The sequence below is a fragment of the Gastrolobium bilobum genome, unplaced genomic scaffold, assembly GCF_033153095.1.
Source record: "Gastrolobium bilobum isolate Gb01-03AN ecotype WA unplaced genomic scaffold, APGP_CSIRO_Gbil_v1 utg34197, whole genome shotgun sequence".
Classification (NCBI taxonomy): domain Eukaryota; kingdom Viridiplantae; phylum Streptophyta; class Magnoliopsida; order Fabales; family Fabaceae; genus Gastrolobium; species Gastrolobium bilobum.
The window spans coordinates 1-109,615 of NW_026897668.1; the positions used below are offsets into that span (position 1 = coordinate 1).

Sequence of the window (109,615 nt, forward strand, 5' to 3'; positions counted from 1 at the left end):
GTATTTAATACAGCCTTTGATTAAAACCTGATTAAATTGAATGCTTTGGGAGTAATTTGTGGACAAATCAAATATTTGTCTTGATTGGCATAATGTATTTAATACAGCCTTTATATATATATATATATATATATATATATATATATATATATATATATATATATATACACACACATGGCTTTATGATATATGCTTAATCAAATCTGATAACATGAAATACGGTCAACTAATATTAATTATTGATTGATGCTGATCAACTATTAATTGTTGATTACAATTATTATCTGATTCCACACAGATAATTACTGATTGAAGCAAAATTATTGCTAATAGCCTACTTCATGCTTTACTATGTTGCATTTATTTTTGCAAAGAATAATCAAATAGGTTGTGTAGAGATCCCCTCTAAAAAAAGGAAGGAGATCCAGATCCACTCAAATAAAGAAGGAAATCCACCTAGATGAATGCAAGACTTGGGCTAAAGAAGTCAAGCTGAAAGAAGAGCTGAGGCACAAGAAGTCGGGCTCGAGAAAATGAAAAGACCATGGCAAATGAAGCCAGGTTCAGATAAAATGGCATCGCGAAGAAGTGGGGCCCAAATTAAAAAGCCATGCAAGAAGAAGAAGCAATGCAATTCAAAGAGGCAAAATGCGTCTCCTTAAATATAAGGCTTCAACAAAAGAAGTCAAGCCAGAATGAAAACCGGCCCTCCTGGTCCTGGATATAAATGGTTTATTAAATGGAGCCATAAAAGCTAAAGACGGATGTGGAGTGATCCAGTCCTAGATAAAAGTTGAAGAAGGAAAGAAACAACAATAAGGTCATATCCCCCAATAAATAAGCAAATTGGCTATGCAGTCGAGTTCCAAAAGCTTTTGACACTAAATTCAAAGATCAAAAGCATTCCGATCACAGCATCGGGATCCGAGATAAAGAATAGAGAATGGATTGGAGAGATGAGATCTTGGCAAAAAGATCACACCCCAATCTGAAATATAAATATGAAGACGGATTGCAATCCTTACAACATGATGACACTTACATCCGAGATAAAGACCGGCCCTCCGGGATATAAATGGTTTATTAAATAATGACCGGCCCTCCGGGATATAAATGGTTAATTAAACGAAAGATCTGAGATGCAAATCGGAGGTAAAATGGAGATGGATATGGCGAGATCCAATCAAATCCAAGTCGAAGGCGGATATGGTGAGATCCAATCCAAGTCGAAGGCGAATATGGCGAGATCCAATCCGGGAGAGAGATAAAGATCCGAGATGCAAATCGGAGGTAAAATGGAGATGGATATGGCGAGATCCAATCCAATCCAAGTCGAAGGCGGATATGGCGAGATCCAATCCAAGACAGAGATAAAGATCCGAGATGCAAATCGGAGGTAAAATGGAGATGGATATGGCGAGATCCAATCCAATCCAAGCTGAAGGTGGATATGGCGAGATTCAGTCCAAGATAGAAATAAAGATCCGAGATATAAATCGGAAATAAAATGACGACGGATATGGAGATATCCAATCCAGGATAAATTTAAATCCAAGATATAAACTGGAAGACGGATCCAGTCCAACAACTCGAGTAAGGTTTGATATTCTTAGAAAATTGCCTAAGTTACAAACCTAGATAACAGGGATACAAGCTTGTTTATCAAAATCAAGAGAATGTTAAGTCCTTAGAAGTATTTAACGAATACTTCAGGCAACTCTGGAATCTGATGAACCTCGAATACTTAGAAAAATATATCTAAGTTATCAGGGACGCATAAAACTCAAGATGCGAGTATAAAGGAAAAATCATTCAGCGGGAGTCTCACCCCGTTTTATCTGAACGTCACGGCAATGCAAGCTGGACTAAAAAAGGTGAATGGTGTTGATCAAGTCAAAATCTGTGAAAAACACGGTATGCACAGCCGGGTTGAAACAGAAGACGATATCAATACGAGATTCTAGCAAAGCCGAGCTCAGATAAATAAAGCTACAGTATATAAAACCAGGCTAATTATAGCAAGCAGAAACTCAAATCTGCAAACCAAACATGCAAAGAACTGGGAACAAAACCCCGCAGCATCAGTCAAAAAGGATCTCGAATATCCTCAAATAAGCAAAAAAGGCAAATTACTAAAGCAAGTCAGTATTCCAACATAAAGATACTTAGATTAAAGCACTACAGCCCGACAACTCGGATTTTTCAACTGCCCGACTGGGGGGCAAATGCAGGAATGCAACCAAAACTAAAAGAAAAAAATAGCAATCCTCATACTTCAAGATCTCGGTAAGACAGTCAAAAAGACTGGTCAACTAGTCCAAGCTACGTACCTCGGCAAAAAAAAAGGTTGAGGAAGGAATGTTGAATTAGTACACACGACACCCGGCTCATGAAGCCCGACACCAAAGAAAGAACAAAAATAACTCTGAAACACGGATCGACAAGGATATATGGATTCAGAACATGGATCAATGAATCAATAAAACTTCGGCAAAGAAGTCAACATAACAAGATAGCTGAAGCAATACAACAAAGGCTAACAAGGCTCGGACCATGAACATGGCCGACTTCCAGACACTGAGAATAAAATATTCGCAATGCGATAAATAGTAATGCACAGCAACCCTGTATCCCGGACATCCAAACTGCCGGGCTGAGGGGCAACAACCCAGGATAAAAATCCAGGATAAAGAATGAAGACGGGTTTGTAGAGACGGGATCCTGGAAAAAAGGATCACGCCCCAACTCGCGATAAAATGAAGACGGATTCGGAGAGATGGGATCCTCGAAAAAGGATCACACCCCAATTCGGGATAAAGACCCAGGATAAAAATCTGGGATAAAGAATGAAGACGGGTTTGGAGAGATGAGATCCTGCAAAAAGGATCACGCCCCAACCCGCGATGAAATGAAGACGGATTTGGAGAGATGTGATCCTAGAAAAAGGATCACGCCCCAACCCGCGATGAAATGAAGACGGGTTTGGAGAGATGTGATCCTGGGAAAAAGGATCACACCCCATCCCGCGATGAAATGAAGACGGGTTCGGATAGACGGGATCTTGGAAAAAAGGATCACGCGCCAACCCACGATGAAATGAAGACGGGTTCGGATAGACGGGATCTTGGAAAAAAGGATCACGCCCCAACCCACGATAAAATGAAGACGGGTTTGGAGAGATGCGATCCTAGAAAAAAGATCACACCCCAATCCGGGATAAAGACCCATGATAAAAATTTGGGGTAAAGAATGAAGACGGGTTTGGAGAGATGAGATCCTAGAAAAAGGATCACACCCCAATCTGAAACGACGAAACAAGACAAAGTCAAAAAATGACACCTACGTCAAATATTATAAAGCCAAGGTATTGGAAACCTACGTCTTGCAACGTGCAAGAACCTGGATAGAAAACGGGTTAAAAATAAAAAGCACACTGCAGGACTGTGGCTTCTAGCCGAGGCATAGGAAAACGGAAGGACGCTTCCGAATCCTAAATGTTGTCAAAATAAACAACATGTGTACAAGCTGTGATAAATGAAATCAGGCTTGAAAAATAAGGGGCAGATTGGTACGACCTTGATCAAGTCACCATGACGCCTCAAATTTGAAAACCTAATTAAGAAAATTGGGTTAAAAGCAAAAAACGGAATCCGCATGAAAAACCTTGGCTAGGTCATTTTGTTCAGTTAACGTTAAAAAGCTAAATCTGAATCAATAAAGCCACAGTGCAAGAAGTTGGACTCCAAGCGAAAGCCTCGAAAGGAACAGCTATGAGCTCGATGTTAAAAGGAGACAAACACTGCCTCACCAAAGCACCACCTCAGCCAAAAAGGATTGAGGGAGAAATATGGAAACAACATATTCAATACTCGGTTCACTAAAATTCCACCTCGGAATAACAGAGATAATATCTGCAATCGCTGACCCAATTAAATCGGCCAAGAAAAGTTCCAACCCAAAGAAAATTGCTTCAATAAAGATGCCAAGTTAAAGCAAGATTTCGACTGCTAACTTGAATAAAATATGCAAAGGAAATTCAAATGCAGAGATTACTGTTATTTCATCCCGGCATCCTGGAAAACCAAACTACCGGGCTGGGGGGCAACTTTTAGCCGGGTTAGAGATATGAGGCTTGGGGCAACTCGCCAGTTGGATCCCAACAACTCAAGATCGTCCGTTCCCCGGTTACACATGTGCAGTATCTTGTCGGGTTCATGCATAACCCGCCCACATAGTTGACAAGGGAAAATCATTCCCGGTTTCAGAAAAAAGCTACAAACTCAGGATGTGTGCATATGGAATGATGCTTGGGGGCAACTACTCGGTACGTGAAATGTTTTCCATGGTTTATGATCAACCCGCCGAGATAAGGGGCAATGAGGACCCCAGTTTAAAAGCCTGAGATGTAAGGAACATATATGCAAAAAGTTTACAAAAACTCAAACGCTCTCAGCTCAGCAGAAAACCTGAAGCAAAAGGCAAGACAATTCACCCCGGCAACCTGGACAACTAAACTACCAGGCTGGGGGGCAACTGTTATGGACCTGACAAAGGCCTATATTCTAGAAGGGCCAAGTAGGGCTAACAGCTAAGAGGGAATTAAGGAAACATTCCTTAATTATGCTAATCCTACTACGACAGCAATGTATCAACAATTGGACCCCCAATGCTCCTGAGAGGCCCAAAAGTCCACTTCTGCCAGGTAACCCATCTATAAATAAGGGGTTAAACCAATAAGGTACACACACTCTAAACCCTCTCTCTTAGCTTGTCACTGTGCACACACCCCACGCCTTGACTATGTCGTTATATTATTGTGCACAGTGATCCGTTTATCTTTAGGGTACCTCTCCTATAGGTACCTGAGGGAGGGCAAACAGATCCTATATTAACATACCAATCTATGATTGGACATATCGATCTATCATATCGTAACACAAGTTTTCTAATTTATCTATGTTTTCTCTATCTCTTCCTTACAAGTTCAGTTTCAGGGGTTCATTCCTCTAACAAACACTCAAGTATAGAAAGGTTCAGGGGTTCATTCTTTGTCATATTCGTTGCTCCTCGTCAGTTTTTAACCAAAAAAAGGACGCTTCAATTCCTTTCCACCGTTTTGAACCAAGACAATGTATTCAGTTATTTTGATTGGTTCGCTGCTGTTAGTCATAACGGTTTGTCGGTGGCGATTCATCGTGTCCGATCAGTGCCTATATATACATGTAATCTGTCAGAAAAAAAATTAATCCAATTTTTTCTAAATATTCGCATGCATCTGTAGTCATAGCACATACTGCCTTAGACTTATTCAGTGCGATTTCTCTGTCATTTGGTTGTGTTTGAGGGGCTCCAAATTGGTAGTGCCATCATTTTGGAGACACAATTTATTCTATCCTGTGAGACAATTGTTCATGAACCTTCGACATCAATAGAGGGAACAAATTTTCTTAAGGAAACAATATATGTTAAGCTCAGATTTCTTCAATTCTCTGCATCTGTTCTTCCAACGTACTGTAAGTTCTATTGTTTACTTTTTTTGGTGCAGATTTATTGTAATATAATATTGCTAATGCATCTTGATTAGTCTGACCCTTGTGAATGGGATATCTTCCAATTCAAATGTCTTACTCAATAACAAGTTAAACTTTATATATGTTTGTAAGAAACTCATTAGTTCTATAACTACGTAGGAGTTATTGGACTAATACAATACTTTTTGTATATTGCTTTGCATGTGACTATAATGAGATTTACACATACACGCATCTGGACCCAATATTGTATGGCTGTATATTAATCGATATTATTTACATTCGTTTCATGGATAATGAATATTGGAACTTTTTCTGGTCTGGTAGCTACGTACACATCACAAGCTTCCACCACATAAATTTATAGAAGTGTAGTCACAAAGTTGGACTCCACGTACATTCCTATAGCCCACAATCGTCCAATTTAAAATTTTCTTGCTTGCTAAGACACATGAACTCATGCAATGCCAAAAGAACAACAATGCTTTAGTTGCGCTTCCTGTTCCCTAGTGGAGGGATCCTGTGCCAAATAATAGCCGGCTACTTTTTTGAAGATTAGCTTATGGAATATATATAAATATGGACCCCTCTCCTTTTCGTCCCCTACCCAAAAGAAAAGAAATACATTTAAATCAAAGCCAAACTTGATAAAGATGGAGCAATTAATGTACTCATTATTTTGTTCTCGTGGGATATCCTTCAATATATAACCCTACATTTGGCTGGTAAGAAAGTGCACAGTTTACGGCTTAACCTTAAATGCAGAACATAAAATCCTCTACCCATCTAACTATTTTATCAATAACAATCTGATCTCTTGTTTTACGCCAACTCTTCTCTTTAAAATCGTTTTTGCTTTTATACTTTTCCAAAGGATCAACAATATGCATTATATAGTGAATTTCACAAAGACTTAAAGAGAAAAAGGCTGCGGTAAGTAAGTTTCCTTTGAATCCTATTCCTAAAAGCTACTTTCAAGTAATCTATAGCAAGGGGAAGACCTGAGTTTTTTTTTTTACTTAACTCAACCTTAATTACGAGTTGACTCTTATCAGTATCTTCACAAATTTCAACTCTTTGATCTGACTATAAGATTAATCTAAAATATGGAACGAGTGGAATGTAGGGATTAAACGAAACCCTTTCTTTTCAACTTATTCAAGCCCTCTACTACCAACTAAACTACCTTTATTTGATTGCGGGGAAGCCCTGAGTTAATTATATGATTGTGGAATATGGAAAGGTCCTGACCACTCACTTACGTGCCGATAGTTTGTTTCGAGCCAATAGACGTGGCAAACATATATTTAGACACGATTCATAGTTGATCGAATATCACAAGTAAACTTGTTTAATCCTTCCACATATGAAAGATAGATGCAATGGAAGGCCAACGAGCAGAAATTTAGTAATATAAATGTGTGCACTATTCCAAAACGTAATAATCATATAATGTGTTTCTTAATCAGTGTTACTGCAGGAACAAAATTATCTCTGTATTCTTGTTGAATTTAAGTCGTTAAATAATTCCTGTAGCTAAAAGTAGGGGTGTGTGTTATCAAAAAAAAAGAAAAAGAAAGTAGGGGTGTGCATGAGTAAAAATTGAATTGAATTTTTTTGAAGAATCAAACCGAATTGCTTTAAATGGTTCGGTTCAAAATCGGTTCGGTTCAGTTCGGTTCGGATAAAAAACGGTTCTGTTCTTGATTAGTTTTAAAAATCAGTTCCGTTCTTTAAAAACAAATTCAATCGATGAACCAATTTTTAAAAATTAGTTATTTTAAGTGCGGTTCAATTCGGTTCAGTTTTCTGGTTCTTTTGCATATTCCTAGCTAAAAGGATACTAAGATGTCCGAATTAACAAACTAGACTTTTGTTTCAAGGAATAGGTTATATTTATAAACTTTTATAAACTATACTATACACTACGAGTAGTACATACTCAAGTAGTAATATATATTACCCGTAGTGCATAGTATAATTTATAAAAAAATGGTAAACAAAAGATTTATAAATATAACATGCTTTTCTTTCAATAAGTATAAAATGACTTTTGGTTTATAATGTTTAATTTTTTAAAAAAATAACTTATTGTATTATTATTTTAAAAAATATATTGACATTTCTTTCTATGTTTAGAAAAAATAAATTATATTATCTAATGATAAAGAAGTTATTTCAAATTTTGATTGATTTCCAACCAAATATTTTTTATGATACGAGGAAAAAGTAATTATTAAAGTTACAAATGTTATTAAGGGTGTGCATGGCAACCATTCTGTTCCCTAGCACTGTTTCTGAAAAAAAAAAAAATTTTTTCTATTTCTGTGCCTTGGAATAATTTTTTAGAAAAAAATGTGTTTGATAACATGTATTATTTTTACTCCGAGAATGAGAATTGCGTTCGATAACACAACAAATGATAGAATAAAAAATTATTCCTATTAAACATAATTTTTTTTTTATCATCACTTTCCTTTTTCATATGGTATGTTAGGGGTGGAGGCGGCGGCGGCGACGACGACGGTGGTTGTAGTAGTGGCGTTGTGATGGTGGTAGCGGTGACATCATGGTGGTGGTGGTGGTAATGGTGGTGGCAATGGTGGTGGTAGTGGTGTGGTGGTGGTGGCAGTAGTAGCTACGACGATGGTGGTGGTGAGGATAGTGACGGTGGTGGTGACAGCAGTGGCCACAACGATGGTGGTGACAGCAGTGGCCGCAACGATGGTGGTGATAATGGTGGCATGGTGGTGATGGCATGGTGGCAGTGACGGTGGTAGTGGTGGTGGTGGTGGTGATGGTGGCATGATAATAGTTGTGGTGGCAGCGGTAGTGGTGGTAATTGTGACATAGTGGCGGCGGCGGTAGTGGTGGTAATGGTGACATAGTGGCGACGACGGTAGTGGTGGTGGTGACAACAGTGGCGACGACGGTAGTGGTGGTGGTGACAACAGTGGCGACGACGGTAGTGGTGGTGGTGACAACAGTGGCTGCGACGATGATGATGATGATGACATGGTGGTGGCGGCGACAGCGGCAACAACAATTGTGGTGGTGGTGACGGCAGTGTTTACGACGATGGTGATGGAGATGACATAGTGGTAGTGGTGGCGGCGGCGGTAGTAGTGGTGGCATGGTGGTGGTGGTGATGGCAGTGGCTACGATGGTGGTGGTGGTGGTGGTTGGTGACGATGGTAGTGATAATGGTGGTGACGGTGATGGTAGTGGTATTGGTGGTTGGTGACGGTGGTAGTGATAATGGTGGTGGTGATAATGACGGTGGTGGTGGTGGTGGTGGTACGACGATGGTAGTGGTGGTCGTGTCGGGACGATGGTGGCGGAGGTGATGATGGTAGTGGTAGAGAATAATTGAGAAAGATAAGTGTTTCTCATTTTGTGTCCAGGAACAAAAAAGCAGAATTTTTTTTATTCTTTTTTCTGTTCTCCAGCACAAAAAATAAACCGGTTCATCCTGGGAACAAAAAAATAAATCGATTTTACCAAACAAGTTTTCTATCCATTTCTGTTCCCTGAAGACGAAATTAAAATAAAAATTGATTCTGAAAAGGTTGTTATGACTCATTCACACCCTAAGACTAATAGAAATGGCTGATTATTACAAATATTTTTTATGGGCTAACTTTAGGATTTATAGTCTATTATTATTACAAAAATATCATTTTATAATGAGTTTAATGTTTTTGTAGTCATTGAAGATAAAGTTATAGTTATCTCTAGTTATCCCAAAACGATATCGTTTTGGGGTTATGGGAAAAATTATAATTCTAAAGACTATAATAAATTAGAATTAAAAAAAAAATTCTTACAACTTCAAAATAATATCATTTTGAAATCATTGAAAATAATCTATCTCCGGTGAGTAGAGAAACATTAAAACATTTATATTAAAAAATTATAATATTAAAAAATCAAAATTTAGTGAGGGGTTGACAGCTGAAATACGTCCTTCCTTGGGTTCGCCGTTGAACCAGATTAATGGAGTAATTGGCGAACTAATAAAGAAAAAGTATATATTTTATTAATCTTTATAAAATAATAATAACAGAAAATTTTATGGGATTGGTAATTATTAAGTTAGAAAAAGATTTATATGGTTTGTTAAGTGAAATAAAAATATTTATTTTCTCAATTATTAATTTTTTATTACTAAAATAGTCATTATCATTTATGTTGTTTGAGAAAATATAAAATTTTTATCGAATAAAAATGTATAAAGTGTTATAACCTATACATCAACATAAAGGAACGTTTACCTGTACTTATGTCGATTAGCATAATATTTAATGATACTTTGATCTGGTCATGTGTTAACGCCTGATATTTTGCAAAATCAACCCCCACTAATGCACAAAAATTCCACTATATTGGCCATTTGCTGTATAATCGCAAAATTAGAGGGAAAGCAAGATACGATGATGTCTAGTGTTTGACAAACATGACAACAAATTTTTATTTTAATTTAAACAAACATTCGTGATGTTATAATGATAAACGATTCAATACATGGTTAATTGGGTTAAAAATTTATTAAAAGCCCCCTTTTTGCTTTCATTTGTTCTTTATCTGAAAGTGTGCACCCTATCCAATTGAATCATTGCACCTACAACCTGTTAAATTGGGGTTATTTTATCCTTCATCATCAGTTATAGGTTCTTTCGCATATACTATGTTGAAATTTGTCTGGATAGCATAGCAACGGTTGGATTGAAGAGGAGGAATCAACATCCTTTCTGAAATATTGGAGGTCTCTTTTCACAATAATTAGAGTACATATCATTTTCGGTTCTTTAGCAAATTTTATAATACCTGTTTTAGTCCGTCCCTAGCAAATAAAAAGGTTATTCGTGATCCTTAAAAAATTTAAAATGGACCAATTTTAGTCCTTTTGAAGGACTAATGTGAATCTTTTTTGAATTTGCGAGAGACCACGATTTCAACTAAATGGTTCTATTTTGAATTTCTTAAGGACTACGAATATTCTTTTTATTTGCTTGAGGACCAAAAATGATATTTACTCCAATACTTATTAGTTAGAGTAGCTTGCTTGTAGCTGTAGCTGTTTTCCATTCACCATCAACTTGAGGCCCGTGATTTGTAGTTAATAGATGATGGTGAAAGAAATCTTCCTAGTGCTTAGTAGGTAATAGATTATCATGAAAGAGAACTGTTTTGGGCATAATCTAATGGTGCAAACACCTTGGAAAATAATATTTCAACACCATAATAAATACGCCACATTTACACTTCACTTAATTGAATAAGAAAATTAAAGAGAGAATGTGTCATAATATATGTTTGCTTGTTTTCTTATCCAAAAATAATGTAAAAATATCATTATTCTGGTGGGACTTTACTTCTCTATTACATCGGTTAAAAAAAGAGATATTCTAAATATTTTACTCTGGCTAAGTGGTACATAGCTTCGGCCATGTGAAGGTTGATTAAGATTAATAATCACTTAAATTTAACACAAAACAGTTGAGCCATTGGCCGTTTATATTCGATTTCCAATATAAAAAGAAAAAATATGATTAACATATTTAAATATTACAGGCAGTTAATTTATTTTTAAAAATAAAATCTAAATTTTATTAACACATATTTGTTACAACAATAATGCGATCTACACGTTATTTATTTTCCAAAAAAAAGATCTACACGTTATTTTCTTCATATCATTTTCACATTACTTCTTTCTTAGAGAATAGAAAAACCATATGTTAAAAAACTTTTTCTCTACTTTATTTTTTAATAAAAATACAAAAATAATGTAAAAATATTAACTAAAAATACTTTCTACCATGAACTTTTGATCTTTATCCGTACCTATTCTTTAGGGGTGCCAGATATAAGCTGTACTTATACCTATGAAATTATTTTATCGTGTGGTTGTGAAGTATCGAAATTCGTATTATTTTTTTTAACAAATAATGGATCTCATCATTTATTGTGTCTATAGTATAAGAGATATTATTTCATGTGACACGAAAAAATAGAAGTCCATAAGAAATATTATAGCATCAACGACTTATATTATTCCCAATTAAGCATAAGGTTCTTTTTATACACATAACCTAATACAAACTATCTAAACTACTCACAATTGTTCAAATCCTAGTGGCTTTAATTAATTATAAGGTTTAAACTCGGTACATATGCTAAAAACCCTGGTGCATAAATATAAAAAAGTCGTCTGTACAGGGTGGTCATCATGAAGAACAACAGTGGTGAATAATTAAACATAACTATCACAACGATCGCCCACGTAAACACAAACATAAATTTCCCACTTCTATTCTCCTAACTTGTATTCTAAGCCATTAGCAGAACTTGGTTCCTAGTCGTTAAGGGAAGGCACAGCTTAAGTATGAAATTGCAAGCCCTTGATCTAGTGGATTTCTAGAGCCTTACATGATTGAACATGCATTAGGATTATCATCACTGAAGAGAGAGGTGAGCTTCTCATCCTCTGAATTTGGGTTGGGGAGTGCTTGGTCAGCGTTTTTCACATATCCAGAGGGTGCCTTCTTGTCATATGCCTGCGCAACATAAGGATATGCCACCAAGTTATATTGAATATATGGCCAAAACTCTGCTCTCTTTCCTGTGCTCTTCACTTTCTTTAGGACCTTGTTTCTATCCACGTAACCAGTCACTGTTACCTTGCTTTGCTTTCTATTCACCTCTACTTCCTTCACACCTGGATTGTTCTAAAATGTTTTAGTTCAACTTGTAAAAAATCAATTCAACCCAAAAGTTTAAGTTGTTAGGTGAGACTACATTAATAGTTTTATATATCTCAACACGTCCCCTCACATGAGAGCTCACTGGATTTGAAGGTGGACAATGCACAGTCCCACCTACCTGTGTGAACAAAGAAATTCCACTTGAAAGAAAATGAGGGACGACGAGGATCGAACCCGGGACACGCGACTCTGATACTATTAAAGAACTAATTTAACTCAAAAGCTTAACTGTTGGTGAGACTACATTAATGATTTTATATATCTCAACACAACTTATATTCTCGTAGCTAGAGCAAATTAATTAGCAAACTATCAAAAAATTATGTCGTTTGAGTTAAGAAGAGAAATACAAAAGTGCAGAACTAGTAGTTAAAAAAAAAAAAAAAAAATTGTATTGAGAGAGGAAGAAATTAAATATCATGTCAAAGCTATTCATAGCTTCAAAGTGAAAGCATATTTCAAAGGACTTCCAACTTAATTTCCTACAAGCCATAAAAGTTTACTTTGAACTACGAAGTATGGAAGATGAAAATAGGAAAGGTTTCTTCTATTTTTTGCTTGAAAAATCATGAAGCCGTGTGATGTATGGACATGTTGTTTATCACATACATAATAACCACCATATTTAGTTCTCATGAATGAAAAAGTTGACAAGGAACTCCTGTAGACAGAAATATGAGAGAGTAAGAAAGAAAGAGGTATGAACCTTTCATGTTGGAAACAGAATTCCGAACTCTTCTTTCACAGCCATCACAGTCCATTTTCACTTTGATTTCAACTGTCTATAAAACAAAGGAGAAAAAGAAAATCAGAATTTGCTTGAGACTAAGCCCACCGTTAAAGACACATACATAAATGGGATAGGAGCTCATGAAAACCTGCATTGGTTTGCGTTTCTTTTTTGGGGTGGAAACTGAGAAGTAATCTGAAAGGAAATCAAGAGCACCCATTTTCTTGGTTCTTTTTTGAGCAGAGAACAGAACGGAGTACTTAACAGACAAAGGGGTATAAAGAAGATATAGAGCAGAGTACTTGACAGAGAGAGGGAGTAATGGGGCTATAGGACACTACTTTGGTCTTTGGGGTACCAAATTATACGTTTACAAGGGAAGAAGCGTCCTTAATATATATCCACAAAGTTGGCTAAAATTTAATATAAAATAATGCTTAGATAATGACTTTTGTCGCTCTAATCATGTCTCTCACTCCAAATATCATGAGACAACTGGAGGGTTTGAGCACCAGCCACTTGAGACCAATATACAAAATTATTGAATCTATAGAGTTAATTATTTGAGAATGATAAGGGTAAAATATTTATTATCCACCCATAGTCTAGCAGCTGGTTTCTTTTCTTTTACTCAAAGAAACGTCGACTGTTGTAGACTTTCTTTCAACTTCTAATTCTCTTCTGATTTTTCTTCTCAATGATATGCATCTGACTCGGAATATCTGTATCACATTGATTTAATTAACTTCAGAGCGCGCGAATTCTGTTAAATTGAGTGATTGTTACAAATGAAATCAACAACTAAAATTGAATGTGAGACTAGTCTTATAAGTTAATCTTATATTATGTGTCATATATGTCAACATAAGCATTAGTATCATTAATATCTATTATCAATTATAATACCAGTATCATGTCTAATAACGGCTACATAATGAAAACGAGTCAGAAAGAAATCATATATATATTTTTGGAGTAGATTCTCTTCTGCGCTAATTAATATAACCATGTCAATTGGAATAATCATAATTATATATAGGTGAGTTAATGGTGATAAGAAAGAAAAGAGAAAAAATATAAGAATAGGAATAAAAAATTACATAATCATCATCATTGATTTAATTATTAATGATTAAAATCCTCTCACGTTACATAACCATGTTAAATTATACATGATAGGATTCATTTCTATATTTCTTCCAATTAGTGAGTCGCACAGGCTGAGATTTTCCTATGGCGGTCAATGTTGTACGATTTTTCTTGTGATTAACGTAAAAGGATTCACTTGTCGTTATAAAAAAATTATTTTAATTTGAAAATTTTATATTTGAAACTCAGATGACGATCCTCTACAGTTCTATCCAAACCCCTTCAAACATTTTATTATATGATAAGAAATTAATAATAAACTCAATTTGATAAATGTGGACAGGATGACAAGCTGCACTCTGTGAGAATAATAAGGGGTTGGTACAGGAATTTTTTTTGGATTTTCGAGAAATTAAAATTTTTAAAATTTTAAATTTTTAGATATTATCGTAAATTGAATGTAGAAATTATATTTTTAAAAATTGAGATTTCCGGATAAATAAAAAATTTTCCTGTACCAAACACCCCCAAAGAGATTCTCGTCCTTATTATATGGATGTGTTTTGTATAGGTTTTATTTTTTGTTTGATGGGAAAGTATAGGTGGGTATTGGTGTATATCACTTTTGGTACAAACTATTAAAAAAAAATATGGAAGGATAGGAAACATGATTTGTGTTGCTTTTTGGCACAATAACACTGTTTCAAAATACATCATAAGACATGGTATTTTGGATATGGATGGGAAAGTGAAAAATGTTCCTCAATAACACTGTTGTAAATATTTCTCCGATGATATTTCGATCAACGAAACATCTTTTCTTAAACTTTTCTATCAAACTTATTTTTTTACCATTTTCCATGTAATTGTATTTTTCTAATAAAAAACTTTTTTCCTCTACTAAACGTCCCCTAAGGGTCACAAAAGGCATTGAATAGTTAACCTTGGTAGGTGATTCAGTATTGGGAAAAATGTTTCTCCTTTTAAATGACATAACTTATGTCATTTTACTCTCACAAAAAGGTGGGACTCACATCTTTATATTTTTTTTTGTCCACACTCTCTTTTAATTTATCTATTTTTTTCTCTCATTTAAAATGACACAACTTTATATCCTTCATACCTTGGATACTAAATCAAAACCGAAGAGGTTCCATTACCTCCCCTCCCCTCAAAAAGGGAAAAAGTTAACATGATCCTGGCACATGTTAATTTTTCCTGGCCTCACTCACAGTCAAAAATATTTTTTGATCATTTTATCCCTGCTTTTTTCTTTTCTTTTCTATCATTTACATGTGAGAGGGACTATCTTGATCATGCAAATATTTCTCCTCAAAAAGGAAAAAGAAAAGAGCTTCTTAATCATTAATTTCACTGCAACCATTCTGTTGCGTTCATGAATGAGATGGGTAAATTTTACTTTGTTGGAAAATGATTGTCATTGATCATTTTGAAGTGTCAACATCTCTAGGGTGAGAGTCTTCAATGCTTTTTAAATGTCTCGTTTTGATTGTATAAATCCCTCATTTGTTTTTTATATATTCAAGTGAGATTCGTAACATTAAATAGAGGGAATTAAAAAATATTGAGTCTTAGTTATAAAAAAAAATATTGAGTCTTGAGAATTTCCACAATTTAATGGTTAAACCCCAAATTTTATATAAAATTCAAGGTTGACCAACACACCTTCACAGTGTAATGCATATTTAGGAACTGGGAACAAATCGATGAAATGTCAAAGCCATCTCAAATCAAAGCTTTGAAGCTTTTCATGATATCATAAATGGTTTTTTTTATACTTTTGTCATTTATTAATTAATTAATAATTAATTTGTCCCTTTATCAGAACTATTCATCATCCTGCTCCTATTTAGTTAATTAAGGTGAAGATGTAATCGACTAAATTGACAAAATACAGAAAATATGAACCCCAAAATTTAATCGACTACAACACCATCTTGATCGATTAAATTTCAAAGAGATTTAATCGACTAGAAATGCTTATTTAGTAGATTAAATTGCACATACAATATCTCTGTCTCATCATTAGGGTGAGCCCAATTAATGAAGGAATAATGTGGGCTTTCGTTCCAAAATGACTCAATCTCAGAACCTACGTCCAAATTTAAACTTTTCCGTTAGTACAAATGATAACACAAATATGAAATGTTCATTTAAAACTTTAATTTACTATCTTACCACTGCTAACAGGGTCAACACGAAGTGGTGGCATAACCTGGGAACTCAAGTTTCCTGAGTTTGTGTCAGCGTCAAAATTTCTCTCTATGTCCGTATCTGAGGTGTCAGGACATTGACCATGTTGCCACCCCTTTAATAAAAAATTACCAGCTTGCCACGTCAGGAAATTTTTCCCCCAAAATGCCACGTCACAATCCCGCTGATCTGACAAGCGGGAATGGTCTGGACACGTGTCAACGTCTGAATGGTCAACCATTCTCGCTGGACTGGCTAGTTAGAATGACAGAATGTTGACACGTAACAAAGTACAGACATCCAGAGAATGCTTGTACTTTTGCCATGTGTCAGCATTTTGCCATTCTAGCTGGGCAGCCTAGCGAGAATGGTTAACCATTCAGACGCTGACACATGTTCAGACCATTCCCGCTTGTCAGACCAGCGAGATTGTGACGTGGCATTTTGGCAATTTTTTTCCTAACGTGGCAATCCCGTATTTATAATAAGCGGATGGTAGATAATTTTGGGAAGAGACAAATTAGTTATTAATTAATTAATGAGGGGCAAAAGGATAAAAAACCTATCATAAATAGTTAAGACTATCTATAATTTTTTTATTCGACACCAGTCTTGTCAAAATTAATTAGACGTGCATTATTAAAACATGACAATTAAGTGAGAGAAACAGAGGATGACAATCATTCAATTCCCATGTCCATCTAATCTGATTGTTCTCACTCTCTTGCGGCATCAATTCATGGATTCAATGGTTCTTACTTAATTTGCGTTTTGTTTGCCACCATTATTTATCCATGTATCACGATCCGATTACGAACATGTATCTCTAGCCAAGGATCTAGCATTGGTACTTTGATGTCACCATTCTCCTTCTAGGGGTTGCTTTCAATCTATTAGTTTTTCCTTTCCCTCGGTGTAGGGACAGAACTAGATACACATAATTTGTAGTAAATTTCTTTTTTTTTGATCGTCAGCAAATTTTACTATACTCATTTTAGTTCCTAACAAATAAAAAAGTTATTCGTGATCTCTAAGAGATTCAAAATGGATCAATTTAGTTGAAATTGTGGTCCCTCACAAATTCAAAAAAGATTCATATTAGTCCGATTAAATTGGGTCTACTTTGAATTTTTTAGGGATCACGAATAGTCTTTTTATTTGCTAGGACTAAAGCGGACATCATAAAATTTGCTGAGGACCGAAAATGGTATTTACTCTACAAGTTAAGTACGTCAGTGTCATAAAATTTTATTGTATAACAGTATACATAAGTTTTTTAATTCCGCCAATTTTTCTTCTTGGAGCATCCCCTGATAGTCGAGGTTTAGTGCTGTTGATGAAGCTCGGAGTCTTGCTTCTTTTTCCCTTTGTAACTAAAAAAATCTTAAGAAATTGTTGTCAAGTTATTTATTTACTCTCATAACTTGAAGCTCAAAATTAGAAATAGGTTTTTGAAACCACCGAAGATGCGATTTTCTCTTCAATAATTCAATTAAATTAACTAATATGAGCATTATGTATGAAATTGCAAATAAGAGTTAAGAGCAAAATTTCCATTTGTAAGGAATTTAAAAATGTAGGATTCAGGAGTTTCAATCATATAAGTGATTTATTCAACGTTGATAGCATTTCTCGCAAAAATAATCAAAAAATATTTTGTTTCTTAGTTCAAGTTAGCTATTGTGACGCTCATTTGAGTTTGTTTAAGCGGGTAATCAAAACTTGTCAAAACCGGAAACTCTTGTACTGCTGTCCAGTTGTACTCAATAATTGATCCGAAGACGCGGGTGAAAATGACGCTTGCAAACTTAAGGGTATATTTATTGTAGAGTAAACATCTTTTTTGTCCCTGATAATATCTACGAAATTTTTTTTAGTCCCTGACAATAAAAAAAGACCAAATTAGTCCTTAATAGTATGTAAAAAGGGTCACGTTAGTGACAGATGAGTTGACATAAGGATTAATGTGGCCCTTTTTTTCATAATTTTAGGGACCAATTTGGTCCTTTTTTATTCTCAGGGACTAAAAAAGATTTCGTAGATATTGCTAGGGACCAAAAACAGTGTTTACTCTTTATTGTATTTATTCTACATGTTTTTAAAATTATTTTATAGAATGGTTAATGAAATGTATATTTATTGAATTTTTAAAAAAGTATCAAAAATCAAAACATAAAATAAAAATAATGCAGATCTCAGACATGTTTGAAATCTATTTCAAAAAACAATTTTTTGATTTTAAGAATAAAAAAACCAATTTGATAAGGTCTATTTTGTAAAAAAAGGTTTAAAAATTATAACTGTTTTAAAAAAAAATCAAATTTAGATAACATATATGAGTTGTTTTAGTTTTGTGTTTGACTTTTAATTTTCAAAAATAAATAAATAGAAAACACATATTTCATTAACTATTCTATAAAACAGTTTTAAAAAAAAAAAATCAGAATACAGTCGAGCAGACTACATCTTCTCTAATTTTGATTCTAAAAACTAAACAATAGATATAATTTTAAGAACTATTTTTAGAAAATAAACATTACAAAACAGGTTTTTTTTTGTTTTTTTCTAAAAATTAAAAAATTATTTTTAAGAACTGAAATCAAACCAGCTTTAATGTCTGAGGTGTTCTCGTAGATCACAATACGCATGCAAATTTGTGAAAATATTTACATCTATATAGGCCTATAAATATGGGCCAGTGCATGTACTGATCAGCCAGGCCCTTTTATATGGGCCACATAACAATTGTTTTTGGGTCATAAAGTTGCTGACTAAGTGAATTAGGGTCAGGTCAGCCAGTCCATACAAAATCATCACATAAACCATTAATTCAATGTTTGAGGACCAGACTTTTTGTGTTTTTTTTTTTGAGTAAAATATCGTACTCATAAAATGAGAAGGCCGGATGTAAATGAATTAAGAGGTCGTTTGTTTCAGCTTTTGCAAAAAGTAATTTTTATCACTTTTTTATTTTAAAAGTATTTTTTACAAAAGTTAAAATTATTTATATTTTTATAAAAATATTTAATTTTTGAAAAAAATATTTGACTTTTAACTTCTGCTTTTCTTATAAGTTAAAATTTTTAGATTCTGAAAAAAGTAGATTTTTGGCTTTTTTTGTGACTTCTCCTTTTTTAAAAAGCAAATATACAAACGAACTAAAAACGAGAAGTGCTTTTTTTCCTGAAAAAAAGGTTCATCCAAACGGGCCCTAAGTTGGCCTACGGTCTCGCCTATATTAAGTCAGGCTTGACCTATTATAAATAGTAAAATAGAACAGGCGTAGACTTTTAAAAACAATTATTTAGAAAACAGGTCATACACTTTTTTATACATGTCGAGCCTATAAGCATACATGTCGGGTTATATCATATTATTTATTTAAAATATAATAAATAAAATTATTATTTTAATAATTTTGAATAATAAAATAATATTATTTTAATTATTATTTTAATTGTTGAATGTTTAATAGGCTTAAACAGTCTAACAGGCCTAGGCCAATGATTTTATTTTTAAAATATAGGTCAGGACAGACTTGTAATTTCGAGTCTACACAGGCTAATAGGTCAGGCCATAGCCAATATTTTTTATACAGACCTGATCTATTTAAGCCAAAGCCTAACTTAGCTAGTTAGTTGTAGCTTAGCAAATTCAGGAGGAATAATGTTCATGCAATCATCATTGAGCATTCATGTTATATCTGTGATGAATTAATTTTCTTGATACATGGCATAAATTGTTTGTCATCATCAAAAAAGAGAAAATTGTTGCATATTTATTATACTCCAATTATTTAATTGATTTAAAATATATTTTGATGATTATAATTAATTTAATAATAATTTAATTGATAATATTTTATTGTCTTGAAATTACTAATTAGGTGATTGTTTGAGATTTCAGAATAATATTTATTCTGATTTTAAATAGTATTAAAGATAATTAATAATTAAATATTACATTAAAATTGGAGAAGATATAAAAAATACGAGAGAGAGAGAAAAACATGAGATATATTGAATATTGAAGAAGATATGGAACCCGACCCCAAATTGCTTCTAGCAAGAATCGAACGCACGACTTCATTAGGCACCATCGGTAAGGGTTGCATCTCTTTGTCCACGCTCTCTCATCGTTCCTGATCTCGGCGGTGTCTGAAAACCCCGTGGGTTATTTTTCAGCCCCCTCGTTCTTTTTGGGCTACAGAAGCGATTTCTTCTTCTTCTTCTTCACAAAGGTTGTTCGACTCGTTCTTCTTCTCCTCTGATTTCTTCTTGCTTCAACTAGTTCTTCTTCTTCTTTTACAAAGGTACGGTTTCCGTTCACAAGTTTTTTTTCTCCTCAATGGCTTCGTATGTTTTTCTTAGGATTTTTCTGCTTGCTTCATATGTTATCATGGGGTGTTTGCCTTTGAACTTTGAAATTTCATCTGGGTCTTTTTTTTTTTTTTTTTTTTCAATTTAAATTGTGCTATCGAGTATATGCTACCTAGCTGATAGAAATGCTACCTAGCTGATAGAAATGTAAAACACATTTGAGTAGTTATTCAGTGTACCTTCCTTTCATATTGTTAACGTGAAATTCTCACTAGGGTATGCGGGGGATAAATCCCTATAAATGAGTCCATAAGCTGAAAGTGTGAAATCTTAAATTTTTCAAGGAAGCATTCCATGCAAGAGCCCACTGGTGTGCTGAGATTTAATTTAAAATAGTTGAAAATGGGAAGATGTCATATTCCAGTATCTTGAATATAAAGAGACTGTATAGAAACTTGGCCTTTAAAGTTCTTGATTCCCCATGATAGCTATCATGTTTTAGTGGATGTCCTTGCCTACAGACACTTGTTTCAGGATCTGGTTATGATTGCTTTTAGTAAAGCTTTTCTTTCTAAAGGCTTTGCAACTGTTTGTACCAATTGATAACAAACAAATTCAGGGTTGTTGTCACTTTTTTTTTTAATTATTTTTTTTAGTCATGTGCTAATTATGTCAAAGCTTTGTTATCAAAATTTCATTTACTTGTAAGTGTTGACAACCAATTTATTATATGAAGTGGGAGGGATGTATAAGTTTCGAAACACTGATGCCCAGTTTTGTGTTTTTATATTGATATTTGCAGGAACACCTTAAACAAAGGGATCTGTCTTTTGTATTCAGGTTACAGGTAACTGAAGCAATCTAATTGTTGCGTTGTTTCAACTTTCTCTCTTTTTCTTCTTTTGGCTGTTGTTTTTCCAACTTTCATACTATGTGGACTTTGTTCTCTCTCTCTTTCTCTTGTCCATCATAAAGCTAGCTTCAAATCTCCCTTATTTAGTTTTTGTTTTTTATGCTGTAGTCATTCCTGTACTCACAATATTTCTTTTTTTTTTTTTGGTATTCTTTTTACACTATAGGGTGCTGATAATTCAACACTTTATGGGTGCTGTGTCTTAGTTGATGAATTAGTGCAAAAGCCCTCTGGATTCCTCTACCTGATTTCGGATAAGCAGTCGTCTCACTCTTCTTTGAGACGCCATATACTAATCACACGGAGATGTTACTGCATTCTCTCAAGGCTCCCATTTTTTGAACTTCACTTTGGCGTATTGAATAGGTATGTATTTATAATAATTCAGCCACTTTTGCCATGACATTTTCTGCATCTATGTCAGTGGTGGAATATTACCTTCTAAAATAGTTTCCTATTCCTTATAGTAAGTATGGATGAATGGAAAGGGAACTAACAAAATATTTTCTTTAAATCACTTCAAATGCTCACTTTCTGATTGCCTTGCAGCTCTTTGTTTCGTAGCTGTATCCACTGTTGCGGCCTTTGTTGGGCAACACTTAGTGAGAAAGCTGATTGCCATATTAGGGAGAGCATCATTGATTATTTTCATTCTGGCCGGCACAGTTTTTGTGAGCGCAATATCACTAGGCAAGTGTCATTAGCAGGACTAATTATTTTTTCCTGGAAGCTCAGAGTTTTTCAATACTTGATTAAGATTTCCTCATTTTTTTGGTTTTATTGCAGTTAGTGTGGGCATAGCAAAAATGATCCAAAAACTTTCAAAGCATGAGTACATGGGGTTTGAAAACCTTTGTACTTATACAAGCTAAAATATGAGAATTTAAGTTACAGATTCAACTTCAAGTGAAGGACCATTTAATTGACATTTTTCAAATATTTTTAACCGAGTCAGAATATTTATACAATTATGTCAAGATCTTTAAATAATGTAATGAAAATTCAGCACTTATTGTTTGTCAAACAAACGCCCTCTTGGACTCAATTTCTTATGTAAATAATCAATGATATCACTTTATAAAAGGCTTCCTCCAGATAGCTTATACTAAGTCAAATGGTTCATTACAAAAATGGTTCATTACAAGCCTAAATGTTTTATGATTTCAGCAAATTACATGCTGCTGTGCTTAAAAGTTCCTATCTGTTGAATTGGATTTTTATTGATATTTTGTTGGTTCATTGACTCATAATTCTGCATTTAGTTTTCTGATTTCTCAGTATTCAGTATTCATTTGGTTCATTGACTCATATTTTGTACACTTTTTGATTTGCAGAAGCTATAATTGCTTAATCTGAAAAATAAGATTTTTGGCCCGCGGGCTGGCCCTAACCCGTTGGGTTATATGATTTTTTGGCCCGTGCGGGCTGTTTAATATGTGGGCTTTTTGGCCCTGGCCCGCGTGGGCTAGGGCCTAAAGGGCCGGGGTGGCCTGTTTTGACAGCTCTAGTTATAATCTTTGTGTTATTATTATGCAGGCATTGGTACATTCTAGAAATCTGGAAAATGCTTTCTGGGGTTAAATTTATTCCCCGTGACAAGGTTAGTAGAGTTAGCATACTTGTATCATAGTGTCACTGTTTTTATTCCCTATTCCTAAGTCCGATTGTGTTTTGTTTTATACCCGCGTTACTGTATGTGTACTAGATGCAAGATGAGGACTTGGATTCTATCTCGAAAGAGAGGAAAAAATCAGATAGTAGCAGGAAAAAGAATAAGGGGAAAGAGAAGAGATCTAGAAACAGCTCTTCTGATGATGAAGAGCTTGCTAAGATAAAGAAAGGCTCTAGAAAGAAGAAGTGGTATTCATCCGATGAAAATTCTTCGTTTTACACAACTGAAAGCGAAAGAGAAAGTGAGCAAGATGAAAAGAAGAGAAGGAGGAAAGCAAAAAAGAAAAGGGATGATGGTTCATCTCATGATTCTGGTGAAAGGTCTAAAAGAAGATCAAGATCGAGGAGTGGTAAAAAAGAATATACATCTGAGGAAAGCTCTTTGCCTTCTTCTGATGGTGGTGATAGTTTTTCGGATAGGCAAGGGGAGGGCCGAAAGTCAGATAGAAAAGATAGGAGTAAAAAGAACAAGATCAAAGGCGAACCTACCAATGTCGCATTAGATTCTGTAAGTAAGATGGAAATTGCAAGAAAGGAAATGGGATTGGATTGGATGCTTAGGTCTGAAAGTAAGAGACCTGCGATTTCAGAAACAGAGGAGCAATTGCCAGAGGAAGTTCCAGTTGAGGAAGTATGTCTCAGTGTTAAATTTCTTTTCTCCTTAGCTCTTAAAATGTCTAGCTCTCCTGTCAGATTCTATATTTATATTCTTTTACTGTCCTCAAAGGAAGTCGCATTGTTTTCTGTTTTTCAATTTTTGTTGCTTTACTATGAGTTTACTCTTTATCGACCAGAATTTTTTGGTGTCATTTTCTGCTATTTCTTGCAAGAAATGAAAAGAATAAATGAGAAGGGAAAGATAAAATGATTTTGTAATAAATTCAAAGAAGAAATGAAAGCAAAAAGAAACTTTTTTTTCTTATATTGTCATGACCCACCAAATTTTTTATAAAAAACGGAGAAGAAAAATATAAAATAAAATGGAGGAAAAGAAAGTAAGTGGAAAAAATTTATCAGATATTTAGTCCAAAATCTTTGTAGAAAAGGTATAAGATAGTTGACTTTGGTGAGCTAATGCCTTTTGTAGATCAAATTCTTTGAACCTTTGGCCTTCCTTCTGCAGGAGAGTTAGTTTATGTTCATGTAGTCTAATATTATTTCTATAAGTTTTTTTTCTTTTTTCATATATATAATTTTTTTTTTTGCTTCTTTACAGCCTATTTGGCTCATCTAATTTTTTATTTTTTGTTTGAACTGATGAATGAGTTAACAACATTTCACTTTCCCTGTTGACACTCCAATAGGCAAAGTGCATGTCCATTTCTGGCTTTCCGTTTTCATGTTTTAATCTCATGCCAATGTAAGGTGTTAAAAAGACTAAATAGTTTGTGTTCTTTTGCAGTCAAAGAAGGAGAATACTAGAGAATTAAATCCATATTTGAAGGATGATGGAAGTGGTTACCCGGAAGAAAGTGATGGGGCTAAAGTTGGTGTAGACCAACTTCTATCTTCTTCCCTTGTTGGGGATGGAGGAGCAAGTTGGAGACTTAAAGCTTTAAAACGTGCACAAGAGCAAGCTTCTCGCGAAGGACGAAACTTTCAAGAGGTTTTATGCCTTGCTTTTTCATATTTTCTTTTTTCTTTTTAATCCTCTTCATCCATCTTATAAATTTTTTACCATTCACTATATGCATATGTACAGGTTGTGCAAGAAAGGTGGGGTTCTCTTGGTGAGTTGACTGCATCTGTTGCATCACATGCAGCTGCCCCAGCTCGTGCTCATCTACGTGCTATAAAAAGTAGACAAAGAGGGACAACTGAAGAAAATTCACCAAATTCTGATAAGTATAGCCGAAGGGATTCTAGAAGGGTAACTCTGAGAACAGATAAAAAACTATTACATATTTCATTCTTGTTTATTGGACGGATTCTATTTTAAAAAAATTATTTTGGTGTTTATCTCATTTTTCTGGAATTCTGAAGCATATTCCATTACACTTTACTGAATTTGGTGATGAAACACTCGCAGGACTACTTAAAGGGTGTTTCTGTCCATCGTGAAATGAAAGCACCTAAAGTTCAAGATTCTTTATCTTGGGGAAAGCGAAAAGCCAAACATGTTGAGGGTGCTGATGTCATATCTGCTGCAGCATCTAGCCTAAATAAGTTTACTAATGATGGAAGTTTTATGCTTGAATTTGCTAGCAAGAAGAGTAATGATTCTGATGGTTCTGTTTTGGAAAGTATTGAATCGGAAAAGGTTTCATCGGAACTAAACACACTGGGTGAAAGAAATGCAGTAGTCAAGAATGAAATGAGTGCAAACCAGTTGGCAGCTAAGGCTATGCAACTTCGTCTGAAAGGAAAGCATGAAGAAGCTGAGAAATTAATGGTAAGACCATAATATGAGAGAATATGCTCTCTTTGTGAGACTTTGTTTGCGTCTTATCTGTTTTGCGGTTTAAACTAATGCCTCTTATTTTGTTTTTCTTGTCTATTCTGTGCACCCTTCCAATGTTGAAGTTAGCATTATATTCAATTAGTTTATCCATTCTTACCAAATTAGCTAAAACTAGAAATAGCCATCGCCAATTACTTTTTCAGATAAATGTTTGTGATTTTGGTCCTTCCTCCATATTGAGGACAAGGAAGGGTTTCTCTAGTCCAGAAGCCTTGAGAAATCCATAATGAATTATAACTTCCTTCAGGGTTTCTCTGGTCCATGCGGCATAAACAAGTTTGCTATCTTGCTTTCCATCAGTAAAATTTCTCTTTGTTAGTCTTGCTTTAGCACTTGCTCTGAAATTTATACGTTTTGTTCTTGTCTTGCTGGACTTCTATTTCATTTTTCTTGGGAGGGGAATTTATGGGAAGGTGGTAGGAGACTAGGGAGTTGAAAAACTCATAGCTTTGAAAGAACACAATGTCTTTCTTTGCCTTTTGCTTTTATTTTACATTGCTTTGGGAGGATGCGGGGTTAGCCTAGTCTATTGAGTTTATCTGTTGTCTACAAAAACATATCCTTCTGGTTTTGTGATTATTTTAATCTGGTTTTCATTCTCGTTTTGGTGGGCAGCAAGAAGCAAAGGTTATGAACACAAAACAGGGAAATCAAGATCATACGATTAGATCAAGAACTGGGGGAAGTTCTAGCAGGTATTTTGCTGTCTTGGAATTCTGAGTATGTTACATTGTTTTCCTTATTTCCATACATGCTTGAATTATTCATTTCTGATGTGAAAACATCATGTCTAAGGTGAAATTTCTTGTATAGCAGCAAAACATAGGGAAACTCTTATTGCCTTCTATTTTGTTTGCATTTCCTTATTCTTCTTTGTAAGTTCGTAACCATGTTTGATTTGTTGCATTATTATTATTATTGGAATTTACAGCTTTATATATTTTTGTAAAATTTTATTATTTTTTATGATTCCAATGGTGCCATTTTTCTTTATTCAAGATATGATATGCAAAAGGTATCTGCTCAACAGAAGAAAGGAGAGGATGATACTGATATGCATCTTGCTCGCAAGATTATGCAGAACAAGCAATTTAGGGTTTCTACTCAGGCTGATGATGAATATGACTTTGAAGATGGTCAAAGCAGAAAGAGTAGAAAGAAGCAAGGAGGTGATGATCGCAAGATTATCCAAAAAAACACAAATACAAATCGATTCTTGACCCAGCAAGAGCGCTGCCTCTTTTGTATAGAGAATCCAAATCGGCCAATGCATCTTGTTGTGTCAATTGCAAATTTCACATATCTTATGTTGCCACAATGGCAACCTGTGGTGCCTGGTCATTGCTGCATTTTACCCATTCAGGTGAGTTTAATTTCTACTACTGTCTGTTTCTTCCACTGTTGAAGCCAATCACAAAAGCAGCACAAGCTTGTTGTTTATTCAATACAATCCCTGCAATGAGTGATTAAATTCTTTAAATGATGATTTTTCTTATGGTAAAAAAAAATCTATTTAACAAAGGTTTGAACACCTGAGGATTTTTTTTTTGACTTGAACCATTGCTAAATAAAGAGTGTGGATCCAGGTAAATATTGAAATAGATCATAGTAATGAGGATTGAAGTGTATTTGATGCCTTCATCTGGAAATTGGGATAATAACATGATAAGATGTAGTAGTACTGCCTGTACTGAGAGCAGCATTAAGTTATATAAACATGGTGTGAATTGAAAGTGGATCAACATATTTTTTGGCTAGTTGGTTTGTGCCATAATGAACTTGTTAATTATTTTTATTTTTATTGACTTTTAAATTTGCAACTTTATCTTATCCTTTTATATAACAGCATGAACCAGCTACAAGAACGGTTGATGATAATGTGTGGATAGAAATTCGAAACTTCAAGAAATGCCTAATTATGATGTTTGCAAAGCAAGAGAAGGAGGTAGTGTTTCTTGAAACTGTGATGGGATTGGCACAACAACGACGGCATTGTATGGTTGAGTGCATTCCTTTACCCCAAGATATTGCCAAAGAGGCTCCTTTATACTTTAAAAAGGTGAGATGCCAAGCATCGTTTTATTGTGTAGTTCTGCATTGCTTACTTCTCTTTTCAGAATCAATGTTTTTCATTTATGCATCATGAAATGAACTATTCATCTATTAGGTTTCATTTTATAAATTGGCTGTCTGTTTTTTAAAATGAGTTCATCACAGGCAATTGATGAAGCTGAAGATGAGTGGAGCCAGCATAATGCCAAGAAACTAATTGATACAAGTCAAAAGGGATTGCGCAATTCAATACCCAAGCACTTTCCGTATTTTCACGTAGAATTTGGTCTAAACAAAGGTTTTGTCCATGTTATTGATGATGAAAAGCAGTTCAAGAGCAGCCTTGGCCTGAATGTCATAAGAGGCATGCTACATTTGGCAGAGGAAGACATGTATCGGCGTCGACGCTACGAGGAATTAGATGTACAAAAGCAAGCAGTTGCTACCTTTTCCAAGGAGTGGGAACATTTTGACTGGACAAAGCAACTTCATCAAACATCTTAACAGAGCATTGTACAGATTTGCTTTTTACACTTTATCTTAACATCTTATGATGTAGGTTAACATTTGCTTATGCATCGTGGCATGCTAATAGAAATGAATTTTGTATAACTCCTAAAACAAAACAAAACAAAAAAAGAAAGAAAAAGAAAAGAATGTTTATTCTTTGTTCATGTATACGTTCAGTTCACTGGTCATTCCCGCTCCTTCCGTTCATGACAAGAATGGGTTGCTTTTCATTTACTATCAGGTGCAGGCTTGATTGTCAGGCAAGAGTTTCTGATAGATAACGTGTTAAAAACCCAGCAAACGTTGATAGGGAGAACTGTAGAATACACTGACAGGAAGATCTCCAACAACCGTAATTGATTTGCCTAGGCAGTGAAATGCTTTTGATCATTCCATCCAATGAACTGGTTGCAATACACTAGTAGCTAAATACTTGTTCATGTTGGAAGATTTGGAACTGTTGTCGGGAAATTCATTTTTTCTTTAATTTATGGGATGTCTCCATACATGATGAATGAAAATAATTACTTGAATTTTTAAAATTTCTTTTTACGAAAATTAACTTTGAGATAAAGTGTCCTATCGTTAAATAATGTATTATTAAATTTATTATATTATTATACAAAATTTTTTTATTATATCAAGTGCACTGTATTATTACATATACTATATTATTAAAGGGAGAATGATTTCTGTAGTTGTTACAATAATTGTTTCCTCTACCGCTGATACAAAAATAAGAGAGAAGAAGAGAAAATTTTGTATCAGTGGCGGGAGAATAATTTCTGCGGCATGTCCGTAAATCTTTCTCCCATTATTAAATGACTATGAAAAGTCTTTTGAATGCAGATTGTATAAAAAATAAACTCTTAATATATTTATCTTCTCTTTAATGAAATTTTTTTGTTTGAAATTAAGAATCCTTTAGATATTTGTTTAATAAAATAATTTTACACCCAAAAATAATTTCTTCATACTAATTAAATAAATTCACCCCAACAAATTTATTTGTACCGATATACTAAACACATTTTAGTAAATTAATCCCAATAAATTAAGGGTTCATTTTTTCTACAATCAACGTAGATAACTTATCTACAGTGAGCCCAAAATAACGTCATTTTGAAGTGAAAATCAAGGTATTTTTGTAATTATAATTTATTTCAGAGTTATAATAATCTTTTTCATATAATTTTTTAACCCAAAACGACGTCGTTTTGAGAGCAAATGTAGATAACTTATCTACATTCACTTTAAAAACATTAAAACCATAAATTAATCCTTCTTCATATCATTATGCATTCCTTTATTTCCAAAATATTCCTCTTTGATTATTTTAGTCAACCAGAAATAAAGAATCAATCACTTATATTAAGGTAAAAAAATTAAAATCATCGTTAAATTTAGTAATTTAAATTTGCAATTATACTGAAAGACATGTATTCAACAATCAGACCTCTATTAATAGCTGAATATTCCCGCCTTATTGCAAATGCACACAGAAGTATACAAATCAGGAGGTTGACCATTCTAATCTAAAAAATCAGAGAATATGAGCTAAAGACCCAGCAACTAATCTAAAAAATGAATCTTCGATTATCATCAATAATGGCCATCTTATGATCCACATTCCACAGTCCATATGACGGCTATGAAACTTGGCTCAGGCCATCCTAAATACTAACACTATTGTTGAGATATATAGTCCCACATTGATTGTATGTGCAACTAATGTGGAATTTATAAGACTTTGGACACTCCCACCCTTTGAGCTAGCTTTTGGAATAGTGTATCCCAAGGTTCTTTACATGGTATCAGAGCTTGAGATTCGATCTTCACGCCCCCCACTTTAAAGTCGAATTAAAATAAAAGCACAAAAGATAAATAAAAAATTGAGCCTGTGCATAATCCACGCTTTAAGCCCAAAGGGCTCTTGCGTGAAGGGACGTGTTGAAATATATAATCCCACATTGGTTGTATGTGCAACTAATGTGAAGTTTATAAGACCTTGAACACTCCCACCCTTTAAGCTAGCTTTTGAAGTGGTGTATCCCAAAATTCTTTACAACTATAAAAAGAACCAACGAGAAGCGTGTCACAATTGTTTTTTTTTTTTTTTTTTGGAGGGTTTGTTATATGCAGCACAGAGATATCCTTATACGAATTACCGAATCTCCTCACCACAAACTCAATCCTAATACTAAATAGAAACAAATGAGAAACTTCAATCACCTAACCCATCAATGTCGTTGTCCCCTGATTCCAACACAAGTAAACTATTGAATAAAAGGGGAAAATGACCACTCAAGAGCTAGCAGGCTAACCCATCATAAACTTGTGACGCTATAGAGGGTCAAACAAGGGGCTCTAATCCGTCATACTAACAGTCTAACACACTAAGAAATCATCAGCAAAGATTCAACCCAATGGGGGGGGGGAAAGAAACAGAGACAGATAAAATAGAAGCTCAAATCAACTAAAGCAGAATAGGATTTCACGTAACAACCAAATAATCTTAATCAAGTTCAACGACAAGTGATCTTAAACTGAAAGTTTTGTAAGTTATCCCCAGAAAGATGTACAAGTGAATCAGTGCCTTCTCTAAAATACCAAATCTGCTCCTTTCTGCAATAAATTGGCAGAGGGATAAACTGCCATCAGACCAAAACTTAAAGAATAAAAAATAAAAGATCTCAATATAAGGATTATAACAGCACAGAAAAGACCATTCTACCTGCCTCATCCCATTCAAAGACACATCAAGCTTAGCTGCACAGCCCTTCCCACAAGTCCACGTAGAATTTCTGTTATGACAAAACAGCAAAATCAAAAAACAACCAGCCATCCCAACCACTACTTGCAATTATCTAAGTTAAAGACAAAAAACAACAAAATAAAACAACCTCTCATGCCTAAAAACCCCAAACAAGATGCACCAGTTAAAGGTTACATGCACAGCAACTGAAACGGTCTTCTAACCAACTGTCCAACTGTGCTCTGGTATGAAAATATCCCACACAAGACAAAATCTATACACTACGAAAAAGACAAAGAAAAAAACCCGAAATCACCACTTCACGTTGATAATTGCAAGAACACTGAAAATGAAAAAAAAAAAAAAAAAAAAAAAAGTGAACGATCCCTCCCTGACAGCAAAAGGAACTTCAATTAAAAACAAAAAACAAATCAGTAACTTTGCAATAAATCAACTGAAATGCATAAGAAAACAATAATCAGCTACATAAATAATTTGACTTGAGCAGATTAGATAAAGGAACTCCACTACTTCCCATTCCCATCAAGAGGCAAGCGCCAAGGTGCCAAAATCTGTATTCCAGAATTAACATCAGTTTTTAAGACAATAATAAATACTTTAGGAAGCCTCACAATACAATAAATATAATGTATTCAACATAAAATTCATGAAGATAGCATCGTGTAGTCTATCAATGGTATAAGAATCCATATGCCTCAGAATGAGGCAAAGATTACAACAACCTTCTTAAATGGCACAATGCAAGTAATATGCTCATCTCTTTCTACCACCACGCTCTCTTAAGGTTAGGGTAAGTGTTTCTCCTCCACCAACATTGTAATGGGCAAGTGACATATTATCCTTGAGAAAGCCTGGCTTTCCACTCAATTTCTGCTTGTTAGCAGGGAGCTGGATCTCCCCAGCAATTTTTTCCTTCAAACTGCCAACAGTTTCAGACAGAGATTGCACTATTATTTCTAGAACTTGTCCTTTGAGATTTCCTTCATCAACATTAGGAACAGATACACTGATGCGAACAGGTCCCTAGGAGTGAAGAAAAAAAAATGACAGTCAGGATGATCATAAATAGCACTGATGATAAATATGATGCTATATATACAAATTGTTTTTTAAAAAGAAGGATAATTGTTAACTTGTAACTCCATACCGGATGTTGAGCCAGAAATTGATCTTCAGGGATCAGAGCAGAATCATCAAGCTTCAGCCTCTTTGGTTCTGGTTCTTCTGGGAGTGGGGGTGGAGCTTCCTCTGGTGGTGGTGGTGGTGGCATTACAGGCAAAGGTGGTGGATGCATCATAGGCATCCCTGATGGTGGAGCAGAGAGAGGCATAAAAGGTCGTGGAACTTGAATAGGAGTGAACTGAGATCCAGGTGGTGGAGGTATGGGAATTCCTTGGCTGTTCATATGAATTGATGGAGGCATTGGGGGTGGTTGACCAGTCATACCTGACTGCTGTCCAGAAGTCATTGGCATGGGAGGAGGGGGGGCTGGCCGAACAGATGGAATCATGGGAATGCCCGGTGGTCTGGATGGAGGAATTGGCAGGCCACCACTGTTAGGAGCAGAATACTGGACTGCATTGAGAGGAATACGAGGAAGATTCAAAGCTAGTCCAGGTGGGGGTGGAAGGGGACGAACTGAAGGCATACCAGGTCTAGGAGGAGGTGCAGCAGGACCAGGATGGTTCCTGGCTTCATAATTAGAAGCATCATTTTGATCCTCACTTCCAATATTCTGTGACATGGCTTGGGTTGCAGTCCGGCCAATACTACCAGTGTGGCCATCCCATATAACCTGCTTAGGTTGCTCATCATTCTTCTCAATCTCTGCCTTGACAGCATTGGAAACCTCTTCCTCTGTGGTACCAAAGATATCAGGACGGGTCCGAGCAAGTCCAACAATGTTTCTTGATATTTCATCATCTTGAGCCAGAGTTGTCTCTCGAATTTTGGCAAACATCCTTTCTTTTTGTTCTTTGTACTTGGGATCAATGAGAGAAATTCGCATATGTTCTGACATTTCACTAATAGGAATTAGCTCACCAGTGATGGGAGAAACAACAAACTTGGTTGAATCTCTTTCAGCAGGAATCCTCTCCTCCGGTCTCTTCCAGTTCTTCACAATCCTCATCGGTGGTTCAGGGTCTTCAGTAACCCTGACTTCATTCTTCTTCTCATCATCATTATCTTCCAAACTAGCAGCTCTCATGCCCTCTTCAACAAGTTGGGCCTCTTCCTCATCCATTTCCATTTCTACCTCCTTTCCTGGCTCAACAATATCTTCTTCCATGGCCGACACCTTGCTTCTCCTTATAACCTCCTCAATGGTCATTGGAGGAGGTAACTCTTCATCCTCATCATCAGCAAAATCAATCATTTCAACCACCACAAAATCATGCCAATCAATCATAGCCATTTGTAACCTTTCCTGCTCTATTTCATCCTCAGCTTTTTGCCTAGCTTGCTCTTGTGAACGCTCCCATTCGAGCCTATTCACACACCTTTCAAGGACAGTAGTCATGTCAGAGACACTTTTCTTCAGCTTCTCTGTCAAACCCTTCGGAGGCATCAAAACCTTTGAATATGCATCCGCAAGGGAAGTAAAAAAAGTAAACATGCTGTGGGTTGGTTTCAAGAAATGGAATTGGGGGTTATTAACTTCCCTACTCGTCAATCCTGTCAAGAAAGATTTCCCATTTCGAGCAACAAACTGTGCTGTAAGCTTTATAATATCCAGCTCTTCCCCTGTAATTCCTTCCGGAAGTCGAACTGTATACTGCTCAACTTCAGGGGGTTCAAGAACTTTCCTCACAGGTTTAAACTGGGCAGACATATCAGGCTTTTCGGCTGCTGCTACACCATTACTATCAGGGGCCAGCGCACAGGGGGCTAATTCAGGAACAGCAGAGTCTGCAGACTGCAAAGGAGGTTGCACAGCAGAAGATTGATTCTGAGCACGAAATTCAGCCAATCGATGTTGATAGTAAGCATGATAGGGATCTGATGAGTTCAGGAAATTAAACTTGGCATTGCCTGTGTTGTTAGCAATAATCCTCTTTTCAAACTCTGGACCATTTTTAGCCACAAACTGGGCGGTTTTATCAACAATGGTTCTAATGTCTGGAGGGGGATGTATAATTCCAATAGTTCTAGTGTGGGTGGCAACTGTTGCCGGTGCCGGAACAAAAGCTGAATTTGATTTATTTAGCTCCTCATTTAAGGATTTCTCATCCCTCTCCTCCTCGGTCACTTGAGACTCTGGGAGAGGACCTAGATTTCCATCAGAAGGAGGAGCAGGGAGAGGCAATATAGGCAATGAACCTAACATGATGTAAATTCCTAAAACACTTCAAACATTTAGGTAATCATATAAAGTGAAATGAAAGAAAACACCAAAGCAACCTCTTGCTAACTAAATCAATCCCCTGCAATGAAAACAAAAAGAAAGTGAAAAAGTAGTCCAAATTAACTAAACTTATCAAGCTATTTGACAAGAAAGTATAAGTGGAAAAAACATCCAAGTACTATTTGACATAACAATAAAAATCATAAAGAAAACCATACTATTGATGATATATAGATTCTAATAAATTAATATATAGACTTCGTTTGTATTCAGATGCGAAATTGAAAGAGAAAGAAAAAAAGAGGTTAATTTCCGCTGTTCAAATCTAGTGTAAAAAAGAAAAACGAAAACAACAAAATCTTATGTACCAGATTCTACAGCACACAAAATCCAATCTGCAAACGAAGATCGGTGAGAATAATCTGGAACAGCAAAGATGAATTATGCGGAAGACCTTACTGTGAACAAGGGTTCTTCGATTACAGAGAGGTGGGCTTCTTATTATCGAGCATGAAAAAACGCAGCACTTCTTGGTGGGTCGATGATCATGGGCTGGGCTAGCTAAGGCCCAAAACTGCTAACCGCCTAACTTCCTATGGGAGATAATTTTCTATTTTTCTTCAACACTAATGTTGTAGTTGTACACTTAAAATAATTAATAATGTTCCGGATGGCCCAACAGCAGTGGCCCAAAGGTGCCAGCCCAATCGTAACTCCCCATCCACGTCAGTCCTACCAACTGGCAATCCTCCCAAACTTTCAAAGACACCAAAATGTTTCATCTTGGAACCCCAACCCCCAAAGACAGTCGCCCCAGATGCCATAAAAGGGAACTGCCCCTTTGACATAGGCTGACACCGTCAGGTGCATCGCTGCTATCATAGCACTGCCTCTCACACCCAACAACATCTGCTATCATGAGCAGATCCCAAGAAGGGTTGACCCCTTCTTCACCAACCCGTAGGAGGCTCATACGACCTCCTTATAAATAGCCCTTTTTGGCACACCAAAGGAGCATCTTATGTATCGTTATTATGCCCATTGCTATTAAGTCACATACTCTCACACCAATCTTCCATTGTTATTAGCTTGCTTTATACTTGGAACAGTACCTTCTACCCTAGTATTTACCTTAACTAGAGGTATCATCCATATAGTGACATCATCCCCCAAGGGAACATAGTGGGTTTATAAATTCCAACAGTACATTGGCGCCGTCTGTGGGAAACTATAAACTTCTATTCCCATTCTCCTACCAAAGATCCACCAGACGCATTTCACACTCTGATAACTAAACATGGTTGTCACGACAAGAAGAGCAGAACCAGCTAGGGTCGTCACCCCGGACGGTCACGTGCAAACAGTACGTTCCAACTCCCCGCCGTTCATGCATTCAGCCCTAGCTGAGCGAGCAGCTGGCGAGGCTCTCCCCCCGGTGCTACAATTTGGTGGCCCACAATTACCAGCAGCCGACGTTAGAATGGCACAGTTCAATCGCTGCATCGCCATACATGAAATGCAAGGAGAAAACTTAATCCCAAATCAACCCCCACCGCCGGGAGTTCATTTCGAAATGCCACTCCCCACGGCTGTTCCACAAGCCATCCCACTTGCCCATCGTCCACAACCGGCCCGAAGTCAGCCGGTGGCAATATACAATGATCATCGAGTTCCCATGGTCGCCTCATTCCCCCCTGGACCTTACACTTATAACGTTGCTGCCCCTTTCCCTCAACCTTTCCCAACAGGTCTTCCTTTCCACAGTTACCCAATACACCCCCATAATGCAATCATTCCGCAACCCGAAGGGTCAGTTGCAATCCCCGGCCAGCCGCAATTTGGCGCCCATCATGCCCCAGCTCTCTCATACTCTGTTGAGGCCCCCCAAATACCTCGCCCACCACCAGACTTGCAGGCTCGTAACCCAAACTTACGAGTAACACCCGCTAATACCTCAGGACGCAATAAACCCTTGACCGATAGCCTATGCTTAACACCCATACCCCTTGGTTTTAAAGGGCCGTCAAACATCACCACGTGTGTCGAAGACACCGATCCTTTTGAGTGGATCCAGAAATTTGAGGTAGCAATGACCCTCCACGCCGAGACAGATCTCCTTATGTGCAAGACCTTTCCTACACTCTTAGGCGGGAGAGCTTTGACATGGTACACTACTTTGCCAACAGGGATTATAGCTTCCTGGGATGATCTAGCGTGCAAATTCCAGACCCATTTCGCTACTAGCCTCCCGGTGCCCAAGTCTGTACATGCACTTGAAAATATTCGCCAGCAATCTGGGGAACCCCTCAGGTTTTTCTTGGACCGCTTCGACAAAGAGGCTCTTCAGGTGCAGGGTTTAGACCCTAAAGTGCAGGTGCACATACTTTTGTCAGGCCTGAGACAAGGGGCGTTTGCATACGAGCTCGCCCGCCACGAGATTACCGACCTAGAAAGTGTCAAGAAGAAAGCTCAATAGTTTATGAGAATTGAAGAGTATAAAGGGAGTAGAGCCGACGACTCTCAAAATCGATAGAAGAAAGCTAGCAAAAAAGAGGCAGTTGAAGAAGAGAGGAAAAGTCACAAATCCTCCAAGTATTCTAGTCGCCCTATCGGGCGTGATACCCAAAGACGCCAATCTCACAGCGTCCTACAAACTGAGTACAAAGAGCACAACAGTAACCCACAGTACCAACCACCAGCTAGAGAAGTCACCGTGTACTGCAAGTTCCACCGGAGCAATGGCCATAGCACGGAAGAGTGCATATCCCTCAATGATGAGATCGACGAGCTAATCAAGGGAAGAGCCCAAAGGCAGTTCAATAATTTGGGGCGCGATGCGGGTAATGGAAGGCGCCGCCGTGAACGTAGCAGGTCACCAGAAAGGAGAAGAACCAGCCAAACTGGCTACGGGCCTCGCCGTGAGCATAACCGAAGGGAGAACTCCCCAAGAGGCCGCAGGGCCCAAACAATAATGAGGGGTGTCAAGAACGTGAAGAAGACCCTGCAATTATCAAACACGGAATAATAAACATGATTGCAGGTGGACTAAGTGGTGGTGGCGAAACAGCTAACGCCAGAAAGAAACATTTGAAACAATGTTTGGCGGTGTGTGGTAAAGTCATCAGCAAAGCCAAAGCCAGTACCGATCATGCCAAGCCTAAAATCGTATGGGACAACAACGATTTGGGCGACGTCCTGCCTAGACATGATGACCTCTTGGTCATCCAAGCAATAATAGCTAACTTTGGCGTTAATCGCGTGTTTGTTGATCATGGCAGCTCTTCTGACATCTTATTTTTACCTTGTTTCAGGGCATTAGGATTTACTGTTAAAGATTTAACTCCTGTTGTTGGTGAACTGTCAGGATTCAATGCTACAGTCACCAAGCCCCTCGGCATGATAAGTCTACGCTTATCAATGGGAGTGCCTCCTACTTCGCGGTCCGCTGATATCCAATTTCTAGTTCTTGACTCCCCATCAGCATACAACGCTATCCTCGGAAGGAGGATGTTTGCCGCGTTTGAGGCAAGCATATCTCACCCGCATCTGGAAATGAAGTTCATGGCTAAGGACAATAAGGTCGCAACAGTAAGAGGGGACCAAATGGTAGCCAGGAGTTGTTATAATATATCTTTGAAACCGGCAACCAGGGTCACCTTCAAAGACCAACCAGCGCCCCAATCGATAACAACTCAGGTAATTGAAGAAAATCCTAGCAGGAATAGTAAGGATCTTGACCAATGTTTTCTTGTAGAGTTCGACGCTCGTGACGACCCCAGAGTGGAACATTCCAGGCCCACGCCTGATGGAGTGTTAGAGCATATCATTTTGGGCAATGCAGACAACTACCATCGGGGCGACCATTGCCCCAAAACTTAAAAGCAGGCTGATCGAACTGCTACGAGGTAATAGAGATCTCTTCGCTTGGAAACCATCTGATATGCCAGGCATAAATCCTGAAGTGTGTTGCCACCGATTGTCCGTGGACCCCAAAGCAAAGCCTGTCTCACAGAAGAAAAGAAAGTTCGGCCTGGATCGCCAGAAGGTGATTGATGAAGAAGTAAAGAGGCTCCATGATGCTGGCTTCATTAAGAAAGTTAAGTATACAACCTGGCTCTCCAACCCGGTGTTGGTTAAAAAGCCCAGCGGGGCGTGGAGGATGTGCGTCGATTACACCGACTTGAACAAAGTGATTGGCAACAGCGATGAAGTTTACATAGATGATATGATCGCCAAGTTGCAAACACCAGAACAACACCTGGTGCATCCTCAGGGCGTGTTCGATAGGTTGCGAAAGTACAACATGCGGTTCAACCCGAGTAAGTGTGCCTTTGGCGTACCGGATGGAAAGTTCCTAGGCTTCATGCTGACCGAGAGAGGCATAGAGGTCAACCCCGATAAGTGCAAAGCGGTCATTAAAATGCAAAGCCTACAAACAGTCAAGGAGGTTCAGCAGCTGACTGGGAGACTAGTGGCCTTAACCCGGTTCCTGGAAAATTCTGCACATAAATCACTCCCCTTGTTTGGTCTACTTAAAAAAGGTACGTCTTTTCAATGGTCCGATGAATGTGAAAGAGCTTTCCAGGAGTTCAAAAGAGCCATGTCTTGCCCGCCGGTCCTCACCAAACCAGACAGTGGCGAAACTATGTACTTATACCTCGCCGTAGGCGCTGAGGCCATCAGCGCGGCTTTGGTCAGAGAACCAAAAGGGGAAGGGCAAAAGCCTATTTACTTCATTAGCAAAGTGTTGCAAGGGGCTGAGTTGCGGTATCAGCAAGTTGAAAAGGTTGCTCTTACGCTCATCTTCGCGGCACGAAGGCTGAGGCCGTATTTCCAGTCCCACTTCATTACGGTCAGAACCAATCAACCAATCCGCCAAGTGTTACACAAGCCTGACCTCGCCGGAAGAATGATGTCTTGGGCAATTGAGCTGTCGGAATACCAGATCCATTATGAGCCAAGAACCGCCATTAAGGCTCAAGCCCTTACAGACTTCATAGCTGAAATGACACACAGTGCCTCGCCCAACGGCAAAGCCGCCGAAACGTCCCAACTGGAGATATGGAAGTTATATGTCGATGGTTCGTCAAACACCAAAGGCTCAGTGGCTGGAATGATAGTTGAAAACCCAGACGGGGTAGCTGTCGAGCATTCCTTGTCCTTCGACTTCAATACCACCAATAACCAGGAAGAATATGAGGCCATGATAGCTGGCCTAATTCAAGCAAATGAAATGGGAGCCCAACGCCTCAAAGTCTTCAGTGACTCACAGTTGGTGACATTTCAGATCTCAGGCGAGTATCAAGCCAAAGGACCATTGATTCCAAGTACTTAGAGAAGGTCAAAGAGCTGATACAAACCTTTGAAGGCGTCGAGGTTGAGCACATCAGGCGAGCTGAAAATACCCGGGCAGATATCCTCGCCAAATTAGCAAGCACTAAAAGCCCAGGTAACAATCGTTCTATGATCCAGCACATTTTGCCTAACCCATGCATAGTCATGAACATTTCAGACGCGGTCGCCGAAGAGACCTGGATCACGCCCATTGTCAACTACTTGTCGGAAGGAGCACTACCTCCTGATCAGAAGGAGGTGAGGAAAGTAATACGCAGAAGTGCCCATTTCTGCATGATGCAAGGGCGGCTATATAAGAGAGGACTCTCAACCCCACTCCTAAATTGTCTTAGCCCCAATGACGTCATATATGTGTTGGAAGAAATCCACGAAGAAATCAACGGTCACCACACATTCGTTAGCAAATAAGGCACTAAGAGCTGGTTTTTATTGGCCAACCATGGAACGCGACACCCAGGAGCACGTCAGAAAATGTGAAAAGTGCCAGAGGTTCGCCGACGTACACAGAGCTCCGCCAGAAGAGTAGAGTCAATCACCTCGCCATGACCCTTCTACAAATGGGGAATCGACATCCTTGGTTCTTTCCCCATGGCGGTTGGCCGGATCCAATGGCTGATTGTGGCCATTGACTACTTTACTAAGTGGGTTGAGGCTGAACCCTTAGCCACTATTACATCGCACAAAACGAGGAAGTTCTTTTGGAGAAACATTGTCTACCCTTTTGGCATCCCCGGAGAAGTCATTACTAACAATAGCACCCAATTCACTGACGCCAAGTTCCGTGAATTGATGAGAAGTTTGCAGATCTGACATCATTTTGCCGCAGTAGAACATCCTCAGTCCAATGGCTTAGTGGAGTCGGCCAACAAGATGCTGCCTAAAGGAATCAAGAGAAAATTGGAAGCACAAAAAGGGGTGTGGGTTGACAATCTCGAGAGCGTCCTGTGGGGATACAGGACAACCGCCCAATAATTGGATGGTTCTCAACCCCGCCATAGTTGGACTGGGATGATTCTCTTCCCCAGCCAACGCCCAACTAACGGGATGGTTCTCACCCCTGCCACAGTTGGACTGGGACGATTCTCACCCCCAGCCAACGCCCAACTAACGGGTGGTTCTCACCCCTGCCACGGTTGGACTGGGACGGTTCTCACCCCCAGCCAACGCCCAACTAACAGGATGGTTCTTACTCCCGCCTCAGTTGGACTGGGACGGTTCTCACCCCCAGCCAACGCCCAACTAACGAAATGGTTCTCACCCTCGCCACAGTTGGACTGGGACGGTTCTCACCCCCAGCTAAACGCCCAACCAAAAGGAGAGTTCATCAATTAAAGAAAGGTTAGACAGAAAGCGAAAAACAAAATTCATTGATGGATAAAAAATACAAGTTCGCGGTTGGTACACCAACCACGGCAAAAAGACGAAAGCTACCGGTTGACACACCAACCGTGCAAAACTATATCTAAACCTACAACTTAAAGTTGACGACCTTCAGATGTGACGGCCTCTTCAGTAGCTTCCGGGGCCTGTTCAGTCGCACCCTCCTCAGCAATCTCTAGGGCCTGACCGGTCACGCCCGCTTCAGCAACGCCACCCCCATTCGCCATGTCTGGGCCACCCAAAGTTACGTCAGCAGGTCAGGTCGGCAAGTCATTCCCAGCTTCATCCTCTTTAGGATTATCATCACCGGTGGCGTCACTAGTTGGAAGGGTTTCTGGTGAACCTTCATCTTCGTTAGTCTCAGGGCCCTCCTCAATTACCTTCACCCCGCCACCCACTAGGCGCTCAACTATCTTGTTGTCTTCCACCTCGTAGTCTGGGCTGAAACCGGTCAAGTCAAGCTCAGGATGCCGAATGGAAAGTTGCTGGAGTGCGTTGTTAAAAGAGTCGTACATAAGGCTCGCTAAGGCTTCCTCCAATTTTTTGACCCGCCCAGTTGCTTTGTAAAGTCCTCCTGTGTGGCGTGGAGGTTCCCATGCGCAGCAAATCAGTCAGCTGACAGTTGGGCCTTTTCAGATTGGAGACCGTTCTTCTCCTTCCTGGACTCTTCCAACGACTTTGTCAGGTCATCTTTGTTGGAGGTTAGGCGTTCAACCTCTCCTTCCGCCTTTTTCAGTCGTGTGGACAAAGACTAGTTCGCTGCCTTTTTGTCAGCAACCTCCTTACCAAGGTGCCCAACATCAGCAGTACGGTCATCTACCTTGCGCCCCATCTCATCAAGGCGATCATCCTGGGAGGAGCAGCGGCTGTCAATTGCAAAGGCGATATCTTGCATTCCCAAGATACGGCCAATTACCACTTGCGTGCAATTCATGAATTCTTGGCGATCGAGTCGCTCTGGCACCACCATCTTAGGACGCCCAATGTTAGAAAATCCAGAGTCAAGGTCCCTCTCTGACAATTTGAGGGCCCTGGCAACTGGGATCTAAGCAGGAAGAGCAGGAGAATCCTGTGCGCCAGCTGTGGCACGAGGCTCTCCGCCATCAAAAGCACTGTCTACCATCATTTCACAGTCGCTTAAGTCCTCAGTAAACTGCCTGCACTCCGACGGTTCTTGGCGCGACATCTTGGAGCCCCTTGGCGGGGTTAAGCTTTCATCTGCCCACCGTTTCAAACCTGAACCTCCACGAGCAGGCGACCCTGACCCCAAAGTCGACTCACTTGCCGACGAACATCCCACCACGTTCGTGGGCTCTTTAATTATAGGGCCAGTCGCCCTCCTCTCCAACTCGCCAACAGGAATATCCGCAGCAGACTGGATTTTCTTCTTTTTATGGTGGATTTCTTTCTTCTTGCCTTTGTCCACATCTTTCTTCTTCGAGGCGAGGTTTGGGTTCACTTGAGTAACCACGCCTTTAGAGGCTTTGAGCTTGGCAGCCGCCTCACGTGCAAGTCTCAGCATCTTCATCGACAAGCTTTCAACTGCAAGACAAGAAAGACAAGTGTTAGTAAAGACAGTTAATAATCACTACATAGTTGCAAACGGTACAAAACATCGCCACACCTCCGTGACACAACACTTTCTTCGAAGGCCACCGGTCAAGGCCCCCCTTTACCTCCACAAACCAATCCACTACCAGTGCCTCTTCAAGAGACAAGGCTCCCCACGAAAACGAATACTGACTGGCAGGCGTCTCATAATGGGCTTTGGTCCAGTATAGTAGAAATCGACTATCCCCACTCGCCCGGTCAAGGAAAAAAGGTAGTTCCCCCTCGCCAAGCACTGGTTCGATCCAGAAGAAAGTATGCCTCCAATTCTTATATGAGTTGGCGTACTGGGCAAATATAGATCCCAATCCGCTGCCCGCCTTTAATGAAACCCAACCAAGCTTTTTCAATGAAGGCGACACCTGAAAGCAGTAGAAGAACAACCACACAGAGTACACCCATCCAAAATACTGGCATATATTCTACCTGGGAGCGACAAGCACACAATCAATCGCCCAACGCCAAGAAGGTCAACAATGGGGGAAAACTTCAAACCTGCATAACACCGACACCTAACTTCAACTCCCACTCCTGTGATCACCGACACCCCCCTTTTTACCGACAACTAAATCAAAATAGCTTAAGCACAAACAACTTACCATAAGAATCATAGGTTTCTGAAGAGCTCGAAGAGTAAAAATCTGAATAGCTTAAAGAAGAAGGCCACCACGCAGGCGGTATCTTATAAAGCCCCATGTCTTCATATATGGCATCCCACACGCTATAGTTCACAAGTCGTCAATCCTCTGGGTGGTATCTACCTAGTCAGTTGTCTGTAGATTCGTCATATTTACAGCGGTGGAAGGACTGAAAATGTTGGGAATATAGCCACGCGATGTACTCAAGGCGACAAAAGAGTCAACAGTCGGATGGGTTTCCCCTAAAGAGCGAGGCTTGTAATAATACTCTAAGGGAAGATTTTGCGGATCTCGGTTAATAGAAGACAAAGGCCGAACAAGTCGCCCTACTCCAAGAGCAGAGCGTCGCGAAATATGACGACGCAAGCCTCTCCTCTGATCGCCAGTACGATTAGAAGACCTTGAATGACTCCTTCAAGAAGGGTGAGGCCTAAGCCCTTCACTAGAACTGCCTGACCGTCTCCTTCTGGAACTCGCAGACTGACGCCTACCAGACCCAGAAGCGGTCCCACCACACAACACCTGATGCTCACTACAAATACGAGAGCCAGACGCCTCACCCAAATATGGAAGCACCGGTCCTAAAGCCCTTTCCGGCAGGAGATTTTGAATCTCTTCTTCAGTAAAACCAAGAAGCTAAGGAATCCTACCATGGGGCAACGACTCAACCCCAGGAACTAAGGAACGATATGAGGGAAAGCTACTGCCTTCCCCACCATGCTTAGCAAGATATTCCTACATAACCGACCCTACTGAACAGCCTTCGAGCGTGTCGAAGGCTTCATCGAATTCCTCCTCCTTAACTTCAACCTCTAACTCCGGCAAGAACAACCCAGGCACATCCGTTATCTTAACCATCACCAGAAAAAGGAGAAGAAGCGAAAACTAAAAGAAGTACAAAGGAATATCAAAGCTACAAGCCAAAAACACTGTACCTGAGATAATGCAAACAGTGAAGAAATGAGGACCGGCACGAGCATTATCACAAAGAAGGAAAAGCATAAATGAAGAATGTAGAAACACGAAGATCTTGAGGTAATGAGAAGAAGGTCATCAAGAGGGGACGAACCTCCTTTTAAAAGGATTAAGGAGATCAAGGTGGCGTACACGTGTAGGACCTCACCATTTCGACCGTAGGATGACATAACCGTCAGACAATAGGCGGTTGTGATAAGGGGCATGATGGTAATTATGGGGGGACAAGACACCTTTCACGTTGCATTAATGCGTCGTGCCTCATGACGATTGAGTTCTGCAGTTATTTGCAATGATGGAAGAAACCATCATTACTACCCCTCGAAAACCGAAGAGACACCTTTCGTGTCAGAAGGACGAAAGACCCAAAATACCCCCTGCAAGACTACGCGGCCGCCAGAGGAAGGAAATAGGTGGGGAGCCCCAAACACTAAGTCGCTAAGATATTGGGTGCTACTCCTACATCACTCAGGTGACGCCCAAACCCTTTACCTGGGCGTCAGCCACTCAGGTGACGCCCAAACCCTTTACCTGGGCGTCAGCCACTTAGGTGACGCCCAAACCCTTTTCACCTTTTTGGCAACCATGCAGACCGCCAGTGAGGCGTCACCTGAACCCTTCTTATCTTGACACCAACTTACACTTGCTACCAAGCTGGGGGGCTCCTGTTCTGGATGGCCCAACAGCAGTGGCCCAAAGGCGCCAGCCCAATCGTAACTCCCCATCCACATCAGCCCTACCAACTAGCAACCCTCCCCAACTCCCAATGAGACGACACTCCCTAGAGGAGACATCAAAATGTCCCATCTCGGAACCCCAACCCCCAAAGGAAGTCGCCCCAGATGCCATAAAAGGGAACTGCCCCTTTGACATAGGCTGACACCGCCAGGTGCATCGCTGCTATCATAGCAGTGCCTGTCACGCCCAACAACATCTGCTAACATGAGCAGATCCCAAGAAGGGTTTACCCCTTCCTCACCAACCCGTAGGAGGCTCATACGACCTCCTTATAAATAGCTCTCTTTGGCACACCAAAGGGGCATCTTATGTATCGTTATTATGCCCATTGCTATTAAGTCACATACTCTCACACCAATCTTCCATTGTTATTAGCTTGCTTTATACTTGGAACAGTACCTTCTAGCCTGATCTTTACCTTAGCTAGAGGTATCATCCATATAGTGACATCATCCCCAAAGAGAACATAGTGGGCTTATAGATTCCAACAGTACAAATAAAACTCATTAATTTTTTTAAATATTTATAGACAATTTTTAGATAAATCAAAACCGAACCATTGTTACTTATTTATTGACAAGTTGATAGTAACAACGACTTATTTCGGGGGAAAATTTCGGCCATTTTTTTTTATCAGACCAAGTTATTATTATTGTTATCAACTCTTATACAAACCAGATAGTCAATTTTTTTTAAGACGTATTTTTAAACTAAATTGTGTTTTAATGAAAATTTCGTTTTTAACTTTGTTAACATGATTATCTCTTTGTTTATTAGATAAGACATATTTTAACTTAGTTTAAACAAAAGAAATTGAAAAGTAGACTAACTATCTCTTCTACCTCCTTCGTTTTTAATAATATTTAGATGTTCTGCTTTTAACTTGTTAAGTAAATTTTTTAAGACATTTAAAACTTTTATAACTTTTTTTTTTTTTTACAAAATAGTTTTCTAATTCATATGTAATTATAATCGGAAATACTATTCTCCATCCGCAAGAATGTAAACAGTAATTCCTGCAGAGAGAGATTGATTTTTGAGTTTTTTGTTTTTTATTTTCTTTAATAATAAATGATGGGACCCGCATACGTTTGTACCTGCTGGAAAATGGTGTCATCAACTGCAACATAAGAAAATTCATCCCCAATTATAATTTGACAACTTTTTCCTTTTAGACATCAAGTAGTAAGTAAGATTTTTGTTTACTATATTATCTTCTATATATTCATATAAATTTAAATACATTTTATACTGATACTACTTGTATAAATAAAAAAATATGTTATCAATAAAATATATAACAATTCAGTAAAATTATAATATTATTAAAATATTTTTATCATTAAAAATTTACAAGGTTAAGATTACAAAATAGAATTTATAGATACGTAAAAGAATTGTATTTAAATGAAATTTCATTAATTCATATTTTTTTTCTCTGTTTATGATTAATATATGGAAGAAAATATGTATTTTGTTAATTTATTAAAAAAGTATACTTTGGTTGCCATTTTTTTTCAAAAAAATAAAATTAAAAGTTAAAAAATTAAAGAAAAATATAAATGGGAAAAATTAAAAAAGAAGAAGAAGAGAAAAACGTTTGTTATTTTAAAGGTTGTTTTGTGCAGTGTTTTAAAACCCCGCCCCACCTCCGAGTTGACCCGGGTCAACCATGACCCCTTCCTTCTGAGGGTTGGGGTCACAAGTTGGACCCTATATGCACATCGACCCCTCCGACCCCCAAAATCCAACCCAGCCGGGTTTCAGTGACTCTCGGGTTAGAGGGGCCATGCCAAAGAGGTAGACATCTTTTTTGTTTTTTAAAATTACATGAAACAGCGTCGTTTTATTAAAACAAATAAAATAAAAATGCTTACAAACATAAATCTAATCGTTTTCTTCTCTTCCAGCGATTTAGACATCTTCAATCTTCAACTCGCTATCGTGAATCTTCTAGAAGAAGTAAGAATTTTACCTACTCAAATGAAATATTTACGGTCGTCGATGAAAAACAAAAACTCACTCTTACTTCCTTTAAAATTTTCCTTTGTCAGGGATCTTCTCAAAAGAAGCAGAACTGGGTCAGCGTAGTGACCCCATTAGAATATGAGTTTTGTACTTTGATATCTTAATTTATTAGGTTGTGTAATATTGACTTGTGGTTGTAATTGGTGAATTATATTAAGTATATTTTGAATCTTTGATGATTGATAATTTGTTTTTTAATATTTTCATATGGGATATATATTTATATTTTTTTAATATATAAAATCGGGTCAGCGTAGTGATCCTGTAACCCGCGGTTGAACCCGTGACCCCTGACCTCGATCGGGTCGATGGCCGGGCCGAGTTTTTAAACACTGGTTTTGTGTCATTTTAAGCAAAAAAAAAACATGTTTTGTATATATTTGTTGGTTTATTATATTATTTCTTTTCCGAGATATTTTCTTTTTCTCTATTTAATTTTGTGGAGGAGCGAAAATATAAAAAACTAACAAATATATATCAAAACACAATCATTTTATTTAAAATGATACAAAGTTGTATCTTTAGAATGACAAACTTTTTCTTAAAAAATTCTACATTAAGAAAAAAAAATGGACGAAATGAAAAGTGGGAAAAATCATAATTTAAAAGAATTTAAAAAATTAAAATTTAGGAAAAATATCTTGCAATAATTTTTATATTGTATAATGTAATAGATGGGTTAAGTTTTTTTATATCGATGTAAATTATACACTTAATCTTGACCGTAAATCTAATTTATATCTAACAATATGATTTATTATATATTAAAATCATTAAATGTAAACAAATCAATGTTTATAATTTGATGTAAAACCTCCTATTTTTACACAAATATAAGACTAACACGACTCAAGCAAAAAGAAAGACAAAAATAGATACTTAAACCGTTTATTAACAAAGAGTTGATGACTTGATGATACAACTTTCAAGGCCTCAGAGAACATGGCTTGGTAGAATTAAACAGAGAGAATCTAATGATGGATGCCCTTAAAGATAATAATAATAATAAAAAAGTTGAAGGTAGTAGGTCAAATGTAGAAAAGTGACCTCTAAAGCTTCCTTCACTTGCAGGAGCAACCTCCTTCCCGTAAGTTATAGGAAGGGTTTAAGTACCCACTAAAGCTGTAATGGCCTATAAATATGCCTCCTAATAAAGACTCAATGGATAGTTTAGATATGCACATGGTTACGTGGACCATGAGTATCCCATATGAATTACCCATGGGATATATCATATATACAATGTATCAAGCAATTAATGGAGTTTTCCTCAGTTTATCAATTTTCAGAGCGAAATATATCGCAGTATTCTCCATCCCCTCATCAATTAGAGCTTGCTTAAAGGTACTAAACATTTGGGCAGGTGGTCGAATGCCCACATCCAACATCTGTTGAAAGTATTTACAAGCTTCATGCAACTTACTTTCATGGCACAAGTCACTGATTAACCTGGAGAACATATGCATTCCAGGAAGGATTTCCTTGGCTTTCATCTGATCCCAAACTGCCATTGCCATATCCAATCGCCCTTCATTACAAAACATCCTCACCATTATCTCATACGTGCTTACAATTGGCTCACACCTCAACTCACTACTCATTCTCTGGAAAACCGAGTAAGCTTCTTTAGTTCTTCGAGCCTTTATCAGGTGATGTAGAATTATGTCATATGTTCGAGAATTTGGACCAATCCCACATGTTTTCATCTCACCAACCACCCGATACGCATCATCCATTTGCATTGACCAGCACTATGCCCCAACAAGAGCATTATAAGTAAGTGTTTCTGGAGCAAAACCACTAGCCTTGGATTTTTCAAAGAACTCTAGAGCTTCATCCAATCTCTTATCAGAACCCAAACCATTAATCAAAGTACAATATATATGGGGACTAGGCCTCATGTTCCTTGCTTGCAACTCATGATAGAACCCAATGGCCTCATCATATTTTTTAACCTTACAATAAGCATTGATGATGTTAAATAACGAGAGAGAAGAGAGGAACATTTGAAATAAACTGTATGTATATATTAATATGATGAAGAATGTACAATATATAGACACTCTAATGGACTAAGTCCAAACCTAATACAAAAGAAATAAGGAAACCCTAATTACATAAGAAATAAGGAAACCCTAATTACAATATATTTCTAACATTCCCCCTCAAGCTGGAGCGTATAGGTCATATGCACCAAGCTTGTTACATATAAACTCTATTCGAGGGCCCCTCAAAGATTTTGTAAACACATCTGCTAATTGCTCATTAGAGGGTACAAAACTAGTTTTAATTTCACCAGCAAGAACCCTTTCTCGAACAAAGTGGCAATCTATTTCTATATGCTTGGTTCTTTCATGAAACACTGGATTTGATGAAATGTGTAGAGCTGCTTGATTATCACAAATGAGAGTTGCCTGTCCAGTGTCTCTGAACTTAAGTTCTCTGAGAAGCTGTTTAAGCCAGATGATCTCGCAAGTAGTAGTCGCCATAGAGCGGTATTCTGCTTCAGCACTTGATCTGGAAACTACGCTTTGTTTCTTACTTTTCCAGGAAATCAAGTTGCCTCCAACAAAGACACAATACCCAGAAGTAGATCTCTTATCAGTTGGACAACCAGCCCAATCAACATCACAATACCCAACCACTTTATCATGACCTTTATCTTCATATTCAAGGCCTTTCCCTGGAGATGCCTTGATATACTTAAGAATACGAATAACTGTATTCCAATGTTCTTGATATGGAGAATTGAGAAATTGACTGACAACACTAACTGCAAAGGAAATATCAGGCCGAGTGACTGTGAGGTAGTTCAATTTTCCAACCAATCTTCTATACTGCTCAGGATCTGAAAAGGGCTTCCCCTGATTTGGTAGAAGCTTAATACTTGGATCTATAGGAGTATCAACAGACTTTGAATTTAACAGAGCAGTTTCTTCAAGAATATCCAGAGCATATTTCCTCTGAGATATCACAACACCAGCTTTAGATTGGGCCACCTCAATTCCTAAGAAGTATCGAAGTTTCCCAAGATCCTTAGTCTGAAAATGATGACATAAGTGTTGTTTCAATCGAGTGATCCCATGCTGATCACTGCATGTGATGACAATATCATCCACATATACCACCAGATAAATAAATCCAGAAGCAGAATGACGATAAAAGAGAGAATGATCAGCTGCACTCCGAGTCATGCCAAATTGTTGAACAACACTGCTAAATTTACCAAACCAAGCTCTTGGAGATTGTTTGAGGCCATAGAGAGACTTACGAAGACGACAAACAAGACCTGTCTCCCCCTGAGCAACAAATCCAGGAGGTTGCTCCATATAAATTTCTTCCTCAAGATCACCATGAAGAAAAGCATTCTTGATATCCAGTTGGTAGAGAGGCCAATGGCTAATAGCAGCCATGGCTATAAAAAGGCGAACAGTAGACATTTTCACCACAGGAGAAAAAGTATCAATAAAATCCAAGCCAAAGACCTGAGTGAAACCCTTCGCCACCAAGCGAGCTTTAAGACGATCCACTTGACCATCAGGTCCAACCTTAACAGCATAAATTCATCTGCAACCAACCACAGATTTTCCAGAAGGAAGAGGCACCAGGTCCCATGTGCCATTATGATGAAGAGCACTCATTTCATCAATCATAGCTTGTCTCCATCCCGAATGTGAAAGTGCATCACCTGTGGTCTTAGGAACAGATATAGAGGACAAAGAGGAAAGGCAAGCAAAATATGAAGGAGAAAAACGATGATAACTAATATTGATTGTATACCTGGCCGGAGGGAGAGTATCACGAGTACTCTTACGAAGAGCAATGAGAAGGTCACTATCCGAAGGTGGGACCGAAGTCGTGGGAGGAGATGCAGTTGAATGTGAGTTCACAAATACATCTAACGAACTATGCTCGATCTCATCAGCAGAAGAGGTGATGGAAGGAGAGTCGAAAACATGGACGGGTAAAGACGGAAGGTAAAGAAGGTCACCTGGGAAGGACGACTGTACAAAATCAGTATCCACAGGAGTAGTAGAGGATCCAAAAAAGGGAACTGATTTAAAAAAGGAGACATCCGCCGAGATAAAGTATCGACGTAAAGTGGGAGAGTAGCAACGGTAACCCTTCTGAGACCGAGGATAACCCATAAAAACACATTTATGAGACTTGGGAGCTAATTTATCCAAACCTGGACCAAGATGATGAACAAAACACGTAGAACCAAACACATATGGAGTTAAAGGATATAAAGCTTGATGGGGAAATAAAATAGAGTGAGGTACATTATGATTGAGAATAGATGATGGCATGCGATTAATGAGATAGCATGCAGTAAGTATAGCATCACTCCAGAATGTGTATGGAACATTACCATCAATTAACAATGCACGAGTGGTTTCAACCAGATGGCGATTCTTGCGCTCAGCTACACCATTTTGTTGAGGTGTATGAGGGCAAGATGTTTGATGAAGAATGCCATGAGATGAAAAGAATTGTTGAAATTGATTAGATAAGTACTCTCATGCATTATCACTACGAAAAGTACGAATAGGAATACCAAATTGAGTTTTTATTTCATTATAAAATAACTGAAAAATAGAAAACAACTCAGACTGCTTTTTCATTAAAAATAACCAAGTACATCTGGAATAATCATCAATAAAAGTAACAAAGTACTTAAAACCCAAAGTAGAAGAATGACGACTTGGTCCCCAAACATCAATACGAGTATGTTTCCCAAACTGACAAGACTCACAATTTAAAGTAGAAAGAGATGATAAATGGGGAACCATCTTCTGAAGCTTTGCAAGACTAGGATGGCCCAGATGAGCATGGATAGTAAGAGGAGAATCCACAGTGGAGTAGGCTGAAGAAGAGGGAACTAATTCATAGAGGCCCTGAGACTCACATCCTTTGGTAATCTCCTTCCCCGAACTCCGATCCTGAAAGATGACAGAGGTTTTAGTAAAAGAAACAACACAGTCAATGAATTTGGTCAACCGACTAACAGAAAGCAAGTTAAAAGGAGAATCAGGAACATATAGAACATGATCCAGAGATAAATTAGGTAAAATAAGAACCGTGCCAATCCCCCTTGATTGAACCAGAGACCCATTGGCCATAGTAATAGTGGGAAAAGAACCAATAGTACAAAGGAAAGTGAATAAGGACTTATTACCAGAAATGTGATCAGAAGCCCCAGAATCTAGAGTCCAAGGGCCAATAAAGTGCAACTGAGATATGCCAGCAAAAGAATTACCAGAATTACCAGTGGGAGCAATGGATGCAGTAGGACCTGATGTTTGTTTCTCAGACCACCAAGTCACAAATGCTTTTGCCTGACTCCAAATAGCTTCACAAGTAACAGCAGGTCGAAAAATCTGCTTGATAGACGGATGAAGAGTAGCTTTAATGAGGCTACACAGCTGAGCATCAATCATTTTCCACCGTGTGCGCTCCTTTTCCGCCACAGATTCAGCCTTAGTGGTGAGATGGGATGTATAATTCTGTCCATCCAACCAAAGTCGCAGATCGGAAGACCAAGTATCATAGTTGGAACCATCCAACTTATCCACACTCAACGGAGCAAGGATATAATTTAAAAAAATAGCAGAGTCCGACTTTTTCTCAGCTGGAGTACCAGAGTCATTAGAGACAGGAGGGTCCATAATTAAGAGAAAAAAATAATCAAAAAAGGAAAGATCACACAACTAACCGGTAGAAGAGGGATCTGACGTCAACACAAAACGAAGTCCAAACACAGAACCAGTACCAGATCCAGAACCGTCACAGGGAGACGAAGAGAACGCAACCAGTCGCGGCCGGAGAGGAAGTCCCACGCGCCGCCTTGGTGGAGGAGAAGACTAGATCTTGCACGCGCGCGTAAGGGCGCGTGAGAGGTCCGTTGAGGGTGTGGTCGGTGCCGTTGAGTTCGTGCTTCCAAGACGAGCACGTCGGTATACAGTTCGCCGGAAAACTCCACCGGACGGTGGTGGTTGACGTAGACAGAAGCTTTAAACGCGGAAGAAAACGTACGGGAAACTGACAGCGCGACAATTCCGGAAAAAAATAAAATTTAAAAGACGATGAACAGTGGGTTCATCGGAATTTTTTTTTTTAAAAGTTCCTTAGGCTCTTAATACCATGTTAAATAACGAGAGAGAAGAGAGGAACATTTGAAATAAACTGTATGTATATATTGATATGATGAAGAATGTACAATATATAGACACTCTAATGGGCTAAGCCCAAACCTAATACAAAAGAAATAGAGAAACCCTAATTACATAAGAAATAAGGAAACCCTAATTACAATATATTTCTAACATGTTGAGATATATAGTCCCACATTGGTTGTATGAGCAACTAATGTGGAGTTTATAAGGCTTTGGGCACTCCTACCCTTCGAGCTAGTTTTTGGGTGGTGACCTATCAGAGCTTCGCCGCCCCCCACTTTCTCTTGTGGACTTTCTTAGCACAGGTAGGCCCACTTTCTCTTGTGGACTTTCTTAGCACAGGTAGGCTGGGCCTGTTGCATCTTCCACTCTTCAAGACCAATGGACTCTCGTGTGAGGGGGCGTGTTGAGATATATAGTCTTACATTAGTTGTATGAGCAACTAATGTGGAGTTTATAAGGCTTTGGGTACTCCCACCCTTCGAGCTAGCTTTTGGGGTGATCTATCCCAAGGTTCTTTACAGATGATTATACCATAGGGAACAACATCAGGCTCAAAACCCTCATCCTTCATCTCCCTACACACCTCATTCACCCTCAACAAGTTTTGCTGCTGACTCCACCCTTCTAACAAAATGGTGTAGGACTTGACATCAGGCACCAAAAATGGTGTAGGACTTGACATCAGGCACCAACCTTGTGTGCCTCATTTTGTCAAACACCTGTTGTGCTTTCTCAACACGTTTGGACTTGCAAAGAACATCAATCAACCTATTGAAATCCGAAACTTGAGGCTTCAAACCATACTGTTCCATCTTCTCAAACGCCTCCACTGCTTCTTTGACTTTCCTAACTCTTGCATACCTTCGAGCAATGAAGGCAAAAGTGTCAGTAGTCAGCAACTTTCGACGCTTCATGTCATCCACCAAATTCCAAATCATCTTGAACTGTCTGATCTTACCCAGTGCCTCAATCAAAGCATGGAAGCTCTCAGTGCTGTGCTTGAACCCTTTTTGCTTCTCAGCCCAACGGAAGAATGAAAGAGCGAGAACACCCGCATTGCTAAGCTTGTTCAATACCTCAACGACCAGCTCCGGCGACATCTCCACCGGAACATCGCTGAGAGAGACGTCAACACTGCAATCACGACGGTTGGATAAGATTTTGCAGATTCTTTCAGCATCTGGGTTGGGTTGAGTTAATGTATGAAAGGAGAAAGTGTGATTTTTAAGAGACCCAGATGGGCTTTGGGTGAGTTGGATGGAATATTGACGTTCAAAATTTGAACTTGATGAAGGTTTTGAGAGCGGAACAAGATTGGGGAAGAAGGGTTTGGTGAATCTTTTGAATGATCGTGTGAGCGCCATCGAACACTGATTTGGAAGAGACAAGCTTTTAATAGATTCAGTAAAATGCTGGTTTGCAATGTATAGTGCCACTCATAAATTAATAGAGGGGGAAATAATTAGTATAAATAATCACTTTTAAATGTTAGGACAGGTTATGATCACTAATCGATTCTAAATTTTTAATGACGACGATTGAAATATTTTAAAAAGTTAAATTTAACTCAAATCATTAATTTCTTGCTTTGTATAATATTTCATGCGAAAGATCACATTCGAGCCACAAACAGAACACAACGGAGTATTTTGTTCTGTTCTTTATTTTAATTTTTGAAGTGAAATTAAACGAGTAAATATCTTTTTTGTCCCTAACAAAAAATATAGTTCTCACAGTAGTCCCTTACAAAAAAAAATTAGTCAGTTGGTCCCTAACAAGTTTAAAGTGGACCCATTTAGTTGAAGTCGTGGTCCCTCATAATTTTAAAAAAGACCCATATTAGTCCCTCAAGGGAACTAAAATGGGTCCCCTTTGAATTTGTTAGAGACCAACTGACTAATTTTTTTTGTAAGGAACTAAAGTGGGAGACCGTATTTTTTGTTAGGGACCCAAAAGAGTTTTCAAAACTAAAGCAAATGCTGAAAATTTCTCATAGGTGACATTGTCATTAGACTAACCAGTAACTGTTCCACTAATCAACATTCAGCACCAATAAAACGCAACAACAGTGGATTTTTGGTCCAGTAACCTGAATTTTCTTATATTAATGACAGCAAAGAAATATTCACTTACAAACTTCAAATACTAAATGCTTAACAGAAATCAAAAAGACTCTTTACAAGCAAATTTCAGTGCAATTATAGAGGCACTGATTCTCTCCCAATAACTCCCAATTTGCCGGCCTCTTTTCTCCTCCTATTCTCACGGTTATATAACAGACTAAGGTTCTCATTCCACGTCAGCCACATGCTCAACCAATTTAGCACTAACCGAATGACCTCCACTCCCTTTATTTCCGGTACCTTCTTGTGAGTCAGCAATTGGATATAATCCCCTGTAGCGCTTCCTAGTGTATACCTTGAGAGGAGTCTTATCAATGAACTTGGAATGCAACAGGACTATGTGCCATTTTTTCCCGTTTGTATGTTCATTCAAAGGTCCTTAGTTGTTAGCTTCTGTTATGTTTATGCAAAACGGAAGAAAAACTTAATTATGTGGGATGGCTTAGCTGGCTCACTACCATTTCGATCAATGAAAAGCCAGTGTTTTTTTTAATCATATTCATACGAGTTTCTGTAAAGCTGTAGTAGCATAGGGAAGGATTGATTTTCAACTTGACCAACATTTTTAACCAATACATCATAACACATCAACAAATTGACCACAAAATAATCGCCACGCAATGAATAGAACAAGAAATTGGTAACAATAATGTGTTTCAATATTGATAAATAGTACGTTTGATAAATATTGACAACTGGATTGCTGTAATGTGTGATTCATTACTCACAAACTTTTACATTACACAGTGAGTTCCTATACTGGATACTATGTTTCATATACACATACAGAGCTTCTTGTGAAATGCTACAAAAACCAACCAACACCAATTAATGACTCCAAGAAAAACATATTAAAGAATACAGACTTCAAATGGAGTATCAATACCATCATCCGGTTGTCAATATCCATTTCCTGAATGCAGCAAAATACCATGTCAGCCATTCCTGAATGTATCAATACTGATAAGTTCCTGCAAGAAGGGGGAGGGGGAATGCCGGGCAATCACATACCAGCAAATTACATACTAAATAATTTAGCTAGAATTGCACTGGAAAAGCATAAAAATACTAAAGTTATGCATTAAAAAAAAAAACCTTTTTATGCCATAATCATTCCCATAGAGCAATTTTTTAAAGAGATAGAAAACAAAACAATTATATGTCTCTGTGTGTGGCTTGCACACTAGAAAACAATAGCCAAAATGGGTACCAAGTACCTGCCGAAGTGAAAAGAGCCTCAGGAGCCTGGAACCTTTCTGTGTCTAAATGACCCTTCCATCTGGAAGCTGATTTGGAGAGTTTGAATCAATAAGTGATATCAACATAAACATTATATTAATGACAGCTACCTCATGCATACATGAAATGTTGTATTTAAGTCTAAGTGGATAATAATAATAATAATAACCACAACAACAATAATAACAATAATAATAGAAATAATAATATTAATAAAAACATACTACATATTATACATTCATTAGGGCACATGAACTATTAATGTGGTTACAGAAAAGCATATGAAAAGAAACACATTAAAGGATTAGCAGAACTTGAGCCCTGTGTCCCTCTATATTCAGGAAAGCCATTTCAACCAGAATTGGCAACAAAATTAATAATCATGTACATATAACTAGTCCTACAAAGATTTCAAGAAATTCAGGATATCAACTTACAGTATAGTTCTTAACAAGGATTGTGGTTTCAAGCCCCAACTGATATTCCCTCTTGTAGTCATAACTGCAGGAAAATAGACGTAGCTATTAAGGAAACATTACAGACCACAGAAACCAAAGCGTAGGTAGAGATCTTTTGCATACCTTATATAGCATTGCTTCTCTTTGATTTCCCTAACACTCTCAAAATCAGCAGTCCTATTCAGTGCATACCTTAACGAAAGAAAATTGTGTTCCATTAGAATAGAAAGTATAAGATAAAAGAATCAGTTTTTCAACATTCTTATATTACAAATAAAATGAAAGGAATTATCCCTCACCCCATCCTTGAAACCAAATCAACAAGATAGGAAGTTATATCTCGGCCAACCACATTCATTGGTTTTGTTATAAACCTCACATTCGTAAAATAACCTCATATCCCTTTCTTCTTTCTCTTCAGTAACGTTCAATATTATATTTCAAACAAAGGGTAAAGGTGGAGTTATTTTCATAAAATAACCTCACTTTTCCACTAATATTTCTCAATCAATTAAATACATACACAGTAAATTTAACCATAAAATTTCGAGGAAAATTAATCTTACCAAACACCTTTTTAATAACATTTCAAGAAAAAAAATATTTCTCATTTTATTTTGATAATAATTATTTCCCAAATAAAAAAAATTTATCTTATGTCAAACGCCACTGCAGTGAAATGCTTTGGCAGTGAAATGCTTTTAATCATTCCATCCATTTCCTATTTAATTAAAAAAAATGAACTGGTTGCAATACATTAGTAGCTAAATACTTGTTCATGTTGGAAGATTTGAAAATTGGAACTGTTGTCGAAAAATTCATTTTTTATTTATTTATTGGATGTCTCCGATTACATGATGAATGATAATAATTAATTGAATTTATAAAATTTATTTTTATGAAAATTAATTTTGAGATGAAGTATCCTATCGTTAAATAATGTATTATTAAATTTATTATATTATTACACACACAAAATTATTATATCAAGTGCACTGTATTATTATATTACTATATATTATTAAAGGAATAATGATTTCTGCAGTTACTTCGCTGATACAAAAATAACACAGGAAGAAGAAAAAAATTTGCATCATCTACATAAATCGTTCTCCCATTATTACATGACTATGAAAAGTCTTTTGAATGGAGATCGTATAAAAAATAAACTCTTAATATATTTATCTTCTCTTTAATTTTTTTACCTTAATCACTTATATTAAGGTAAAAAAATTAAAATCATCGTTAAATTTAGTAATTTAAATTCGGAATTAGTAACGTTTTCCCTCGTTAAAAAAAGAAGAAAATGTACAGTTCGTCGATGAACTTGCCTAAACTGATAAGGATTGCAAACAACTTAAAAATAAATTGACATAGAAGTTAATGACAAAACAAAGCACATAACAGACATCAACTTGAAGTCTCAACATGATCCGAAAACTGAAAGACATGTATTCAACAATCGGACCTCTATTAATAGCTGAATACTCCCGCCTAGTATACAAATCAGGAGGTTGACCAACGGAAATAGTTCAGAGAATATGAGCTATCCCAGTCTAGTATAAAAGCCAGCAAGAGCTAAACTTCAACAAAGACCCAGCAATTTCAACAAAGACCCAGCAACTAATCTAAAAAATGAATCTTCGATTATCATCAATAATGGCCATCTTATGATCCACAGTCCATATGACGGCTATGAAACTTGGCTCTGGCCATCCTAAATACTAACTATAAAAAGAACCAACGAGAAGCGTGTCTCAATTTGTTAAATGCAGCAATGAGATTTGAACTGATATCCTCGTACGATTTACAGAATCTCCTCACCACAAACTCAATCCTAAGTTATCCCCAGAAAGATGTACAAGTGAATCAGTGCCTTCTCAAAAATACCAAAACTGCTCCTTTCTGCAATAAATTGGCAGGGATAAACTGCCATCAGACCAAAACTTAAAGAATAAAAAGTAAAAGATCTCAATATAAGGATTATAACGGCACAGAAAAGACCATTCTACCTGCCTCATCCCATTCAAAGACACATCAAGCTTAGCTGCACAGCCCTTCCCACAAGTCCACGTAGAACTTCTGTTATGACAAAACAGCAAAATCAAAAAACAACCAGCCATCCCAACCACTACTTGCAATTATCTAAGTTAAGGACAAAAAACAACAAAATAAAACAACCTCTCATGCCTAAAAACCCCAAACAAGATGCACCAGTTAAAGGTTACATGCACAGCAACTGAAACGGTCTTCTAACCAACTGTCCAACTGTGCTCTTGTATGAAAATATCCCACACAAGACAAAATATATACACTACGAAAAAGACAAAGAAAAAAACCGGAAATCACCACTTCACGTTGATAATTGCAAGAACACTGAAAATGAACAACAACAAAAAAAGCGAACGATCCCTCCCTGACAGCAAAAGGAACTTCAATTAAAAACAAAAAACAAATCAGTAACTTTGCAATAAATCAACTGAAATGCATAAGAAAACAATAATCAGCTACATAAATAATTTGACTTGAGCAGATTAGATAAAGGAACTCCACTACTTCCCATTCCCATCAAGAGGCAAGCGCCAAGGTGCCAAAATCTGTATTCCAGAATTAACATCAGTTTTTAAGACAATAATAAATACTTTAGGAAGCCTCACAATACAATAAATATAATGTATTCAACATAAAATTCATGAAGATAGCATCGTGTAGTCTATCAATGGTATAAGAATCCATATGCCTCAGAATGAGGCAAAGATTACAACAACCTTCTTAAATGGCACAATGCAAGTAATATGCTCATCTCTTTCTACCACCACGCTCTCTTAAGGTGAGGGTAAGTGTTTCTCCTCCACCAACATTGTAATGGGCAAGTGACATATTATCCTTGAGAAAGCCTGGCTTTCCACTCAATTTCTGCTTGTTAGCAGGGAGCTGGATCTCCCCAGCAATTTTTTCCTTCAAACTGCCAACAGTTTCAGACAGAGATTGCACTATTATTTCTAGAACTTGTCCTTTGAGATTTCCTTCATCAACATTAGGAACAGATACACTGATGCGAACAGGTCCCTAGGAGTGAAGAAAAAAAAATGACAGTCAGGATGATCATAAATAGCACTGATGATAAATATGATGCTACATATACAAATTGTTTTTTAAAAAGAAGGATAATTGGTAACTTGTAACTCCATACCGGATGTTGAGCCAGAAATTGATCTTCAGGGATCAGAGCAGAATCATCAAGCTTCAGCCTCTTTGGTTCTGGTTCTTCTGGGAGTGGGGATGGAGCTTCCTCTGGTGGTGGCGGTGGTGGCATTACAGGCAAAGGTGGTGGATGCATCATAGGCATCCCTGATGGTGGAAAATAGAGAGGCATAAAAGGTCGTGGAACTTGAATAGGAGTGAACTGAGATCCAGGTGGTGGAGGTATGGGAATTCCTTGGCTGTTCATATGAATTGATGGAGGCATTGGGGGTGGTTGACCAGCCATACCTGACTGCTGTCCAGAAGTCATTGGCATGGGAGGAGGGGGGGCTGGCCGAACAGATGAAATCATGGGAATGCCCGGTGGTCTGGATGGAGGAATTGGCAGGCCACCACTGTTAGGAGCAGAATACTGGACTGCATTGAGAGGAATACGAGGAAGATTCAAAGCTAGTCCAGGTGGGGGAGGAAGGGGACGAACTGAAGGCATACCAGGTCTACGAGGAGGTGCAGCAGGACCAGGAAGGTTCTTGGCTTCGTAATTAGAAGCATCATTTTGATCCTCACATCCAATATTCTGTGACATGGCTTGGGTTGCAGTCCGGCCAATACTACCAGTGTGGCCATCCCATATAACCTGCTTAGGTTGCTCATCATTCTTCTCAGTGTAGCTGGCCAGCACTGAGGAGTATATTGAGGGACAATTTACTGGAAATATAGGAGAAATTTTAATCAGGCAACTTCCATCTCAACTATTTTTATTTGCTAGTGGTTTTCTTGTTTTGCTAAGCACGTGTATATGATGTAGATATTTTTGTCGATTGTATTGAATCTTATCTCTATGATTTTGTTGACCCTTTATTGTATTGATATGGACATCAAAAAGGGTAACATCATAAGCCAATGTGCATCAAGAAGTTCAACCAAAGGGGATTTGAGGTCTATTAGATATTAGGTATAAGAGTAGTTTAGTATTTCAATGATACTCTAGAATCTTCTTTTGCTTTTTTATATAACAGCCTTATTGTACAAATTAGTTACCAATGAATGAAATTAATATTTTCCATTTTTTCACTTTTACTTTCTAATAAGGTCACTGTTGCATCTCTCAGTATTGGGCACATTTGATAAATATCTCGGTTCATAAGTAGTAATGAAAGGGTATTTGAGATGCATTATATAGAATCTTGGTTGGTAAACCAAAGGATCTTATTAGGGTAAATTCAACCAATCTGTAGTTTCTTTTTTAATATTATTATTACATTGAATATATGATTTGATTTGGATACTATCTCTATTTGGATACTATCTCTGTCTCAGGACCAAAGTGGTATAACTCATTTATTGGTTCTGAGTAACTAATCGACTGACCTGTGTGGGAATGGTTTTGCAGACCGTAGACAACATTATGTACCAAGTGCCTTTTTGGATTCTAGTTTGATTAATGTTAATCTTGTGAGTACTCCGCGTCTATGATTTAATTAAATTCCTATAAACTTGCATTATTTAAATTAACATTAAGAATCTATCCTAAATTGAATCTAGTTGTATAATTAAATTAAAACAGAATCTATAACTTGTTACTGCTTCTGGTTTGATTTTGAAACCTAGTCTATTAGTGTTATATTGATATAATATTTTATGTGACATTATATTTTACAAATATTTCATTTGGACTGATCAGTGCAAAAGAAAAAAATGGTTCTTATCATTTTTCTAGCGTAATTCTGATAGTGTCTCAAGTAAACCTTGAGTTGACCTGTTCTTGATCTATGTTTCTGTGTCAGACAAGCAAAATTTGTTTCTCTGAGAGCTTTGGTCCAACAATAATACCTTGGATCTTCCCATTGATTTTATGTTTACAATTTTGAATTTTGCTTCCAAAGTTTGATGTTTTTTGCATTATTATGGAATCCCATCATGCATTTGTAGGGGAGTTTTATAACTGATTGTTGGACAATTTAGGTGCTATGCTTATTTAGGTGCTATATGAGTTGAAGAATTCTAGAAGTTGGGTTGCGCTATATGTTGCTGATAATTGTTGTTTCATTATCGCAGAGTAAGTTTTGATTTACTTGTTTAAACCCAATTTTGAATCATTGTAGTTTCCACGAATTATAAACCTTTTTGAGTTGGAAGACATTGTTTTGTATCTCTTTTGATGAGCTTTGGATTCTGCACCCTTGACAATCATAATTTCTATCATATTGCAGCAGCTATTGGTAAAGATTATGGAGGACCAAAATTGTGTGGAAGAAATTTTATCTTGTCTAAAAGATTGCGAAAGAAGAAATAGACAAAAGGATCAACTTAGATAGGGAAAACGAGATCTATAGATTGACTAATGGACTTAACATTATTGTACCATTTTGATCATTTTTGTTACCTCGAATAACGATTACTACTTACTATCAGTACACATAAGTTTTGTTCTTTTCACTATGTGACACTTGTGGTTTGACATGATGAACTTGAGAGTATCATTTTCTTGTCTTATAATATCATATTTTGTCACCTTTAGGGTTTGCATAAAGCTAAGTACTAATCTCTTTATGTATCTACATCGATTGTTTTATAAGGTTTTAGGTTTATAAAAATCAAATTGGTTGGAAAACCAAGTTGGAACTTCGTATAGGTTGTTTCTTTGAAATTGAAAAATTACAAAAAGCTTAATAAAAGTTAAGTATAGGTTTTGTTTTAACAAAAATAAAAATACACATCAAATTTTTTGAAAGGTCAATGGGCTGGCCCTAACCCATAAGGCTATTGGCCCATACAGGCCAATATTATTGTGAGCTTTTTAGCCCTAACTCACCTGAGGTAGGGTTAAATGGGCCGGGTGGTCCATTTTGACAGCTCTAGTTATATATCTATAGAGTCGTGCACCACCCCAAAAGTTCAAAACCATTGCAGTCATTTTGAATGAATAAATAAGTGGTAGATTTTTGCATCAAATTATATATTTTTTTTTTGGAGGTTACAAGGAATTGAACACAACACCCTACACTACACACACTCCTAACACACACACCCCACACCACTAGGCTAACCCTAGTGGTATCAAATTATATTTTTTAATCATTATCTATTTTTGTTTCTTTCAAGACTTAATGATGTGATATATAAATTGATTGGCTATGTGTTTTAAGATGAAATCGAGAAAAAATTATTACTTGTGCAAGAGCTAGACCCATTGTCCCTCCTAGGTTTCGGATGGTCCATTTTTATCATTCCTTCATATATCTCAATGTATTTATTTTGTTATCTCTTTCTTTTTTCTTTTTTGGGTAAGCATTTCTCTCTCTTTTTTATCTCACTTATTTCCCCCTTTATTCTTCTTCTCTTTTTTTTCTTTTAATCTCTCTATTTTAAAAAAAAAATTAAATGTATTTTTATTTTTACTTTCTTATTATTTTTCTTTCATGTTATTTTTCTTTTCTGTTATTTTCTCCTTTATGTATTTTTATTTTCACTTTATTTTATTTTATTATTCTTCTTAATTATTTATTGTTACATTTTCCTTTTTAGTGTTATTTATATTTTTTTAATTTTAATTTTATCCTTTTTTTTCTTATACTTTTTTATTTGAATTATCTATCACCAACCACAAATCTTAGGATAAAAGTGATGTTGGTATTATTGATATATCGAATTTAGTAGTAAGGGTGGTGAACTTGACTTATAGTAAGTATAACTATCCCCCTAAATATAACTTACATGTAGCAAGATCAACTTGCATTTGTATAAGATTAATAAGTCTTACACAAATTTTAATCTTTAACTTCTGTGTATCTAACCACTATTATAATTTTTTTAAAACTAATAATTAATCAATAAGTATGACTCAATAAATTATAACCTTAGATTCACGATAATCAACATTTAAGATCTTATGTAAAACTTATTATTCCTACACCGGTATAAATGTTATTTTTGAATGTGTTTATATAAGTTTTTATTTTTAAGTAACACAAAACTTTATATGATTTAAATACTAATATGCATATTTTTCATTTACAATAAATATTTATACATCCTATATCGGTAATTATGTGTTTACGTATAATTATTTCATTATTTATAGCTTAAATATTAATATGTCTTAATGTAAAATTTCCGTTCCAATTAAATGCAAATTTTATTTTTGTGATTTATGTATTAATATAATTTAATAGAAATATTTACCTTTACAATTTAGATATTGTTAGAGTGTAATATAAATCATTAAAAAGACCCTTACCCAACACCTTAAGGTTTTGGGTTGAAGTGGTTCTTTACATGGTATCAGAGCTTCAGTGACCATAAGGTTACGAGTTCGATCCTCACCGCCCCACTTTCTAGTGGAATTAATTAAAAAAAAATTGGCCTGTGCAATATCCACACTTTAAGCCCAAAGGGCTCTTGTGTGAGGGGGTGTGTTAGAGTGTAATATAAATCATTAAAAAGACCCTTACTCAACACCTTAAGATTTTGGGTTGAAGTGGTTCTTTACAGATATTGAAATAATTTTATATATATATATGATGTAAATATTTACTTCAATATTTAATCAAAGAATTTGCAACTTTTAAAATTTTTAAATGTATCTTTAATTCCTTAATGGAAATTAAAAGAGTACATGATAATGTTAAGTATAGTTTTCTTTTAACATTTAATGGAAGACAAATTTTAATATTTGAACAACTAAAAGATGGTCATCATAATTATTTTAATTATTATTAATATCTTAATGATTAAAAATTAAAAAATAATAATAGTTGTTGGCATTTACTAATTGCATGATAACCAATCATAACTGGTGAATGTTACATTTTTATAGTCAAACTAGTATATTACCCATGCGATGCACGGGAAAAAAGATCAAAATTTGTGTCGTCCGCCATGATTGGTTAATCGCACTGCAAACCTTATATTTACAAAAACTGCGTTGTTATTTTGTTCTATATTTCAGGTGAAAAAAATTACAGCATTGACACAGAGCTTTGTAAATATCAACCACAAACAAAAATTTGTTATTCAGAAAAATAATTAATTTTGCATACAACTACATCATAATACACCATAATACGTTATAATACACCATGTTAAAATGAGAAAGGGATATAAAAAGAAAAATGTGTACACATCATTGCTAACTATAACATTTATCAACAAAATCAAGGTAACAATAACACCAAGCAAATATGGATTTAAAATATCAGCTTTTACCTATAATATGAAAATGCTATTCATTCAGTGTCATTTCTTAGCAATCATTGGAGGGATGAGTTCAACACTTACTAAATATGTCATTTCTTGTGTGATTTTCGTTCCTTGTGCCTACGATACAGAAGGCAAAAACTCATTAAATAAGTAACACTAATATGTTAACACCCAACTAAAGTCATAGTATCGGCAAAAAAAAAAAGATTGGATTAAATTTTTTTAAGGACAAAAAAAAAATGTTGTCTGAACGAGATTTGAATGCAACTTAATCAAATAAGCATGTATAAGTCATATTTTTTGCTTACATTGCAACAAATGCATATGAACAAAATAAAAGCAACTACACTAATCTTTGAATCCACAACTCGCAGAATACAAAAAAAATATCGCCAGAAAGCCTTAAAAAATCCTTGCAACTTTTGCAGTAGTATTGCAAAGATCGACAAACCCTTTCTTCCATCCTGGCACGTTTGCAGAAGAAGGACCCTCGATGCAGATAAATTTTAAACTCTTCACCCGTTGACATTTTATTCCATTGATTACCATTCAATTTTTGTATCGGGTAGCAAAAAAAAACGTAGGAAAGCACTACGCAGCATTGAAGGCCGTTTACTACGTAAATAACTAATCACAGTAGTATGAAACCTTTAGTCATGGAAAACGAAAAAAAGAAAATTAGTATACAAAAAATGAAAACTAATTCATAGAAACTTCCTTGTAAAGTAAATAAAAATAATAATATAACATTAGCTACACATATGAACGAAGAAGAAAAAAATGTAGTCAAGAACCACACAGCATGAAATACAACGAAACCTTCTGCCCTACAAAACGAGAAAAAAAGAATTAGTATACAAAAAATAAAAACTAATTCATAGCAACTTGTTTATAAAGTAAACAAAAATGATAATAATATAACATTAGCTACACATATGAATGAAGAAAAAAAATGTAGGCAAGAACCACACAACATGAAATACGACGAAACCTTCCGCCTTACAAAACGAAAAAAAGAGAATTAGTATACAAAAACAGAACACGAATTCATAGCAACTTGTTTATAAGGTAAACAAAAATAATAATCATACAACATCCGCTACACATACGAACGAAGGAAAAAAAACGTAGGCAAGAACCACACAGAATGAAATACGATGAAAACTTCCGCCCTACAAAATGAAAAAAGATAATTAGTATAAAAAAAGAAAACAAATCGTAAAGATTATTTACGTCTTGTTTATAAGAAGATAGCATTGCAAAGATCAACAAACACTTTCCTCAATCCTGGCACGTTTGCAGAAGAAGGACCTTCCATTAAAATATGAAACGAATCGGAGAAAGCCAAAGAAAACAAAATAATACCAACACAACAACCCCTACAAACAAAAATGAAGAAAGAAATCGTAGGCAAGCTAAAAAAAATAAGAAACACAACTTCTCTATTTATACAAAAGGAATGTCACCCAAAACTCTCCAAATCTTTTCCCACCATCCACATTTTAAATTCAAAATTTGAAACCATTTCAAAATTTGAATTTTAGATCAGATGAACAATTCCAATATAAAAAGCAATTAAAACAGCTGAGTCATTCCATTTCAAAATTTGAAATTTTTAGATCAAATAAGCAATTAAAACAGCTGAGTCATTCCATTTCAAAATTTGAATTTTAGATCAGATGAGTCATTCCAATTAAATGAGCAATCAAAATTCGAATTTCAAAATTCTAATGTAAAAAGCAATTAAATCAGCTGACCAATTCCAATGTGATGGGCAGTGGAACATTCAATGTCTTGTCTGCCACCACAAATGGTCATTTATTTTTCGATTTAAAAAAAAAAATTGTTTTTTAAAAGAAATTCTTTTTCCAATTTACCAAAGAAGGAAAGTTTTTATATGTCATGTAGTGTGAACACAATTTTCAGAATTAAGCAGAGAGTGACACATCAGCGAAGTTTCCAACATTGAACTCTCCTTTATATAGATTGTAACATACTATTAGCAATCAATGCCTATAACACCATATGCAAAGGTACACACTATTATTATTATTTTTATTATCATTATTATTAATTTTATTGTTACTATTTTTGTAGGATATTACAATATGTTTCATCCAAAAAATGTTAACTTGAAGCCACATGCTGACAAATTGACTGACACAAAAAGTAAACGATGCATTAATCAGTATTTAGTTAAAAGTAAAAACATAGGAACAAATATTGTACCCAAAAAAAACAGAGGAACATAGAAGAAATAAAAATTTGATATTCTTTTCTATCATTTCCTTTGCGTACATTCCTTTATTTATTTACAGCCTCTACATATAGCTGCTAACAATATTAACTTTCTAAATTACTTTCTGTTTTATGTTATAGTAATTGTAACTACCTAGCAACTATGGTCTTGCTTCAAGGGAATACAATGTCTTCATTCGTTGGAATTTATATATGAATTTAGAGAGCTCTTCCTTATAGTGATATGATGTGACTCCATAGAAGGCAAGCCACAAGAGGAAGGTCAACCAAGCAACGGGTGGAGATAAAATGCTCAAAATAAGAGTTGAAATCAAACTTCCAAGTTCCAACAATCAAAGTGAGGGAGCATTTTCTGCGAGCATTGCTGCCAACAGCCACAATAAGAAGCAGGGGTAGCCTTGAAGCCGGATAAAACTTTGGTACTACTGTTTCACTAAAGATTCAGTGCATCCCACCAATAAACATAGCCTACCAGAGCAAATAATGACATGAAAAACTTCTCAAATATCTGCAGAGGTTTTCTGAACCATTTGAGCTCTTGAGTGAAATTCATTGGAACTGACATATATGAAATTTTCATGTGATCTTTGATAACATTATTTCATGTGATGTTAATGAAAGCTTATTTCATGTGATGTTAATGAAAATTGATTTCATGTGACTTTTGTGAATAAACTTTTTTATTTTTTTATTTTAATTTGATTTGGGCCTACAAACTTTTGTTTGCAACTTGGTAGGCCTTAAAAGTCGTATTCAGTTTTTTTAGTTTTTTATAATATGGCAGGCCATAAATCAAGTATTTAATAGGCTAATAGGTCATTATAGGTTCTAAATATTTTACATAGGCTTAAGCTATCAAAGTCAAAGTTTGGCTTAACTTGGCCCATTTATACCCCTAGCTGTGACCTGCGAAGAACATTAACATAGAGGGACAACTAGGGGTGCTAAACGAACCAGGTGCCTTTGGCTCGGCTTATGGAGGCCTGAACTTATATGTCTAAAATTGGTTGTTGGCACCAGGCTTGAACTTGTATAAAAGCTCGTTTAGTAAAAATGTTTCAGGCTTTAATTCAAAAGCTTGGCCTTAGAGCCTCTAAGGCTGGCCTAATATGTCATTTTTTATTTCTATTTTATATTTTTTATACTACTTGTAATAGCCCTATCTTTTTCCTCAATCCATTTTATTGGTTAAATAGAATTTTTGAATAATTTTGTTCTATATTATGCTGTTTGGATATACATTGAATTTATGAATATTTATGGAATTACTAGTGTTGTTGATTGTATATTCTGTTTAGATAAATTTTTGTTGTCATAATTTTTTTAAATAGGTTAAAAGACTAAACCAAGATTTTATTTTTTGTAAATAAGTCAGGCCACAGGCCGGCAATTATATTTATAACAGGTAACAGGCTTGGTCAGGCTGACATATTTAAACACAGGCTTAGCCTTTTAAGACCAAAGCTCGGCTCGGCTCGACCCGTTAACACCCCTAGGGACAACAAACTTCATAATTAAAAAGAAACATGGAATAACCAGCGACTAATGTCTAAAATCATTTAAATGACATTGAATCCACATAAATCATTTAATTAGCGTTTTAGATATTTTAAAAAATTTAAGAATACAAAAAAAAAAAGTTGTTAATGAATATGTATAAGAAATTTTCATACTCCATATATATATATATATATATATCTTCATTGATTTTTTTCTTTAACAGTTTCCACTAATTAATAACCAAAATTTACATTCTTGTTGTGAAATAAAATACAAATAACACCAATAAACAATTCAATTTTATTACCAATAACAACTGTAGCTCTATATTAAAATAATTTTTTTTAAAAAAATAAACGTAAAATAACACTCCATTTTTTCAAAAGAAATAAATTCAATAACTACAACCACACAAAAAAAGTTGTTAATAAAATAAAGGGGGCGTGAATTTCACTCATGTTAGAAACACCAATAGGTTAACTAATTATTTTTGTGATTAAGTTTAGAAGTCTTTCTTTTTTAAAATAATAGGAGTAAAAATAAATAACATAACTGATTAGAATAAAGCAGAAAAAAAATATATAAGATAAAAAAAAAAAAAAAAAGTAAAACACAAAAATAACCATACTATATATTCCTTATTATTTGAATTCCGGTTATTGAATTCAAATAATAATTCCGGTTGACGAGGAGGACACCAAGGTTCTCATTACATATTGAATTCCGGTTCTCATTAAAACCACTAGGATCCCATAGAATTCCATAGGAAGGATTCTGTAGCTCTACAGTGATTTGTTGACTAGGAGGACACCAAGGTTTTTTGCAACCAACATAAGCATAGCATTCAGATTATGCAAAATAGATGCATCCCTCATCACAGTCTTGCTCATCATATCCAAATAATTCATCGATTGAATTTGGTAATTTTGATCATCATAAGAAGCATTATGACAGAAACCAGACATGAAGAATAACAATGATTCAAAATTATTTTCAGTATCAGAAGCACACACTACACCATGGGTTGGATTTATGACTGCAGCAACATGTGTTGTTGTAGGAAACACAAAATCAACACCAATTTCATGTTCCACATAGGTGACAGAAGCATGACCAGTATAAAAATTAATTGTTTTCTTCTTTCTAATTCTAGCAGCTGAATTATCACAAGCTTTGATAGTTAAATCTGCTATCATTGGAATCAGACTGGTATCTTGTGGAGCCGATGGGCTTGGGAGGATGTTTGTTGAGCATATCAGAAGTAGCACAATTCCTTATCGGTCCAAAATTGGAAAGCCAATAGGAAAATTGTGCAGTTGAAGAACGAATAGAACCAGTGTCACCATGTGAGGAATGAATAGAAAGCATAGAAGCATTGAAATAGTTGTAAGAGGAAATGCATATATTTGTTTATTTTGCTTGTACATATAATTCATTTTAGAGTTCATGAATTTATTGTGTGCTTTAGAGGGAAAGTTTTACGCATGCCATCTAATCTAATATCTATTTTTTTTTTTGTGTAAGGGAGAAGTATTTGTCATTTTAAATGACATAAAGTTATATCATTTTAGGAAAGAAATAGATACAAAATAAATTTTTTTATTTAAAATTTAAATTAAAAAAAATCACTCACTTTCTCTCTCCCATGATTTTCAATTTTTGTATTTATCTTTCTTCTAAAATGACATAACTTATGTCATTTAAAATTACAAACATCAAACCCAATATCTAATTTCTCTATTTAATCTAACATTAATGCATATATAAATGAAAAAATTTAACTACAGGATCCCATGTCACGGGATACTATTATTTTCGTTCGTCTCTTTATAAAATTAACTTCTACAATGAGTTGTTTCTCTAGTTTTAATTTTAATTATTTTATTTATGATAATCTTATTAATTTAATTAATCTGATTTGTGTAAAGTAATGTATGTCCAGAAATGAATACGTTTTTAATATACTTAAATAATGAACACACGCAACATGTACAGTAATTTGTGTGTGATACACTTTTTTTTTTTTTGGTACATGTGTGTGATACACTTTAAATTAGATTAATGATGAATGTATTTTTATTTATTCACTTTAAAAGTTTATTTATTGTTATATAATTTTTAATATAACTTATTTCTTTTATTAAAATAATTATAATTTATTTTTAAAATGAACTTGACTTTAAAAGTTTTAGAAACATTAAAAATCAAGCTGAGATAAAAAATAAATAATAATAATAAAAAAAAACTTATAATCGAAAATTGATCAAGTTAAGAATATCTTTTCATTGCAACCAAAAAAAAAAAAGAATATCTTTTTATGAAATAGGCTGGTATATTTGATAATATTTCTATTCTTAAATGCTTAAAAATTTATTAACCAATACATTCAAAGTGATGGCTATCAACTTAAAATTAAGAGTTATACTTACCACCAGCTAAATTTATTATCCTTATAACTAATCTAATCACCGTTAGATTATAATTAAAACTAACGGTAATTAATTATCTCTTATAATCTTAATTTTTCTCTCACACCCCTCTTTGTCTCTCTCTAAATTTCCATCCCCTCTTGATCTATCGGTAAATCAGATTCAAGAAATTTTAAAAATTATGCTGAATTAATTATATCAGATTCAAAAAAATCTAAAAATTATACTCTTCTAGCATGTAAATTACATGGATTTAGATTATAATATAAATTTCGATTGTAAATTATGCAAATTGATAAAGAAAAAGGAGAGGAGAGAGAAAAAGCATGACAAACAATGAAAAGAAAGAATTGGGGGAAAATATTTATTTTATTCTGCAAATCTTCACCGTTTGATGATATTGTAATCTAATGGTGTTGAGAGAGGTAGACAAAAGTAAGTAAAATAAGAGTAGATGAAATAATCTATCCCAAAACGTAAATATTATTTTTAAATATGTTTGTATAACATTTTATTTTTAAGTAACACAAAACTTTATATGATTTAAATACTAATATGCAGATTTTTAATTTACAGTATACATGAACAATTTTATCTGCAGAAAAAAAAATAGATATATTCTATACCCAATAAGTAACAATACGCAATGGTGGTTCATTATTTATAACTTAAATATTAATATGTCTTAATGTAAAATTTTCATTCCTCTTAAATGCAAATTTTATTTTTGTGATTTATATATTAATATAATTTAATAGAAATAGTTACCTTTACAATTTAGATATTAAAATAACTTTATATAAAAACTTCATATATATATATATATATATATATATGGGCTTATCGTTTCTTAAGTGGCTTGAAATAACTTTATCTCCGGCTACTAAATCCTAATTGTATAAAGACGGATCAACAGTGATAAAAGAAGAGAGAAAAAAAGAAAATGAAAATCATACAAAAGTGAATCAATTAATATAAGAAAATAAATAAACAAAACGATGTAGTTTTTTGGACGGACGGGAATAAATATATGTCAAGTTTTTTGAGAAATCTTTTTTTTCTCTCTCTCTCTATATATAGGAAAAAATATTTCTATAGTCACTTTAGACAAGGTTATCTACAGCTACCCAAAAATTACGTCGTTTTGATTAACGAAGGGTTTATGTAATTTTAGATGAATTAATGAAGGGTATTTTAGTAAAATGTATATGATAAAAAATAAACAAAATTACGAAAATACACTTCATTAATTCACCTAAAATTACAGAAACATCTTTTATTAATCAAAACGACATAATTTTTGAGACTGTAGAAAGGTTTACCCCTATATATATATATATAGGAAAAAATGTTTATCCTTTTAAATGACACAACTTATATCATTTCACTCTCACAAAAAGATGGGATCCACATCTTTATTTTTTTTGTCAACTCTCTCTCATCCTTTATCTATCTCTTACTCTCTCTTAAAATGACACAACTTTACATCTTTTAAAATGACACACATTTTTCCCATATATATATATATATAACCTATGAAGCACCGACACTTCAAAAATCTTGACGTGTCGTGTCTGACACTTCCCGACACTCTCGGACACTCCGACACTCCCGACACTCCAACACGCGTTATAAAAATTCAAAAAAAGGTTCAAAGGTTATGTTGCGTTGAGTTTTTAGTTCCAACTATTAGATCGTTGGATTACGATTACCATTTTATTGAGTTTAATATAAATATTTGGGATATCTTATGTTTCTTTGCAAAATTTATGAATATTATAAGTTTAGATTCATTTTTTTGTTTAATTATTGAATATTAAAAAATATATACTACATAAATTAAAAATATTATTTAATATCAAAACGTGTCCTAACGTGTCGAAATCTAATATTTTTTAGAATTAACGTGTCGGAGTGTCGTGTCGTATCGTGTCACGTATCCCATGTCAGTATCGGTTCTACATAGTATATAACTTAAGAAAAAATATTAAAACCTTTTATTGAAAATTTCACTTGTTTTTAATATACTTGTTTAGTTATTATAAAAATATATATTTATCCTTTTAAAGGATTGTTATTTTATTTAAACATAGTATTTTTTATTCAAAATTTTAATTAAAAAAATCACTTTCTCCCCAAAATTTCTATTATGTATTTTTTTTTTGTCTCATTTAAAAAGATACAATTCTATATTCTCTAAAAAAATAAATATCAAACCCTATATGCGTGCGTGTGTGTGGTAAATATTTTTACAGCCACTTTAAATAAGGTTATCTACAATTACCCCAAAAACTACGTCATTTTGATTAATGAATGATATTTTTGCAATTTTAGGTGAATTAATGTAGGGTGTTTCTGTAATTTTGTTTATTTTTTTATCATATATATTTTACTGAAACATCATTCATTAATTCACCTAAAATTACAAAAACATCCTTCATTAATTAAAATGACGTAGTTTTGGGGTAGCGGTAGATAATCTTATTTAGAGTGACTATAGAAATATTTTTACACACACACACACACACACACATATATATAGGGAAGTGATCATTTGACTCCAGGGTAAGACTTAAAAGTCTTACTCCACATCTCAGCCATTGATTTTTGTACATCTAACGGTTATCATTTATTTGAAATTAATAATTAATTAATTGTTATAACTCATTAAACTATAATTGTAGATGGACGAAAATCAAGGGTTGGGATATGAAATAAGACTTCTAAATCTTACTCTAAAATCAAAAGATCTCTCATATATATATATATATATATATATATGGAGAGAGATCATTTAACTCCAGAGTAAAAAATTTAAGTCTTACTACTTATCTCAACCGTTGATTTCTGCTTATCTAACAGTTATAGCTTTGGAAGTCATATTAATTAATTAAATATTATTTTATTTTTTTGGTAAGCAAATTAATTATTAATTACACTATAAAGACAACCATTGATTTCCGTCTATCAATGACTGAGATGAGTAGTAAGACTTCAAAATCTTACTCTGAAATCAAAAGAACCATCTCCTTTATATATATATATATATATATATATATATATATTTATATATATATATATATATATGAGGTAGGATGCTTTGACACCGGTGTCAAATTTCAATTTTGACACCTCATCTGAGAGCCCGTTAGATAAAAAAAGATCAACGACACTGATTTGCAAGCATGTGACACCATTGATCTTTTTTGATCTAACGGCTCTTAGATGAGGTGTCAAAATTAAAATTTAACACCGGTGTCAAATGATCCTACCTCTATATATATATATAGGGTAAAATATTTCTTCAGTAACCGGAGATAAAGTTATCTCAAGTGAGCTCATAACGACATCGTTTTGGAGCAAATATCAAGGAGTTTTGAGCTTATTGCAAGGTTATATTAGTCTTTATCATTATAATTTTTTAATCTTATAACCCAAAATGACGTTGATTTGAGCTCATTGGAGATAACTTTATCTCCAGTGACTGGAGAAATACTTTTCCCATATATATATATAGGGGTTTGCATTTGACATTTAACATGACACAACAAATTTTCTTACACACACAACATTTTGTGAGGCCCACACTTTTTAAAGAAAAAAGAAATTACGACATGCAAAACGAATCTCTATAACATTACACAATCACTTTTCATATAACATAACTTTTATAAAATCTATATATATATATGAGGCAGGATCCTTTGACACCGGTGTCAAATTTGAAGTTTGACACTTCATCTGAGAGTCGTTAGATCAAAAAAGATTAATGACTCTGATTTGTGAGCATGTGACACCATTGATCTTTTTTGATCTAACGACTCTCAGATGAGGTGTCAAACTTCAAATTTGACACCGGTGTCAAAGGATCCTACCTCTATATATATATATATATATATATATATATATATATATATATATATATATATATATTGGTAGTTAGCTTTTTGTTTTTAATTGTTGCACTTGATATCGAATCGTACGATCTTGTATTTTTTTAATTTTTTATTCTGTGAGGGATAATCCTATTTGTTTTTTATTTTTTGGTTCAATACTAGAGATGATTTAAATACACAGGAAATGATACCAGCAGGAAAACTGGAAACTATGGGTGTTAACGGGCCGAGCCGAGCCGAGCTATAGTCTTAAAAGGCTAAGCCTGTATTTAAATGTGTCAGCCTGACCAAGCCCGTTACCTGTTATGAATATAATTTCAGCCTGTGGCCTGTCTTATTTACAAAAAATAAAAGTCTGGTTTAGCCTGTTACCCTGTTTAAAACAAAATAAGACAACAAAATTTTATCCAAACAAAATATACAGTCAACAACACTAGTAATTCCATAAATATTCATAAATTTAATGTATATCCAAAAAGCATAATATAAAATAAAATCATCCAAAAAGTCTGTTTAATTAATAAAATGGGATGAAATGGATTGAGGAGAGAGAGGGCTATCACAAGTAGTATAAAAAATAAAAAATAAAAATAAAAATTAATATATCAGGCTAGCCTGGAAAGCTCTAAGGTCGAGCTTTTAAATTGTAGTCTGAGGCTTTTTTATTAAACGAGCTTTTATACAAGTCCAAGCTTGGTTCCAACAATCAATGTTAGACATAAAAGCTCAGACCTTCACGAGCCGAGCCAAAGGCCCCCTGTAAGGCCCCTGGCTCGTTTAGCACCCCTACTATGAAAGGATACAGATATTAATAGTGGGCCGTCAAAGTCCATAAGCCTAAGCCTAGTTAGATATTAATAGTTAGTTGTTTCTGGTATTCTGTTAAGTCAGTATTAGTATAAGTAGCATCACTATGTAATCAGAATATTCATTCAATTCAATACAAGAATTATTCAGTATATACTTTTCTTTCTGCATTGCTCAATATCTTTCATGGTATCAAGAGCTTCTGATCCATGGAGCCTGAAAAGCGCAACTCAATCCAATCTTTTGCCAACCCCGTTTCCTTCATGCTCGATGAAAACAATTTCTTGCCACGGAAGCAGCAAGCACTGGCAACAATCAGAGGTTACAATTTGACCCGGTTCATCGATCAAGAGATTCAAGTTTCCACTGACAAGTCTTCACACGAAGCACATAAAGATTCTCAAGAAGAAGCTGACCAGACAACCACAGAGGCAGCCAAAGCTGGCACATCTGCAAAAACAGGCAAACAGCCATCACCAGAACAGGATTCCATTGACATTCAGCAAGATCAATTTCTCCTCTCATGGCTGCTCTCTTCCATGTCAGAAACAATCTATACCCGCATGGTAGGTTGCTCCACCTCTTTCCAAGTTTGGCAAAAACTTGAAGAATTATTTGCCTCCCAAACAAGAGCAAAAATTAAACAGTTGAAAATACAACTCAAGAACATCAAGAAAGACACAAATGTCTCACAATACCTGTTGAATATCAAGAAATGACAAAAAGACCGATAGGTTCCACACCTCACTACAGTTAAATTTTATTTATATTTCCACACCTCACCAAATTTTACAATTAGGGGCAGCACCTCTGAAAAAAAAAATTTAATATAATTTTTTAATGTATTAAAAAACAAAAACAAAAATAAACAAGAAAAAAAACTACAACTTTAATTTTTTTTTTGAATAAAGTACATTTTGAATCCTCAATAAAAAATTAAAGGGCCTATTTTAATTCCTTAGAAAGAAAGAAAATCGACTCGTGATCCTTTTAAAATAGATCAATGTATGTTAGTCTTTGTGAGAAACTAATATGTGTATTCTTTGAAATTTGAATTGAATTTCAGAATCATCATGATTTCGATTTTTTTCCAAGGGAATAAATTAGATCCGTTATTTTTATTGAGGACCAAAAATACTTTACTCTCTTTTTTGCCCAAAAAAAACTTATGGTATGAACTTGGGAGTATCGACTTTTTCAAGAGTTTGCTTGGGTGAGGGGTTCAAACTCTGACCCCAAGCAAACATTTAGGGTGTGCATGATAATTTTTTTGGAATGAGTTTTTTTTTTAATTTTTATTTTCGGAAACGAAAATGGATGAGGATTGCGTTTGATAAAAACAGTTTATTTTTTTGTTCCCGGGATAAACCGGTTTTTTTTGTGTAATGAGAAACAAATAAAGAATCAAAAAATTTCGGCTTCTCAAAAATAGAATAAGTTTTGTCTCGCGCTCTCACGACTTCGTTCCCGCTCACACGCCCACAGCTAAGGATCACTGGCCTTCAACTGTATCATCACCACTCATCCCTTCAGTTCTTCGTCTCCTTTCCTCTCTCTCTTGCGTTCCCAGTTGCACGTCTCTCTCTTCACACAAGAACAACAAATGTGCTCCTCACCTCTTCGTCTTGAATGAATCTCGGGTTAATGGTAGGATTAAATGCTTGTTTTGTAATTTAACTTTTCTTCTTTTATGACCTGCGATCAGAATTTGTAGTTGCAAATTTTGGAATTTTTGAAATTGGGATTAGGGCTCTTGAAGGTCTTTTGCAAATTTTGGGATTTTTGAAATTGGGGATATAAACCTCATGATTTCACGAAATGAAGGTTTATTAGCGATTGATTGTAGAATCCATTAAATATGAATATGTTTGGTTGATTAAATCGAGGATCTTAGTATTTTTATGCTAAATTTTCATATACAGTGTTGTATGTTTTCCTTATCATCTTCACGAAACAAATAACTCTAATGGAGATGAAAGACGCAATTTACCTGAAGGACCAGTGTAACGGTTCTATATGTATGATTGAATCGAGGATCATTAGCAAATTTTTTTTACTTTTGTTTATAAGCTGTTTCGTAGTACAAGCTAACTCTAATGTATGTTACTTGAACCGTTTCACGAAATGTATTGTGTCGTTACTGTTCCGTTTCAAATCCGCTTTTGTTTGTTTTATTCCTACTTTCAAGGCACGTTTCACAAAATGTATTGTTTCACAATATTTAAGTGTTTATCACCAAAAGTTTCTATAAGACAGATTGATAGGATTACACTATTGGATCATATTCATATTTTCAGTTGAGTTGGGGATATACATATGACTCTGAAATCTATAAACAAAAAATAAAGAAATAAATTTTTATTGTGCTAGTAAACGTAATTCTGATTCTCAGAATAAAAAAAAATGTGTTATCAAACGTAATTCTGATTCTCAGAATAAAAATAGAATATGTTAACAAATGTAATTCTGATTTTCAGAATTGTTCTAAGGTATAAAAATAGAAAAGAATCATTTCTTTTCAGAAACAGTGCCAGGAATCAGAATGGTTGTCATGCGCAACCTTAGAAGTTCAACTGCCAACTAAGCTATCATAAGAAGCTCTTAAGATATAATCCTTTTTTTGTGGTAGAAGTAGGATTCTTTGACACCAGTGTCAAATTTCAATTTTGACACCTCATCTGAGAACCGTTTGATCAAAAAAGATCAATGGTGTCACATGTTTGGAAATTAGAGTCGTTGATTTTTTTATCAAACGGCTCTCAAATGAGGTGTCAAAATTGAAATTTGAGACCGGTGTCAAAGGATCCTACTTCTTTGTGGTAACATGCTTATTAATAATCTATAAAAATATTAACGAAGCATAATTTATAATCTATAATCTATAAAATATAATACTTGCAAAGCGTAATTTATTGTCCATAATAATAATAAGAATAAAGTATAATTTTTCTGGACAAGTACCAATTTACGATATAAAACTTTTTCGGTTAATTGTTTTTTCTTGGTTTTTTTATATAACTTGTTTTTATAAAAAAAAAATTGTGATTTATTTGATAAAATTTATTTATTTTCATTGTATTCTCATCCGTTTATATTTTTCCTAATTTTCATAATATGTTTTACTTTTCATTTTATTATATTCATACACGTCACTCAATAATTTTTCTCTCTCTCACTTTTGATTTCTTATTTTTTAATTTGCGACAAGACTCTTTATTTTTAAAAACGTTAATATTTTACAAAAACAAATAATGAAAAATTCTTTAACGATATACATTCATAATTATTAAAAGAATAATATTAGACTTCAGTTTCATGTGCTTTATAAAAATATGAATAAATAGTTAAATACTCCAAAAAAATAAAAATATGGATAAAAAATTATAAGATGAACTTTTCATATAATTTTATGTAAATCTTATTCATGTAATTTTCACCCAAAAATACACTAAATTCAGTTTGTCTAAATGATAATAAAAAATTCACATTAGTGATTAATTTGATATAACTTTAAAATGGAGTAAAAATTTATAAAATTAATATTTATATAAAAAAGCTTTATCCATTCATTTTATTTCTTGAATGGTAAATTATAACAAATGCTTGTTATATATTTTTTAAATAATTTTTTTATTTTAATTTTTTTCTAGAAAAAATATTCAAATACTCTTAGTTAGGCACTAAATATGACTATTTTTTTAAATATTAGAAAAATCAAAACTTACTCAATACTTTTCTAACTTATATTAAAGAATTTTAAAATTCTATAAATTTAAAAAGTTACCAATTATTTAATCAAATATTTATATCATAAAGAAATTAATGTAAAACTTTTTTTTTTATAAACAAAAGGGCTAGGAGTCCCAAAAAAAAATAAATTAAACTACCAAGGGAGTGCCACAACACACTCCCTTCCTACCGAAGCAAGATCACCAAGATACAAATGTTGAACACCAAGCGGAGGTTGACTAAAAAAGCACTGATCAGCTTACTCAGCAGAATCTAAAATAAAGTTAGCTAACCAGTCTGCACACGAGTTGCCTTCTCTGAAGTTGTGATGGAGAGAAACCTGCCACTCTTTACCAAGCCACATCCGTATACGAGAAACCAACTGCACCTCACGGACTGCTGCATTACATTTGGTGAGCATAGTAATTGCCAACAACGAATCACTTTCTAAGATAATTTTCCTGTAACCATTGCTCCAAGCCCTTTCCAAACCCATCAGAATACCCTATAATTCAGCTTTAAAAGAAGAGCAGAAACCCAACTTATACGCAAATCCATCCAACCAAATACCTTGGGAGTTCCTAATTACACCCCCGCAACCTGCCAAGCCAGGATTATCACGGGAAGCTCCATCCGTATTTACCTTCACAAACCCATCTTCAGGAAAATTCCAAGACACGAGGACGTTGCTGATAAGAGGACCTGGATTATAAGACTTTTGATTTGTAACAGCACTATCAACCTCTGAAACAATTTTTTTAATTATTTATACTTTACTCCCAACCGAGGGCACCTCTTCACCATGATTCATCATATTCCTCCGGCTCCAAATCTTCCAGCAAGTAACCTAGAAAGTAGACAACCATTTATCTTGACTACTATCCATGAAATTACCGCTAAAATTAATAGCAATCTAGTGCTCTATCGTAGAATTAAAGAAGACAACGCTGAAATTAATAGGAATAAGACAATCCCAAATTACTTTAGCATGGATAATAGCTTCAGGTTCCCCAATTCCACAAGAACACGTACCATCACTACCATTCCAAATGGACATATAACTATTCGTTAATAGTCTCTGATGGAGCAACTTCCAAGTGAATATTTTTATTCTTTGAGGACCCTTCCAAGTCCAAAGCCTATTCCAAGTCTTTTTAGTAGCATCATCAATAACTTCATAATTAGACAGATAATCATAAAGGACACTCACAGAAACAGATTGAGATTTTTGAATTCCCCAAATCTTTCTATCAGGACCATCATTGACAATAAGAGGTAAAACACTTCGGATAATATCAACAATATTCAAAGGTAACCAACTAATCAGCTTAGAAAAATCCCACTCACCTGAAAAGCTTACAACATCAGCAACCTTTACATTTTCCAGACTCATAATATCCTCATTTTCAGCAAAATCTTCCAATTTACATGAACCTGGAAGCCAAACAGCCTTCCAAAACCTAACCTCTTTGCCATTATCAAGTTCTCATTCCATATTATTCTCCATAACATGCCACAATCTGCAAACATTTTTCCACAAACTAGAGTCATTATTTTTTGCAACAAAGAGAGAATTTGACCTTGTACCAACCTTGTATTTGGCATGAAGCACTTGCACCCAAAGATGCTCTGGTTCTGTATAAATTTTCCAGGCCTTTTTTGCCAGAAAAGCATCATTCATCTTAGTTAAATTTCTCAACCCCATACCACCATGAAGTTTAGGAGATGTGACTACATTCCAATTAATTGGATGATGTCTACGGGCATTAATTTTATCTCCCCAGATAAAATTTCTTTGCAGCTTCTTTATATTCTCACACACCATCAGAGGGAGTTTACAACTTTGCATCTGATAGGAAGGAATTGCAGCCAAAACAGATTGTGAAAGAGTGATCCTTCCTACTTGATAAAGGCATTGTTGTTCCCAACTACTAAGCTTGCTCTTTACTTTTTCAACCAGCCCACCATATAAATGCTTAGAGACTCTATCTTGCCTCATCATAGTTCGAAGATACCTTCCTACATTGTTAACACGTACAATTAATGTAAAACCTTATTATTATTTAAATGTCATGAGTAAATATTTTTTTAAATTTCTAAATCACAAAGATAAGTATTTACATTACACGTAAATAGAAAATTTCTGTATAAGCATATTAATATTTAAATTAATAAATATATATTTGTATTGCACAAAAATATAAATTTTACACATACATACATAATTATATACATACATATGGGAAACAAAATATCCTGCCACGGTATCATCAACAATCTCAAAATTACGTCATTTTAGGGATTAAGATAATTCATAAAGGATATTTTAAGAATTTTGTTTTTTAATATAAATTTTACTAAAACACCCTTTATTAATTATATCAACCCTCAAAACGATATAATTTTGGAGGTTTTAAAGATAATTTTTGTTATATGTTTTTTCCCCCAGTAATTACAGATAATTTTATCATCAGTGAACCAAAAACAACGTCGTCCTGAGATTATAAGATTAAAATTTTTGAATGATAAAGACTAATATAACCCTACAATAAATTAAAATTATAAAAATAACTTTTTATCAACCTTAAAACAACATTTTTTTGGGCTCGCCGTAGATAACTTATCTCCATTGATTAAAGAAATATTTTATATATATATATATATATAGGGTCAGGATTATTTTATACCAATATAAATTATACTCTCAATCGTGATCATTGGTCCTATTTATATATAATGGTTATGATTTATTAGATATTTGAGCTGTTAGATCTAATCAAATCAATGACCGCGAGTTGGTATAAGACTTCTTAATCTGATACCAGTGTAGAAATTTTCTGACCCATATATATATATATATGAGGTAGGATCCTTTGATACCAGTGTTAAATTTGAAATTTGACACCTCATCTGAGAGTTGTTAGATCGAAAAAATCAATGGTGTCACATACTTACAAATCAGAGTCGTTGATCTTTTTTGATCTAACGGCTCTCAGATGAGGTGTAAAACTTCAAATTTGACACCGGTGTCAAAAGATCCTACCCCCTCTATATATATATATATATATATATATATATATATATATATATATATATAGAGAGAGAGAGAGAGAGAGAGAGAGAGAGAGAGAGAGAGTTTAGTGAGTGTACAGTGACTCGATGCAAAGATCAGTCCAGTGCACTATGTTTTCCCGGGAGAACACCCTAAGAACACCATTGTAATATTAATTGCACTAAGTTCTCGCGGGAGAACTTAGTGCACTGGACGGTCCAGTGACTGAATTTTTAATTTCTCTATATATATATATATAATATACACTAAGAATAAATATTTATAATACGGGTAGTAAAAACTATTTCAAAATCATGTCAATATGACAATATATACCTTATAGGACATTATAAGAAATGTAACTTTATTTGAACATATTAATAACTTAATTACGAGGATAAATATTTATATTATGCACTGAATAAAAAATAACACAAAAAAATATTAACGTCTTGATCATATAAATAAATAGAAAAAGGATCAACTTATACCTCAGTAAAATAATAAATTTTATATTTTATATTAATCATTAATTTATTTTAATTTTTTAATCACGTAAGTCATTAAATGTATGTGAGATTAATAGTTAAGGTTGAAAATTTAACTTATACTGATGAACATAATTGTCCTCCAAATAAATATTAACATTGTATAAAAATGGAAATTTTACATTTAACTGATTCAAGTATTGATATCTAAAATTAAAAATAACATCTGTATTTCACGTTAGGAAATAAATTTACATATTATAAATTAGGAAAAAATATTTTTCCTCTTAAAGAATCTAATTTTATATCATTTTACATCATAACTGTTGATTTATGTCAATAAAATGTGATGATTTATTGTGAATTATTAATTAATTAATAAATTTGATCTAACAAATCATAACCGTTGATTGGCGAAAATCATTAATTAAGATTTAAAATGATATAAAATTATATCATTTAAAAAAACAAATACTTTTTTCAATAAATGATTATTCTAAAAACATTTCACATGTAGTATTTAATAAAATTTCAAATTCCCATTTATTTTCATCGACGAGCGTCGTGTCCCGACACGTTTTTTTTATGTGATATTCAATAACATTTGTTTTTGCCGATGCATGCATACGATATCGTTCCACGATCTCATCCACACCCACCCAGTTTCCCAACTCTTTGGTCAAAATTTTGAAGTTTTTGGCCACCTGATGAGTTTTCATAATTTTTTTCAAAAATGTTTTTTTTTTAACTTATTTCATACAAATACTTTTTTTTTTTGGTAAATATTCATACAAATACTTTAATTTGACAAGAAAAATAATTTTTTGGCTGAATATTATTTTAAATTATTTATAATTTTAAGTTATTTAAAGTAAGTAAACGTACTTTATTAACTTATTATTGTGTTGAGGAGTGTATCATCTTTTACTAAAAAAAAAAAAAGGAGTTTATCATCCACATTATCCATACTGACACAATTCTCATTAAATTTAACTTAATCTATTCTCGAACTACATTTAACTGTTATATTATAAAAAATATCCATCCTGTAATACCTGTTAACTCGAAAGTCGAAACAGTTAAATACAAACGTACTACAATACAAAAATTAAAATTATATTAATTTCATGGAATATAATATTCTGCTTATTTTTTGTAGTCTACTCTAGATACTCAATTAACTTTCACTCTTTCTCTATATTATTGATATTTTAATCAAACGGTGTTTAAAATGAATAAATAAAATATAAAAAACATAGAGATAATATCTTATGATTCTTATCCCAGTTTTATAAAAAACGAGTAGCAATTATTTTTTTCCAATTTATATTAGGATACGAATGTTTTCATCAGTTTCAATTCAACAACATAGGCTGTCAATAAATTAATTTTACCCCACGTTCTGAACGAGCACGTGTAAAACACAGTTTCATCCTATTGACGAGAAGAGTGGAACCAAATCTCAACATGCTACGACATGTGTTTGTGATAGAAAATGTATCTACGCGCGAACGTGGCGCTTAGAATAGCAGTCAACTATTCCCCCACAAGTAAAGTATAATCGAACAATAGTATCATACTTCTGCACTTTTTACTGTGTGTCAATCTTTTATTTTTCTTTATACATATATTTAATTTGATTATTTTGTTGGGTTGTTTAAAAATAAACCTGAAATTAGACGTCAATCAATAATGACGATGAGAACGTAGAGAGAAAAAGAAAAAGACAGGAAGAAATCCGTGATCTCCATTTCGTTCTCTAACACAAGAACCAATCTAACCTGAAAAAAACCCTAGCCCTCTCACGAAGTTCGCCTTTTTTTTTTTTCTCACAAGGATTCTACAAAAGGAGGTTGAGATTTGAGCATTGAATTAGTGAGAAAATAGCAATTTATGAACGTTTCTGATTTGGGTTTTTTTTTTTTTTTTTTTTTTTTCCATCACCATTTTCTTTTTAATATTTTAGGTGTATTTTTGTGTTGTTAGTTTGATTGCTTCCATGCCCATCATCACCAAACGAAGAAAACCCAAGATCTTCAACGACCCATTAATAGGAAGAGTATCAAAACCCAGACTTTAGCGTGACCCAGTTCTCAAAATCGTTGCTTTCACCAGAAGAAGCCATACCCATATGCCCCAACACCGACAGAGAGAGAGCAGTGCCATACATACTTCTTCACTATTATTATGGGAGCTGAGAGGAAATGGCTTTTCACGCTATTCAGTGCAGCATTCTTCTCTCTCATGCTTCTGTTGATGTCTTCCTTCTCTGCCTTCAGCTCACCAAAGTCTTTTCCCTCTATTGTTCATCATGGTTTTCCCTACCCTCCTGCTTTTGCATACTTTATCTCCGGTGGCCACCAAGATAAGGATCGGATCTTGCGGTTGTTGTTGGCAATTTATCATCCCCGGAATCGGTACCTCCTTCATCTTGGGAAGGATGCCAGGGACGAAGAGAGGAATGTCTTGGCTGCCGCCGTGAGGTCGGTGCCGGTGATTCGGGCTTTTGGGAACGTCGATGTTGTCGGCAAGGCAGATTATGTCACCTACTTGGGCTCTTCCAATATTGCTATCACTCTCCGAGCTGCGGCGATTATGCTGAAATTGGATAGTGGGTGGAATTGGTTTATCACTTTGAGTGCACGTGATTATCCTCTCATGTCTCAGGATGGTATGCCAATTTGGTCATTTCTGTTTTGTCCATGGATTTATACCTTGAATTTGATTTTGGATGTTTCCTTACAAAGATTGGTGTGGTATTAATTGGATACTTGAATATGTAGGATTACTTTTCAAATCAATTTACCCCAGAAAAAACTTCAAAGCAACGAGTTTGGTAATTCAATATTATGAATTTGATTGTGGGTTATTCAATATTGAGATTGTTGTATGTGCAGTGGCTTGGAAATCATTTGGAAGTTTTTGCAATTTTTTTAGGAGCTTTGTTTTTATCTTCATTTCTTGTTCCTTTAATTCACCCCTTTTTTTTGTCAGGTTCGCTTGTTGTAGAAAATTTAGATGCGGTTATTAATTGGATACTTTATCTCTTTAGAATTAATATTCAAACCAACGTGTGTGCTCTAAGATGCCTGTATTCTCCCTTTACTCATCCCAGATTATTGGAAAATGGTGTCTTATCATTGAATGTTTAATATGATCAGCTTGAATTTATGTATATCAGTATTCAGTATAAGTATTCATAATCGTGTTTCTTTTTTTAAATTTCTTTTGGCATCTTAATTTTACTTACTTATTTTGGAATTTCATGAATTCTGTTTGATTAGGTCTAAAAAGACTCTTGCATTGAAGTCTTAATAATATCGGTTTTATGTGATAAAATGATACTTTCTGTAAGTTTCCATTATTTTTAGATTTCTTTATATGTTAATTATTTTAATTTGGAATCCTGAAGTTTAAGGTTTATATTTTTTCAACAATAGTGAGATATCTTCAGGTTATAACATTGGATTGGTTTCAGCAGGTTAATAAAACTGAGGCCTGTCCATCTGTTACTTTGAATTCTAATGTTGGTTTTCTGAAAAAAGTTACATTTTACTGGGAGCCGACCATGATTCAGGCTATATAATTGAATTTGTATAGCACACTAAGGTGAAAAGGCAGGTTTTCCAGCTGATTAGTTGTCCATACATAAGGAGTGTGTGGTAACAGCTAGGAGGTGAAGCCAAGACAAAAGTTAAGGGGAGGACAAAAAAAGGGAAAAGAGCTATCATGTTGAAAGAGGGGTCACATGTAAGAAGATAGATAGGAGTTAGGAGGTAGAGATGGTTGAAGGGTATTTAAGGGGGAAGGAGGGTACTTCTAGAAGGGTGTTTAAGTGGGATGGTTCAGGTTGCTCTTGCCCCCTCTTGACCCCCTTGGTTGTGCCTCTGGGGTTTACAGACAAAAAAAGCAGTTATTGTTATATTAAACAAATAACAAATTCTGAGGAAGAGATTCTTCAAATTCATCCCTCTGTACTGAAGAAACTCAACTGAAATTCTTCATTTGGTCTGGTTCAGTTTGCTAGTGAATGATTTTAGGTTATTTTATGCATTTGAAGTCATTTTAAATGTTTACCATTGTTAAGTTTAGCCCTTTTATGAATGCATTTCTCGCTCCTACATGGCTACATCCTACCAAAATTGGTTTTTCCTGGGCATGTTTGACAAACTGCTTTGGTATTGCATATTAATTTCCAAGTGGAAGAGTTTGGTTCTAAGCTAGAGATGCTATTTATGCCTTAGATGGTTGAATATCTTAAGTGCTTGCAATTGCCAAAATCTGATAAGGGACCAAGTCAATTCTTCTGATTGCATGGGATTCGAGTGATTATTCTTATTTGGTCATGAATTGATAAATTGAAATACTGATCTTGTTATACAGATCTAATAAGACTGGAGGCATGGGCTTCTAAATGGAGGGAATTTTTAAGCATGCTTATGATGTGGAATATCAAGGTGGAATGAAGTTTCTAATGGTAAATTAGTAAATAGTCTGACTGATATAGTGACTAGAGGATGTAATTTGGCATGCTAAAGTGTCACAATCAGTTTTTGAGCCAAAAAAGTTATCATAAATAGCAAAACTAACATGTTGATAGTAAAATGTTTCTAGGAGGAGCTGACAACATATTAGAGGTTGTTTACATTAAGTTTCTGGTGAAGCAAGGAAATCTGGATACATTTCACTCATATATACATCTGCTACTGGAAGTAATAGTAAATAACTAAAATGACGTATTGATTTTGACATGCTTCAAGTAGGAGCTTGCAGCATATTTGTGAGAAGTTTTGTATTTTAAACACTTTCATTGTGATTCTGGTGAAAAAAGAGAAAAAAATTGCATGTATTTCACTCAGATACACTTGCTACTGTAGTATACTGCTGGTCGTAGATAGAAATCATAAGATGTTGAACCATCTTGATTATATCATTTAAAGACTACGTGGAAGATCTTATGAAGAGTCAGAGATATCATTAAAGGGCAGTTGTCTGAGGCAAGCAGTAAAGAAAGAACAAAGATAGTGACAGTAAAATTTGGTTTCATAATATTAGGCGTATACTGAAAAAGCAGGTTTCTTGGTTTGTAACTAAGAGATAGGCTTTTGAATATGTCCTCCATGTTAGAGGTCGTTACTGAGGCATTCAACCACAGGCACATTGTTTTTACTAGAATCTCCCAAGGCATTTCAATGATTTCATGTCTTGCAAGTGAACCCTCCGAAACTTGCAGAGCAATTGGGGTTGGCTGAACTGAAAGTGTTGAGTTTAACTACAGATTATCATAAAACTCTTGATTGACAAGTGGCAACATTCTATTCTGCATTGGTTCTCCTAGTTGAGGCTTGGCCTTGCGTTATAAATAAGCATCGGTATTCCTCTTATGCCAGTAGAACTGGGCATCTTTATTAGTTGTACTTTTTATTGTTTTAGTTGCAGTACGAGAACATTTACAGTCATTATTTTATTATGTTTTTAGGGAGAGAAATGCTCATATTGTTCTGAATTTTATTCACTGAATTGTGCTTGTTTTAAGGTCCATAGGTATTCTCATATCTCAGTTTGATGTTTGCCTTCTTTCCAGACTCTTCTAAGTTACTGATCCATGCTCTGTTATCTTTATCAGATTTGTCCCACGTTTTCTCTTCCGTTAGGAGAGACCTCAATTTCCTTGATCACACGAGTGACCTTGGATGGAAAGAGTACGAACACTACTCTAAATATATCTGCTACTTTGTTGCACTTATTCAGGAAGTCGCAGATCATTTATTTATGTATTTATTTGCCTATGCAGGAGCGATAGATTCCAGCCTATTGTAGTTGATCCTGGGCTATATTTGGCAAGAAGAAGTCAAATTTTTCAAGCTACAGAGAAGAGGGCAACACCTGATGCATTCAAACTATTCACAGGCAAATCTTTTCTTTCATGCTCTCTCTGTGCAACACTATCTATATCTGAGGTTTTTTTTATTTTTATTTTTTGTGTTGAATGCTTTCCTTGCCATGTAGGTTCACCATGGGTAATCTTGAGCCGACCCTTTCTGGAGTTCTGCATTTTTGGTTGGGATAATTTACCTCGAACATTACTGATGTATTTCACAAATGTGAAGTTATCTCAAGAAGGCTACTTTCATTCAGTTATTTGCAATGCACCAGAATTTAAGAACACAACAGTAAATGGTGACTTACGATATATGATCTGGGACAATCCTCCAAGGATGGAACCGCACTTCCTTAATGCCTCTGTTTATGATCAGATAGTAGAAAGTGGAGCTGCTTTTGCAAGACAGTTTGAAACTGATAACCCTGTGCTGGACATGATTGATGAAAAGATCCTCCATCGTGGTCGCAACCGAGCTACCCCAGGGGCATGGTGTTCTGGGGGGAGGAGTTGGTGGATGGATCCATGCTCCCAGTGGGGTGATGTCAATGTTCTGAAGCCAGGTCCTCAGGCTAAGAAGCTTGATGGTTCTGTTTCAAGCCTTCTTGATGACTGGGACTCACAAACCAATATGTGCCAGTGAATAGACACCAGAATAGAAACATTTTAGGTAGCTGTGCTGTCTATTGCTCCAAGATTCATCGACCAGTAGAAGTTTCCTTTTAGTGAAAACACATTCTTTGGTCACCACCAGAGTGTAATAGTAATCTTGGAAGGAGGGGAAGTGAGTGTTGATGACATCACATCAGAGTTGGATTGGGGAAGGCAATATATTTGTGGTAGATCATCCAATACCATGAATTAGTAGGAGGATATTCTTCCTGTATGTTCTGTATGTCTCCTCATTTCCATAGAGATTATGAACGATTAGAGCAGAAAGTTCATTCTTTTTAAGATATGATTGTCATTTTCCATTCTCCTATCCTTTGCACCTTTTTTTGTAGTGGATTTTTCCTGGTCCTGCAGGCTTGCACGTGCCAAATGTAGTTACTTGCAAACTTTGAGACAGATGGAAGTGCTAAAAACTTTGTTAAAGTTGGGGATCGGTGGTGCCCCAATTTTATTGGTGCTTAATGTGATTAGTGGAACAGTTACTGGTCAGTCTAATGACACTGTAACCTATTAGAAATTTTCAGCATTTGCTGTAGCTTTGAAAACTCATAGCATGATATCACTTATTTCTGGTTAGAGTATTAGTTATTTTTAATTTTAGTAAAGGAATATGTACTATTTTTTAATTTTAGTAAATGATTATGTATTATGTGAATATCAAAGATTTATTATTCCCAACCAATGTTATTTTTTTCTTGTTAAACTTTTTCTATCTTGGCGTCCCCTGAGAAAGATAAATCTTTCAACAGTTGAAATGGATAATAGAAATAAGTAACTAATCCGGATAATTAGCGTTGATTTAATGATAATTAGAGAGAGAGAGAGAGAGAGAGAGAGAGAGAGAGAGAGAGAGATTTATTTTAGTTCAGTTCAGTAGCTTTCTGACTCTCTGTCAGAAGTGTGTGAATTGAAGTTTAAGAGTAAAGAATTTCATTTGACAGGTAAGGTTGAAGTGAAATTTAAGAAAAATTATATAGATAATGTTCAAAATAGTTTTTTGAATTAATTATATGATATATTTTTAGAGTAAAGATTTCTTCCGTCAATGTAGATAAATTATTTCTGGTGAGCTCAAAATAACATTATTTTTGTGACAGAAATCATAGTATTTTTGTAATGTTAATTTATTGTAAAATTATATTAATCTTTATTATTATAATTTTTTAATTTTATAACTCTAAAATGATGTCGTTTTGGATTCACTGGAGATAATTTTTTAATCTGCGAAAAATATTTTTCCCATATTTTTATGCCTTAAAGCCTTAAACTCCTAATAAAATGTAAGACACATTGCCTAACTCACTCGCATTTTATAACTTTAATAAGGAAAAAAATAAATAAAATAATAGTTTCTTCATCAGAATTTGCTTAACTTCGTGATTTATGTTCTTGTGATAAATGAATTGCGATCATTCTTCAAAAGTAATTGCTAGATATAACATGTGGAATTTTATTTTATATTTAGGACATTTTTAAAAATAGAAAATTTAATTTCACTATAAAAATTAAAATCAAGAAGAACAGAACAAAATACTCCGTTGTGTTCTGTTTGTGGCTCGAATGTGATCTTTCGCATGAAATATTATACAAGTACAAAGAATCTCTTCCTCATTAATTACAAGCAAGAAATTAATGATTTGAGTTAAATTTAACTTTTTAAAATATTTCAATCGTCGTCATTAAAAATTTAGAATCGATTAGTGATTATAACCTGTCCTAACATTTAATCGTGATTATTTATACTAATTTTTTCCCCTCTATTAATTTATGAGTGGCACTATACGTTGCAAACCAGCATTTTACTGAATCTATTAAAAGCTTGTCTCTGTTATAAAAAAAAAAAAGCTTGTCTCTTCCAAATCAGGTTTCGATGGCGTTAACACGATCATTCAAAAGATTCACCAAACCCTTCTTCCCCAATCTTGCTCCGCTTTCAAAACCTTCATCAAGTTCAAATTTTGAACGTCAATATTCCATCCAACTCCCCCAAAGCCCATCTGGGTCTCTTAAAAATCACACTTTCTCCTTTCATACATTAACTCAACCCAACCCAGATGCTGAAAGAATCTGCAAAATCTTATCCAACCGTCGTGATTGCAGTGTTGACGTCTCTCTCGGCGATGTTCCGGTGGAGATGTCGCCGGAGCTGGTCGTTGAGGTATTGAACAAGCTTAGCAACGCGGGTGTTCTCGCTCTTTCATTCTTCCGTTGGGCTGAGAAGCAAAAAGGGTTCAAGCACAGCACTGAGAGCTTCCATGCTTTGATTGAGGCACTGGGTAAGATCAGACAGTTCAAGATGATTTGGAATTTGGTGGATGACATGAAGCGTCGAAAGTTGCTGACTACTGACACTTTTGCCTTCATTGCTCGAAGGTATGCAAGAGTTAGGAAAGTCAAAGAAGCAGTGGAGGCGTTTGAGAAGATGGAACAGTATGGTTTGAAGCCTCAAGTTTCGGATTTCAATAGGTTGATTGATGTTCTTTGCAAGTCCAAATGTGTTGAGAAAGCACAAGAGGTGTTTGACAAAATGAGGCACACAAGGTTGGTGCCTGATGTCAAGTCCTACACCATTTTGTTAGAAGGGTGGAGTCAGCAGCAAAACTTGTTGAGGGTGAATGAGGTGTGTAGGGAGATGAAGGATGAGGGTTTTGAGCCTGATGTTGTTACCTATGGTATAATCATCAATGCTTATTGTAAGGCTAAAAAATATGATGAGGCCATTGGGTTCTATCATGAGTTGCAAGCAAGGAATATGAGGCCTAGTCCCCATATATATTGTACTTTGATTAATGGTTTGGGTTCTGATAAGAGATTGGATGAAGCTCTTGAATTCTTTGAAAAATCCAAGGCTAGTGGTTTTGCTCCAGAAACACCTACTTATAATGCTCTTGTTGGGGCATACTGCTGGTCAATGCAAATGGATGATGCGTGTCGGGTGGTTGGTGAGATGAAAACATGTGGGATTGGTCCAAATTCTCGAACATATGACATAATTCTACATCACCTGATAAAGGCTCGAAGAACTGAAGAAGCTTACTCGGTTTTCCAAAGAATGAGTAGAGAGTTGAGGTGTGAGCCAACTGTAAGCACGTATGAGATAATGGTGAGGATGTTTTGTAATGAAGGGCGATTGGATATGGCAATGGCAGTTTGGGATCAGATGAAAGCCAAGGGAATCCTTCCTGGAATGCATATGTTCTCCAGGTTAATCAGTGACTTGTGCCATGAAAGTAAGTTGCATGAAGCTTGTAAATACTTTCAACAGATGTTGGATGTGGGCATTCGACCACCTGCCCAAATGTTTAGTACCTTTAAGCAAGCTCTGATTGATGAGGGGATGGAGAATACTGCGATATATTTCGCTCTGAAAATTGATAAACTGAGGAAAACTCCATTAATTGCTTGATACACGGTATAATTGATATATCCCAGGGGTAATTCATATGGGTAATTCATATGGGATACTCATGGTCCACATAGCCATGTGTATATCTAAACTATCCATTGAGTCTTTATTAGGAAGCATATTTATAGGCCATAACAGCTTTAGTGGGTACTTAAACCCTTCCTATAATTTATGGGAAGGAGGTTGCTCCTGCAAGTGAAGGAAGCTTTAGAGGTCACTTCTCTACATTTGGTCTACTACCTTAAACTTCTTTTTTTATCTTTGACGGCATCCATCATTAGATTCTTTCTGTTTAATTCTACCAAGCCATGTTCTCTAATACCTTGAAAGTTGTATAATCAAGACATCAACTCTTTTTATATTTTTTTGGTAGTCAATACGTCAACTCTTTGTTAATAAACGGTTTAAGTATCAATGTTTATCTTTCTTTTTGTTTGAGTCATGTTATCAAAGAGATATAAAATAATTAATTTAATCTTATCTAATGTCTTAAGGCATTAAGTTGAAGTGACGTTTATATAGAGCTTTAGTGACCACGAGTTTGATATTCACTGTCCTATTTTCAGGTGGAATTAAGAAAAAACACAAGGTAGACAAAAAAAATGGGCTTGTGCAGCACAAGGCAAATCAATAATGGGCTTGTGCCATATCCACACTTCAAGCCCAAAGAACTCCTACGTGAGTGAGAGTGTTAGAGAGATATAAAATAATTAATTTAGTCTCACATAATACCTTAAGAGGTTTGGGTTGAAGTGACGTTTATCACATGTTATTCTTATATCTATTTAAGAAGAGGAGGTTTTGCATGAAATTATAAACATTGATTTGTTTGCATTTAACGGTTCACATCTACAATAAACCAGATCATTAGATATAAATAAGATTTACGGTTAAGATTAAAAGTATAATTTACATCGGTATAAAAAAAAATCATGACCATCTATTGCATTATATTATTACAATATAAAAATTATTGCATGATATTTCCCCTAAATTTTAATTTTTAAAATTCTTTTTAATTATGATTTTTCCCACTTTTCATTTCCACCGTTTAATTATTTTTCTTAATTTAGAATTTTTTAAGAAAAAATTAGTTATAATTTTGTGTAATTTTAAATAAAATAATTGTGTTTTGATATATATATATATATATATATATATATATATATTTGTTAGCCTTTTACATTCTCTTTCTTCCACAAAGTTAAGTAGGGAGAGAAAGAAAGCAATGCAGAAAAGAGAGAATGTAAAAAATCAATAAATATACATTAAAACACGTTGTTTCGCTTAAAATGACACAAAACATCCTTTAAAATAACAAATATTTTTTTCATCTTCGATATACATTTTTAATAAATTAAGAAAATACACGTTTTCTTCCCTTATAGAGTTGAAGATGCATCCCTGAAGGGGTGAAATATGTCAACGTAGTAGCAATTATAAAGATCAAGACTCTATTAGAGTTTCTCAGGTGCTATATCTCAAATGGTGAGTGTGTAAATGACTTTGGTGACTTTATATTTTTGTAGAGTAACAATTTATGAATAGAATAAAAGAGATTCTCTCTTAAATAGGAGAAGGGATATTCAAAGAGAACAAAGTAGAGCTGTACCACCTAACTAAACCTTGTCTCTGAGACAAGGCATGCATGCTCCGTCCACAGTGCACAGTGAACAACAGTGCAAGGATAAGGGGATTCTCTGTTATGAGTTTGGCTCATTATGAGAGGCCTTATACAAAGTTGTAGATATGAACTATTAATATTGGGTCTAACTTATTGGGCCAGCCAGTAGGGGTGTTCGCGGTCTGGATTGGATTGATTTTGGAAGCAAAAATCATCTGATCTAATCCCTTTAGTTTGATCATATAATCATCCATTCGGTTTGAATTTTTTTTCAAATCCGATCCGATTCAATCCAATTTTTTTCGGTTTGGATTGGATCGGTTTTCGGTTTTTTGAAAATCCTAAAATTTATTTCATGATTATTGTGCAAATAATATCTTTTGTATATATTGGTTTTGTAAATTTTTTTTTTTTTTTTTGAAATACAAAAGCATTAGCAAACTATAATATAGTTTTTTTTTTTTGGAAATGAGAAATGAAGCTCTACAAAGATTAAATTGTGTTGATGAGATGTGACTAGATTTTTTCTTGGGTTTAGTTGATGGGTTAATGAGTCTTTAATTTAGAAATTTTTAGGCTATGATTAGGAAAAGATCCAAGTAGGTAGAGGGAAATTAATATATTGGACCAGTTTGGATTGGATCGGTTTTCATCAACCCATCCAAAAACCGATCTAATCCAATTAAAATTTGCGGGTTTTTTTTTCGATTTTCGATTTTTCAGTTTATTCGGTTATCGGTTTTTCGGTTCGGTCATTGTGGTTTGAATCGGTTGATGAACACCCTTACCAGCCAGAATAATCTTAAAAAATTTACTTAATAAAAAAGGTAGAAGAGATAATTATTAAACTTTCTTTTGTTTAAATTAAGTTAAAATACGTCTTCTCTTATTAAAAAATAAAATATGTCTTATCTAATAAACAAAGAGATAATTATGTAAACAAAGTCAAAAACGAAATTTTCATTAAAACACAATGGAAAAAACATATATCTTTTTAAATGATATAAACTTACATCAAAACATATATCTTTTTAAAGGATATAAACTTGCATCATTTTAGATCCTAATCGTTAATTTTCGTTCATCAACGGTTATAATCTATTGGGTCAAACTTAATGGGTCAAATTTATTATTAATTAATTAATAATTTTGACCCAATAGATTATAACCGTCGATAGACGAAAATCAACGGTTAAGATCTAAAATGATATAAGCTTATATCCTTTAGAATGACAGATGTTATTCCCAAAACACAATTTAGTTTAAAAATACGTCTTAAATTTTTGTTTGACTATCTGGTCTGTATAAGAGTCGATAACAATAATAATAACTTGGTCTGTTAAAAAAAAAGGCCGAATTTTTTTTCCGAAATAAATCGTTGTTACTTGTTACTATCAACTTATCAATAAATATGGTTCGGTTTTGATTTATCTATAAATATTAAAAAAATTACTGAGTTTTATTAAATATTTTGACCGTACAACTACAACATTAGTGTTGAAGAAAAATAGAAAATTATCTCCCATAGGAAGTTAGGCGGTTAGCAGTTTTGGGCCTTAGCTAGCCCAGCCCATGACCATCGACCCACCCAAGAAGTACTTCTTTTTTTATGCTCGATAATAAGAAGCCCACCCCTCTGTAATCTAAGAAGTAAGAACCCTTGTTCGCACTTAGGTCTTCTGCATAATTCATCTTTGCTGTTCCAAATTATTCTCACCGATCTTCGTTTGCAGATTGGATTTTGTGTGCTGAAGAATCTGGTACATAAGATTTTGTTGTTTTCGTTTTTCTTTTTTACACTAGATTTGAACAGCGGAAATTAACCTCTTTTTTTCTTTCTCTTTCAATTTCGCATCTGAATACAAACGAAGTCTATATATTAATTTATTATAATCTATATATCATCAATAATATGGTTTTCTTTATGATTTTTATTGTTATGTCAAATAGTACTTGGATGTTTTTTCCACTTATACTTTCTTGTCAAATAGCTTGATAAGTTTAGTTAATTTGGACTACTTTTTCACTTTCTTTTTGTTTTCATTGCAGGGGATTGATTTAGTTAGCAAGAGGTTGCTTTGGTGTTTTCTTTCATTTCACTTTATATGATTACCTAAATGTTTGAAGTGTTTTAGGAATTTACATCATGTTAGGTTCATTGCCTATATTGCCTCTCCCTGCTCCTCCTTCTGATGGAAATCTAGTTCCTCTCCCAGAGTCTCAAGTGACTGAGGAGGAGAGGGATGAGAAATCCTTAAATGAGGTGCTAAATAAATCAAATTCAGCTTTTGTTCCGGCATCAGCAACAGTTGCCACCCACACTAGAACTATTGGAATTATACATCCCCCTCCAGACATTAGAACCATTGTTGATAAAACCGCCCAGTTTGTGGCTAAAAAAGGTCCAGAGTTTGAAAAGACGATTATTGCTAAAAGCACAGGCAATGCCAAGTTTAATTTCCTGAACTCATCAGATCCCTATCATGCGTACTATCAACATCGATTGGCTGAATTTCGTGCTCAGAATCAATCTTCTGCTGTGCAACCTCCTTTGCAGTCTGCAGACTCTGCTGTTCCTGAATTAGCCCCCTCTGCGCCGGCCCCTGATAGTAATGGTGTGGCAGCAGCCGAAAAGCCTGATATTTCTGCCCAGTTTAAACCTGTGAGGAAAGTTCTTGAACCCCCTGAAGTTGAGCAGTATACAGTTCGGCTTCCGGAAGGAATTACGGGGGAAGAGCTGGATATTATAAAGCTTACAGCACAGTTTGTTGCTCGAAATGGGAAATCTTTCTTGACAGGATTGACGAGTAGGGAAGTTAATAACCCCCAATTCCATTTCTTGAAACCAACCCACAGCATGTTTACTTTTTTTACTTCCCTTGCGGATGCATATTCAAAGGTTTTGATGCCTCTGTAGGGTTTGACAGAGAAGCTGAAGAAAAGTGTTTCTGACATGACTACTGTCCTTGAAAGGTGTGTGAATAGGCTCGAATGGGAGCGTTCACAAAAGCAAGCTAGGCAAAAAGCTGAGGATGAAATAGAGCAGGAAAGGTTACAGATGGCTATGATTGATTGGCATGATTTTGTGGTGGTTGAAATGATTGATTTTGCTGATGATGAGGATGAAGAGTTACCTCCTCTAATGACCATTGAGGAGGTTATAAGGAGAAGCAAGGTGTCGGCCATGGAAGAAGATATTGTTGAGCCAGGAAAGGAGGTAGAAATGGAAATGGATGAGGAAGAGGCCCAACTTGTTGAAGAGGGCATGAGAGCTGCTAGTTTGGAAGATAATGATGATGAGAAGAAGAATGAAGTCAGGGTTACTGAAGACCCTGAACCACCGATGAGGATTGTGAAGAACTGGAAGAGACCAGAGGAGAGGATTCCTGCTGAAAGAGATTCAACCAAGTTTGTTGTTTCTCCCATTACTGGTGAGCTAATTCCTATTAGTGAAATGTCAGAACATATGCGAATTTCTCTCATTGATCCCAAGTACAAAGAACAAAAAGAAAGGATGTTTGCCAAAATTCGAGAGACAACTCTGGCTCAAGATGATGAAATATCAAGAAACATTGTTGGACTTGCTCGGACCCGTCCTGATATCTTTGGTACCACAGAGGAAGAGGTTTCCAATGCTGTCAAGGCAGAGACAGAGATTCACAAATATAAAAACTAATCTTAGCTACTAAGCCAAGATCCCCAAAAAATAATTACTCAATTCACTCCATAAAACATAAAAGTGTATAAAAACTACCCTTTTTGATGTCCATATCAATACAATAAAGGGTCAACAAAACCATAGAGATAAGATTTGCTTGTGTAATTGTGTTAATGACATTACTCAATTCACTCCATAAAACAGATACCACGACTGGATCCATGATATGGACCCAGGTTTGAAGATTGGAGAATCTGTCCTTTTGCATAAGCCCGTGATGCTAATCTAGTCCTCGACACAGCCCATGTTGCTATGTTCATTTGGTCTGCTTATTAAAAGGCCGATGAGTAGTAGCCTTGGGTCTTATCCAGGCCTCTTCCTGTATTTCTAGTGCTCTCGTTGTCCAAGTTAGAAAGAGGAGATATAAATTGAGACTTCTATTTGAAAGATACAATACAAAATGATAGAAAGTTATCACTTATAAGCTTAAGCTTAAAATATTGGGTTGAATTGATGCTTATCATGATATAAAAACCAAGGTTATTATGGGTCACAAGTTTGATTCTCACTATCTCAGTATCTCTCAATTTCTAGTGAAATTAAGTGAGCATAAAATAGAACAAAAAAAATGTACATATGCAATATACACACTTCAAGTGTAAATGACTCTTATGCGAAAGAATGTGTTAAAGAGATATATATTGAAAATCCATTACTTATAAACTTAAGCTGTTAGGTGATATAGTTGTTTTACAACTTCCTTGCAAACTATGTCAATGAAACCGTATGAAATGTTCAATACCATATTCATTAATAAAATATAGGTTATATTACTCTCATGTAATAAGAGATATATTATCTCATGTTGTAAATACAATCATGTGATGGGTCTATCTATCTATTAAAAAAGAGAAAAAAGAATCGATAAATCTGTGGGAAGTTATATTACTCTGATGTAACATGAGAGTAATATAACCCATAAAATATTGTTTATTTTAAAATGTAACAATCATTGAATTGTAATGATATTTCCTTAATACTTTTAACTCTTACACCGATGTAAGAATATCCTGCCCCTATATATATATATATATATATATATATGGGATAGGATCAACTTACACCAAATCTTAATCGTTAATTTTCTGCATCTAACGGTTAAGATTATTGGAAATTAAAAATTAATTAATGAGTGAAACCTAATAAATCTTAACCGTTAGATGTAGAAAATCAATGGTTAAAATTTGGTGTAAGACTTATTATTCTTACACCGGTGTAAGATGATCCTGTCCCTATATATATATATATATATATATATATATATATATATATATATATATATATATATATCCAGCATGTATCTCAGTAAATTTCTATTGTTGTATTGTCATATTATACCCCCATTTCTAAACTATTTAGGGCCTATTTGGATGGGATTTTTTCTCTCCAGATGTTGCTTTTTTTTTTGTGTGAAAAAAAGCACTTTTCATTTTTAGTTCGGTTGGATGTTTGCTTTTAAAAAAAACAGAAGTCACAAAAAAAGTCAAAAACCTACTTTTTTCTGAAGTTAAAAATTTTAACTTCTAAAAAAAATAGAAGTCAAAAGCCAAATATTTTTTTCAAAATCTAAATATTTTTATAAAAATATAAATAGCTTTACATTTTGTAAAAAGAACTTCTAAAATAAGGAAGAGATAAAAATTACTTTTTTAAAAAGTACAATCAAACGAGCACTTAAAGTATTTGTTCTTTTCTCTATATATAATATCAATATGCCCCTTGAATGGATCTCATACTCGAGTACATAATCCACACACTTGAGTACATTTCTTGAGATGAAGCGGGATGCGTCATGTGTTTGTACTTATGTATGTGATCCGGATACTCAAGTATGTCACAAGATACTCGAGTAGTAAGGTCTTGTACTCGAGTAACTCACGGTGAGAAGCCCTTATCCCAAAACTATACATCAATCTATCTTTATTTGACCATTGACTAAATCAAGCAATTGATGAAGTGTTGGGATAATAAGATAATCATTACTATTCTTATTTAATCGATTAACTTTGCCATGACATAATAAGATAATCATTTTTATTTTTATTTAATCGATTAACTTTGCCCATAAGGTGTAATCGATTAACTTCAAATCAAATATTACTCCGTTTGACGTGGCACAAAATTTTAATAATTTTAACATAAAACTTCATAAAATGATAACTTTTGACTCAAATATCTGAATTAAGTGCTTTTTTTTTTATTTCATATAACTTTTCAAGATCTTTACACTAACAAACCCCGGAAGTTCAAAATTTTCCGAAAAAATGTTTCTTTGCGCCCCATTTAATATATTTTATTTTTATGAATAATATTAATTAAATTTTTACCTTCCAACACTCACAAATAATTCATCCAAGAATTGCTTAGAAGTTGCTTCACATGTTTTAACGGCAAACCAAACTAAAGACAACTTATATAAACACATCAAGTATAGCATATCATTTACCATCAACACACTAATAATCACACTAGTTTCAATATTAACAAAATCCCCAACTTTTAAAATCAGGATGGCTTATTGTATTCTTCTAAGCCAGGTTTAATAAATACATTTTATGTATTGGACTATCTGCAAAAACAATGACAAATGATAAAAAGCAAAAGAAAGAAACACCCGATTTATATAATTTCAACTGAGTTAACCGAGTCTTCATCACTGCCTTCACTGTCACTGCTAGTGCTGCTCCCACTACCACTACCGCTTTCACTACTTCCACTTCCACTGCTACTGCTAGAAGTAGATGTTTGCTCATCCTTCCCCTCTGCATTCACCTGGGCACGCATCCCCTCTGCAGTCACATTCTGCATCTGGGCTTTGAGAGCTTCTGCAGCATTGGGTCCTTTGTCTACCTCATCACCACTGTCATCCACATCAGCGATCTCATCATCAGTGTGCGGAACATTCATGTCAAATCCAACATTATCTTTTTCTTCAGCATTATTGTCATCCTCAGGTGTTCCATTGCCAAAAAGATCATTAATATCTATATCTTGATGTTCCTCGACTTCATTTTTGGCACCTGGTGAGGAGGTAGCAGATATAATGGGTGGTTCATTTAGATGATCAGATGACCTCTTAGAACCAGATTTGATGCCTGTCATATGATAAGTACAACATTAAATTAATCTCAGTTCAATAGATAAATAGCATAGTCACTCAAACCATTTCATCAACTGTAAATGCAGCACTTCTGAAATTAATAAAGCCACAACAAAGCACACATCCAGCAAAAATGACCTTTTGTATGTGCGCAGAAGACAAAGTGAAAATTGTAGCAAGCAGCAAAGACAACACAAAAATTGTCTGAGTTGGAAAGCATGCATAGAATAGAAGACAACTACACTGCTGTTGATATCATAAATAACTCTTCACAGATTGAAGTATATTAACAGAATATATCCAGTCAAGTCCTGATGATGACAATGGAAAGCTTAGTATACCCTCCCTACCCCTCATCAAGAACTAAACTTTATGCAAGATATCTTATGTGTTATCTAACTAGACTACCAGAAAATCAATTAATCTATGAACTCAACACAGAGTCCAGATATGCCATCACAGAAAACTTCTAACCATATCATACATACCAGTATTCTCAGGCTCACCAATATCAATGCGTTCCACCTCAACCTGCACAGAATCAATGTAAATAACTTGAAAAGAGTAATTAGAAAATATTATTAATTGTGTAAATAATCTGTACAAAGATGTTTCTATTTATAGAGAATGAAAACCCTAATACTTGACCTAATGAGTTTGGCCCAATATAACAAATACTAATAATAATAAAATAACAAATATTTACAACATTCCCCCTCAAGCTGAGGAATAGATATTTATCATTCTCAGCTTGCTAGTAAATTCTTGAAATCTGTTTGAAGGAAGTCCCTTTGTCAATAGATCAGCTAATTGACGCCCAGTGGAAATGTATGGAGTGGTAATCAACCCGCTATCAAGTTTCTCTTTGATGAAATGACGGTCGACCTCAATATGTTTAGTCCGATCATGTTGAACCGGATTATGAGCTACACAAATAGCGGACTTATTGTCACATAGCAGTTTCATAGGTCCCTCACATTTTATTTTGAGATCATCAAGTATAATTTTCAGCCACAGTAACTCACAAATGCCTTGAGCCATAGCTCGAAATTCAGCTTCTGCACTTGATCTGGCGACCACATCTAGTTTCTTACTTCTCCATGTCACCAAGTTACTACAAAGAAACATGCAGTAACCAGTGGTAGAACGACGGTCAGTCACGGATCCAGCATAATCAGCATCAGTGTAAACTTCTAAAGAGAGATTGCCATCACGTCGGAATAACAATCCTTTACCAGGAGTAGCTTTAAGATACTGCAGAATTCTCTCTACTGCCTACATGTGTTTCTCCTTTGGATCGTGCATAAACTGACTGACAACACTAATAGCATAAGCTAGGTCTGGTCTAGTATGAGCCAGATATATCAATTTCCCAACTAGCCGTTGATATTGTCCTTTATCAACTAGAGGACTCTCTTCTTCATAGCCTATCTTGTGATTCTGCTCAATAGGAGTATTAGAGGGTTTACACCCGAGCTTTCCTGCTTCTTTGAGAAGATCAAGAACATATTTCCTCTGGCTAATAAAAATTCCTTTCCTTGAATGAGCTACTTCTATCCCTAGGAAATATCTCAGTTTCCCAAGGTCTTTGACTTCAAACTCAGAGGCAAGCCGTGTTTGCAAAAACTGTTTCTCCACAAAATCATCACCTGTGATAATAATATCATCAACATATACAAGGAGCACAGTAAGCTTCCCATTATGGGAGTGCTTGAAGAAAAGAGTGTGATCTCCTTGACTCTGTCTGTATCCTAAGGTCATCATAACCTTAGTAAACCTTCCAAACCAGGCACGAGGTGACTGCTTCAATCCATACAAGGCCTTTTTTAATCTACAAACTTTATTTTCCCCCTTCACAGAATCAAAACCAGGCGGGATTTCCATATAGACTTCTTCTTCTAACTCACCATTGAGGAAAACATTTTTCACATCAAATTGATTTATATCCCAATTGTAATGGGCAGCAAGGGATAACAAGACTCTCACCGTATTCATCTTTGCAACTGGAGCAAATGTTTCTTCATAATCAATGCCATAGGTTTGAGTGTAACCTTTGGCAACTAATCGAGCCTTGTATCTCTCAAGAGTTCCATCAGAATTATATTTCAGAGCATAAACCCACCTGCACCCTACTGCTTTCTTTCCATTAGGTCTATCAATAACCTCCCATGTTTTATTTTTCTCCAACGCATTCATTTCCTCTTGCATGGCTTGAGCCCAATTCCCATCTTTCAAGGCTTCATGTACTGATTTTGGGATTGCAATAGAGTCTAGTGCTGAAACAAAGCTTTTGTGCCGCACAGAAAGATTAGCAGAGGAAACAAAAAGGGAGATAGGGTATTGAGTACAAGAGGGACAAGATTTCTTGGGACAAACTCTTTTTCCTTTTCTAAGAGCAATGAGTAAATCATCAGAATCAGTAGTAATGGGTAAGTCATCAGAAGTATTAACATCATGATCAGAAATATGAGATTCAGGACTTACCAGTGGTTCAGACGATTGAGGTTGCTGCTGAGGCAATGTGGGTTGTTTCCTTCTTTGATATACCAACTCAGGTGTCATTATCTTCCGTATCTCTGGTGTACTTGATGTATCAATTGTAACACCCCGTTCTAGAACCGGTTTGTTAACATCGCATTATGATATTAAGCGCAATTACAATCACATGGGTTCAATTAAAATCCGGATAAATTTTTCATTTTAAAACGTACCGAACTTATAATACCCATTTTCGTGACCATAACCATATTACCTTGCGGAAACAGATAAATTAAGCTTAACATCATGTTCACAACTTCTACTATATTGTAGGTTTCTTCATTAGCTATGCGTGGCTTCAAACCGCGCTCAAATCGGAGCACTGTAGCCCAAGTTAGGACAAATTGAAGCAACACAAGAGAGTGTTGGTCACAGGCCCCGCGCGCTTCAGCGCGCTACCGGGCGCTCAAGCGCGCGCTATCGGGCGCTAAAGCCTCCATCTGGGCGCTTAAGCGCACGGAGGCAGTAAGCATCAGGCATTCCAGTGTGGATGGGCGCTTAAGCGCGCAACAGGGCGCTCGGGCGCGCTATCCTGGGCGCTCAAGCTCCCACGGGGACGTTTTAGCGCGCAGAGACAGAAGCATCTCCTCCTTCAGTGGCGAAGGGCGCTTAAGCGCGGACTAGGGCGCTCAAGTGCGCAACCCTGGGCGCTTAAGCCCCACCCTGGGCGCTAAAACATGAGGGGGCAGTAAGCCACCCAACTTTCTGCAGCAAAGGGCGCTTAAGCGCACGCCAGGGCGCTCCAGCGCGCAATCCTGGGCGCTTAAGCCCCCACTTGGGCGCTCCAGCGCAAGGAGGCAGAATGCATTGGCACTCGCAGGGGCAGCAGGGCGCTTGGGCGCGCTCCTGGGCGCTTAAGCGCGCTGCCAGGGAATTCCAATTCCCACATTTCTCAAGTCCAAGCCTAGGGGAAAATGCATCCCCATTACAAACCCCAATTGTCCATGCCCCAAAACTAAATCCTAGCACTCATCCAACCTCTCCTCATGAGATTTAGCTAGAATTTGGGCAGCATGACCTTTGTTTTCTCATCGTTTACCAGTTTAAACAAAAGGGTACCTAATTGATTTTCAGCCCAACCAATTCAACAACTCAATACATAACAAGCATGCATATATTGAATTTCAAGTAGGCATCATTTACATTACATATCCTTTACAAATCATAGAACTTAGCTTACAAAACACTATGATCATTCCCTTGGCTCCCATCAACAAAAGGTGTAACCAAAGGCATGAGCATAGGCTAAGTTCATCCAATGAATCAAGATATACAAATGACCATGGGCTTTCAAAATAAAATCCTATACATGTCAACTACAAAAGGCATGCATAAACTCAAAGAAATGCCATATTTCATGCATAATCCAGATATGGCCACTTGCCACCAGAGGCTCCTGCAGCATCCTTACCTGAAAGGGGGTCCCCACAACACGGGGTGAGATATACGAATATATCCAGTAAACCAGGGGTCCTTGGAGCATCTCTCCACCCCACAGTTCCATATCAGTGTAATAGCAATAACAATAATAATGCAGTAAATACATATCTATGCAAAGTGCACTACATCTCTAGGAGAAATCCCTCGAGCTCTCAAGCTGTCCTAAGGAAACTCAGATGCAAATAGTCCTACTGGCCAGCTAACTACCATGTATGATTTACGCATCGTCATGCAACATACCCACATAGGGAAACACCATCCTATGCCACACCAAATGCATACACATACGTATAACAAAGCATTACACTATTTTATTGCATTTATATACAAAATCACAACCTCTACCCTTTCAGGGCTTGGTAGAACAGTCAAGGGAATTACACCCAAGGTCCGAAGGCTTACCTCAATGCTTCAGTCGACCTTTGTTCTTCACCAATGTCAACAATACTCTACTCCAAAACCAACACCTACACATGGTGTAATGCAATCAACACATTGCATCCAAGAGTATTTCACAATCAACCATCAAATACTCAATTCAAAACACCACACAAGTGTGAGCTTACCAATTCCAATGAGCTACTCAAGCTCCATAGCTTGTTCAAGCGGTTGATCACTCACGGTCGGTCCAAATGTCTCAATCCTAGACACCATTAGGACACAATCATCAATCAACCAAGCCATACCATTTATCAACAATGCAAGAAATCCAATATCAAGCATCATATTCTTGCCATTTTACAAGTATACTCATTTAGCTATCTAAGCTCATTTTCACCGATTAAATGACATTCCTAGCATTTTCCATAACATGCTCTAAGCTCCATTCTTCCTAGAACATAGCTAATTCAACTACATTTCATCAAAATCCCAATTTACTATTCATAAACCCTAACTCATGCAAATTTCAAGGAATCATGAGGTTCAAGGGTTAGAATCTTACCACCAATGGTCACACAACCAAGCAAGGAGTGTTCCTCAAGCTCCCATGGAGGTTGAACTTCCCAAAACTCCAAAATCTCTCCAATGGCCGAATTTTTGAGAGGCAATATCCCTCTCCACAATGCTCCCCACTCAAAAAAAAGCAAGGATTATGAAAGAGGAGGAGATTCTAAGCGATTTAGGCTTTTGAATCACTCAAAATGGTTGAGATTTGCTCCCCCTAGGTTCTCTCTCCCTCTCTTTCTTCCTCTTCTTTCTCTCTTCTCTTCTGTTTCTGGCGTCGACGGGAATGGGAGGGTTTGGGGCTCTTTTGGTTACTTTATCACTTAACATAGGTTAAGTGGTAACATGTGGGCATTGGTTCGTCTATCTATTCAACTCCAATAATTACCAAACTTTACCCAAAAGTCTGGAATATTATTCTAGGAATATTACTATTTTTATTTTTATATTTTGGGTACTTTTGCCAGTACCCATTTATACCCCTTAATTTTCACTGAGTACACTTTTTAACTCCAAAGTGACTCAGATTCATTTAATTAAGCCTTATACTTAATTTCACTCACTAAAACATGTTTAATTAATTAATTACACTTGATTTACTAATTAATTAAGATGGGCTATTATAGTCACCCCACCTTTCAGCGATTTTGTCCGCAAAATCAAGAACGTACCTGTCCTTAAACTCAGGATACTGCCGGAGAAGCTCATCTTCCCGCTCCCAAGTGGACTCTTCAGGCGTCCTTCCTTCCCACTGGACTTTCACCATAGGAATAGATTTATTTCTCAGCTTCTTCTCATCTCTTTCGAGTATCTTCAGTGGCCCAAAAGGAGTCTTCAAATTCTCCCGGATTTCAACATTATCAGGTTGAACCACGTGAGAAGGATCAGCTACATATTTCCTCAGCTGAGAAACATGAAACACATCATGCAAATTTGCCAATTGCGGAGGTAAGGCAAGCTGGTAGGCAACCGGTCCCACCCTACGAAGAATCTGGTAGGGTCCAATAAATCTCGGACTCAGCTTCCTCACTCCATGGGCTCGTCCCACACCCGTAACTGGTGACAGCTTCAGGAACACATGATCTCCCTCCTCAAACTCTAGAGGTCGATGCTTGAGATCATAGTAACTTTTCTGACGGTCCTGAGCCTTTTTCAGACGATCCTTAATCATTTTAATCTGCTCAGTAGTCTCCTGAACAAAAACCAATCCAAACCGCTCTGTGTCTCCAACCTCTGACCAACAAGTAGGTGTCCTACACCTGCGACCATACAAGGCCTCGTAGGGAGCCATACCCAGACTAGCATGAAAACTATTATTATACGAAAACTCAACCAGCGGGAGATATCGATCCCATGCAGTACCCTGCTCCAGGGTGCAAGCCCTCAGCATATCCTCCAACGTCTGAATGGTCCTCTCAGTCTGACCATCCGTCTGTGGGTGATAAGCAGTGCTCAGTCTCAACTGAGTGCCAAGAGCCTCCTGCAATGCTCCCCAGAAGCGAGAAGTGAACTTCGGGTCCCGATCACTAACAATGCTCTCAGGCACCCCATGAAGCCTCACAATCTCCTTCACATAGAGCCTAGCCAATCTCTCCGCAGAGAAATCTACCCGAACTGGCAAAAAGTGTGCGGATTTTGTCAATCTATCCACAATCACCCATATAGAATCATAACTAGCCTGTGTTCGCGGCAATCCCACTACGAAATCCATGGAGATACTCTCCCATTTCCATTCAGGAACATCCAGAGGTTGCAACATACCAGAAGGCTTTTGATGCTCAATCTTTACCTTCTGACAAATGAGACACTTAGAGACAAATTCGGCAATATCTTTCTTCATACCAGGCCACCAGAAATTCATCTTTAGGTCCTGATACATCTTTGTAGCTCCCGGATGAACTGTAAAATGACCCTTATGAGCCTCTGTCATCACTTCTTCCGCCAACTGCCTAGGTACAACTACACGACCCTGATATAATAGTATACCCTCATCATTGCAGGATACACCACTCTGACCTTTTAGTCGTCTAGCACTTTCATTTTGCAGTTGAGCTTCTTTAATTCTGGTCATCAGTTCATTCTCAATGCTTGTGATTTCAAAGCCACAAATTTTACATGGAAAATTTTTAGATAATTGAATATCTCTGAACCTCTCAATCACATCATAATCTTTGATCATCATGCTTGATATACTCACGGATTTTCGGCTCAGTGCATCAGCTACAACATTAGCCTTGCCAGGATGATATTTCAATTCAAAATCATAGTCCTTTAGGAACTCGGTCCACCGTCGTTGTCTCATATTCAGCTCCTTCTTCGTGCGGTTTCAATTGCCTCGATGCATAAGCTACCACTCGCCTATCTTGCATCAGTACACATCCAATCCCTTCTTGGAAGCATCGCTGTATAGCTCAAATTCACCTTCCGGGTCGGGAAGTACTAACACCGGAGCGGTCGTCAGTTTCTCCTTAAGGCTCTGAAAGCATTCTTCACATTCTTGTGTCCAAACAAATGGAGTATCCTTCCGGGTCAAACGGGTCAATGGCAACACCATGGCTGAAAATTCTTTAATGAATCTCCGGTAATAACCAGCCAAACCCAGAAAACTTCTTATTTTTGTTACTG

At 35.7% G+C, this 109,615-nt stretch overlaps 7 protein-coding genes, 2 long non-coding RNA genes and 2 pseudogenes across 13 annotated transcripts; 4 read left to right on the forward strand and 7 right to left on the reverse strand.

Annotated features, from left to right (window-relative positions):
- Nucleotides 1-11,574: 11,574 nt before the first annotated feature.
- Nucleotides 11,575-13,395, reverse strand: LOC133309141 (heavy metal-associated isoprenylated plant protein 22-like). Its single transcript, XM_061509880.1, has 3 exons — nucleotides 13,177-13,395; nucleotides 13,005-13,080; nucleotides 11,575-12,252 (listed from the first exon to the last, which is right to left on the reverse strand). Exons 1-3 carry the CDS (start codon nucleotides 13,246-13,248, stop codon nucleotides 11,960-11,962), a joined length of 441 nt encoding a protein of 146 aa, XP_061365864.1. The 5' UTR covers nucleotides 13,249-13,395; the 3' UTR covers nucleotides 11,575-11,959.
- Nucleotides 13,396-20,368: 6,973 nt separating this feature from the next.
- On the forward strand, nucleotides 20,369-28,499 carry LOC133309144 (uncharacterized). The gene is made up of 13 exons (XM_061509885.1): nucleotides 20,369-20,643; nucleotides 21,453-21,497; nucleotides 21,730-21,929; nucleotides 22,113-22,253; nucleotides 23,100-23,163; nucleotides 23,269-23,865; nucleotides 24,637-24,840; nucleotides 24,937-25,104; nucleotides 25,264-25,626; nucleotides 26,311-26,390; nucleotides 26,695-27,058; nucleotides 27,542-27,754; nucleotides 27,913-28,499. The coding sequence occupies exons 5-13, from the start codon at nucleotides 23,128-23,130 to the stop codon at nucleotides 28,249-28,251; spliced, it is 2,364 nt and encodes a 787-aa protein (XP_061365869.1). The 5' UTR covers nucleotides 20,369-20,643; nucleotides 21,453-21,497; nucleotides 21,730-21,929; nucleotides 22,113-22,253; nucleotides 23,100-23,127; the 3' UTR covers nucleotides 28,252-28,499.
- Nucleotides 28,500-30,728: 2,229 nt separating this feature from the next.
- Nucleotides 30,729-34,842, reverse strand: LOC133309140 (probable splicing factor 3A subunit 1). Of its 2 annotated transcripts, XM_061509879.1 has the most exons (6): nucleotides 34,748-34,842; nucleotides 32,181-34,458; nucleotides 31,756-32,056; nucleotides 31,161-31,584; nucleotides 30,992-31,061; nucleotides 30,729-30,882 (listed from the first exon to the last, which is right to left on the reverse strand). In XM_061509879.1, the coding sequence occupies exons 2-3, from the start codon at nucleotides 34,359-34,361 to the stop codon at nucleotides 31,787-31,789; spliced, it is 2,451 nt and encodes an 816-aa protein (XP_061365863.1). In that variant the 5' UTR covers nucleotides 34,362-34,458; nucleotides 34,748-34,842; the 3' UTR covers nucleotides 30,729-30,882; nucleotides 30,992-31,061; nucleotides 31,161-31,584; nucleotides 31,756-31,786. The 2 variants fall into 2 exon arrangements, with proteins under 2 accessions (XP_061365863.1, XP_061365862.1); XM_061509878.1 differs by having other exon boundaries at nucleotides 31,161-32,056.
- Nucleotides 34,843-48,348: 13,506 nt separating this feature from the next.
- On the reverse strand, nucleotides 48,349-54,651 carry LOC133309148 (pentatricopeptide repeat-containing protein At1g71060, mitochondrial-like; annotated as a pseudogene).
- Nucleotides 54,652-56,619: 1,968 nt separating this feature from the next.
- LOC133309139 (uncharacterized) lies at nucleotides 56,620-57,310 on the reverse strand. Its single transcript, XR_009751284.1, has 3 exons — nucleotides 57,224-57,310; nucleotides 57,080-57,143; nucleotides 56,620-56,689 (listed from the first exon to the last, which is right to left on the reverse strand). It is a non-coding gene; the product is annotated as an uncharacterized LOC133309139 (long non-coding RNA).
- Nucleotides 57,311-59,509: 2,199 nt separating this feature from the next.
- On the reverse strand, nucleotides 59,510-60,961 carry LOC133309147 (probable splicing factor 3A subunit 1). Of its 2 annotated transcripts, XM_061509889.1 has the most exons (3): nucleotides 60,294-60,961; nucleotides 59,869-60,169; nucleotides 59,510-59,697 (listed from the first exon to the last, which is right to left on the reverse strand). In XM_061509889.1, the coding sequence occupies exons 1-2, from the start codon at nucleotides 60,888-60,890 to the stop codon at nucleotides 59,900-59,902; spliced, it is 867 nt and encodes a 288-aa protein (XP_061365873.1). In that variant the 5' UTR covers nucleotides 60,891-60,961; the 3' UTR covers nucleotides 59,510-59,697; nucleotides 59,869-59,899. The 2 variants fall into 2 exon arrangements, with proteins under 2 accessions (XP_061365873.1, XP_061365872.1); XM_061509888.1 differs by having other exon boundaries at nucleotides 59,510-60,169.
- A 24,412-nt stretch (nucleotides 60,962-85,373) lies between these two features.
- Nucleotides 85,374-90,855, forward strand: LOC133309143 (beta-glucuronosyltransferase GlcAT14A). Of its 3 annotated transcripts, none has more exons than XM_061509884.1 (5): nucleotides 85,374-85,541; nucleotides 85,653-86,337; nucleotides 89,293-89,368; nucleotides 89,461-89,576; nucleotides 89,676-90,855. In XM_061509884.1, exons 2-5 carry the CDS (start codon nucleotides 85,854-85,856, stop codon nucleotides 90,188-90,190), a joined length of 1,191 nt encoding a protein of 396 aa, XP_061365868.1. In that variant the 5' UTR covers nucleotides 85,374-85,541; nucleotides 85,653-85,853; the 3' UTR covers nucleotides 90,191-90,855. The 3 variants fall into 3 exon arrangements, with proteins under 3 accessions (XP_061365868.1, XP_061365867.1, XP_061365866.1); XM_061509883.1 differs by having other exon boundaries at nucleotides 85,374-85,518; nucleotides 85,633-86,337; XM_061509882.1 differs by having other exon boundaries at nucleotides 85,374-86,337.
- A 1,234-nt stretch (nucleotides 90,856-92,089) lies between these two features.
- Nucleotides 92,090-94,000, forward strand: LOC133309142 (pentatricopeptide repeat-containing protein At1g71060, mitochondrial-like). Its single transcript, XM_061509881.1, has one exon. It carries the CDS (start codon nucleotides 92,090-92,092, stop codon nucleotides 93,623-93,625), a length of 1,536 nt encoding a protein of 511 aa, XP_061365865.1. The 3' UTR covers nucleotides 93,626-94,000.
- A 2,905-nt stretch (nucleotides 94,001-96,905) lies between these two features.
- LOC133309146 (probable splicing factor 3A subunit 1) lies at nucleotides 96,906-99,208 on the forward strand (annotated as a pseudogene).
- A 2,160-nt stretch (nucleotides 99,209-101,368) lies between these two features.
- Nucleotides 101,369-104,796, reverse strand: LOC133309145 (uncharacterized). Its single transcript, XM_061509887.1, has 3 exons — nucleotides 104,793-104,796; nucleotides 102,556-102,621; nucleotides 101,369-102,062 (listed from the first exon to the last, which is right to left on the reverse strand). The coding sequence occupies exons 1-3, from the start codon at nucleotides 104,794-104,796 to the stop codon at nucleotides 101,587-101,589; spliced, it is 546 nt and encodes a 181-aa protein (XP_061365871.1). The 3' UTR covers nucleotides 101,369-101,586.
- A 926-nt stretch (nucleotides 104,797-105,722) lies between these two features.
- On the reverse strand, nucleotides 105,723-106,656 carry LOC133309138 (uncharacterized). The gene is made up of 3 exons (XR_009751283.1): nucleotides 106,612-106,656; nucleotides 106,448-106,512; nucleotides 105,723-106,016 (listed from the first exon to the last, which is right to left on the reverse strand). It is a non-coding gene; the product is annotated as an uncharacterized LOC133309138 (long non-coding RNA).
- Between the last annotated feature and the right edge of the window lie 2,959 nt (nucleotides 106,657-109,615).

Coding starts and splice junctions, on each gene's coding strand:
- LOC133309141 (XM_061509880.1), bottom strand. CDS start 13,248: ATGGGTGCTCTTGATTTCCTTTCAGATTACTTCTCAGTTTCCACCCCA. Junction 13,081..13,176: donor AGAAACGCAAACCAATGCAG/GTTTTCATGAGC, acceptor TTTGTTTTATAG/ACAGTTGAAATCAAAGTGAA. Junction 12,253..13,004: donor TTCTGTTTCCAACATGAAAG/GTTCATACCTCT, acceptor AGAACAATCCAG/GTGTGAAGGAAGTAGAGGTG.
- LOC133309144 (XM_061509885.1), top strand. CDS start 23,128: ATGCTTTCTGGGGTTAAATTTATTCCCCGTGACAAG. Junction 26,391..26,694: donor ACTGGGGGAAGTTCTAGCAG/GTATTTTGCTGT, acceptor TCTTTATTCAAG/ATATGATATGCAAAAGGTAT. Junction 27,059..27,541: donor GCTGCATTTTACCCATTCAG/GTGAGTTTAATT, acceptor TTTATATAACAG/CATGAACCAGCTACAAGAAC.
- LOC133309140 (XM_061509879.1), bottom strand. CDS start 34,361: ATGTTAGGTTCATTGCCTATATTGCCTCTCCCTGCTCCTCCTTCTGAT. Junction 32,057..32,180: donor AATTTCTGGCTCAACATCCG/GTATGGAGTTAC, acceptor CTTCACTCCTAG/GGACCTGTTCGCATCAGTGT.
- LOC133309147 (XM_061509889.1), bottom strand. CDS start 60,890: ATGTCACAGAATATTGGATGTGAGGATCAAAATGATGCTTCTAATTAC. Junction 60,170..60,293: donor AATTTCTGGCTCAACATCCG/GTATGGAGTTAC, acceptor CTTCACTCCTAG/GGACCTGTTCGCATCAGTGT.
- LOC133309143 (XM_061509882.1), top strand. CDS start 85,854: ATGGGAGCTGAGAGGAAATGGCTTTTCACGCTATTCAGTGCAGCATTC. Junction 89,369..89,460: donor AGTGACCTTGGATGGAAAGA/GTACGAACACTA, acceptor TTGCCTATGCAG/GAGCGATAGATTCCAGCCTA. Junction 89,577..89,675: donor TGCATTCAAACTATTCACAG/GCAAATCTTTTC, acceptor CTTGCCATGTAG/GTTCACCATGGGTAATCTTG.
- LOC133309142 (XM_061509881.1), top strand. CDS start 92,090: ATGGCGTTAACACGATCATTCAAAAGATTCACCAAACCCTTCTTCCCC.
- LOC133309145 (XM_061509887.1), bottom strand. Junction 102,063..102,555: donor TGGTGAGCCTGAGAATACTG/GTATGTATGATA, acceptor ATCATATGACAG/GCATCAAATCTGGTTCTAAG.